The sequence below is a fragment of the Malaclemys terrapin genome, chromosome 4, assembly GCF_027887155.1.
Source record: "Malaclemys terrapin pileata isolate rMalTer1 chromosome 4, rMalTer1.hap1, whole genome shotgun sequence".
Classification (NCBI taxonomy): domain Eukaryota; kingdom Metazoa; phylum Chordata; order Testudines; family Emydidae; genus Malaclemys; species Malaclemys terrapin.
The window spans coordinates 37,921,269-38,029,141 of record NC_071508.1 but is presented as its reverse complement, the minus strand read 5'-3'; the positions used below and the strand labels follow the sequence as shown (position 1 = coordinate 38,029,141).

General features: G+C 46.6%; 1 protein-coding gene across 1 annotated transcript; it reads right to left on the bottom strand.

Moving 5' to 3' along the window:
* Window positions 1-32,072: 32,072 nt before the first annotated feature.
* On the bottom strand, window positions 32,073-102,967 carry LOC128835480 (SITS-binding protein-like). The gene is made up of 10 exons (XM_054024988.1): window positions 102,241-102,967; window positions 90,690-90,861; window positions 82,226-82,433; window positions 81,412-81,562; window positions 79,520-79,720; window positions 77,638-77,906; window positions 71,864-72,000; window positions 55,991-56,112; window positions 54,007-54,186; window positions 32,073-34,360 (listed from the first exon to the last, which is right to left on the bottom strand). The coding sequence occupies exons 1-10, from the start codon at window positions 102,703-102,705 to the stop codon at window positions 34,187-34,189; spliced, it is 2,079 nt and encodes a 692-aa protein (XP_053880963.1). The 5' UTR covers window positions 102,706-102,967; the 3' UTR covers window positions 32,073-34,186.
* Between the last annotated feature and the right edge of the window lie 4,906 nt (window positions 102,968-107,873).

The following is a 107,873-nucleotide window of genomic DNA, read 5'->3' as shown; positions in this document are numbered from 1 at the left end:
GTCTCCAATGGATCTACACTGGTGAATCTGAGAACAGAATTTCACCTATTTTATTTAGACATAAAGCATTTAAATTAGATAATCAGAGGGGAATAGTCTTATCAAATCATGCAAATATTTAAAATGTGCAAATATTTAGAGTTTTGAAATATCAGCAGTTATACTAGCAAAATGAAAACTACAGTAATTAACAAACTTAATTTCATAAGCTGATCATCAGCTGAGGACATGAAGGGATTCCCTCTATGGTATAGTATTGCACCATTATTATTATTGTTGTTGTTTATTTATTATTAAGCTTCAACAATGTGGGGATTTTACACTTTCTTCTGAAACTTATAGTGTTGGCAACTGCAGAGAAAAGGTACCAGACTAGTTGAACCTTTGGCCTGGTCTGACAATTTCTCTTACTATAATATCTTTCTTCCTGTCTGCAGTCTTTCCTTATTCAGAAAGTTAAGCAGACTTCTCAATGCATTTTGGTATTTAACATTGAATATCATGTGTTTAAATAAATCCTGAAACCTCATTTTCACGAAAACCATACAAATATCCAAACACAATGCATTCCTATGACAAACATTGTGTTGAGTCCACTCCTCACAAAAATAACAGAAGTGGGGGACCTTCCCTCCCTCTGCTCTGAACTTTAAATTACATTTGAAAAGGACATTATAATTTACTGTTTAAATGTTCATAGCATCATAATTTAAGTGTATTTCCTGAATCATTTATTCATGATCCTGCACATAATTTATTTTTAAAACTCTGAATGTCTTTTATTTAATTCCTCTCTCTGTCTCCCTCATATAGATGTTGATCTGATGGAGTTTCTTTTTATGCTATGCAATGTTCAGTTTAATTTCCTTAAATTACAGCAAGCCTAGTTGCTGCCATTTTTCAGTAAAATAAATTCTGTTCTTCTGAATGATTAGTGGGATTAAGAATGGCACTAATTAGAATGCAGGCTATATCTGCATTACACAGTATTTTACATTGGAGAGAGATGGTCTTATGTCTAAGGCACTGAACTGGAGGTACTGAACTCAGGAAACCTGGGTTCAATTCCCAGTTCTGCCACACCCTTCTTGTGTGGCCTTATTAATCTTTCTGGCTGGGGGGGGGGGTTAAGGAGGCACCTTACACGTTCCACTGCTCGGGCACTCGGTCCTCACCCCAACGGCCAATTGCCACATCTCTCTGCGGGGCTCTGCTCTGGCCCGCGCCACCAGCCTCCCTGCTGGCTGCTTGCCGCATCTCTCCGCCAGCCACCCTGCTGGCCACTTGCTGCGCCTCTCCACCCAGCTGGGCACTCACCAAGATGTCTTCAGGGCCCACCACTTAACACAGCTCTCAGTGATTTCAGCTGTTAGTGGGGGAGCCTCACTATTGGTGCACACTGGGCAGTCTGTTGCAATAGAGACACTGTCCCAAAGTAGCTCTGTAGCATGTAATAAGACTCTCAATTGAATCTAAATTAGCTCTTTTATTATACCATGGAGAAAGAAAGGGTCAAATGGTGTCTAGAACCCTTAAACAGGGCCCACACCACCAAGTACCTGTACCCCACCCTCTCTCAACTCACTGGGCTTTGGAACCCATGTTCCCTGCCTAGCAAGTGCCGTTCAGTTGAGGATGAGTCCCTCCATTGGGGTATGGCAGGTGCAGTTCTGTTGCCCTCGGTTCACACAACAAGGATAACAAAACTTTATTACTCCTGCCCCAATAACAATGAGACTGGGAATCCAACATTAGCCACAAGTGATCATTTGGGCAAGCAATGCCATCATGCTGAGCACCTAGGCAGGGTGGGTGTGTCCATGCAAATGAGATCAGCTCCTGAAGTCTTTTTCCACACAGCTCACCACTAGATGTCAGGAGAGAGTTCATTCAGACTCTGCTTACATCCTCCTCCCAGCCGAGAATTTGTCGTCCCGACAAATCACACTCCATATTATACCAAATTCATTAGTTTCACCCAAAGGGCCTCAGGAAACCCACTATGGCTTCCACAAGCCTGTGAACTAAGTGTATTGGTTCTTCACTAGCCACCCCAGGTGCATCATGAGTTAACCGGCTTACTGGCCTTATAACCTTGTCTCATCTATAGAGAGTGGGCATTGCAGGAGCGGGGGGGGGGACATCTTCTTGGGCAAGGGATGGTGAGAGTTCTTTTGAGGATCCCTTGGCTACTGGCACAGGTCTTTGCATCTCTGATTCTAGTAGTGGAAGGTCCAAGGCATCCAGGACTCCTTCCACCTGTATGTCTCCACTGTCCAATAACCTAGATGTGTCATCGCAGGGCGGTCTCTTTGGTGGCATGGGTGTGTCAGCAATGGGCCTAAATACTTCCGCCATGAGGTTTAGGGCTGAAGAAGTGGCGCTCTCCCTCGGTTCAGCTGATCGAGACCAAAATCTCGTCTCCATTCTAGGATACACTATGGTAGTGTTTTCCTCCTCAGACTCACTCTCAAGTGTTCTGAGTAGGGATAGGTTAGCCACAGGGGGCCTGCAGTCCATGTTGGATGATGGTCTAGCATGTTTGTTCTGCCCAGTTGCCATGTTGTGATCCACTTCGTAAGGGTCGCCTACCACAGCGAGTAAAAGGTTTCTATGTACTGTCTTTATTTGTCCTGGCCCCACTTCAGATTTAATCTTGTAGACCGGCAGATCTCCCAGTTTTTCCACCACCAGGTAAGGTATTGCCTTCCATCTGTCGGCTACCTTGTGTTTGCCAGCAACACCCAAATTTGGCAGCAGAACTCTATCCCCTGGCTGGAGCTCCTGCAAACACACCCTAGCAGCATACCAATGCTTGTTATGGTCTGAGTTTTTCCGAGCTGCAGACGTAGCTAAGCAATAAGCATCCCACAGCTTTTCTCTTAGTTGGGATACATATTGCTGATGAGTCTCATAGCTGTCTACATCCTGATATGCCAAAGCACAAGTCTATGGGTAATCTTGGTTCTCGCCCAAAATCAAGAGATATGGGGTGACTCCTGTAGCATCATTCTTTGTGGCGTTGTAGGCATGCATCAAAAACGCAACATGCTGGCTCTAGGTTGCCTTCTGCTGTGGCCGTAAAGTCCCCAACATATCTAACAGACTTCGATTAAACCTCTCTGGCTGAGGATGACCTTGCGGATGATAAGGCATTGTCTTAGACTTTTTAATTCCTGTTATCCTCAGCACCTCCTTCCGAAGGTGACTCTCAAAGTCCTGCCCTTGGTCGGAGTATGTCTCACATTTCCTATGAACATCTTCCGCCATCCGGGGCCAATAGAACCTACTACAAATAAGTTCCAGAGTTCTCTCCATTCCTAAATGTCCAAAGTCGTCATGCAGTGCCCTCATGGCCAGGGCTCTGTACTCTTTTGGTAGCACTAGTTGTGTTCATTGTTGTTCTAAAGGGCCAGTGGTAATTCGATGCAGCACTCCCTGAATCAGTTTGTTTGTTCCATTCTCTCAATAGTAGTTTACCCTTAGGGTTAAGTGGGATAATCGCAGTGGGACTTTGCCCCTCCCTTTTGGCAAGTAGTGTATCACAAATTTCAATATCTTGCAGCTGGGCTTCTTGCCAGTCAGCTGCATTGAGCATGGTCAACGGAGATTGGTCCAACACAATATAATTCACTGAGGCAGATGGCATGCTTTCAGGGGGCAGACCTAGAGCTTCTGCAACACACCCATGAAGACTCATGGGCCTCTGGCTCTCGATGACTCACATGGCTCTCCTTCAGCTGACTGCTCTACCATCACTAATGCCCCTTTCACATCCCACCGTGGTCCAAATGGTTCTAAGGGGCCATAATGTCTCTGCTCGGGAGCCTTTGGGGACCTCCCCTTATTCTTGTTTTTGCTGGATTTGTTCTTAGATTTGTTCTTGCTGGACTGGTACCCCCAGGTAAGATCATTCAGGGGTTTTACAATGGTAGCATAGTTCTTTACAAATCTGCGATAGCAGCCACTAAATCTAAGAAAGGTCTTGAGTTCTCTGTAATTACTTGGATGTGACCATGTAGTGAGGGCATCTATTTTGTCAGGATCAGTACTCACATACTCTTGAGACACAATGTGACCCATGTACTTCATTGAGGTTCAGCGGAACTGGCATCTGTCAATTGAAAGCTTCAACCCATAGCTTCCAACCGATCTAGAACTTTAAGAAGTCTTTCTTCATGCTCCTCCAAGGTTCTTCCAAATACAATCAGGTCATCCAAATAAACTAACACTTGCAGTAAATTCATGTCTCCCACAACTTTCTTCATAAGACGCTAAAACTTAGCAGGTACTCCAGAAATCCTGATTGGTAGCAGTCTGGAGTAGCCAGCTTCCACAGTGCAATTGCCACATGCTTCTCCAATGACAGGGCAGCTCTCATTCTTGTGTCGTGTCCTTGTGCCACAGTGCTGGGGCGAGCTCATCACACAGTCCCATGAATGTGGCTTTCCTCATGTGAAAGTTCTGCAGCCACTGCTCGTCATCCCAGACATGCATGACGATATGATCCCACCACTCAGTGCTTGTTTCCCAAGCCCAAAAGCAGCATTCCACTGTGGTCAGCACCTTCGTGAATGTCACAAGCAATCTTGTGTTGTAGCTACTACAAATTGTGAAATCAATGTTGAACTCCTCTTGCCTTTGTAGTTTAAGGAGTAACTCCACTGCTACTCGTGACATGTTAATAAGAGCAAGCAGCATATTGGTCAACAGTCATCCATTCCTTTAGACCGAAGAGGCAGAGCACACAGTACACAAACCATTGAAAGATGGCACCAAATGCGGATGGAAGCACAGGGATTGCTGGGATAAGAAGCAATGCATCACGGGGCATTGGGACAGGACCCAGGATGCCCCACGACCCCCTCCACCTTCCCACAACTCTTAGCAGCAGAAGAGGAAGAGATGTTCTGTGGGATAGCTGCCCAGAGTGCACCGCTCCGAATACCGATGCAAGTGCCACAAGTGTGAACAGGCTATTGCGCGGGCAGCTGACAGTGTGAACACACAACAGCAGTTTCCCCTCAATGCTCTCTGAGCAGCGCTGTAACTGCCGGTGCTGTAACTCTGCCAGTGTAGACATACCCTATATGTATGTGCCTAGCACAACAGGGCCCCAATCTTGGTTTGGGCCTCCAAGCACTACTGTAATACAAATAATAGTAATACTGTTAAGATATTAGGCCCAGGAAGAGACGTGTAGGGAACTTGCAAAACCAAAAAACAGTCCTCTGAGCATACCACAAAATAATGCTTTCATAAATCTTAATTATAATGTGGATATTTGGCATTCAGTATTATCCACTTCAGAGACAAATATGACTCAGTATTAAATTACTACAATCTGTGCTGATGTACGAATAACCCTGACACTATCTCTTTTGAGCCATTTTTGTTAGCGTAATTGCATTAGTAATAGCCGATTACACAGCAATCTTATGTTCCCACAAAATTAAGGTAATTACTGTAACTGGAAACACATCCCCCGTATTCCATCCTAACAAGGAAACTGGTTAGAGGCAATGTAATGTTTCAGTGTCTATAAAAGAGATTCAGTAAGGTGCAATTATATTATTGGAAGTGGGGAGGGGAAAGTCTTTACATTTGGAAAGAGCATGGAAACAAAATTACAGTTGAGGATACAAATGTCTGTTCTGAATGCATGCAGAACAGGAGGCATTTATATTTAGGTGCTTTTCTCCAACAATATAGAGGAAACATCTTGGGAACATGTGAATGGAGTTCTGTATTTTAAAAGAGGTAGATGTATGTGTTTGAAATAGATTTATTGTGACTTACATAAATGTACATTCTTCTCTGAACTGATTTACCCAGAGCACAGAGAATCTTGGGTTCATTTATTTTAATACAGTAGTAAATGTGTCTGAACATTTACTTTAAGCAAACATTCCGAGTGCTACATTCAGCTCATAATTAGTCCATATTAATGTAATGTTTGTATTTTAGCCTTTACCTTTCTTTAGATTCCCTGATACCTGTACAGAGCTCTGGGCACCTCTCAGAACTTTAAACACGAGGTTAGCTATTTAAAAATTACCACACAAAACCTTAGTTCATCATTTTTTCCAAGTACTATATTAACCGACTCTCACAAGAGCTAAAGTCCAGTGATATAAGACACCACCTAAATTGTCTTTCAGCTTTCAGCCCTCCAGAGAAATACCAGTGAGAAAATAGGAGCACTGCACATGCCTATAAGATTAACAAATCCAGGCTCTGTCAGACCAATGGGGAAGTGAATTCTATAGGGTCCCTCAGAGAGAACCTGTCACACTGCCTTCTGAGACTCCTGCTAGGTTAGTACAGTTCATGCATCACCTCTCATTCAGGGCCGAGCACTGAGCCTAAAGTCACAATCTAGCCTTTATGTATTTTGATTTGGAAAAGATGGCAAATAATTTAACAGGCATGCACCTTGTCAGCAATTAAAATTAGAATTTCATTAATGTCATAAAGCAACAATTAATAAACTGCTCACCCACCACAAATACCCAGCTCCCCCAAAGCTACAGAAAACAAGTAACCAATAATGCTTCAAATAAAATATAAAACCTCCCTTTCCCCTTCACACAGCCTTCTCCCCAAAGGCCTGGGAGCAAAGGTGAGCTTTGCAATATGTCCAGCACATTAAAAGGTCACTGTCAACTTGAAGCCTACTCAATTTTAAAACATGAGTTAACAGTAGTTTCAGATACTACCCTTGTCCCTGAAACTCCCTACCAATCTATGTGGTTTTACAGTCATGCTTTCCTATTTGTTTTTCTCTCTTGTTGCTAAGTGAAAAGTGAAAGTGCTGTTAAATGCAAAGTAAAGTGGGGAGAAAGAAAGATACACTACTGTTTTCCTCTGAACTCCTTCAGTTATAGTAATCTTAGGTGTTCCTTAACAATATAAACAACGCTCTCAGGAAGGGCACTCCACCATGTACTCTGAAACACAAAGTAGTCCTTCCCATCCTCAAGAAATCAACACTTGATGCTAGTGACTCTGGCTATTTTTCAGCAGGGACCATATAACATCAGTAGCCAGAGAATTGCCCTGGTTTCCTACAGTTTACAGAAGTTCAAGTCGCTGTATGTTTTAAGTCAGAAAGTTCTAAGTGGCACAGACCCTGGCTTCCTGAGGGGCCACTTGTTTTATGTTGCCGCAGTGGATATCAGTAGAGATGCTCAAGCTGGACGTTCCCTCATTATAAATGAGAGGAAATCATGGCAGGACATTCTCCCTGAGGAGAGGTTGGCTATGAAATTCACTTCTCTCCTTGGTCCTTCAGAGTCTGAACAATCCAAGGTATGCTGCAAAGCGCATCTTTTTGCACATGCTTTCAGGGCTGTCAGAGTTCATAGATGGAGGGGCTGGAGAACACAGGATGAGGCAGGTCAAGTCTTTGGATATTCCCATATTGACTAAGTTTCTTTTGGTTTCTGTGTGAGACTATTAACTAGATAGTTGGTTGATCCTAACAGCATATTGAACATTTTTAGGATTTCAAATGCTGGGTCAGACTCTCAAGTGATGTAAATCAGCAAGGCTCCATGGAAGTCAACAGATCTATTCTGATTTATACCAGAGTGTTTTAATATTTGGGAGATACCTGGAGTTCTGGATAAGCACCAGGGAAATTGAAAGAATAGAACTTTGAGATCTTTAGTGGAAGATGCTATAGAAATGCAGAGTCTGGTTATTATTTATTATTAATACCTACAGCAAGGGAAATGGCATCACAAATGGCGGGGGGAGATTTTCTACAGGGAAAAGTCCTGTTGGCTTTAATGGGAGTGCAAATATGCAAATCACACTTTATTCTATTTTGAAGCAGTGTTTGCTTCCTTAGGAAAGGATTTTTCAGTGCTTCCGTTTGTTTGCAAGTAGCTTGTCTTCTACTGTAAGTGTACTTGGTTTTATCACTTGCAGATCCCCTTTCCTTGCTTTGTGTGGTTCAGAGCACATATAAAAGTCAGGCTACCTGAGTGCAACAAGAGAAGTGTCAAACTAGTGACCATTTTTTCACAAAATTTCACTTGAAAATATTTGTTCCATTTGGAGAAATTTCATGATCTTGGAATTTCATGCCCGAGCAGGATAGTGGCCATTTCTTAAAATTTTGTGCACTGTAGATGAAGGGAGTGGCTGGGTCAGTGGAAGGAAGAAAGAAAAATTGTTAATTGGTTGGTGTTAGGGCTTGATTCATATGCTAGTGAAATCAGTGAGAGGCAGGTGTTTGTTCTGGCCCTCTTGCCCGTGTCCAAGTTTCTTTCCCCCAGATCTAACCCAGTGGGTCCTCACACGTAATCAATGGTCTGACTGCTAGTCGCTTGCCTGTTGTGAGGTGAATTGTTTTACCTACACAGTTCCCCAAGTTAGCCAAAAAGAACAGCAATAAATCATGAGTCAGCATTTTTTCCAGCTTTGCTGAGGCATATACAGTAGAACTTAGGCTAGGCAGGCAGGACACAAAATCAGCATCACTTAAACAACGAAGTTCAAGAACAGCAGAGCTGACAGCACAGGCAAAGTTCGGTTGTGAAAGTCAATGCATACTTTCATACACCAAACAATATTTTCAGCAGCAGCAGCAACAGCTTGTTTTTAGTCACAATTCACCTAATCATAACTGTTTCTTATGATCTATAAACTGCACACAGAGAGTCGCAGGTGTCATAGCGATAATAAAGGTCTATTAAAAATATACTAAAATATTAACCTCAGACAGGAGCAGCACCAGCCAAACTAGATAGACCTTGTGTTTGTACAGTGCCTATAGAATGTACACAGTGAGGTCCTGGTCGAAGTCTAGGGTTCCTAGGCACTCACATGATACAAATAATAATAATAGGCCTGTCAGCTGGGTCTTCAACTCTGATCCTGTCTCAGTGTTTTAGATGTGTATAGGTATGTCTACACGTATGGTGGCGTATAGAGTACAGCCTCTGCACGCCTCCCTACCACGTGGATAAATACAGGGGAACCCCACTTATCCGATCTAAGTGGGACCGGAGCCAGATCCAATCATTAAAAATTTGGATAATCCGGCAAATGGGCAAAGAGCTTCAGCCCCGGGTGGCAGGGCACCTGCTGTCAGCCCCAGTTCAGCTAATCCGGAGAGCTGGATAATGGAGGCTCAGCTATACGGGGTTCTATTGTACTGTGTAGATGGTGAGCATTGCTAAGGCAAGTAGGATAGAGACATGCCAGAACCTTAGAGTATATACCCCACATGGCTCTCTCCACACCCAAGCGGTGCCTTCCATGTCTACATTGCTATTTTTAGCAGAGTAGTGTCCCCTGTGGGAGCCTGCCCTGCTGCAGTGAAAGGCTCTGGCAGCAGTGAAAGACTCGGGCAGGGCAGAGGCAGTGGGGAAAGACTCCAGCAGTCTTAGTCTTTCCCTGCTGCCTTCCCCCACCGGAGCCTTTCACTTACATGTGTAGCAACACAGTGCAGCATAGACACAGCTTTCCACTGTGGTGTGTAGCTACACATACCCTACACGTTGCAAGTGTACACAAGGCCTATGTGTAACCAAAGCATTGCGCAGATCTGACCGTTGCTCTCACAAACTGAAATATTTTCCTTCTCCCCTTTAAAACAATTCTTGTCCTGCTTCTAGTACTGAGAAGGGAATAAAATGAAAAACATGCAAACCCATTACCGCAGGCAAACAGCAAGTAAACACATGCCATAAACTAGCATCAGTACAGTGACACCAGTGATGAGGAACCTCAAAACATTCAGAGTTCAGATAAGCACCCAGAAGTTTTAGAAGACTATAAAAACCTACATTCCCTAAGCTGCCCACAGACCCCAGATTATGCTGTTTTTTCTGATCTCACGAGTGATAAATTCTTCTGGAAGCAGTTTACTGTTAAAATAAGCTAATGCCACAGGATAACTCTTGTGTCGGTGTACAGTGTCACCAGGCATACAGCAAATATTATAAATGACTTAGTTGTTTAAATACAAAGGCTACAATACCATTTTCAGAACAGATGTCCTCTGTCAGTGTGATGAGTGAGCATCTGATGTAAAATTTCAATCAGTAATTTAGCAAACACGGCATTTGTACCAGAAAGATCAAAAGCAGCTCACGTGAAGGATGCTGTTGTGTTTCATAGCTCTTACACAAGTACCAAACATATCCTAGCACAATATTTGTGAAGATTGCATGTACAAAATCCCACTTCAGTCATGTTCAGATTCCTGAACAAACTTTAAGAAGCCAGTGGTGTGTGAAACCTGATAAAGAAAGAAAGCTAATAACTTGATTGCAGTAAAATCAGAAAAGCCAATTACCCACAACCAAAACAGATACATCGATGAGGTACAAATGCATTGCCGTCTTGTTTAATCTATGTCTTAAAGGTAGCGTGGTCTTTTACATGTGTGATGAGAGGCAGCAAGTGCTCTTTCTGTCGGACCAGAGAATTGCAAAGGAGGCAGCTCCAGCTGAACATTTCATTCTGCTTATACACCTGGCTGATGGGGATGACTTTGTTGAGTGGGTCAAACACAGGAGGACGCTTAATGTGACTGCAGTGGAAGTGAGAAGCACAGTCAATGTACCAGTTTTGGGGAAGTATGTCTTTGGTGAAAGCAGAGAGAGACACCTGTCTTGTGTTTTGAACACTGCTACTTTGCAGATACCTGGGAGTTCTAAACTTTGCTGTTGCTTTTTTACACTGGATATCATAGCTCCTAAGAACATCAAGCCTTTAATGTGTTGTTCACCCTTTAGCTTCCATGGCTCACCCAGTCCCCAGTTGAGGAAAGCACTTAAGCACATACTTAAATCCATTCTTAATCAGGAAAGCATTTAAGTTCATGCTGTTGCACTTCTTGGCACAAGTACTGACAATAATGGCCATGAACCCTTGCCCCAGAGACAGGACTGAGGTAGGGTTTCTGCTGCTGCTGCATAATCAGGGCCGGCTCCAGGCACCAGCAAACCAAGCAGGTGCCTGGGGCAGCACATTTTCAGGGGCGGCGTTCCAGCCAGCCTTTTTTTTTTACGCTTGTGGCGGCAAAAGCCTAGAGCGGACCCTGGCAGCAGCAGCGCGTCCTGCACAGGGGGCGCCCTGGGGCCGTTGCAGTTCTTGTCGGGGAGCAATGCCCGCACCTTATAGCAGGTGCCGCAGAGCGGCCGCCCCCCAGCGCCGCAGCCGGGGCTGGGCGAAGCGGTACAAGCCACCCAGGGACTGCGGCAGGGTGGCCACGAGCAGCAGCAGCGGGGCCATAGTGGGGACCGGTGCCCGGGGCACTGCCGTATGGGGCCCATTTCCCGCTCTCCGAGGCTCCACTCTCTCTGGGGCTGCCCTGCCCCAGCTCCTCAGCCCTCTGCCAGGCGGTTTCACGGCTCTGCCATCCCGGGTCCCGGCCGCTCCTGGAGGCGGGAGCCCCGGCTGGAGGGACCCTGGGCTGAGGCGCAGCCTGGGAGCCCCGCTGCTTACCCCAACCCTGCCAGCGCCGGACCGGCTGGAGGCAAGGGGGGAAGCAGGCGGAGTCAGCACTGGTGGGGGGGAAGCCCAGGGGTGGGGTTGGGGGGAGAGCCGAGAGTTTGGGTGGCAGGGGTGCGGGTGGGGGGGAGAGCCCAGGGTTCAGGCGGCAGGGGGAGATCCCAGCTCTGGGGCGGCAGGGGGTGAGGGTGCAGGGGGGGGGAGCCCAGGGCTGGGGTGGGGGCAGCCAAAACATTTTTTGCTTGGGGCGGCAAAAAACCTAGAGCCGGCCCTGCCCTGAATAGATATGTGGACAAAGTTGGCAATGGGTTTTGTTGCAAGGATAGGTTCCTGGGTTAGTGTTTTTGTTGTGTGGTGTGTGGTTGCTGGTGAATGTTTACTTCAGGTTAGGGGGCTGTCTGTAAGCGAGGACTGGCCTGTCTCCCAAGATCTGTGAGAGTGAGGGATCATCCTTCAGGATAGGTTGTAGATCCTTGATGATGCGCTGGAGAGATTTTAGTTGGGGGCTGAAGGTGACAGCTAGTGGCGTTCTGTTAATTTCTTTGTTGGGCCTGTCCTGTAGTAGGTGACTTCTGGGTACTCTTCTGGCTCTGTCAATCTGTTTCTTCACTTTAGCAGGTGGGTACTGTAGTTGTAAGAATGCTTGATAGAGCTCTTGTAGGTGTTTGTCTCTGTCTGAGGGGTTGGAGCAAATGTGATTGTATCTTAGAGCTTGGCTGTAGATAATGGATCGTGTGGTGTGGTCTGGATGAAAGCTGGAGGCATGTAGGTAAGTATAGCGCTCAGTAGGTTTCTGGTATAGGGTGGTGGTTATGTGACCATCGCTTATTAGCACAGTAGTGTCCTGGAAGTGAATCTCTCCTGTGAACTGGTCTAGGCTGAGGTTGATAGTGGGATGGAAATTGTTGAAATCCTGGTGGAATTCCTCAAGGGCTTCTTTTCCATGGGTCCAGATGATGAAGATGTCATCAGTGTAGCGCAAGTAGAGTAGGGGCGTTAGGGGACGAGAGCTGAGGAAGCGTTGTTCTAAGTCAGCCATAAAAATGTTGGCATAATGTAGGGCCATGCGGGTACCCATAGCAGTGCTGCTGACTTGAAGGTATACATTGTCCCAAAGTGTGAAATAGTTGTGGGTGAGGACAAAGTCACAAAGTTCAGCCACCAGGTTTGCTGTGACATTATTGGGGATACTGTTCCTGATGGCTTGTAGTCCATCTTTGTGTGGAATGTTGGTGTAGAGGGCTTCTACATCCATAGTGGCCAGGATGGTGTTTTCTGGAAGATCACCGATGGATTGTAGTTTCCTCAGAAAATCAGTGGTGTCTCGAAGATATCTGGGAGTGCTGGTAGTGTAGGGCCTGAGGAGAGAGTCCACATAGCCAGACAATCCTGCTGTCAGGGTGCCAGTGCCTGAGATGATGGGGCGTCCAGGATTCCCAGGTTTATGGATTTTGGGTAGCAGATAGAATATCCCTGGTTGGGGTTCTAGGGGTGTGTCTGTGCAGATTTGTTCTTGTTCTTTTTCAGGGAGTTTCTTGAGCAGATGGTGTAGTTTCTTTTGGTAACCCTCAGTGGGATCAGAGGGTAAAGGCCTGTAGAATGTGGTGTTAGAGAGCTGCCTAGTGTTGTACTTGAAGTACTGCACAGGATCTTTTCAGGGGGAATAAGGCAAAACGCCACATTTATTAGTAATACATGTATTCATTAACACTGTATTATATGCATATAATATATTACACTTACGCTCACACACACATACAAACCCATTCCGTCTTGTTGTTACCAATTAGTTGCTCCCCTTAACTTCACTGGCCAGGTGAGTTAGATGGGGGAGGGGGTGGAGCCGGGCTTCTGCCGATCCGGATCGATGCTCCCATGTTGACAAGACGAGACCCGGGGTCCTCTGCAAGACACCTCACTTTTATAGCAGCTTTCCTCTCATGCAAATCTATACCAGATTCAAGCTCTGTGTCTGTGTCCATTGGTCCTTTGTGCTGCTTTCTTTTGAGTGTTGTTCCAATGCTGCAAAGAGGGTGTTTTCAAAAGAAGGTGCTTGCTTCTAACCCCCGAGGCCGTCAGTATGTCTGCTTGTCTTTAATGAGCCCACTTGACACGTTTTATTGTCCTTGGGTCTGGCTCCCAGCCCCTCTCCAACAGTTGAGGCTGTCTGGAGGTGCTGCCTTCCATGCCTTGCTCATCCACACCTCATTCATTCAACAGGGCAATTTATTAAGAGTGGGGGGGGGGGGAAGAGCTCTTGTTCTACTGCTAGCAAAAAGAAAATTTTCTTCTATCTTATTCTATCCTTAGGGGCTATAATATTATACCAAGGGCAATGCAAAGTTTCTAAATGAGGCTTTGATACAAAGTTCCATGAAAACAGAGGTCACACGTGGGTAGACCCACCACAAGGTTATATGAAGAGGCACAATGTAAAGTCATATGAAAATTATCAGAGATTGATCTACACTAGCAGCCTCTTGTTCATATTCAGACCTATTCATGATGACGACAGCACCTCCTTTGTCAGCCTTTTTTATTATGATGTCAGAGTATGAGGCTGTGGATGGCGTTGTGTTCTGCACGGCTGAGGTTATGGGGCAAGTGATGTTGCTTTTCTACAATTTCAGCCAGTGCACGTCGGCGGAAGCACTCTATGTAGAAGTCCAGTCTGTTGTTTCAACTTTCAGGAGGAGTCCACTCAGAATCCTTCTTTTTGTAGTGTTGGTAAGAAGATTTCTGTGGGTTGGTATGCTGTACAGAGGTGTGTTGGAAATATTCCTTGAGTCGGAGATGTCGCAAGTAGGATTCTAGGTCACCACAGAACTGTATCATGTTCATGGGGGTGGAGGGGCAGAAGGAGAGACCCCGAGATAGGGCAGATTCTTTTGCTGGGCTAAGAGTATAACTGGATAGATTAACAATATTGTTGGGTGGGGTAAGGGAACCACTGTTGTGGCCCTTTGTGGCATGTAGTTTTTTCTCTTGCTGAAAATAGCTCACCTAATAGCTCACCTTAATTAATTATTCTCGTTACAACTGGTATGGCAACACCCATTTTTTCATGTTCTCTGTGTATATATATCGTCCTACTGTATTTTCCACTGCATGCATCCGATGAAGTGGGTTTTAGCCCATGAAAGCTTATTTATGCTCAAATAAATTTGTTAGTCTCTAAGGTGCCACAAGTACTCCTCATTCTTTTTGCTGATACAGACGAACACAGCTACCACTCTGAAACCTGCTCTTCTGGAAGAATCTAATAATGAGCAGCCCAACTGACCACTAGGTGGCAATGTTACTCTAAACTAAAAAGTTAAAAGCACCTTTAGCGAAGACAATATCAATTTAGATCCACACATAAAACCTCTTAATTTCCAAAAATGTGTAATTACAAGGGCCAGTAGCATGTATTTACCAACTAGCAATTGAAAGCAAAGAATAAAGTATTGTGTGTTGGATAACCTGCAAAGAAATATATTTTGGTTAAGTGAGCAATATCTAATGTAAACTATGCTATTAAAATACAAAATATCCATTAATGCAACATTAAAGTTAAAAATTTAATTGCTGAACAGTCAGGAAATAAAAAGCTTAAGATTATCATACAACATTTGTATATCCACATTGTGAGAACAAGAACAATCCACTGTTTACAATATTTAAGTACACAGTAGAGCTGAGTTTATTATTGATTTTTCAGTTGAGTGGCTATACTGGAAAATAAAATAAAAATTGGTTAACTTAGAACCAAAACTGATTATTTTCATTTTTGTTACTAAAACAAAAAACAAAAACAAAACAAACAAAAAACACGAAAAAAATGCTTTTTGGCTCAAAACAAAATGTTTAGAAAATGTTGTTTCAATTCAACTTTTTATTTTGCAACAACATTTCTGAACGGTTCAGTTAGATTTTTTCAAAATGTTTGTTTTCATGTTTTTTTCTAGCCAAAGCTACCTGTCAAATTTGACCAAAATTAATGGATTATCTCAGTGCCCCCCAAAATATATTTTGCGAATTTACTATTTACTGAAAAAAATTCGCCCAACTCTTGTATACAGTTCTCTGAATGGAAATCTCTTTATGCTGTTTAGAGCAGATGAATAGAATAATGCACTGCAAATAAAAATCACTATTAATTCGGGCATTTTTCATCAGTAATTATACATGAATATTTGCCCCCCAATTATTTGACCAGACTGAATGCAGATTTGCATTTTAAAGTGAGCTGCACTGGAATGAGCTTTCCAACATCCTAGCAAAACCTCCAGTTTAAATAAAGAAAAAGGGGGTGGGCAGATATTCTTGCATTAAAAAGTATTTGGTTAACAAGAATAAAATAAGATTACAAATGAGCTTGCCCCAAGATCCCAATCCTATGTCTACACTGCAAATAAAAACCTGAGACTGCCCCATGCCAGCTGACTCAAACTTGTGGGGCTTAGGTGGCGGGGCTGTTTCATTGCAGTGTAGACTTTCATGTTCAGGCTGCAGCCCAAGCTCTGGGACCCTCCCGCATCACAGGATGCGAGAGCCCAGGTTCCAGCCTGAGCCCAGAAGTCTACACTGCAGTTATGCAGCCCCTTACCCGAGTCAGCTGGCATGGGCCACTGGCGGATGTCTAATTGCAGTGTAGACATACACGTGCTAAAATCTCATTAGAGGCACCCACCTCTAAGCAGGCAAGTATCTCTAATAGGTTTATTAATAATATAAGATGTAGGGACTTTGAGGGGTTATACTTTTGGTGGTTTCATTGTACTCATAGTGCAAGGGGAGAGTTTTCAATGCCTTTGGCTGCATGACTCCCAGTAGAATGAACAAGACATTAGTCAACAAATCCCAACACTGAAAATATGGCTCTTATTTCATTCATAAAAGATTAGTGTATATCAGTGTGTGGGTCATGACCCCAAAATGAGGTGACCAGGCATTGTTTTAGAGGGAACAGAAGTTGTCAGCCTGCAGTCACTCCTTACCTCTGGTCTTCCCATAAACAGAATTGCTCAGCTGCATACAACCAGGTCCTACTCAGAAATCACTAGCTTCCAATAAAAAATGTGCCAGTTCCTAAAAAATTCCTTGGAATCATTGCAAGAGCCATTACCTCCTTCAAGCACTGAGTGTCCAGTCTGTGGAGTAGCCGAGCTGACAGAAAAAGGTCGAAAACCCTGGATCTAAGAAGAAAATATCTTTATACTTTCCATACCACTGACAGATGGTTCTCTAGAATTCTGTGACTTACTACTCTCTAGAGTCTAGAAGGAGGTTTGGGGTGGTGTCTTACTTCATGGTGAACCACTGTTGTGAGGTTCAAATTATTCTGGGATACAGCTAAGCAAACAAATTCTGACTGGCTGAGTAACATCATCTCACTGCTAACCTATGGCTGTATTTGGAGTGTTCGGAATGGGGACTTTTTGCTTTGCATCTCTCATGCAAGTTGACAAGACACAGCTAAAAAGAAACACAACCCTTTGACAATTTGAAGCAATCCAATAGAATTTGAAATGATTGAAACAGAAACCCTAAAACAGGAGCAAAGGGTATGGTGGCAAGCTCTTCATGTTCATATTGTGCCATCTGTCAGTGTCTCTACTACAGTCCATCAGACTGACTGAGCCTCATTTACATTAAGGCCCCTTTATACCACTCTGGCAATGTAAACAGGCCTTAAAGTGGCAGAAACTGCAATTTATGCCCACTTTAAGTTCCCTTTATACTGTCAGAATGGTGGCCTTATTGCAAATAAGAACTGCCCCTAATGTGGTTTTCCTGTGACTGTATTTAACTCGAGACTCGTTTTTAGTGATTTTTTATAAAATGTACTGCAATGTGGTACTGATCTGATGAAAGTGCAAACATTTAAAAATACATTTTATTAATGACAACTTTGGATTCTGGAAAGAAGCGAATCAGGAAAGCAAATCTGGGGTGAATTTCAGAAGTTGTCACATATCTGATCACGTTATTTTAAGGCTGATTTTACACTGTCTCCGCATAATGGATGTGGCAAGAGCTAAAAAGAACTGCATAAAACCTGAGGGTTGCATTGGAACTGTACTCCAAGAAAACTTCTTTTTACCTTAACTAAGCAAGCATATTGAATATGTAATAGTAATCGGACAGGGTAAATTGTGTTAGCAGATTCTTCTTGGGGCCATTTACATTAGAAAATTCAAAGAAGGTACTAAAGAACCAGTGGGACAATAGTCACATAACATATCATAAAAGTATGCACTTTCATGAACTTTATATCTGAATAGCTAATGTAGCTCGTAGAAGAATTGCAAAGAAACCTACCAAGGATTTTCACAATACACACTGTAGGCTAAAAAACATTATCAAACTCATTGTATAAGTGTAAAGAATGGGAACCTATATTAAGCACTAAGGCTCTGATCCTGCAAGTCATTGTGCGTGCACACATGTCTGAGCCCGTATGGAGATTCGATTGTGCTCTGTGTGGCTATAGCTATCCACACGTAGTTAATTTACTGGACTGGGGCCTATGGGCCTAATCCAAAGTCCACAAAGGAAATCTCTCTGTGTATCAGAAGAAACAGAAATAGTGCTAACAATTTGTCCTACACTGGTAAAGATACAGAAACACCTTCTGTTGAATGAAACTGTTCTCCCTTTAGCTTTTCGTATATTATTTACCATAAAATGGGAGTGCACATAAGAGACCAATCTGTATTTCCTGGCCCATCACATGACATGGGCAAAAGCCAGAAATTATACACTGTCATATAGGGTAGATCTGCACAGATGGAGAATTACAGGTCTCCATTTTCCTGGTACAGCTGCAGCCCCAGAGACAAGCAAGAAAGTGGTAACAATATGTAGTTATTTTACAGTGCTGGGATTCATCCCTCCATGCAGACATGAGATACAACATATTATGCATATGAATAGCAGCAAGCATTATCACTCTAAATTGTGTTCTATGGTCAGAAGTCATGACAATACATTATATAAGGTAACAAAGAATTTGCCAAAATGTGTTGATTCTGAGTCATGTATGTTTATTTATTAAAGCCTAATTTTATAACAGAGTCCTTTGGTTTTGGGTGCCTCCAACATTTAAGACAATTAGACTCTGGTTTTTAGATATTCTGCACTCTGAAAATTAGGCCTGAAGTATCTCAAGTTGGGCACCCAAAAACTGAAGCACTTAAAATTAGGAGATACTTTTGAAAACTCAATTTTCTGGTCTCCGAATCTTCCTCATTTAGTAACACAATCTGCGCAAAGGAACAGAGCTAGAAAATTCTAGCTGAGTAGCAGAATGACTGATGTCCGGCCATATTATCAGGAATAAGTGAGGCCAGGATATGGCAGGGGCTACTGGAAACAGAAATGTAAAAGGGGCCACTCAAGCTAAGATACAACAGTGATTTTCATATATAAGAAAAGTTAATTACTTGATTAGGCTCAAACCGGTTCCTGACAGGGAGATCTCAGTTTAGTTCCTCATGCAGCTCACCTAACGGAGAAAGAGAGAGAACGAAAAGTGTTGAAAGCTAAGACCATAAAGTGGTATTCAGGAGCAAAACTGTAAATTATGGTCAAGTAATTCCATGATGAAGTCATGTCAGCCATTTCAGTATGTAAGCTTGGAGCTGGTATTACTGAAAGAGTACTGGGAAATACTCATTGCTCTGATCAGTCGGAGAAATCAGCTATTCTGAATCTTACTATGAATACTGAGAAATTTGTCCTTAGAGCAGTGTGTCAATCCATCTCATCCAGGGACTTGTTGGAAGTAGAAACAGAGTTCCAGTGCATTTTTGTGGGGGAAATGAATGTCAGGAAAATGAAAGCGCACCTTGTTCCACACAGAGCACTGACTATCCAACACACAAAGTGATAGTTCATCTCAAGTGTGGAAAATAAAGCAGCCCAGAGATAGCTGCGTTGGGAGGTACTTTTTATACACTTCCTTCATACTGATTACCCACTGATATATGAAAAACAACCTTGATGAAATTTAAAACTTATTCAAGTTGTTCTTTCTGGGGCTACATGGGAAAAATCTGGATTTGTAATTCTCTACCGGTGCTAGCAATGCTGGACATTGTAGTGCAGATGCTATGCCATCTACCCTTGCTCTGAGCAGACCAGATAGAGAATTATGGGTCTGAATTTTCCCAGTGTTAATGCACCCTCTGGGCCCAGTCTTGTAAACCCTTATACACAAGACTAATCCTGCGCGAGTAGTCTCATTGAAGTCAGTGGGACTATTTGCGTGAGCAGAGAGGACTCAAGTGAGAAAGGGTTTTCAGGATCAGGCCTTTTATTCTTGACCAAAGGACGCAGAATGATTGCATCAATTATCTATGGTAATTATGTCACTGAATTATAACAAAAGTAATAGTTCAGTCATTTTCCAGTTATCTTTCTTGAGGCTAATGAGTGCATTTCATGTCCTCTTAATCATAAGGATCCTCGTCATAAATCACTCACTGTTCATGGGGGAGTTCACATCACTTTAAGCAGAACAAATAATGTAATGATCCTTTTGAAATTCACCTCTCAACAAGGTGGCAAGTCTGTGAAAAGCAGAGAGTGGTTATCACAACATCTGTCCCATGGCACATTGCTTTTGTAGTGCTACAAGGAGCTTTTTATTTAAGCAGATGGCAGGAGAACATCTATTATCCTTTCCTATAAGACTTTCAAAAAACAAAAACAAATAACCCCCACACACAAAATATTGCCTCTATCCTACCCCTCCAAAATTACTTATTTTTCTTCTGCAATAGTGACCACTCTATAACTTTTACTGTTTTTTCCCCAGTCAGTTTTATAAGAATTTTAATTTCCCTATGGTTTAAAATGGATTGTCACCTATTGCCAAAAAGGGGTAAGTGGCCTATTCTCAGGCAGAGGGATGGGGAGGGGACTATGAAGTGGGATATCTCAGACATCAGATTCTAATCTCAGTTATGCTGCAGTAAATCTGGAGGAACTCTACCTCTGTGGCTGATTTTCAGAGGGGCCAAGTGCCTGCAGCTCTCATTGAAGCCAATGGGAGCTATGTGTGCTCCTCACCCCTGAAAAGCATCTTTTAGCAGGGCCTGGTGGATTTAGTCAGGCATCAGTATTGGGTAATTAGGTCACAGGTCTGTAAGAATAAATGTTCACACTCGGGGTGGCAGAATTTATGGAGTAAGTTAGACAACAACGGGGGTGGGCTGGATGCTTGTGAGCAGAGTCAGTCAGAACTTTTCCAAGGACACTTGAAAATTGCCAGTATGAAGGGAAGGGGAGAGGGTAGAATTGTAGTAATGGAATCATAGAAATAAAGGCTGGAAGGGAACTCTAGAGGCAGGGCCGGCTCTAACTTTTTTGCCGCCCTAGACAAAAAAGAAGAGCGCCGCCCCGCCATAACGCTCCCCCACCAGCGCTGCGCCAGGCCGGGCCACCCAACCCCCCCCCTCCCGCCCCCCGAGCGCTGCGCTGGGCCGCCCAAACCCTCGGAGCACCAGGCCGCTCAAACCCCTGAGCGCCGTGCCAGGCTGGGCCAGGCCGCCCAAACCTCTGGCCCCCCGAAGCGCCGGGCCGGGCCGGGCCGCCCAAACCCCCGGAGCACTGGGCCGCCCAACCACCCCCCCAGCGCCGGGCCTGGCCGTCGAAGCCCCCCCAGCGCCACGCCGCCACTGAAACACTCTCCGCGCTGCCCGGCCGAAACAAAAAACAAAACAAAAAAACACTGCGAGCGCCCCCCGCCACCCCAACATTGGCTGCCCCTTCTAAGGTGCCGCCCCAAGCACGTGCTTGGTCGGCTGGTGCCCGGAGCTGGCCCTGTCTAGAGGTCACCTAGTCCAGCCCCTATGCTGAGCTGGACCAAGTATACCTAGAACATCCTTGGTTGTTGTTTCTTTTTCCTGTTCTTTAAAATCTTCAATGATGGAGATTCCACAATCATGCTTGGAAGCCTATTTCAGAGCTGAACTACCCTTTAATTAGGAAGTTTTTCCTAATATATAACCTAAATCTCCCTTGCTGCTGAATAAGCCCATTCCTTCTTGTCCTGCCTTCAGTGGACATCGAGAACAATTAATCACTGTCATCTTTATAAATAACCCTTCACATATTTGAAGACTGTATCAGGTCCCCCCTCAGTCTGCTTTTCTCAAGACTAAACATGCCCAGTTATTTAATCTTTCCTCACAGGTCAGGTTTTTTTACAACTGCATCATATTGTTGACACATATTCAACTTGTGAACCACTATAACCTCCAGATCCTTTTCAGCAGTTCTACCATCTAGCTGGTTACTCTCCATTTTGTAGTTGTGCATTTGATTTTTCCTTCCTGAGCGTAGTACTTTGCACTTGACCTTATTGAATTTCATCTTGTTAATTTCAGACCAATTCGTCAATGTCATTTTGAATTCTAATCCTGTCCTCCAAAGTGCTTGCAAAACCTCCCAGCTTGGTGTCATCTGCAAATTTTATGAGCATACTCTCCAAGTCATTAATGAAAATATTGGAAAATATTGTTGACTTAGCAGTGTCTACACTGGGATTAAGTTGGCTTAACTACATCACTCAGGGGTGTGGATTTTTCACAGCCCTGAGTTACATAGCTGGGTTAACCTAACTTTTTAGTATAGAGCAGGCCTTAATTAGCAAAACTTGTTAGCTGCTGACATGACCCCTCTGTAGGGTGGACATAGGTAGCCTATGTTCACTTGAGTATCATTAGTCTTCCAGAGCCTTTCCATATTTCCCCCTGTGTGTTCAGAAAGGAAAGATAACTTCTCCCACAATTCATTGGGAAAAAAATCATAGAGCAGCTCATCTTACTGCTGTGCTGAGACCCAGGGGCTGAGCCCCCACAGGTCTTAGTGCCTCACACAAATAAATGCAGTGGGAGTGTGGACACAGCAGCTCATGTTATTTTGCAGTGTAGCCAGTCTCACTTGAGCTATGCTAACTTGAAAAGAGTAACTCATATTAATTATAGTGAAGACATATTCTTAGACAAGCAGCCAGTAATCAATTTCTGACCAAAATTAGGGGGATGCAAGTGTTTTCACCACTCCCCTTGTTACTGCACATTTTGCACAAGCCTACTAGCTGCCACACTTTTTTGTGCCATGCATTGCTTTCTTTTGTGCAGTGAACAACCTTTATAACATGCAACATTATTAGTAGCATTACGCTGTTTATTGTCCCACAAGGTAGTCATAGTATAGATCAGGGGAAGGCAACCTATGGCACGCGTGCCGAAGGTGGCACACAAGCTGATTTTCAGTGGCACTCACACTGCCCAGGTCCTGGCCACTGTTCCGGGAGGCTCTGCATTTTAATTTAATTTTAAATGAAGCTTCTTAAACATTTTAAAAACCTTATTTACTTTACATACAACAATAGTTTAGTTATATATTATAGACTTATAGAATGAGACCATCTAAAAAAGTTAAAATGTATTATTGGCACGCGAAACCTTAAATTAGAGTGAATAAATGAAGACTCGGCACACCACTTCTGAAAGGTTGCCGACCCCTGGTATAGATACTCTACACAGCTAGTTCACAGGAAACCAGGGGAGAAAGTTACACATTTCTTTAACACAATTCATCTGCTGTTCCTTCTGTTTTCATAACAAACATAATCAAAATCCCTCCAATTCAGCATCAATAGCACGGCCGGCTCCAGGCACCAGCCTACCAAGCATGTGTTTGGGGCGGCACCTGGAGGGGGGCAGCGCGGTGTGGCACTCTGGCCGCAACTGGGCTTGCTGCCCTCCCCCGGCGCTCCGGCTGGCCGGGGAGAGCGGGGCCGTGGCCGGGTTCGCCGCCCTCCCCCGGTGCTCTGGCTGCCGGGGAGAGCTGAGCCGCGGCGGGCTTGCCGCCCTCCCCCTGGTGCTCCGGCCACTGGGGAGAGCGGAGCTGCGACGGGGGCGGAGGGCGGCAGGAGCCTTTTTTGCCTGGAGTGGCAAAAAAGCCAGAGCTGGCCCTGCACCCACCTCTTTTCTTCCAAGATATTTTAGGGAGTTGATCATTTGCTTTGTCTGGGATTTGAAGGTACTTAATCACAGATCAGTCTTCCGGGAGAGGACACACACTCACATCTTCTGTGACTAAATGTAGAAGTATTTGGGTCTCATTCAAATCTAGATCCAGCTTGTCAGAATAAATTTCAGTTCAAATGGGTGAATCAAACCTGATCCTCGTGCTGAGTCTCTGTGTCCTGGAAGATCATATTTTATCCAATAAAAAAAGTTTCAGTGCTGCAGGCAAGAAGCAAACACATGTAGCCCTGAGGATCAACTTTTCTGTTGAAGGGGAAATCGTGCTGAATCTGGGCTCTGCACTGACAAGCTTTGCTGAATGGCATTGTTACATAAAGACCATATCAAGCTCTTTTAATGAAATGAGAGCTGCTCAGACTGCAGCAGAAAGTGGCCACATGAATAATCCTGTATCATTACCATGACTGCTTTTAAGGAGAACAGCTCTGCAGAAAAATGTCTTCCCATTTCACGAAAGGGTGAATTACTAATGAGCTAGTTCCTTATTGCGGATGGTACACTGTCCTGTCTGTCTACCTTTCAGAATCTTGCCAGCCCTAAAATCACCTCCTTACTGCACATGGTATGATCACAGAATGAAGTACACTCAGAATGACACCTTTGCCTACGTTGGGTCATAACTTTATGTCCAGGGGCTGTTAATAGGCTGATGTAAAGCCACAAAAACAAAGGAAACAAAAGTATTGTAGCACATACATTGAACAGTATGTGAGATTATCCAGCATTCACAGACCTCTGCTCCACTTGGGACAAAGTGCCAAGGAAGCCAGTGTGCTACAGCTCACAGGTTCCTAAACTGTGGTCCATGGAGCACTTGCTAGTGGCCAGGGAAAGCTGGCAGGTCACCTGGGGCCAACTCTGCTCCTTGTTTCTAGCTGCTAATTTACATTAAAAGAATATAAATTACATAATCACTCTCCTAATGGATTAAACTTTCCATATAAGCAATAGCGGTGGTTGGTACTGGGCAGGGCAGGTGCAAGGATGTTTTGCGCCCTAGGTGAAACTTCCACCCTGCGCCCCCCCCGAGCCCTGTGACAGCTCTCTGCCCCCCCTTCTGCCCTAAGGCGCCCCCCCCACCGCGGCAGCTCCCCACCTTCCCCTGCAGCAGCTCCCCCCCTCAGTCCTGAGGGCCCTCCCCCCCCCGCGGCAGCTCCCCCTGGCTCGGGGAGCCGTGCGGCAGCTCCCCACCCTAGCTCACCTCTGCTCCGCCTCCTCCCCAAGCACGCTGTCACCGTTCCACTTCTCGCGCCTCCTGGGCTTGCGGTGCCAATCAGCTGTTTGGCGCCACAAGCTTGGGAGGGAGAGAAGCAGAGCGGGGCGGCATGCTCAGGGGAGGAGACGGAGCAGAGGTGAGCAGGGGCAGGGAGAGGGTCCCCTGCATGCTGCCCCCCTCTTACTTGCTGCAGGCGGCCCTCCCTGTGCCCCCCTGCCCCAGCTCCCTCCGTCTAAATGCTGACGACGACCGGGGCGGCCGAAGATCCGGCTGCCACAGTCACCACCGAAGGACCCAAAATGCCGCCCCCCAAATCCTAGTGCCCTAGGTGACCACCTAGGTCGCCTAATGGGTTGCACCGGCCCTGGTACTGGGGCGTTGTGCGATCATGAAGCGGCAGTGCTGTCTGCAAGAATGAGACAATCTCTGTATTAAAATTTGCTAAATTACGCTAATGAAAACACGAGACCCTCTGCTCTGGCCCAAATTGCCAGGGCTGGTCAAGTTCACACTAGACCCGTGGATAAAGTAGATTTGAACAGAAGGTGGGGAGCACTCACAGCACCAGCCAAGGAGAAGAGGGAGTTGTGGGGACTGCCACTTACGCAGCCAGGGAGATTAGGGGGAGCTCTCCCATTCCTTACACTCCTCTTAACTTTAACACTGTATGAGACGTGTCTGTGAATAGCCAACCTGTCTTAAGCATCGGTTCCATTGTGGGCCCCTTGACAAATGTCAGAGAGGGTGTCTACAGTCATATATCAGAGGGGTAGCCGTGTTAGTCTGTATCAGCAAAAAGAACGAGGAGTACTTGTGGCACCTTAGAGACTAACACATTTATTTGGGCATAAGCTTTCGTGGGCTAAAACCCACTTCATCGGATGCATGCAGTGAAAAATACAGTAGGAAGAGTTAGAGTTGGTATGGCAACACCCACTTTTTCATGTTCTTTGTATATATACACATCTTCCTACTGTATTTTCCACTGGATGCATCCGATGAAGTGAATTTTAGCCCACGAAAGCTTATGCCCAAATAAATTTGTTAGTCTCTAAGGTGCCACAAGTACTCCTGTTCTTTTTACAGTCATATAGTCTACTGCTGCCTAAAGCCAGTGATGCTAACTGGAATTCCTGGTTCCTGAAGGGTTTGATTGCAAACCCTATGGCAACAAGACTTTGGAGTTCTGCGGTGGATGAACTTAAGCGACAGAGTTTCCATTTTCATATTGTTCCTAACCTTAAAAAGAAAACAAACCAACAACCATCTCAGATATAGTAGAAGATCTTCTTCTAAGTAGGTGGTTTTTTCAATTTTTTCCATGCAGTGTCAGCTGCTCTTTTCCAGCATTTACTATAGTAGATCAGGGGTCAGGCAACCTTTCAGAAGTGCTGTGGCGAGTCTTCATTTATTCACTTTAATTTAAGGTTTCGCGTGCCAGTAATACATTTTAACGTTTTTTAGAAGGTCTCTCTCTATAAGTCTATATATGATATAACTAAACTACTGTTGTATGTAAAGTAAACAAGGTTTTCAAAATGTTTAAGAAGCTTCATTTAAAATTAAATTAAAATGCTGATCTTACGCCGCCGGCCTGCTCAGCTCGCTGCCAGCCTGGGGTTCCGTTCACCTAGGCCGGCAGCGGGCTGAGCTGGCAGGGGGCCGGCAGCCAGAACCCTGGGTTGGCAGCGGGCTGAGCAGGTCCGGCGGCTGGGACCCGAGCTGGCGAGGGCTGGAAGCCAGAACCCCGGGCCGGCAGCCAGAACCCCAGACGAGCAGCGGGCTGAGCGGGGCCGGGACCCCAGACTGGCGGCGGGCTGAGCGGGGCCAGCACCTCCGACCAGCAGTGGGCCGAGCGGCTCAGCCCGCTGCCGGTCTGGGGTTCTGGCTGCCGGCCCCCTTGCCAGCTGGGGTCCCAGCCGCTGGCCCCGCTCAGCCCGCTGCCAACCTGGTGCTCAGAGTGGGGGTGGTGATGTGGGGGGTGCAAGAGTCAGGGCATGGGGTGTGAGGGGGCTGGGTATGTGTGGGGAGTGCAGGAGTCAGGGCAGGGGGGTTTAAGGGGGCTGGGTATGTGTGGGGAGTGCAGGAGTCAGGGCAGAGGGCTGGGGGCATGTGAGGGGGTGCAGGAGTCAGGGCATGGAGTGTGGGGGGGCTGGGTATGTGTGGAGGGTGCAGGAGTCAGGGATGGGGTCATGGGGGGGATGCAGGGAGCTGGGGTGCAGGGGTCAGGGCAGAGGGCTGGGGGGGTGGGCTGGGATCAGGGGGGTGCCCCGCTCCTACCCCCCTTCCCCCTGCCTCTTCTCCACCTCCTTACTGGTCTGAACAGTGAGGCTGCTGGGGCTGCTCTTCTCCCCTCCCTCACAAGGGCCATCGGCGGCAGGGAGGGTTAGGAGGCGCTGGGGGAAGAGGCGGGGGAGGGGGAAGCTTGGCTGCCGGCGGAGCCTGACCTACAGCAGCAGCCGGCAGGACCAAGCTTGCTTCTGCCCCCTGCCCCTGCCCCTGCCAGAGAGAGCAGTAGGCGGGGTGGGGGTGGGGGTGGGGGGAGAAGAGCGGCTGGGTCGGGCAGGATTTTTAATGGCACACTGCTGCCTGCTGGGGTCCGGCTCAGCCCGCTGCCGGGGTTCAGCAGTAGGCTGAGCGGGACCCCGGCAGGCAGCAGTGTGCCATTAAAAATTGGCATGCGTGCCATAGGTTGCCGACCCCTGCTCCAGATCCATAATACAAGGTGAATGTATAATACAATTCCTTATAAGTACTTACTCTGCATGCAAAAAATCTGTTTTGCTCATTGGGTTGCGTTTCACTGGATTGTGGATGGGCAACCATGCAGAATTTCATTTGTACTAAAGGAAGCAACTGGGGGAAAATTAAATGGTGAAGAGTGCTGGATTAAGAGCCCGGGAGGCCTTCTCTAGTACAGGATGGGAAGCACTACAAGCTTCCCCATTGCTGAGCTGCCAACGTGCCTGAAAACCCCAATTCAGAGAGACCACTGCTAGGGCTGAGTGGTCAGTTCCATGCTCATAGGGTTACCATATCTCATAAATAAAAAAAGAGGACCCTCCACGGGCCATGGCCCCGCCCATTTCCCCACCTCTAGCCCCGCCCCAACTCCGCCCCTTCCCCCACCCTAACTCCGCCCCCTCCTCCCTCCCACTCCCAGCCAGGGGGAAAGGGCTGCCCCAGTGCTACCAGCATCACGGTTTCCCGGGCAGCCCCCAGACCCTGCGCCCCCAGCCGGCGCTTCCCCAGCGCAGCTGGTGCCCGGGAGGGGAAGCGCCCAGCCGGGGGCGCAGGGTCTGGAGGCTGCCCAGCAAACCGTGAAGCCGGTAGCGCTCGGGCTTTGGGCAGCCCCCATGCCTCCGGACCCTGTGCCCCCGGCCGGGCACTTCCCCTCCGGGGCTCCGGCGGCTCTGCGTAACTTACACTGTATAAGTTACACAGAGCCGAAGAGGAGCAGAGCCCCCGCAGCTGGAGGCTCTGCTCCTCTTAGGCTCTGTTTAAGAGCAGGGCTGCCCCAGCGCTACCGGCTTTGGGCAGCCCCCGTGCCTCCGGACCCTGCGCCGCCGGAGCCCGGGAGGGGAAGTGCCCGGCTGGGGGCGCAGGGTCCGGAGGCAAGGGGGCTGCCCGAAGCCGGTAGCTCTCGGGCAGCCCGGTTCTTAAACAGAGCCTCCAGGGGCTGGGGCTCTGTGTAACTGACCCTGTGTCAGTTACACACAGCCCTGGGGGCTGGAGGCTTTTCTCCTCTTTGGCTCTGTGTAACTGACACTGGGTCAGTTACACAGAGCCCCGGGGGCAGGAGGCTCCAGCCGCCCCCGCTCTGTTTAAGAGCTGGGCTGCCCAAGCGCTACCGGCTTCGGGCAGCCCCGTGCCTCCAGACCCTGCGCCCCCAGCCGGGCACTTCCCCTCCCGGGCTCCGGCGGCGCAGGGTCTGGAGGCACGGGGCTGCCCGAAGCCGGTAGCGCTCGGGCAGCCCGGCTCTTAAATAGAGACGCGGGGACTGGAGCCTCCAGCCGCCGGGGCTGTGTGTAACTGACACAGTGTCAGTTACACAGAGCCGGGCTGCCCGAGAGCTACCAGCTTCGGGCAGCCCCGTGCCTGGAGACCCTGCGCCGCCGGAGCCCGGGAGGGGAAGTGCCCGGCTGGGGGCGCAGGGTCTCCAGGCACGGGGCTGCCCGAAGCCGGTAGCGCTCGGGCAGCCCGGCTCTTAAACAGAGCCTCCAGCGGCTGGGGCTCTGTGTAACTGACACTGTGTCAGTTACACACAGCCCCGGCGGCTGGAGGCTCCAGTCCCCGCGGCTCTATTTAAGAGCCGGGCTGCCCGAGCGCTACCGGCTTCGGGCAGCCCCCTGCCTCCAGACCCTGCGCCCCCAGCCGGGCACTTCCCCTCCCGGGCTCCAGCGGCGCAGGGTCTCCAGGCACGGGGCTGCCCGAAGCCGGTAGCGTTCAGGCAGCCGGGCTCTTAAACAGAGCCGCCATTTTCCCGGACATGTTCCGCTTTTTGGCAATTCCCCCCGGACGGGGGTTTGACTGCCGAAAAGCCGGACATGTCCGGGAAAAAGAGGACGTATAGTAACCCTACATGCTCATCAAAAGCTTGGCCTGTTTGTGTAATACCATGCCCCTGGGTGGGTCATTGGCAGCAGGGTTTGAAGCCATGACCTCTGTATCTTAACAAGTGAGTCTCTACGCCTAAATTAAAAGACCCAGCTCTATTACTGAAGGCTGTAGCAGTTTTATCAACCTCTATACATGGCCCACCCACCCCTAGAGGGGCACAGAGGGCTAATATGAGTGTGGTACATTTGCTAAGGGTACCTATTGGAATCAATTATGTTGGGTGTGTATTTTAGTTTTTTAATTAACAATACAACGTTATTTCATACATTTTACCCTAAAATGCTTTACAAAGTTATTGTAAATCATATAATTGCAGTGTTAAAACAATATGCAATAGCTGCATGAGGGAGAAACCAAGCAGAGGCCAGAAAAGAAAAAAAAACAATTTACAGTTGGGGTTTGAAAAGAGACAGAGGGTTGATCAGGCAGTGAGACATCCCAAGGGTCTTCCAGATGGCAAGTGCTACAGACGAGAGGAAAAGGCTCTCCCACTGAGAGCATGGAGGAATTTAGAAGAGGTCAGTGCTCGATAAGCACAATGGAGGAGGGGAATATTGACAGCAGGGCCATCTCTACCAATTATGGTGTCCTACGCAGCCCGAGCACCTGCTCCTACTTGCTCCTGCAGAGGGTCTGGGCAGTGCTCAAGGCCTGCGGGGCCGGGGAGGCAGGAGTTGTGGGGAGACGCTTTGGGGGGCTTCACAGGCTCAGAGTGGCCTGGTGGATTGGGGGGGGGGGGGGTGTGGCCCTGGCAGCAGGAAGCAGAACAACCCGGCCTCAGCCCGCTCTACTCCCCCAGCCCCAGCCATGTCATTCGGGTGGGAGAAGGGTGGGGGGGTTGGGGTAAGGACTGCCCCCTGCACTCACCGGTAGCGGGAAGTGGAGTGACCCAGCCCCAGCCCCAGCCCCAGCCCCAGCCGTGTTGCTTGGGGGAGGGGGAAGGACCCCCACACACACTCACTGGCAGCAGGAAGTGGAGTGATGCAGCTGAGAGCTGGCGGAGTGGAGCAGGCTGGGGCCAGGTTGCTCTGGTTCCCGCTGCTGCCCGTGAGTGGGGGCTTGGGCCCAACCCCTGCTGCCGGTGCAGGCCCCCTGCTAATCCTCTGGGCTGCGTCCATCAATGGGGGAAGAGGTGGAATGGGGGCGGGCCAGGGGCAGAGTAGGGGCAAAGACTAAGAGGCAGGGCGGAGGGAGTTGTCTCAGGCCCCACACCCTCCTAGGGTGCTGCCCATGCGGGGGCGGGGGGGGCGGCTGGAGCTGGTGCTGCCGCGAATGCAGCATGCAGCTGCCTAGGGCACAATGAAATTTGGGGCAATTTGGTGCCCCACACAGCTGCATATTCTGCATATGCTAGGGCTACCATATGTCTGGATTTCCCCGGACATGTCCAGCTTTTCGGTCTATAAATAGCCGTGGGGGGGGGGGGGGGTTAAAAATCTAAAAATGTCCGGGATTTCCCCCCGTCGGCTATTTATAGACAGAAAAGCGGCGGCCAAGCGCCGCTGGGCACCCAAAGCCCCTTCCCGGCTCCCCCCATCCCCTGCAGCCTTACCACGCTGTCCGGCCCCGCAGCTGTCTTCCCCCTCCTCCCCTCCCCTGAACGCTCCGCCCACCTGCTCATCCTTCCCCCCCCCCCCGCTTCCCGTGAAACAGATCTTCGCGGGAAGTCTGAAAAGAAGCAAGGGCAGGCGGGCGGCAGCAGCAGGTAAGCTGGGGCATGAGGAGGATAGCTTCAGGGAGCGGCTCCCTCCGGCCCGGAGTGAGTGGCGCCCGGTGGCACCAGCAGCTCCGGCCCTGATTCCGGCCGAGCGTGCCAGCCCGGCACCGGCCGAGCACTCCCGGCCCGGCCTGGCTTGGGCCCCAGCAGTGCCAGCCCATCTCCCAGCAGCGCCGGCTCAGGACCGGCTCGGGCCCCAGCAGCGCCGGCCCCTGTTCTGGCCCGGCTTGGGCCCCAGCAGCGCCGGCCCAGCCCCGGCTGAGCACCTCCGGCCCGGCCCCAAGCCCCGCAACCCCGGCTGGAGCGCAGCCCGATTCCTGGGCTCTTTAAAGTCGGCCCTGGTCAGGGGACGGGGGCGGGGTTGGAGGGGTCGGGAGTTCGGGGGGGGACTGTCAGGGGGGCAGGGGTGTGGAGAGGGGTTGGGAGAGTCAGGGACAGGGAGCAGGGGGGTTAGATGGGTCTGGGGTTCTGGGGGGGCTGTCGGGGGCAGGGGTGTGGAGAGAGGTTGGGACAGTCAGGGACAGGGAGCGGGGGGAGTAGATGGGTCGGGGGTTCTGGGGGGGGCTGTCAGGGGGGCAGGGGTGTGGAGAGGGGTCAAGGCAGGCAGGGAGCAGAGGGGGTTGGATGGGTCGGGAGTTCTAGGGTTCCTGTCAGGGGGCGGGGAGCAGTTAGATAGGGCATGGGAGTCCCGGGGGTCTGTCTGGGGGCAGGGGGGGTGAATATGGGGTGGAGGTGTGGATAAGGGTCGGGGCAGTCAGGGGACAGGTAGGGTTGTAGGGGGGCAATGAGGGTGGGGGGTTCTCAGGAGGGGGCAGTCAGGGGACAAGAAGCAGGGAGGCTTAGATAGGGGGTGGAGTCCTAGGGAGCAGTTAGTGGCAGGGGTCCCAGGAGGGGGCAGTCAGGGGACAAGGAGTGGGGGGGGGTTGGGGATTCTGAGGGGGCAATCAGGGGGTGGGAAGTGGGAGGGAGTGGATGGGGGCGGGGCTAGAGTGGGGCTCCTCCCCCCCCAATGTCCTCTTTTTTGCTTGTGGAAATATGGTAACCCCCCCTAGCATATGCCTAGGGACGGCCCTGGTTGAGGGGGGGCAGGAGGAGGCTGAAGCAAATTCCTTTTTTTTACAAACAGCCACGGGCTGATATGGATCCTTGGATGGTGCCTGCAATATCAATTTGTTTCATGTAAATTGCTGATGAGATTGAATACCTGGAGGGGACCATGTCAAGTTACAAGCTCAGGGCAGCAGCTAAAATCTATTCTGTTCTGTTCGAACTCCATTTAAAAGGCCGTTCAATGCTATCAGAGCAGCACCAAGAGGCGCTTCTTTGTTCCCAGCCTCTTCTGTCTCCTACAGGGCACAAGTTGTTTTCATGCTAAGCTTGTACCCTGTGCCACAGCAACCTCCTGGGCGTGGTCAGAGTGAGCCCCTTCCCCGTGTGGCACACAGGGCTCCCCCTCCCATACTCAGCCTTTGACCCCTTGCGGCACCCTGCATTTTGACACTGCCCTGGGGCCCCCTCACACTCCAGAAAGTCCTAGATACTCTTAATAAGATTAGGAAAATCCTGAGCGGTTCCTGATCTAAAAGGAAGATGAGAGGGGTCATCAGCTGGTGTAAATTGGCCTAACTCCACTAATGTCAATAGAACTATGCTGGCTTATACCAGCTAAGCATCTGGCTCATCTATCCCAAGGGTATGGCAAAGCAGTAAGACATTTGCCATGGGTGAAGCTGGGTACTTGTCATGGGATACACACAGAAATTGTACCATATACATTAATTTTAGCATTGAAAATCTGAGCCCACTCCTCCTATATATATGCACCCTTTGGTAAGGTCATTTAAATTCACTTGGAAGCTGTTACTTCCCCCAGGTATGCTAAGACTATGTATGTCCAGCCTCTGTAGCATCTTATCAGCTGCTAAGATCCTCATGTGTTTGCTGAGCTCCTAATGTTACAGAAAATAATCTTCTCTTTGTAGCCTCCTAGAACCTTTTGAATGTTTTAAGTGCTGCCATTCCTCGGTTTACTGAGTCCCAGCTGCTGCATAATACACACATCCCTATGCTTCAAATAGGCTGCTTAGTTCCAAAAATAAACTAAGGCTGATTTCAGTTTTGGGGTGTTCTCGAGCCATGGGAGGGCAGCACTCTGAGGTGAGAAAGCAGGGGCAGAAGGCAGCAGACAGGATAGTGTGCTGGGAGGAGTGATAGCTCAGTGGTTTGAGCATTGGCCTCCTAAACCCAAGGTTGTGAGTTCAATCCTTGAGGGAGCCATTTAGGGAACTGGGGTAAAAATCTGTCTGGGGATTAGTCCTGCTTTGAGCAGGGGGTTGGACTAGATGACCTCCTAAGGTCCCTTCTAACCCTGATATTCTAAAACCACACAAGGCAAATCATCCATAAGGAAGGAGAAGACTCCTCACATTGGTGACCTGCAGCCACACATTACAGAACAGCTTTCTCTGCCCTCTCCTTTTTAGTAAGTTTTGTCTCCAACTTTTTCCTAGACAAAAATAAAGACATTGACACAAGACCCAGAACTGGATGCTGCAGTTTTCCCAACGCAAACGTTGCAGTCTGTAGAAGGTAAGTGATGATGCAATCCTGTTTCACTAAGACTCCAGCAGGTAGTTAGACCTGGTCAACCAAGACTGTTTCTTTTCAAGACAGCCAGTCCTGCTGTCTGTCCATACCTGGCTCTGTTAGAGCTTCCTCTTTACTTTAATGATTTTTTCCCCCAAACAGGGGAATATTTCCAGTAGACATTGAATCCATCTGCTTTGAGGGTGTCTCTCTTTCACTACTAGGTAATCAGAGACATTCCTGGTAGATAACACACAGGATAGGGTCAGATGACCCTGGATGATCTCAGCAGATGTGTTGCATGTGCACAGGGGGTATTTGTTGTACCAGAGCTCCTGCAGTATTTCACTATTTTAGAATGGTAGCAAATCACAATAACAGATTTAAACACTTGTATATATAAAAAAAAAAAAAAAAAGAGTTCCTGGAAAAGCACAAATGGCAGAACAGGAAGAGAGCATGTCTTGTCAGCATCACTCTTCTGAGAAGTAGGTGAATCTTGTGAGAACTGGGACAGCCTGGAATCTAGGAGGCTTTTACAAAAACTGGCACCTCCACAAGACTGACTGAGTAGTTCCTGATTAAGGTTCCTCCATCAAACACCTGGGCGGTGTTGGTGTCCATCCATATGTGGCCTTCCCCAGGCAAGTAGATGTCTCTCTGAACTCGCCCTTGTTCTGTAATTGGGGCGATCAGTACCTGCATTTAAAGGAAGCACAGCATTCAGCAGGGCTAGATAGAATTTACTGCAGCAAATCTAAGCAAACCAAGGGCCAGATTCAGACAAGTGCAACTGAATGGAAATCCATACAGTCTTACATAAGTTCTGAATGAGTTGCATCTACTATGACAAGGCCAAAATTTGTCCCACAGACATTTCTCATACAGACCTGGGAGACCAAGAGATTGATTAGCACCAGCCAGAACCTTAGGGTATGTGCCCCACTTGGCTCTCTACACACCCAAGCAGTGCTTCCCCTGTCTACACTGCTATTTTTAAAACAGTGTCGTTCCGTGCTGCCTCCCCTCCACCACAGCCTTTCCCTGCCACAGGTAGCTACACACCACAGTGTGGATGCAGCCTGATCTTCACTGCTGCATGTAGCTACGCATACCCTACACGCCGCAGCAACTCATGTGCAGTGTAGACAATCTCACTGTCTCACCTAGGGGCCCCACCCAACAGCAGAGCCCCATTGTGTCAAGTTTCAGAGTAGCAGCCGTGTTAGTCTGTATCCGCAAAAAGAACAGGAGTACTTGTGGCACCTTAGAGACTAACAAATTGTGTCAAGTGACAGTCTGTTGCATGAACGCTCTGCAAAAGAGATGTCTGTATACCTGTAGATAATAGAGCTCAGGGCCGGCTTTAGGCCGATTCAGCCGATTCGGCTGAATTGGGCCCCGCGCCAAGAGGGCCCCGCGCTGCAGCTCTCCACCCCGCCCCTAGCTCACTTCCCCCTCCTCCCCTCCCCTGAAAGCTCCGCCCCCTCCCCTGCTTCCCGCGAATCAGAGATTCGCGGGAAGTCTGAGACGAAGTAGGGGCGGGCCGGCAGCACAAGGTAAGCTGGGGTGGTGGGGGCGGGAGAAGGGCTCCGGGGAGGCGCGGCCCGTTCCCGCAGGCCCCAGCAGCTCTGGCGCGGCTTGACTCCAGCCCGGCCCCCGTGGCCCGGCTCCGGCCCGCAGCTCGGGTCCCCCCCCCGGTGCGGCTTCCGCAGCGCGGCTCGGATCCCCCCCCCCCCCGGCGCAGCCCCCGCGGCGTGGCTCGGGTCCCCCCGTCCCCTTCCCCCCCCCCACGGCTCGGGTCCCCCCCCGCGGCACGGCTCAGGTCCCCCCCGCGGCGCGGCTCGGGTCCCCCCGTCCCCCCACCCCGCGGCGCGGCTCGGGCCGTCCCCCCGTTCCCCCCTCCCGCGGCGCGGCTCGGGTCCCCCCGTCCCGTCCCCCCCGTGGCGCGGCTCGGGTCCTGGGGGCTTGCAGCTCTTGCTAAAGCCGGCCCTGATAGAGCTGGTTGAAAATTTTCCAGTGTACGTTTAACACCGAAAAATGCTGATTTGATGGAGTCCAGACGTTCCGCGGGAAGGTGTCAGTTCTGTCTAAACTTTCGACAGAAACCAGCCAGCCTGCTCGGTTTTCTGCCGGCCCACTAGATGGCTGGTGGGGGAAGCTCACGGGCTCCCTGGGATTCCAGAATCACTGGCTCCCCAGGTGATTGGCTCCACGAGGTGTCTGCGTGATGCGTGGGTGGGCTGCCAGGCTTCCAGGCTCCTGTGCTCCCACCTGATGGGTGGTTGGGCTGGCCAGCTCCCTAGACGGCCCAGCTCCCTGGAATTTTGTGAAAATTTCTGTTTCACGGGAAACTTTCTACTTTTTGTTCCAATTCATAATGATTTCCCCCCCCCAGAAATTGCCCACTAAATGAAAATTCCTGTTTCCAACCACCTCTAGTAGAGAGTTAATAGAAAAGGTGCCAGTAGACCACACTCAAAAATATGCAGCATTGTTCATAGGTTTTTCAGGAAAAATAAAACATGGCATGCACTGCAAATGGTTCCTGTTTTGCAGTTTTTTACATGGAGCTCTTATCAGCCCCTGACCTGAAGAGTTGCATCCTAATAGACAAGGCGGACAAAGGGAGAGAGAAAGGGAATGTTGTTATTCCATTTTACTGATGGGGAAAAACTGACAGAGATTAGATGATTTTCTAGTGGGTCCCTTCTGGCCTTAAACTCTATGACATTAAATGACTTGTTTAGGTCACACACTGAGTGCAGCTTGGCCAGACCCAGGGATCTGGCTCAAAGTTTGCTCAATAGCTTAGATTTTGTTATTTATCATCATCACCTCATATATTTCCGCATAATAAGAATAAATAGTAATAATTAATAATAAAGGCTGAATCTTTTATTTTAATTAGGGACAAGTTTATTGATTTGGATGGGAGAATTCCCATTGACTTCAATCGGCTTTGGATCAAACCCAGAAAGCCCTGTAATCCTGCAAGAAAGGCTGCTCTCGTGCTATATTAGGAGCATATTAGGAGCATTTACATCAAAATTAATGGCCAAGACCATATTAAATTGCACCCTGCACCAATGTGTGCCCCTTCCATTGCTAGGTGATTAGTGATGCCTAGTCTAGATTAGAATCAACAATGTACCACATAAGAACATAAGAATGGCCATACCGGGTCAGACCAAAGGTCCATCTAGCCCAGTATCCTGTCTGCCGACAGTGGCCAATGCCAGGTGCCCCAGAGGGAGTGATTACTATGGTATCTAGGCACTAATTAAAAAATTTGTATAATTTTTTCCATAATGGACTCTACTCTACAATTCTCCTTTAGCCACAGTTGTTTAGTGTATGACTTTCCCACAGCTCATTTTCTGTTCTCTTCTTTTCTCTATCCAGAAGAGCTGATCTTAAACTGCTACAGTTAGTCCACAGTGGTGCAGGCTGCATGATTTACCTGGAAAATCTGTTGGTTGGTAACTGTTATTATATAACAATCATATAGTATTAATACTCTGGTTGACTATTCCTTGGACTCAGTGAGAGTCTTTTCTGTAATGGCTCAGGAAACACTGAAACTGGGATTTGCAAAAGAGCCTCAGGGAGTTAAAGCTCCCTGCTCCCACTGAAATTCTGCCTCTGTCTTCACTACATAGTTAATCCAGGTGATTGGCACCCGGGTTCAGGGCCGCCCAGAGGATTCAGGGGGCCTAAGGCAAAGCAATTTCGGGGGCCCCTTCCATACAAAAAAGTTGCAATGCTATAGAATACTATATTCTTGTGGCGGCCCGGGGCAAATTGCCCCACTTGCCCGTCCCTCTGGGTGGCCCTGCCCGGGTTAGCCTAGCCCAGGTTACTGTGTGCACAGCAGAGCCCTACCTGTGTATCAGTGTGCTCACTGTTCTGCACTCACCTGTGTGTATCTGGTTCTTTGTGCTGAAATGCTCCTGGGTTCTTTCCCAGTCCATTGTGTCAATTGCATGAGAACTTGTGTCCTTTGAGGAGAATTGTGGGAAGGGCATTGGAGGACTATCAAGCACTTGAATTATTTTGTCTGCATCCTCACTGCAAAGTGGTGGGTTCAAGTTTAAGTGGAGCTTGGGCGCTAACCCGTAACCCCAGTTATGTAAGCTAGGCCGGGCTTAAAGCACCTCCAAATCTGGGTCAGGGGGTTTTCTGTGTGGATGGTAGGAGTGTTTGAGCTAAAACCTGGGTAAGAGCCCAGGTTAACTCTGCAGCAAAGACAGCTTTTCTGAATTTAGATACCTAACTTCCTATATTCCTTTAAAAATCCAAGCCTGATGCCTTCTTGTGTGGATAATTGCTTTAGATAAAAAAACAAAACAAAAGAGTTAACCCCCAATTAAATGATTCTCACTCTGAGAGCTGGAGTAACCTTTTGTCCTCTAAAAATAGCCCAGCAGCCAGCCTCTCCAGTATGGCTCCTTCATGATAATCCACAATTTCCAGGGAATTTTAAAGCTTTTTTTTTTTTATTAATGGGAAAAGAACAGTTTTTAAAAAGATTAAAAGCTTTAGTTGATGGATGCATCCTAATGTCTTTTTTCCCTTCTGAAAAATAAATGGCAAATTCCAAGCTCTCGAAAATATTTATCACTGAGAAATTATTTTACTTCAGAAACTGGAAAGGGATTTCAGAAACCTACATAAGTTTCCAAAAAAATGCTTTGCCTTTTGTAGGGAAGAGCCAGCTGCTTTTGTCTAATTTTGAACCCACTAACACTGTGGTTTTTATTCAAACTTAAATGTTACTAGAGCTATGTGCCTCTTAGGAGAGACTGAAAAAGCAAGGGGAAATGAGAGCTAAAGATGCTAATGAGAAAAAAAACACTATTAAAAACAATTAACATTCTATAAAAGGCCACTTACAGATGAAGTGACCACACATACTAAATAAAAAACGGGAGATTTTTGTGGTGACATTTTTAAGCTTGTGAAATACTCGTGCAAAAGTGCACTTAAAAAAAAAAAAACTGTGCTGGTGTTGTCCTGACAGCTGCTGGATCAACAGCCACATGGGCAGAGTGAAAGATTTTTTTTCTTCCAGTATCTCAGTAAGTTTATCATGAAAAATGGAACAAGTGCCATTAACATTCACGTTGAGCTAAGAAACTGCTTTGATAGTGCCTATGCTCCTTTGGCTTTTCTCTTTATGCCAAACACTGTTTATCACACTCAACACTTATTCTACTGGGACTGTGTGTTCCCAGTAAGCCCAATGCAAATTTTACTCAACGTAATAATACACTGTGAACCAATATTTTGTAAAAAGCGACAAAGAGTCCTGTCAAGTATCAGAGGGGTAGCCGTGTTAGTCTGGATCTGTAAAAAGCAACAGAGAGTCCTGTGGCACCTTTAAGACTAACAGATGTATTGGAGCATAAGCTTTCGTAGGTGAATACCCACTTCGTCAATATCCACTTTGCCTCTGGAAATTTCCATTACATGCGTCTGACGAAGTGGGTATTCACCCAAGAAAGCTTGTGCTCCAATACATCTGTTAGTCTTAAAGGTGCCAAAAGAGTCCTGTGGTACCTTATAGACTAACAGAAGTATTGGAACATAAGCTTTTGTGGGTGAATACCCACTTCATCAGACACATGTGATGAAATATTTTGTAGTTATTTAAATAAATAAATAAATAAATAAATAATAAGGGGGTTGACTGATAAAATGACCCAAAAGGGCATTTTAGAGCATCCAGAAAGAAGTTCTTAGGACATGAGAAAATTATGGTAAACTAGAAAGACAAGAACAACAAGGAGTCCAGTGGCATCTTAAAGACTAACAGATTTATTTGGGCATCTGAAGAAGTGAGGTTTTTTTACCCACGAAAGCTTATGCCCAAATAAATCTGTTAGTCTTTAAGGTGCCACCAGACTCCTCATTGTTTTTGTGGATACAGACTAACACGGCTACCCCTCTGATATTAAAAAGAGAGTGGGTGAGTTAGTATCTTTTATTGGACCAACTTATATTGGTGAAAGGGACAACAGAAGTTGGTGCAATAAAAGATATTACCTCACTCACCTTGTCTGTCTCATATCCTGGCACCAGCGCAGCTACAACAACACTGCAAACAAAATGGTAAACCTGGACTGTTTTGGTAAAACCAGGTCATATGGTCACTTTACTCATTGGTGCCTGCTGAGCTTTCAGCTATGGTTCTTCTAGCCATTATTATGTGGAAGATTAGATGGCTGGGACTGGGTTAAAATAATGTTTGCCTGTTCCAATCATAGGCTGGTGACATTTAATTTTCACCATAGATTATTATTATCCTTATTTATTATTGGTAATATGGTAGCACTGAGGAGCCCTAGTCATGGATCCCCTTGTACTAGATGCTGAACAAACACACAGAATTAAGACAGTCCCTGGCCCAAAGAGTTGATAATCTAAATATGAAACAAGAGACAACAGATGGAGACAGGAGTATAAGGTTTATCTATCCCTGTGGCGGGTTTTGTACCTCATCAACCCCTTTGATTCAAGGGGGGGAGGGGGCGAGATTAACCCCACCTCCCTGCGTCTATGTCAGTCTTACTACCTCCCCAGTAGTCAGGGCTGTATGGCCTAATGGCCGGAGCCCCTCAAATCCACCTCCCCAGGTGGGGTAGCATGGCCTAATGGCCGGAGTCCCTCTAGTGCGCTCCTAAAGCAGCGGGGCCCAATGGCCAGAGTCTCTCTACACCCTCTTCCCCTGGTGGGATAGCACAGCCTAGCAGCCAGAGTCTCCATAGTGCACTCCTAAGGCAGCGTGACCTAATGGCCAGAGTTTCTCTAAATTCTTCTCCCCTTGGGCAATAGCGTGGCCCAGCAGCCGGAGTTCATCTACCTCCTTTGGGGTGAGAGAGAGGGGTTGATGAACTATGTCAACCCCCAAAGGGGCGGGGGGAGATTAGAGACCTCTGGTAGGGGAGTCCAGGCCCACCTGCCTTCACCGGGCTCTGACCCAGGGCCCTGTCAGTGATGGCATGATCCGCCATGGGTCAGTGGGGAATCCTACTGCAACACGCTGCCCTCAGAGGGGTGGGAGATACCACTCCCTTCCCTTCCCTGGGTCACTGCCTACCAGTCCTCCAAACATAGCAGTCCTTGTGGCATCAGGGTCTCCAGGTTTCTCAGCACCCGATGCTCCGTGGGGTTCCCACAGCTGCTAGTTTCTGGGCCTGCTTCCTGGCTCCTCAGCTCCCTCCTGTAAGGGTTGCAACTACTCCTGGGCTGGAGCTTCTGCTGGGCGTCCTCCTTCCCCAGCCGCCAGCCCTGACTGAGCGGTTCTGCAGGCTTTTATGCTTGACTCCCGGTTGGAGCATGGCCAACAGAGCCTCAGGGGCGTGGCTTCCTCTGCCAGCAGGGAAGGGTTAACTCTCTCAGTCCCAGTGTGGGGCCAGTCCGCCCCGTCACAATCCCCCAAAAGATTACTATCATTGTTTCCCTCTCATTTTTGAAAAACTGTGGAAGGAGTTTCCAAATAGTGTGGCAATGTGGAGAAAGTGTAAATTTCTAGAGAAATAACAGATTATACCTAGGATCATATGATGGCTGCCTCTTCTACGTACGCCATGAGCATCACTGCGATATCTGAGCACCTTTCTGGTTTTCTATTCCATATAGTTATGAGCTGGTCAAATAATTCGCTGCAAATAATATTCATTGTGTATTTGGGCTATCAAATAGTTATTCACAAATAAATTATTTCATTAGCTGGCCAGCTCTGTGGAATGCTTTTGACACTGTTATGTTTACTTTTAATACTGAAGCATGTTTAATACACAGGGATGGCAACATCTTTTAGCTTTCCTTCCTCTTGCATTTCACTCCATTGACATGCTGACTTCACACTTTCTTATGCCCTTAAAGATGCAGTACCACAATTTGTTGCAGTGCTATCAAATGCCAGTGCACCAAATATTTTCCAGTGTATCAATGCAGCAGCCACAGTCTCTGTGTTCTCTTCCTGTGTCTTCACAGTGAATTTAAATATGCATGTAGGAAAGGATTTACAATGGGCCAGATCCTGCTCCCATTTAAAATCAATGGATGTTTGGTTATGAATTTTAATAGGATGAGGATTGGGCCCAAAAGCAGGGACATTCTCCCTAATCCAATGTCGCTGATGATGCAAAGCTCAAGGAAATCAGTCAAGCAACAATTTTTCAGCCTTACCAAAATGACAGTTTGTACTTTGCCTCGGAGAAGTTGCTTATAGTGATGAAAGACGGTCAAAGATTCAGTTCAGTTAAATGTCCTATGATTTGGATTCCTCTCTGCATTAGTGGTTGGACATTTCAGAACAGTTTTGCCATGTCCCAGTACTCCCTGGTACTGAAGGTACCAGAAATTGCACAAGAATGGTCTTTTTTTTTTTTTTTTGGCTGTACTTTAGTACTTACAGCCCTAACGAGCTAGATTGCATGAAAGTATAAAATAATAATATCCAGCCTCTTTCTGAGCTCATAAAAAGTTTGGCTCGGGTTTGCTTTGAATTGTGGAATAGGCTTATGCTTGCATCAGTTCTGATTTCATCAGACCCACTAGAGATTGATTGCAGTATTTGCCTAGAGCACACTCAATTGTACCTTATTTTAGGAGCCGAACTTTCAGCCAAACTTTGGCTCTCCACCTTTTAGGAGAAGGTCTGAGGTTGTTCTGATCTTTGTTCTTGAGCTTGTGGTATCTTAAAAAAGAATCTTTTCCTGCTAATGCAGATCACATTACTGTACTGGAACTGTCTGATTCAATTGTACAGGAGATTTTTCAATTCAAGGGATTTTCGGGAAGGAAATATGTTTTAGATTGCTTGTGATTGTAACTAATCTTCAACATTGCAGCCAAAATTCCAGACCTTTGTTATTGTAGAAATGTTTTCTGTGAAGTTTATCATTCATGGTCAACCCGGGTTTGCAATCGGGACATTCTTCTTCCCAAATTATTGGGAAAACAATGGATTTGAGACAATTTAAATGAATAACTAAACGTACAGGTCACAGGATGCTACGGTTAACTCACCACATTTTGTGAGAGATGCCATGGAATCTTTAATGACCACAAATGGTCAGGGTCCTGCTCTTTCCTCTAATCAAAAAGACTGTTACTCCAGCCACACGGGGGAACATCTTGCCGGGGCACTGGTCCAGTACAAAAATCACATGGCCCCCTACTGAAAATGGGAGTTTTATCATTGATTTGTGTGTCAACAGGATTGGGCTTGCAGTGTTGGAACTCACCTGTCAGAAATAGGCGGTGGAGTATGGGGTGCCTGTTTCATCCAGTTTGACCTCCCATCCCCAGAGTCCTTCTGTGAACTGTTGGAGCTGAGCCCTGGCATAATTCCCAGACTGCTGATATATGATAGTCAGCCCCGACGCAGCCAGAAAAGCCCACCTAGCCCAGAGATTTCAAGATCAAATAATAAACACAGATAATAAAATATGTTTTCAATTTAAATGTTTATACTTCTCTCCCTGACACACATGTGTTGTTCTCCTTTCACCCAGGCACCCAGACAGCAACTGGAGCTGGGGCAAGCTGCATTCTAACTCACTTTGCTCTGCTGGTTGTTTAACCCCTCAGCTACTGGTGACTGCTTTGCTGCTAGTGGTGTCAAGGGAATATCAGGAAATAGCCCAGTGCCTCTGGCAATGCAAGCTGGTGCTGTCACTCAGATTCATCCCCGCATGCCTAACAGTACAGCGCGTGCCATCATACAGATGCAGTTTGACAGTGCAGTGAGTGACATTGGCTATCCTCAGTCTAGCACATCTGGCAGCCACCGGGGTGCTGGTTCCCAGGTGCTCTCAGCAGCACAACGGGCACCAAGCCTAGACTTAGTCTGGCACATGTAGCAGCATAGTACGAATGTGGACCAGGTAAGTCTGGCGGCACAGCAGATGGAGTTATGCAGATGCACATCTGACAGCGTTGTGGAAGACATCACACATATGCAGGTCAGCACGTCCAGCAGGAACGATTACCCAAATAAGTTAGCTGTCTGGCAGTACAGTGAGGGACATTGCCTGGAAACAGCTTGGTCCAGTAGCGGTGTCCAGCAGCAAAGCAAGTGGCATCACCCAGAGGCAGACCATGTCCATGAGACAAATGAACCCAATAGATCTGGTAGAAAAGTGGGTGGCATTGCTCAAAAACAGCTTGGCCTGTCCAGTTGGCATAGCTGGCAACTTACCCAGATCTAGCCCTGCACATTTGGCAGCACTGTGGATATTGTCACCCCAAATGCATCTCAACACACTGACCATTGCAGGTGTCTCCCAGGTATACTGAGAAGGTGCTGGTGCACAGTGAGTGGCATTACCAGATGTCGCTCGACATGTCTGGCAAAGCAGCGAGTTCCATTGCTCAGGTGCAGCCCAGCACGCTTGGCAGGACAGATGAAGCCCTGACCTGGACACAATCTCTCTGTCCTGTGGCACAGTGAATCATAGAATCATAGACTTTAAGGTCAGAAGGGACCATAATGATCATCTAATCTGACCTCCTGCACAACACAGGCCACAGAATCTCACCCACCCATTCCTGTATCAAACCTATGTCTGAGCCATTGAAGTCCTCAAATCATGGTTTAAAGACTTCAAGGTGCAGAGAATCTTCCAGCAAGTGACCTGTGCCCCACATTGCAGAGGAAGGCGAAAACCCTCCAGGGCCTCTGCCAATCTGCCCTGGAGGAAAATTCCTTCCCGACCCCAATGAGTGCCATTATGTTCAGTAGCAATCCATTTGTTGAAACTAACTCTGAATCTGTAGCAGCTGAGGCTTTAAGGTTGTTGCTGGGCAACTCACTAGGGCACCAGTGAACCTGGGACCTAAGGGCTGGACAGGGTGCCTGCGGGTGGAAGGCCACATGTGGAAACATCTGGCTCTCCAAAGAATGCCATTTTTTAAAGCTGTCTTCTGGGCTTTGATCTTGCATACTGAAATTTCCTCACCCAGAATGGGAGAGAGGAGATTTGTGGGGGGAGAAGAGGTGGCGCTCTTCGAACCAAAATCCTGGATCCACTCCTTGTTAATTATATCTAATACAGTAGGGCCTGGAAGTCCCAATCAAAATCAGGGCCCCATTGTGCAAGATGCTGCACACACACGTAGTGAGAGAGTCCCTGCCCTGAAAAACAGACAGATAATCTAAATATTATTATTAGTTACTATTTGTATTGCCATAGTGCCTTGGAGACCTAGTCATGGACTAGGGCACCATTGTGCTAGGTGCTGTACAGGCACAGAACACAAAGACAGTCTCTGCCCCAAGAAGTTTACACTCTAAGCATAAGACATGAGACGACAGACGGATACAGACAGACGGGGGAGTACAATGAGACAATATTGAGGCAGTGGTCTCAGCACATCAGCGGCCCAACCATTGTCACGTTTTTTTGGAGGCATCATGAGAAAGGAGAGATTTAAGGAAGAATTTGAAAGTAGATAATGAAGTAGCTCTGGGAATGTCTATGGGGAATGCCTCCCAAGCATGACGGGCAGCACGAGAGAAAGCACGAAGGAGTTTGTTTGAAAATTTAACAAGTGGGCAATGGGGCCAATTGGAGGCAGGAGTCTATGTCTTAATACTGAATGGGAAATGATAGGTAGGATAGGGACAGGCTAGGAAGGCCTAAACAAATAGATAAGGCAGAAAAAGTTGGGGAAAAGGAACCATCGTCATTTTACCTATAGAGGCACGGAAAAAGACATGGGGACTTGCCCAAGGCCACACAAGAACTATGTTGCAGAGCTAGGAACTGAACCGGTCTCCTGAATACTGGGGCAGAAGCTTAACCACAAGATCATTCTTCCTCAAATGATCTAGTGTAGATCAGGGCCGGCTCTGGCTTTTTTGCCGCCCCAGGCAAAAAAGCCTCCGGCCGTCCCCCTCCCACCCCCAGTGCGGCAGGGGAGGGCGCCGAGCCCAGCCTCGGGCCCGCTCCCCCCGACCGGCCAGAGCACCGGAGGGAGGGCGGCGAGCCCGCTGCGGCTCTGCTGGCGGCCGGAGCCCCGGGAGGAGGGTGGAGAGCCCGGCCGGGGCTCTGCTCTCCCCAGCGGCCAGAGTGCCGGGGGGAGGGCGGCGAGCCCTGCCGGGGCTCCGCTCTCCCCGGCAGCCAGAGTGCCGGGGGAAGAGCGGCGAGCTCGCCGCGGCTCTGCTCTCCCCGGCGGCGAGCCTGCTGCAGCTCTGCTCTCCCCGGCGGCGAGCCGGCCGGGGCTCCGCGCTCCCCGGTGGTGAGCCCTGCCGGGGCTCCGCGCTCCCCACGGCCGGAGCGCCGGCGGGAGGGCGGCGAGCCCTGCCGGGGCTCCGCTCTCCCCAGTGGCCAGAGTGCCGGGGGGAGGGCGGCGAGCCCGCTGCGGCTCCACTCTCCCCGGCGGCGAGCCGGCCGGGGCTCCGCGCTCCCCGGCGGCCAGAGCGCCGAGGGGAGGGCGGCGAGCCCTGCCGGGGCTCCGCTCTCCCCAACGGCCAGAGTGCTGGGGGGAGGGCGGCGAGCCTGCTGCAGCTCTGCTCTCCCCGGCGGCCGGAGTCGGAGCGCCGCGCCGCGCCGCCCCCCTCCAGGTGCCGTCCCAAGCACAAGCTTGGTGGGCTGGTGCCTGGAGCCGGCCCTGGTGTAGATTCAAAATCCAGCTCCGACGTCAAAGGGAATTGGATTCAGTGTTCATTTTTGGCCCATTATAGAGGAAAAACTTGAGCTGAAAACTCTGACGCACATACAAATCTGACATTATGGTTTGTGTCCGACTCTGCCAAGGAGGCAAACTCTCGCGCCTCACAGCCAGTGGTAAACTGGGAGGGAACAGGAATATATGCATGGGGCAAAGATTGCAGCTGCAGGGTTGATTCTTTGTGTCATAAGTAGAAAAAATAAAGCTAAAAGATGGAATGTGGCCATGCTGAGCAACTTGCTGTTTGTCCTGCTCTGCCAAAGATAGAGAAATCTCCCCAAAATGGAGTGGAGATTAAGGAAAAATCAGCTTTGAGGCAGTTCTACTTGTGCAGCAACCTGTGACTGGTTCACGGTCACAATGACTTTGGCAGTATTGCTTGGATGATATTTCCAAAGGATGAAAAGGACAAGGCAATGAAAATGGTTAGATGAATGGAGAGCTCTCCATATGAGGACAGACTGAAAATATTGGGACTGCTGGCTTTGGAGAGCAGACAAAGCAAATGGTATAGGAAATATCTCATGGTACTGAGCAGTAAATCAGAAGCAGAAAACCACGTAGGGGCTACATTAGGGATAGGCAAAATGAGAGCTATCCCAAGGTGCAGCTGTGCGAGTGCAGGAGAAGAGGGATAAAGAATGCTTGCCACAAGCCTATCAAAAGACACAGAAATGTACTTGCTATACTTAAAGAGTTTGCTCCATCACACATGCTAAAATTGCTCATCTCAGACATACATTATCCTGTATCATCACTTGAACATGACCCATGTGCACGTGTGTGTGCGCACACAGAGCCTGATTTTAAAAATAGTCTCAATTTTGGCAAACACACTTATCTAACCCAAATTACTTGTGCTTACAGTTAACTGCAGGTCCAAATGCTAGTATCTGATGCCAAGATTTTTAAAAGAGACTAGTGATATTTGGGTGCTCAGTTTGAGACCTCTTGAAAGGATGTGATTTTCAGAGGGCAAACATAGGGCTGGATTAAGGCATAGGCACGATAGGGCCACACATAGGGTCCCAGCTCCTGGAGTCATGTGATTTCAGATTCTAAACTTTTATTAAAAAAAAAAAAATCTCTAGCCCTTATGGTTGTAACAAAAACCTTGAAAATTGGCCCTAGTGATGTCTACCCGAGTCTGCTGAGAGCCTGAAATAATGACTCAGAGATGTGAACTGCCCTATGTATCTCAAAGGGGTGTGAACTCTGAGGTCCAGTGTCCTGATGGTCCCTGCCAACACCACCCCAGCAGAAGACTCTGTTTGTGTGAGGTGGCAGGAGAAAAGTGTAGTAGGCCTGGCCCACCCACCCAAGCAGATACACTTCAACTGCTAGGTTAAGTGCTGAGGGGCACCTTGCTGCCACTTCAGAGGGAAGAAGTAATCCCTGCTGCTGCTTGGGAGGGGGGATGGGGGTCCCATTCTGCTGCACTAACTCTCTGGGATGGGAGGGATCCCTGCCACCAGCCTCCACTATGGTGCAGGGGCTGTAGGGTGACCAGGTGTCTGGTTTTGGACCGGAACACCGATTGAAAAGGGATCCTGGGGGCACCACTCAGCTCTGCCGACCGGGCCATTGACTCTCTGGTTGGCGGTGCTGCACTCCGCGTGGCTCTAGGCAAACACAGCATGTTCCCCACTCCGGCTCCTACGCGTAGCAGGGGTGGGGAACCTAGGGCCTGCGGCCCGGATCCGGCCCCATGGTTAATTTAATCTGGCCTGTGGCACCCCAACACGGGGCAGGCGCTGCGAGCGCTGGCTTGCCCCATTGCGGGGGGAAGTCCTGAGTCTTCCCCCCCTCCCATGGGTCTGGAGCTGCTGTGCCGGCTCGTCTCGCTATGGGGGGAAGCCCTGAGTCTCAGCGCCCTGTTCTGGCCCCGTGGGTGACTGAGTGGCCCATGATTGATTTTTTTCTGTGGGTCAATGGCCCGTGACAGAAAAAAGGTTCCCCACCCAGGAGCCCTCACTCCCCGCGCCTCAACCCAGCTCTGATTCGCCTCCCACCCTCCGAACCCCTCAGTCCCAGTCCAGAGCACCCTCCTTCAACCCAAACCCCTCATCCCAAATCCCACCCCAGAGCCTGCACCCCCAATCCAGAGCCCTCACAACACCCCACACCCCAACCCCTTGCCCCAGCCCAGAGTCCCCTCCCGCACTCCGAACCCCTTGGTCCCAGCTCAGAGCACCCTCCTGCACCCCAAAACCCTCATCCCCAGCCCCACATCAGAGCCAGCACCCTCACCCCCCCCCGCATCCTGAATCTCTCATTTCTGGCCCCACCCTGGAACCTGCACCCCCAGCCCAGAGCCTGCACCCCCAGACAGAGCCCTCCCCTCCTCCCGCATCCCAACTCCCTGAGCCAGCCCGGTGAAAATGAACGAGTGAGTGAGGGTGGAGAGAGCGAGTGATGGCGGGGGGGATGGAGTGAGTGGGGGCAGGGCCTCAGAAAAAGGGCAGGGCATGGCTTCTGAAGAAGGGTGGGGCGGGGCAAAGGTGTTCGGTTTAGTGTGAGTAAAAAGTTGGCAACCCTAAGGGGCAGGGGCACAATGGGTTGCATGTCCTGGTGTGCCTAGAGCCCCAAATTGCCTTAATTCATCTCTGGGTGGATGCCCAACACTTTCTGAGCCTTGGGCCACTTTAAGGTGTCTCAGATTTAGCAGTAATGCAAGGAACCTACAGGCCTGTATCCTGTGAGACACTGACTCCAGCAGTTAGCATAAGGCTTGAGTAGGGTTACCATATTTCAACAATCAAAAAAGAGGACGGGAGGAGCCCTGCCCTAGCCCCACCCCCATCCTGCCCTAGCCCCGCCCCTGCCCCTTCCACTACCTCCCACTTCCCGCCCCCCTCAGAACTCCCAACCCTCCCCCCGCTCCTTGTCCCCGGACTGTCCCCTCCTGGGACCCCTGCCCCTAACTGCCCCCCAGGACTCCATCCCCTACCTAAGCCTCCCTGCTCCTTGTCCCCTGATTGCCCCCTCCTGAGACCCTCCCCCCATCCTAACTGGCCCCCTAGGACCCTACCCCCTACCTGTCCCCTGACTGCCCCAACCCTTATCCACACCCCCACCCCCAGACAGACCCCCGGGACTCCCATGCCCCATCCAACCACTTCCCACCACCTGACAGCCCCCCTCAAACTCCCGACCCATCTAAATCTCTCTGCTCCATGTCCCCTGCCTGCTCCGATCCCTCTCCCCACTCCTGCCCCCTGACAGCACCCCCAAGAACTCCCAACCCCCCCCGCTCCTTGTCCCCTGACTGCCCCCTCCTGAAACCTCCCCCAACTGCCCCCTCCTGAGACCCTACCCCCATCTGTACCCTGACTGCCCAAAACCTTATCCACACCCCCACCCCAGACAGCCCCCCCCAGAATTCCTGACTCATCCAACCCTCCGCCTGCTCCCTGTCTCTTGACTGCTCCCTCCAGAACCCCCCTGCCCCTTCTCCGACCCTCTGACCCCCTTACTGTGCCGCTCAGAACAGCGTGTCAAGCTCCACACGGAGCCCGACACGCTGTCGCGCTCCCCAGCGGAGCACACAGACCGGTCCCCGCCCCCGCAGAGCGGCGCGCTGGGCAGCAGGGGAGGGAGGAGGGGGAGGAGCTCCAGACTGCCGGAGACCCGTTGCGAACGTCTGGCGATCAGTGAATGCAGGGAGGGAGAGGGGGAGGGAAATGGGGGGAGTGATCTCAAGCAGCAGGGGAGAGGAGGGGGAAGTGGAGGAGGGGCTCTGGCTGCCGGAGCCCCCTGCGAGTGGCATGATCCAGCCGGCTGCCCTGTCAGCCGCGCACGCTCTGCATGGGGGGGAAATCCGGACATTTACAAATTCCCCCCGGACGCTATTTTTAACTCAGAAAAGCCGAACATGTCTGGGAGAATCCGGACGAATGGTAACCCTAGGCTTGAGGCCTATGAATTTTGTCATAGATAAATGGCCCAATGGTCACTCCTAAGTTTTGGGGAACTGGGAATAGAGTGCTTAAGGGGGAAGTTTGTATATATTGACACCGGCAACCACAGGAAGATGAGCTAACACCCAGGGCCGGCTCCAGGCACCAGCCTAGCAAGCAGGTGCCTGGGGCGGCCAATGAATGGGGGGGGCGGCACGTCCGACCATTCGGGGACGGGGACGGCACTCCCTCTTGGAGCAAAGGACCTGCCACCGAATTGCCGCTGTAGAATGAAGCGGCGGTAGAGCTGCTGCCGATCGCGGCTTTTTTTTTTTTCTTTTTTTTCCTGCTTGGGGCGGCAAAACACTAGAGCCGGCCCTGCTGACACCAGCTTTTGATATTTTAGGATAGGAACATCTGCAGATGTCTGACCACAAGAGGGCCATCATGGCAATGAACTGACATATATGATAATAATTTGAGATCATTAATATACTAACCTATAGGAGAAGGGCACCCCAACATTAGTAGGGCAAAGAAATACAAATAAGGAAGAGGGGAGAAACCCCTACTGAATATGCATTAGGCATAGTGGTGTCAGCACAGTATATTTGGGGGGAGGGATAGCTCAGTGGTTTGGGCATTAGCCTGCTAAACCCAGGGTTGTGAGTTCAATCCTTGAGGGGACCATTTGGGGATTGATCCTGCTTTGAGCAGGGGGTTGGACTAGATGACCTCCTGGGGTCCCTTCTAACCCTGATATTCTATGATATTATAAAGGTCGTACCCCAGCCTGTGTGCAGAGGGAGAGAGAGAAGTAGCCCTTGCGAGGTGCCAGGATGATGGCCACTGGTGAGGATGAGGAAGGTGATGGTGGTGAGGAAGATAATGGTTGACATTTCAGGTTGTTCTGCAAGGGATGGTGTGAGTATATGGATGTACATTCTCTCAGGGCTGGCTTTAGCAAGAGCGGGGCCCGATTCCTGGGGGCGGGGCTTGCTGAAAGCCCCGCCCCCATGAATCGAACTGCACTCCAGCCGTATTCGCCGGGCTTGGGTCCGGCCCAGAGCCCCTTGGTGGCCGGAGCCGAGCCGCGCCGCGGGGGCCAGGCCGGAGCTGCGCTGCGGGGGCCGGGCCGGGCACCTGGACCCGAAGCCGCGCCGTGGGGGCCGGGTCGGGTCGGGTCGGGCCGGGGGCCGGACCCAAAGCCGCGCCGCGGGGGCCGGGCCGGGGGCCGGACCTGAAGCCGCGCCGCGGGGGCTGGGTCGGGTCGGGCCGGGGGGCTGGACCCGAAGCCACCGCGGGGGCCAGGCCGAGGGGGCAGAGCCACACCGCAGGCCGGCGCACTTGGCCGGAACTGGGGCCGGACTAGGCCGTGCCTCCCCGGAGCCCTCCTCGCGCCCCCCACCACCCTGGGTTATCTAGTGCTGCCTGCCCACCCCTGCTTCTTTTCAGACTTCCCGCGAACATCTGATTCGCGGGAAGCAGGGGCGGGGGAGGAGCAGGGGGCGGAGCGAGTAGGGGAGGCGAGGAGGGGGAAGTGAGCTGGGGGCGGGATGGAGAGCTGCGGCGCGGGGCCCTCTTGGCGCGGGGCCCAATTCAGCCGAATCGGCTGAATCGGCCTAAAGCTGGCCCTGAATTCTCTATATCTCCATCTTCCTTTCTGGATTGGCCGAACCTGCAGACGTGGCAGGTAAACAAACCCTCCCGGCCCACCAGGGGCTTTCCCTGCACAAGCAACGGAACAAGTTTGGGAACCACTGATCTAGAGGGTCAAAAATAGCCTCACGCATGTTCACCAGTCTGTTTATCTACAGGCTTTAGTGCCTTCATCAGGGCACTGACCTCAGCCTGTGTTTATACACCAGGCAATCTCAGTTTTCCTTCACATCACGACCATAGTTGGGCAAAATTCTTCAGCTAATGCCTTTTTTCCTGTGAAAAATGCATATTTGGCTACAATGTTTCATGAATTCATGTCAGTTTGCCTGAATTGTTTTGGCTGCAAACATTTTTTTTTTTAAATCAAAATGTTTCCATATTTTCATGTCTAAACAATTTTTGCTTCAAACTTTTCTCTAATTTTTACTAAAAAAATCAAAAACGTTTTGATTTTGTCACAACAAAATATTTCATTCAACCCAAACTGAAATTTTTCGACATTTTGATTAGCTGAAAATTGACTCAGTGCTTTTCATTTTCAAAAACATTAACTAATGCCAGTGAAATGTCTGAATGTTATTATTATTAACCCCACTTTACAAATTGGGAAACTGAAACAAAGGTTATGTGACATGCCCAAGACTACAGAAAGTCAGTGACAGGTTTGGGATCAGATTTTAGGAATTCCTGGCTCTCAGCTTTTTGCCTCTCATCTGCCTTTTGCATGGAAATAAAACAGAAAAATTGGCAGAAAAAAAGTAATCGGTTAAACAAACAACTGAATCTTCTATGAGTAATCAAGAAATGCATTATAAACTGGAACCCTGTGCGCTCTCTTTTCAGTAATAGAAACACACATAGATATCAGGGCATCATCCAGTGGCCAACATTGCACCTAATATTTATTTTGATTTCCAAGTTTCTATGTTTTTTTGTAAATTCTCAGCTCTTCATCAAAATTAGAAGAGTCAATAAACACCTGATCAACCTTACAATAATAAACCAGATGCACACAGCTCAGTGCTCCAGAGAAAGCCTATAGCAATAAGCAAGTACACAGCCCTGCTCCCACAAGCAACCAGAACAGCCTCTTTTAGTGCTCACAACCAACACTATGAGAAACAAACCAGTGCACATGTATAGAGGATCCTACAGTAACAAACCAATGATTTTCCACAATTGGACTGGTAGGGGTCATTAAGGAAAATGAATGGGCAGAGGAAATGAATTAAGTTTATAAATTGCTCTTCATATAGTTGGAAATGTCTGTCTTTTGTATCAGCGCAATAAGTGGCAGCTACTTTGCCAAAGCATTGTAAACACAAAAGTGAAATACTGATGCTGCAGGAGTTAGAGGAGACTTCAGGGAACATCCCATAAATCAAAATTATTCTTGTGTAGTCTTTGCCAAGCTCTCCAAAGGTAGGGCAATTGGAGGGAATTCAGAGAAGTGCAACAAAAATGACTCAGGGGCTGAAGCCTCTGACTTATGAGGAAAGATTTTAAAAGCTAACTATGCTTAGCTTGGCGAAGAGATAACAATCTGGGATCTGATCATGAGTACAAGTATTTGGACAATATAAATGTCAAGGAGGAAAAAGTGTTGTTTAGAGTGGGCAAAGGGGCCATAACTAGGAGTAATGGGATGAAACTCAGAAGAAAAAAATTAGGTTGACTATCGGGAAACAACTGGCAGTAAAATCCGATAGGCTGTGGAAGAGCCTCCCCAGGGATGTGTTGGAAGCTCACTCACTAGAGCCATTTAAAATTAGACTGAGAAAAGCACTAGAGAATATAGGGAAAAATCTTCCATTGACCTACAGGTTTGGATAAGTGCTAATTACTTAATTGGTCTTTTCCCTCTTTAATGTCTATGGGCCTAATCCAAAGCCCATTAAAGTCAATGGGAGTCTTTCCATTGACTTCATTGGGCTTTGGATCAGTTTTTATGTTTCTAATACAGGAATGCCATTTAATTTGGAGCATTCAATGAAGATGGGTCAGGAGTGAAGTGTGGGCATCAGGGGGTACCTGGTCTTAATCATAATCTTAAACGTTGCTGCATGTAATTAGTACCCAAATCTCTCTGTGTCTTACCTCGTCTCCAATGAGGAATTCGTCATCTATAGTGAAGGTGACTGGGTCATTGGGGCTGAGCCACCACAGCGGCCGGAAGATGGGATACCCCCAGGAGAGCCATTCCTTGCTGAATTTTAGAATGAGCGGGACAACAAAATCTTGATGCCTCTGTATGTATTGCCTAGTGAGATTCAGTACCTGAGGAGAAGAATTTAGCATGTTCTCTCACTTAATAGATGGCAATATAAGAGCAGAAAAATGAGACTTTTAAGCCTACTTATGTATTCCTGGAGGAAAAGAGTACTTGCTCAGAAAAGCAGACACAGTAAATCCTAGCAGAATGATCAATAGACACAGCAGACAATCATGTGCAAACAGCTGTGATAGATTGATAATAGTTGTAGCTATGAACTCCACTAGGAGCTTAGTATATTGGTAATATCCACTCTGGATTCATCTCTTCTAACCCATAAATGATTAACCCTTCTGCTACTAGTGTAGAGGATGTGATTTAAGCACTCATTCTCCCAGCCTGAATTTTCACAAATCATTTCCTCCCCTATAATCTCCCTCAGCTCCATGTCTGAGATCAGCCTGCTTGATTCTATTCTAGATACTTGCTGTTTCAGAAGCAACAGGGAGATGTGTATACAGAAGGACACCCTGTTTCTCTGACTGCCATTTCTGCTTCTGAATGTTCGGAAAAGTGTTCCCTTGAAGTGCAATCATCCTGGTGGGAAGTCAGCAGCGCTTCAGGGGTGATGCATCTCTCTCCTAAACTGGGGAGCACTGGAAGTGCATTATCTCCCAGGCACTTATTTGCTTCAAGAAAAGTCTGGAGCACAGTTCTGTAGTGTTCTGTTCTACCACCACTCTTCTTCTATGTATGTGGAACTGCTGGGAGAGATAGCGTGACTTCATGGGCAATGGTGCCATCAGTATGTTGATAGTACATAGCACTAGGTATCACTTTCATCAGATCTGGATGGCGGGGAGTGTCACTTCTCACTGCTTTGTTGTTATTGAGGGTTGGATGAGAGTGATCTGGCTAAACTTAACCCAGGCAAGAAAGCAGTGCCTGTAGAGTGGGGAAAGGACCTTGCGAGTCCAGTAGGTGTGGTTTGCTTCCTACTGTTCAGGGGTATTCTCTAGTGTTTGTCTAAGTGGTGAACAAATTGATGGTGATTTAGGTTGCCCGATTGCTCCTGGAATCTCAGGTGGCACTGGTAGCCCAAAAGGCATTATCTCCTTCGGGTAAGGCATTCTCTCAAACACGGACCTTGCTTTGTTGTTCATATCTTTATGACTTCTAGACTGGTTAACCGCAATGTGTCTTATACTGAATTGCTCTTGAGAACCTCTCAGAAGCAACAGCTGCCTGGGGCAGAAAGCAGCTTACACCCCTGTTGAGTAAGTTTAGCCACAGGTACTATATTACAGGAAGTGCCCTGGCTTTCTAGAACAGCTGAAACACTTGAGCCAACAGACCCTTGTCCTGGAATTCACTTCCTTCACTGATCTGACCAAGCCCAGGTTTGTTGATTTCAGTGGGAGCTGAAGGGGCTCAGCATTATTGAAAATCCACCCACACTTGTTAGGAATCTATGGATTTAGGAGCCTGACTTTTTAAGATTGTTATTTGTTCCTGTTACTTTGGGATTACTTAATGTTTCCAGTTTAGAAACCCTGAACAGAAATGAAAATCAGTTCTTCAAATTGTGTCGGGGAGGAGCTTGCATTAATGATTTTTATTATTTTTTTTAAACTCTGTCATTTAGAACACATGGGTTTAGATTTTAGAGACCCAAATTCTGAACCTTTTGGCCTTAAACACCTCTGTGCCTCAGCTTGTTCACCTGTGAAAAGGAGATGGTAATACCGGCTTCACGGGGGCGTTATAAAGCTCTGTTGTGATCTTTGAATGAAAGATGCTACAGGGCAGTTTAGCTGTCCTGTGTGCGTCAGGGAGCATGCGCTGATGTAGTATGTGGAGAGTACGTACCCAGTCGTCACAGCAGACCCATGGCGGAGTGCTGAAGGACATCACAGGAAGGAAAGTCACAATCTGCAGCCAACGAATATACAGCTCTTCCTCTGTCAGGAACTCATTTGCCAGGGTCCCTCCTGTGCAGGACATATTCAGTTTGTGAAAAGGCAAATCAAAAGCTTATTTGTAACCCACACACCTCCTGGGTGTGGTGTTCGGTCCCCTCTATTGGCACTGAGACCACTTAGAGATTAATGAGTCTGCTACAGCCTTAGCTAAGAGCCGTGTGGCTTTTAGCTCACGCAGTAGAGCAGTGGTCCCCAATGCAGTGCCCGCGGGCGCCATGGTGCCTGCCAGGACATCTGTGTGTGCCCGCCTACTGCCAAGGGAGCGCCCCGCCGCCGAGGAGCGCGGCCGTCGGACAAGCAGCTTCTTCTCGGCGGCATTTTGGCGGCGATGCCTCTTGATGACGCTGCTTCTCGGTGGCAGCGACGCTTCTTGGCGTTGCTGCTTCTCGGTGGCATTTTGGCGGCTGCTTGTCCGGCGGCCACGCTCCTCGGCGGCTAGTCGTCTGGCGCCCACCACACTGAAAGGTTGGGGACCACTGCAGTAGAGGCTCATGTATTTAGCTCCAGAAATCCCAGGTTCGATCCTGCCTGCCAAAGACTGGGGTCTGTCGGTGTTACATATGCAGTCATTTATAATGAGATGCTCTAACCCCAGAATCTGTGTTGCTGCAAGGTGCCAGACAGAAAGCCCTAGAAGTCCATAGTTTATTCACAGTACAGGCAGTAGCAGCTTCCCCTCCCACCCCAGCCCTGCAATGTATTTCAACCTGTTCTGGAGGGGTAAGAAGGTACTTCAGTCCTCAGGCCTATTTGATTCTTAGCCTCTCTGTCAGACTGCAAACGAGCATTCGAGTCAAGGGCCACAGTTTTGGACACTTTCCCGCTGAGAAGAGGGCTGAAATCACTGACTCGTTATTGAAAGGCCACAGAACAGCTGGCACCTGTAACACTTTGTCACTAGTGAACAGGGCAAGCAATAAATGAGTGATGGAGAGGTGAAAGATTGCATTTCACAGTGGGGAAAATGTTCAAAAGCAGCTCAGTGATTTTGGATCCTAAATCCCATTGACTTTCAAAGAGATTTAGGTTCCTAACTCTCTTTAAAAAATGTTGCTCACTATCAGCCCCACAGTATAATCCTTACCTGTTTACAGGAAGTACTATGTAATGCTTTGTTATTTGTATTGCAGTAACACCCAATGTCCTCAAATGAGAATGGTGACCCATTGTGCGAGGTGCTGTACATAAACATAGTCAGATCGTTTCCCCATCGAGAACATTCATTCTCAATAGATAAAGGATGTGTTATTGCCTTTTGACAGATGGGGAATTGAAGCACAGAAAGATTAAGTGACTTGCTCAAGGTCACACCAGGAGTCTCTGATACCTAGGCCACTGCCTTAACCACAAGCTCCTCCCCTTCCTAGATGGCTAAAACTCACCTATGTCAGATACTAAATGCAATAGCTTTTAAATATGGTGCAAAGGCTTGACCCACATCTCTCTCAACAGAACAGGTAGCAATGGCATGTATATTCTTTCTAATCCTCTGAGCCTCCCAGTCACCAGGAAGCTTACAGAGTATTTGAGTTTTCTACTTTTCCAGATTGTTCTTTTTCTCCTGTTAACCTGGGATTAATATTTCCCACTTAGAAAACCCAACAGGAATGAAAATCAGGACTTCAAACTGAATAAGCGGCAAGATCGTAGTATTGATTTTTAATATTTGAAAACTCTTCCATTTTAACAAGTCATGTGATTATACAATGAGCTGGAACCCTGGGTGGATCTTAAGTAGAATACCACCCTTTTTTCCATGTTAATCTGACCAGCAGGCTAATAGGAAGCTCCTAACGCATACTCACAATCAAGGGGGGGGAAATGGACATAGGAAGAGGCATATGAGAAGAGTATGTAGCAGGCAGCCTAAGTGAGTTAAGCACCCAACTCCTATGGAAATTCAATGGGACTTGTGTGCCTAGCTCCCTTAGCGCCCTTTGAAAATCCCAGCCTATGTCAGATTTTAAATGTAAAGTTATGTCCTCAATTGATGTAAATGAGCATAACTCAATCGAAACAAAGGGAGGGTCCAGCCCATTGACTGTAGTTTTCTATAGTTTGTTGCTAGCTGATCAGGGGTACAATGAAAGAAAACAACCCTGAATGTGTGATTGAAACATTAGTGAAGGCGGGAAGAAGTTATTTATTTGGAGGTGGGATCTCTAGAACGCATACAGCATATTGAAAGACGACGGGTCGGGCGACATCTGAACGGAATGAGGACCAATAGTATGGCTCAACCGAAGTTCAACAAATCCAAGGGAAAAACTTTAAACTAGAGGATGAATGGGACAGGCCTATCCGTAAGTTTAGACAGCAAAGAGGAACAAGATACGGAAGAAAGAAGCAGCTATAACCAGGGCTGGCTCTAGGCTTTTTGCCACCCCAAGCAAAAAAAATTTTGGCTGCCCCCCGCCCCCAGCCCTGGGCTCCCCCCCCCCCGCAGTTCCCTCCCCCATACCCTGCCGCCCCAGCCCCGGGCTCTCTCTCCCCCCCCAACCGTACTCCCTGCTGCCCCAGCCCTGGGCTCCCCCCACCCCAAACGTGACCTCCTCATTCACCACAGCAATCCCCGTTTACACTTGCAGTGGGGATCAAACCATTTCTCCTATTTTTATTTCACTGGAGTATAAATCTCACCCCCCCGTCCCCCGCAACCCCATCTTTAGTGCTCCAAATGCACATGGAAGGCATAGGGACTAACCCTCAAACCTTGTACCCGGAAAGGGGTGGGTCTCTAGTAAAGAGGGTTCAGGCACAGGAGCAGGTGTGGGAGTGCTTGGGGGCTCTACACTGGCAGAGAAGCGGGGTGTGATGTACTCGCGGATGAGGGTGAAGGAGGAGAGAAGGTATCAGGAGGGTTGCTGGAGAAGAGGTGCAGGGGAAGGGCGAGGGTACAAGGGGAGAGATGCGGGTTGAAGGGAGAGTACAAGGGGAAGGGGTACGGTGAAGGAACGATGGGGGGAGGTACAAATGGACGGGCTGCGAGCGGGATGGGGGGTGCAAGGGCTGAGAGGGGCAGGCGCTGACAGCTGCTTCCCCAGCCCCATGCAGGCAGAGCCGAGAGGACAGACACTGACCCCCAAGTGCCCAAGCTGCGGGGGTCCCCTGGCGGGGCAGTATCCGCTGCCCCACTCGGAACTGGGCTCTGCCTCTCCCCGCCCAGGGCAGGCAGCGTGGGGCTGAGGCGAACCTACTTTTCCCTCCCACTTTCTGATAGTTTTCTGACTTTTGTCAGTTCGAAAACTAATAGTGTGTTGAAGTGTTAACACTTAAAAATGAAAATATTGTTTTAAACAAGAAAAAAAGTGTTTCCCCCTCATTGGAAAAAGTTGAGAAACAGTAAGAAAGTGTGGGAAAGTGAAAAACAAAAACACCCCACTCTCACATATTTTTGGAGTTTCCCATTGGGAACATTTCTAAAGGGGACTTTTTTTTCCTGCAAAAAATGTTGTAAGAAAAATCCTGGTTTTCCAGGCTTCTCTACTTGTAAGGGTAATGTGTCTGAAAATATGTTAGTCTTTAAGGATTTTCCACTGTATAGTATTTAAGAAGAAGAAGGTCATAACAGCTATAGAAGCAAGCATGGTTCAGGACACCACAGACCAGATCCTCAGCTGATGTAAATTGACATAGCTTTGTTGAAGTCAATGCAGCAATGCTGACTTACCACCAGCTATTGATCTAACCCCACATGTTCCACCACAGGTGGTTAAATGGAGACAAAAGTTTTCCAGAGAGTTTCAAAATGAGAACAATTGGTTGGTCTATGAACTGATCTATTGGTTCTGACTGAATGGGACAGACAGAGAGTGCAGGTAAGGAAGAAAAGGTTAATGTTACTGGCCATCTGACTGCTGAAATAAAATATATATAAATAAATAAAATATAATATAATTTAGTTCAGTCCATGTTATGGAGGATTAAAATTAATTAAGTGATGCAGTGGTAACTCCAGCTGGAGCATCACAGTGCACAGGCTATAGCAGTTAAATTACAGACCAATGTTCTAGATAAATCACCTGCTAAAAGAAGGAAAATCTTTAACTTTCTCTCTCGCCTTCTTTCTTTTCAGATTTGAATGTTTTAACAGCAATACCAGGTTTCTGTAAGTCTTGTCAAAGAGAAATGCAGCTACAGCACACCACTCCAGCAAGCTAAATGTATACAATTTTATAAAATCCCAGTGAAAACTGTCCTTTTCTGTAACTATTTTCTGCTGGTTACCAGTATACTTATGTAAACAGAAGCTATTTCCTTTCTAATCAGCCTCCTCGTTCTCTCAGATTCATTCAATCACAATCCAGTGACTATGACATTACAATACACGACTGTGAAAGTCATTTTGACATCACAAGACCCTAGATTGAGGAGTAACTGAATGAATCAGGCAGGAGTAGGAAAGCGATTATTATAAAACAAGGAAACTTTGTTTTGTTTTGCCAGAATCTTGGTAATCACCACTGAGAAAGGCATTATGGAGAGATGAATATCAGCAGAAAGCCAGAAGGCATTTGGACATGCAATATATTCCATTTTCCAATGTTCTCAGGAGATGAAATTCATCCTTTAGTAAGGGTCTATGCTGTAGTTTTAAATGGGATTTAAATGATATACAGACCTTGTGCTGATCCTCTGCCTTGAGGATGAATTTTACCCAGAGTGAGTAATATGGAATATGGGTGTAATGAGATTTCAAAAGTCATAAACTGGGGAAATAGATGGCTCTGGGATAGGAAGATTTTAACGTCTAAGTTGCCAGTTTGAATCCAGCCCAAGTTATTACTGGAGACGGGCATAGGAGCAGAGTAATTTGTACTGGGGCTTAGCCCTGGCACCTCTTTTCATGCCAGGGCAGAGCCCTAGTGCCTCTTCCGTCAGTTTTCAGAGTGGTAGCCATGTTAGTCTGTGTCAGCAAAAAGAATGAGGACTACTTGTGGCCCTTTCTGTTAGTGGCATTTAATAAGGCATGCAATTCTACACCTGCATGCAAGTCATGACCTCGTATATACGGTGAGTACGAGGTCACACTGTGCGGACGACACCATTTTGTTCTACAAAATGCCATCCTTCATGCAGCAAGACCTTGCATGTATGGTGGATGCCATTTTGTTATGCTTGAGCCCCGGCACTTTTTCCTTTTCAAAGTAAGCTCTGCTTCAGAGACACTGGGCCAGATCCTCAGATAATTTAAATCGGCATAGCTCCACTGGCATCAGTTGAATGCTTCTTGGTCTCAAGCAATAGGGGATTTATGGTTTTGGAGCAGATTGGGTAGCTGATCCTGCTATCACAGGATGGTGGCAACCTGGAGGTCCATGGGTTGTGCACAGATTCATGACAATATGCCACAGAATTCAAATCCTTAGTTTTTTCCAAAGTTATTCCAAAAAAAATCAGTAGACTAGACATTGACCAAACACAGAGTGCACTGACCCCCAGACACAGCACTAGAAAGTTTCATGCAAAGAGTAGCACCACTGAGATTACTAGCACTCATTCTAGGGAAGAGATTGAGTTCTGATAGGGTCTGAGATGTATTCCTATTCTCCCCGGCTTTGTCGCTCCTTCCTTAAATAGTTTGGTGGTAATAATCTGGGTCTGCTCCATCAAGTGGAAAGAGGTGCAGGGGGCAGGGTATCAATGACTCATTTATAAGAAACACATGGGATAAATGGAAGCAGATTCCAATTCCCCTCTGAAATACTAGACAGTTGCTTGAGGGTTAAAAAAAAGAAAGAAAAGATAATGGAGCTGGGTTTGATTTAAAAATCTACTGCAGGCATTAAAACCCCAGATCCCTGTCTAATAGTAAGAGGCTTTCAGAAACAGAGTATTTGTTTTGGTATAGCTTCACAAGTAACAGCTCACTGTACGAATAGGGAACCCATGCACTTCTACCTCCTAAGCCTGGCAGGAAAGCTTCAATATTGAACTTACTTCTTGTACACACCCCTTGCCACCAGCTCCCTCATTCTTCTTCTCATTATTTTTAGTGTGGGAGCACCCAGTGGCTTAAACCAGGACCAGAAGAGCCCCACTGGGCTACCTGCTGCACAAGCATACAAGTCCCTGCCCTGAAAGAATACAAGATGGGAAGACACTTGTCAGCATGTCTTTAACAATACTGTTTATGACCACATGTGCCACAGTACAGGACAACCGTTCGCACCCTCACTGACTTCCTGTGGTGTTTTTCTCTCTATTATATTCTCCGTGGGGATAGGCTAGGTTGCTAGTAGGGCTTGATGAAGACAGAAAAACTCCATGCTGTATCACTGGCCAACATGTTCAAAAACAGAAGTTAGCTCCTAATGGAAAAGAGGAGACTAAAGGCCAGGGCCATCCCTACCCATACGTAAAGTACGCAGCTGCATAGGGCACCAGCAAATTTGGGGCAAATTTCCTGGTGCCCTGCGCAGCTGCATGCTGCTCCATCCCCTGCTCTACCTCTTCCCCATGGCCCCAACCCGGCCCCTTCTCCACACCAGCCCCGCTTCTTCCCACCTCTGCTCTGTCCCAGCCCCGTCCCCACTCCCCTGAGGACTCTGCAGCAGGGCCAGGCCTTCACTCACCGGCTGTGGGAAGTGCAGCAACCCAGCCCCAGCTGCGCCGCTGGTGAGTGCTGGGGGGTGGTTCCCTCCAAGCCAGCCCCCCCCCGACATGGAGGCCTGGGGCCAGCCCCCCCCACAGAGCCCTGGGGCACCCCCCCACACTCCCCACAGCGTAGGGCCCCAGAATAGCTAGGGATGGTCCTGCTAAAGGCAGACATGATAGCCGTCTTCAGATACATGAAAGCCTGCCATAAAAAATGGAGCAAAGTTGTTCTCTCTTGCCGCGGAGGGCAGAACAAGAAGCAGTGGGTTCATACTATAGCATAGCAGATTTAGATTAAATCTCAGGAAAAACTTCCTAACTGTAAGAACAGCAGGACACTGAAACAGACTGCCTAAGGAGGTTGTGGAAGCTCCTTCACTGGAGGTTTTCAAAAGGAGGCTCCATAGCCATCTGTCTTGGATGGTTTAGACCAGGGTGGGCAAACTTTTTGGCCCGAGTGCCACATCTGGGTATGAAAATTGTATGGCGGGCCATGAATGCTCACGGTTCCCAGCCAATGGGAGAAGCGGGGGCGGCGCTCGGGACAGGAGCAACATGTGGAGCCCCCTGGCTGCCATTACACGTAGGAGCTGGAGGGGGGGACATGCCGCTGCTTCCAGGAGCCGCGCAGAGCAGGGCAAGCCCTGGACCCCGCTCCCCATCCGGAGCTTGAGGGCCAGATTAAAACATCTGAAGGGCCGGATGCGGTCCCCGGGCCATAGTTTGCCCACCCCTGGTTTAGATACAACAAATCCTACATCTTGACAGGGGGTTAGACTAGATGACCTTTGTGGTTCCTTCTAACCTGATGATCCTATGTACCTAAATCAGTGGCTTGGTTATCAGATGCACTGGCTGCCCATCACCTCCTTTGACCTCAGAGGGAACTGTGGGGTGCTCAGTACTTTTGAAAATTGGGGCACTTATTTAGGTTTCTCAGTATGGCTTTAGGAGCCTAGCTTTAGGTACCCTCTTTTGAGCATCTTGTCCAGCTATGTCTGCAATACCAGACATTTCAGAATCCCTGAGAGTAAAAAATCTCTCTCTAAAGCCTTGGCTACACTTGCAAGTTACAGCGCTGTAAAGGCTCCCCCATCACTGTAACTCACTCCCCGTCCACACTGGCAAGGCATTTGCAGCGCTGTATCTCCGTGGTTGCAGCGCTGCATGTACTCCACCTCTCTGAGAGGAATAGTGAGTATTGCGCTGCCGCTGCAGCGCCAGTGTGGCCACCCAATGCGCTGTGAATGGCCTCCAGAATTATTTGGCAGTATCCCACAATGCCTGTTCTAGCCACTCTGGTCATCAGTTCAAACTCTACTGCCCTGGCCTCAGGTAACCAACCATGTGACCGACCCTTTACATTCCCCGGGAATTTAAAAAATCCCCTTCCTGTTTGCTCAGCCCGGCGTGGCATGGAAGGCTATCAGCGAATCTTTCCAGGTGACCATGCCTCCACGTGCCAAGCGAGCCCCAGCATGGAGCAATGGCGAGTTGCTGGATCTCATCAGTGTTTGGGGGGAGGAAGCTGTACAATCCCAGCTGCACTCCAGCTGTAGGAATTACGATACCTTCGGGAAGCTATCAAAGGACATGATGGAAAGGGGCCATGACCGGGACGCCCTGCAGTGCAGGATTAAAGTGAAGGAGCTGCGGAGTGCCTACCGCAAAGCCCGCGACGCAAACGGCCGCTCGGGTGCTCCCCCTGCGACCTGCAGATTCTACAAAGAGCTGGATGTGATACTTGGGGTTAACCCCACCTCCACTCTGAGCACCACCATGGACACTTCAGAGACAGTGTGGCGGGGGGGAGGAGGAAGAGGAGGAGGAGGAGGAAAACGGGAGTGATGGTGGTGGGCCGGATGGAGACACCCTGGAATCCCTTGAGCCATGCAGCCAGGCGCTCTTCTCAAGCCAGGAGGAAGGTAGCCAGTCGCAGCGGCTGGTACTTGGTGGAGGACAAACAGAAGAGCAGGTTCCCGGTAAGCAGTTTTTTTTTTTCGGGAAGGAATTTTTTCGGTGCGGGCTCTTTGGGAGAGGAGGGTTAGGCACGCATGCCTAGATGCAGAATAGTGCATTGATGTGGTTTATCACATCGCAGTAATCAGCCTCGGTAATCTCCTCGAATGTCTCATCCAGAACGTGTGCAATGCGCTTGCGCAGGTTTATCGGGAGAGCCACCGTGGTCCTTGTCCCAGCCAGGCTAACGTGACCGCACCACTGTGCTGCGAGGGGCGGGGGGACCATTGCTGCACACAGGCAAGCTGCATATGGGCAGGGCGGAAGCCGCATTGCAGTAGAAGACCCTCCCTTGCTTCCCAGGTCACCCTCAGCAGCGAGATATTGTCCAGGATGAACTCCTGTGGAAAATGTTGGGACAGTGTTCAGTGTAGGTGCCCCCTGAAGCTGTTGACTCTCCCCAGGGCACAGAAACCCAAAGGACAGTGCAGCCCTGAAACAATCAGTCCCCCTTACTCACCATTTTGAGGCTCACGTGGGATATGTGTGCTCTGTTTCGGATGGAAAAATTATGCTATTGTGTAGACCCTGTGTGTTTTCTACTCCTTAAGTGCGGGGGGAATCATTACTCTGTCTGGTATAAACAATGCAGCCTCTGTTAAATGTTGCATTTTGCCTATACAGCTGCATCAAACTTGAGACCTCAGCCGTCCCTCTTATCGCCTGCTCAGAGACTGCAAAGTCTCAGGAAGAGACTGCGAAAAAGCAAAGAAGACATGCTGCAAGAAGTGATGCGGCAATCTATTAAAGAGAATAAGAAAGCACAGGACTGGAGGGAGAGAGAAAGCAGGATCCGCCAGGAAAATGCAGCGCACCAGCGACAAAGCACCGCGCACCGGCAGCAAAGCACTGATAGGCTCATAAGTATCCTGGAGCGCCAAGCAGATGCTATCCAGGAGCTGGTAGCCATGCAGAAAGAGGAGCAGTACCGCAAACGCAAACGGCACCCCTCCCCCCGCCCTTGTCCCAAAACTCTTTCTGTTGTGCCCCACTGTCACCTCCAACCCACTTTCCCCAACTTCCGTGTTCTTCACGCCACCCACTGCCTCCAACACCAGTATCTTTGCCACCCAGCCCTGAAAACCACGACCCTTACCCTCTGCATTCAACCCCCATCACCATGCAGTATAGCTGTCCTGAAGTGTAGCACTCACTGCACAGAACACCAGACAGGACATACGCGAATCTGTGATTGTAGTGTTCCCCACTCCACCCCCTTGTTTCTTTTCAATAAATAATTTTTTTTTCTTTTCAATAAATGGATTCTTTGGCTTTGAAAACATTCTTTATTATTGCATAAAGTAAAAGACTCCTTAGCCCAGGAAATAAACAGGCACTGCAAATCTGCTTGTCTGCTCAGCAGACACTGATTCCTAAAGGTTGGAACTACTGCACTTCACTCCCGTGCAGGGCACCAGATATCACTGTTGGTTTTCAGCCTCAAATTGCTCCCTCAAGGCATCCCTAATCCTTGCAGCCCCGCGCTGGGCCCCTGTAATAGCTCTGCTCTCTGGCTGTGCAAATTCAGCCTCCAGGTGTCGAACCTCGGAGGTCCATGCCTGAGTGAAGCTTTCACCCTTCCCTTCACAAATATTATGGAGGGCACAGCACGCGGATATAACTGCGGGGATGCTGTTTTCGGCCAAGTCCAGCTTCCCATACAGAGATCGCCAGCGGCCCTTTAAATGGCCAATGGCACACTCCACAGTCATTCGGCACTGGCTCAGCTGTAGTTGAACTGTTCCTTGCTGCTGTCAAGGCTCCCTGTGGAGGGTTTCATGAGCCACGGCATTAACGAGTAAGCGGGATCTCCAAGGATCACAGTGGGCATTTCAACTTCCCCTACCGTGATCTTCCGCTCTGGGAAAAAAGTCCCGGCCTGCATCTTCCTGAACAGCCAAGTGTTCCAAAAGATGCGTGCACCATGCACCTTTCCGGGCCAGCCTGTGTTAATGTCAATGAAACGCCCACGGTGATCCACAAGCGCCTGGAGAACCATAGAGAAATACCCCTTCCGATTAACGTACTCAGATCCTAGGTGGGGTGGTGCCAGAATAGGAATGTGCGTCCCATCTATCGCCACTCCACAGTTAGGGAACCCCATTTGTGCAAAGCCATCCACTATTTCCTGCACGTTACCCAGAGTCACGGTTCTTCTGAGTAGGATGCGATTAATGGCCTTGCAAACTTGCATCAACATGATTCCAACGGTCGACTTTCCCACTCCAAACTGGTTTGTGACCGACTGGTAGCTGTCTGGAGTTGCCAGCTTCCAGATTGCAATAGCCACCCCCTTCTCCACTGGCAGGGCAGCTCTCAATCTTGTGTCCTTGCACTGCAGGGTGGGGGCAAGCTCCTCACACAGTCCCATGAAAGTGGCTTTTCTCATCCGAAAGTTCTGCAGCCACTGCTCGTCATTCCAGACTTCCATGACAATGTGATCCCACCACTCGGTGCTTGTTTCCCGAGCCCAGAAGTGGCGTTCCACGGTGCTGAGCATGTCCGTGAATGCCACAAGCAATTTCGTGTCATACGCGTTACGCGGCTCGATAGCATCGTCAGACTCCTCACCCTCACTCTCACTGTCACTTTGGATAGTTCGACAGCCAAACGTTTCGTGCTGGCGAGATTCATCAGCATACGTCTCAGCAGTTCGGACTCCATTTCCCGGAGACAGATCGCGCTGCACAGAAACCGTTGAAAGATGGCGCCAAAGGTGGACGGAAACAAAGGGATTTCTGGAATGCGAAGCGATGCATCACGGGGCATTGGGACAGGACCCAGAATCCCCCGCACCCACGCCCCCTTCCCACAACCCACGGCGCCAGAATGGGAAAAGGTGCTCTGTGGGATAGCTGCCGATAATGCACCGTTCCCAATAGTGCTGCAATTGCCACAAATGTGGCCACGACAGTGCGCTGGGCAGCTGTCAGTGTGGACAGACTGCAGCGCTTTCCCTACTCAGCTGTACAAAGACAGGTTTAACTCACAGCGCTGTACATCTGCAAGTGTAGCCAAGACCTAAAAGTATCCAACTTATCCGTTTGTAAATCAAAAGCCTGGGGATGCTATTTGCCATGAATGTTATCACCGCAGTAAGTTGCTCCAGGTAGAGACACTTAAGAACAGTACATCTAGATGTGAGTGAGCAGAAAACAGTGCTGCTCTGTACTTCAAGGTGGAGGGAGGAATGCTCAAATTGGCAGGCACCTGAAGATCCTAACACTGGCTAAGGCTGTCTCCTACTAAAAGCTATTTTTAAAGCAGGGGAAAGGACTCAAACCGAAAAATCCCCTATTTTAAAAATGTGCTTGAAAAAGGTGACTGAAAAAATAACCATTTTAGGTGGTGCAGGTAACACTGCCTATAGTTAAGGTTGCCCACAACTTCTCATTTGAAGGACCCTATTTTCTGTTGTTTATAACCTTGCCAAACTGAAACCATTTGGCTGAAGTTTTCCACACTGGGTGTCTGCCTGTGGCTGAACTTTTGGGGGGAAAGTTTCAGAAAAAAAATTCAGCCGTTTCCGAGAACAGGATAAGGAAACAAATATGTTGTCTTGCCCATGCTAATGAATTGGTTGTAGGAATGTTATTTTTAGAAGCGCTAATGTCTCCCGGCTTTGGAGCAGAAACTTGAAATTTGGCAGGGGGGTGGCCTTTGTGACAGAGAAGTGTTTTTTGCTGTTTCCATGAAAAACTACCCAAATTTGTCCAAGAAAAAATTGCCGTTCATACACACTCAATAGAGATGTGTTAGAGTTTGGCTTCTAAATTCTCCAACAAGTCTGTCTGTTCTGAGCATGCACCAACTCCACACAGCTCTTACACACCACTGGACTGTGCATGCAACATCCCAGCGGTGTTGGGACTGAGTCCAGGACTTTCCCTGCAATTGCTCTTTCAGGCTGCTCTGGGGCAGGGCACTAGAACTGAGAGCAGGGACATTGTCCTGTGCTCTCAATGCTCCCCCTGCTGGCATCTAGGTCATGAGGAAAGAGAAGAAGCCGCATGACACAGAATGCAGTAGGGTAAGGAACTTATGGTAGGGAGGACCTGGGTAGAGAGGGGTTGCAGATAATGCTAAGTATTCTGAAAATTCACACCCTAAGGGCCATATTTTTAAAGATATATAGGAGCCTAAAGATACAAATAGGTATCTAGTGGGATTTTCATAGGCACTCGAAAATCCCAGTAGGCACCTATCTGCAGCTTTAGGCACCTAAATACCTTTAAGAATCAGGCCCCTCGCATCACATATCAGTGGACACTGTTGACTTTAATTTCTCTGTGTGTCAGTCTCCCCCTCTATAAAGTGGAGATAATACCAATCCTGCATCTCACAGGGATGTTATGAAAATAAATTAATTAATGTTTAATGAGAGCCATAGAAAAAAACCACAAGGAAATTAATGATTCTGTCCTTAGGGCAAGGTTTGAACAGTGTACATTAAATAAGGCTGAGGGCTATACACTGAATGATGGGAATAAAACAAAATTCACTGACCAACCTGCACTGAATGAGGGAAGAGTCCTGTGGAAAAGAATAGTATGTGATCATGACATTAAAGATTGTATTATAATGGATATGCACAAGGGGCCAAATGAAAGTTGTGCAGGATACCTAAATTCTGATCTTTTCTAAGTTTGTAATGCATAATGTTGTTTTGACATAGGCTTTGGGGGGGGGGTGATGCAATGTAATGTTATATATACAGTTAAAGAAAAAAAAAGGGGTAATCTCATCATTATTAAGATAAACTCCTTTTAAGGGTGTGTTTAGACAGGCCAGTAATATGCTTCTGGGTCTGGATCTGCTAAAGCAAGTTTTAAATGCGAAAAATGAGCTGTAAAAAACAATATTAAATTAGACCTGAGAGAAACTAAGTGCTGCTCTGGCCCTGCACTGCCTGAGGGAGCTTTAGCCAAGCACGTTGTAAGCAGGAAGCCAGAAACGTCAAAGAAAGTGTAAACAACCTGTGCAGATGCGGCTCTAATAACAACTCCCTCTCCCCCTGCTCTGGGGGTGTTTTTTTCCAACATCCCCCCTCTGCCAAGTGTGAATGATTCAAACGAACCCCATTGCAAGAGTGAAATGGTCAAAAAGGAGGAGGTTCTGAGGTACACAGACACAAGAGGCAGCAACTTCATATTAAATTACTAGCTGTTAATTACACAAAAGGAAAACAAAAAACTGCAGTTAAATGAGGCTTCACAACCTGGCATCCAGCCATCCACCTTCAACCTCTCTGTCCCCTTCACTGATGAGAGAAGGAAAACACAGTCTTTACTGGCCCAGGTCTGTCCCCTTCTATCAGGATCTTCATCAGTTTGAACCTCTAGAATAATTATGGCCCTATAGGGAGTGAGTCAACAGTCCCCCTCAGTTCTCCATCTAGGGTGAACAGGTTTCCCACTAGAGGACACGAGGCACCAGTCACTCCAATTTTGTCCAATGGGATAAGACAGGTTCCAAGATGAAGAACACGGCTCTCTATAAATGATCTGAGACACCTACACTGACCCGTGATTGTGCCTCTGGAATGAGCACAATTCCTCCACAAGGCCATGGAGTTGCCCATCAGCCCTGGCTTATTGCTTAACTTAGCAATGGTTTCTCTAGGCAAGGCTCCACTATGAATGATCCAGAGCTACATCAGTTGGATCATTTTGTAGGTTGCAATGGAGGAAGAGGAAGTTCCTTTCCCTCAGGAGACCTAGTGCTGTGGCTTTGTACTTGGACTACTGAGGCCACACCCCAATCAGCACGGGAACTGTTGAGCAACTCCATAACTGGGCTGGAATAAGGGATAAATTGCACCAGTGCAAATGATGCTGACTTTGTGTAAGCAGAGTTTGCAGCGATGGTTGAACTCCCGGTGCTGATAAGTGTCACCATGAAAATATTGGCTGGTCAAGGGGCGGCGGGGAGCGGCAGGTCAAAAATTATCTGAGGGGGTTGGGAGCAGCCATTTGTAAGGACATGGTCAGTGGGAGCTCTGCACCAAGTTACTAATGAGGAGCAGAGCCCTAAGCATAGAAAATGGCACCCATGGATTGTACAGCTACTCTCCATTAGGCCTTTCATAAGGGATCCTCCTTCTCAGACCTGACTCGTATGTGCCGGACTTGAATGCAGACTTCAGTGCAACCATTTTAAAGTGTCAGCAGAAATTCATAGAGACAACCATTGTTCTTACCCTCTGAGTTGGGAGATGGCCTGGGGCAGGTGATGGCAAAAGCATAACTACCAGGTAGCTATGCAGCCCATAGAGCAATAAGATGCAGCCTCTGTAGGCCCTCTTGGTGCAGCCCTTGGCAGGTCCCAATATACACAAGAAACCTGCAAGAAACCTCTGTGCGGGTATAATCTTGGCCCTTGCATCCCTGGTCCAGGAGACTCTAGCACCAACAGCATTGCAGAGAAACTCCTGTGAGAGGCAGACTGGGGTGAGCATATGCCCCACCCTGAGAAAAGGACGTGGATGGTGCTGCTGTACCTGCTTCCCCATTGCTCCCAGAGGTATCACGCCTGCCTCAGACACAAGGGACCAGATCCTGAGCTGCTATAAGTCAGCATAGCTTCACTGAATGCAGTGGAGCTATGTTAACTAACACCAGGTGAGGCTCGGGCTCAACACCTCAAGGAGCTGGTGCGCAGTTCCTTGTGCTCCCACTACGCCACATGGCCAGTGCACAGTCTAGCCCAGAGACGAACGTGGACGCAATCTATGCCAGTTTATACAAATTTACATGCAGCCCTCAGGCTCCTGGCATATTTTCAATGAGCTGGACCCAGTTAAGGTGGCCTTGATACAAGGTTAAGGAATTCTTTGAAATCTAATCCCAGGGAAGCTAGAAGCATATGGGTTTCCAATTTAATTTTATAAAAGCTTTTCTTTAAATTCCCTGGTTAATTCCTGTTAATAGTAAATCAAATAAACTTGATGTGGCATAGAATAGGATACCAAATAAACCCCCCTGAGGCTGTGTCTTAATATAGCTTACTATGGTTTTTAGCAGCTTGCTGATGGAGCTAACAGACCACATGCATTCTTCCTGCCGTAGCAATAGGCAATGGTTTAGACCTTACAAAATTCATGCAGAATGATCTGGGATATGAACAGATCATAAAAATATATTACCTACTGCATCCGGAATGAAGAAGTTGTAGCCAAGAAGACTGTAGTGAAGCACAGAAGGTATAATTCCCTTCAAACCAGCATAACTCCAGTCCGACTGGAGCGGGGTCATTTGAATGAAGAGTGGCAGATGGTTAGATCTAGGAGCAACAACGGCAGATGAACAGCAAACCAGAAAAACACATGTAATGTTTAGTAAGCCAGGCTACCTCAACTCTTTCAGAAAGCATTATCTGCCTCACCCTGTGCTGTGATGTGTGTCATCTGAGTGTGTGCATATGCTGGAGCTAGAACAGATAGTCTGAACGCCTAGGTAGAACTTGGGGTAGTTAGCCCGTCCTGTCATCTGTGCAACCACAGATACACTGCTGGCTGTGTGTCTACCCAAGTTGGAAATTACACCTCCAGTGCTAGTGTAGACATACTCTGAATGCTCATCCCTGCTAGAACAAGACACCTTTTGCCATTTGCTTACATTTTTCAATACCTAGATGACTTCAGTGTATTTTAGCAAGAGTTTATTTGTATGGTGATGTTGGAACAATTAATCTGTCTGGCTTTAGCAAAACATCCTCCTCCCCGCTTTTGTCCTGAAATGACTAGGTTTATTTCTAACTCTGCTCTTTCATTGTGCTGTCCTTGCAAAACTCTTAGTTTAATTTTATGTAAAGCAGGATAACTTCATGTTCCAGTTAGGAATTCTGTTATTTTTTAGGTTAAAATAGACATAGGTCTCACTGCAGGAATTTCATATTCATCTACATTATTGTCAGGTGGTATTAATGTGTTTACTGCCCTGCTATTGGTATCAGCTGGAGCAATTCCTTATTCAATTTTTATTTCAAGTATGGAATAATTCTCTCCAACTTCAGCATCACAAATTGGGATCTAGATTGTGCTGAAGATTAAATCTAAACACATTTTCAAGCAGTCTTCAACCAGTTTATTAATGGCTCTTTTTGTGTGTGGGTGTGGGTGTGGGTACGTTCATAATGTAAGACAAACACAAACACCTTCTTTTCAATCTAGATGTAGTTTCTTTCCGCCATGTTTAGGTATCATGAGTCAAATGCAACAGGCTACTCTTCGAGTGCACAAATGTCCCATACAGATAAAAATCAACAAATGGTCTAATAGAAGTTAAATTCATGGTTAGGTGCCTCTCCCTTGCTGTCTGCCAAAATCACCTAAGTCTTTCATTGTGTTCTTTAAGGTCTCTAGCCCAAATCTGAATTTCATCTATTATAACTTTCATCCCTTGGAACTCCTCACAAGTCTTTACACTTTTTGATATGCTCTGGAACACAAGTAACAACTAAAGGCACACCCGTAAAACACCCAGTGTCTGAAAAGTCACTAATTTAGAACTTGACACAATGCAGGTTCTTCATCTAACACTGAGAATATTTTTTGGTACAAAGTGTTTGGCCCCCATTCTTCAAGTTTTAGTCATATACAGTTCAGGTTTTATGACTTTATTTAAAGCACATGGATTGATATGTATTCTTAATTCATTTGGCTTTCAGTTTACATGTCTAGAGTTAAATCAGTCTGTAAGTTGATCTAAATTTTCAGTAATTACTGTTTTTTCCATACAGTTAAAATTGCACTTGTCAGTATCTATTAGCACAATTTTTTTCCCTTCGTAATTAGACCACTAGAGTAAATTGACTTGTTTCTCTAACTGGAATTTTTCTTTCAGACACCCTGAGTCTTTGAGGCCATTTGAGAAGTCTCTCCAGATACAGCCTATGCTCTGTGTATGTGATTTTATGGTGTTTACAGCAAACATATTTTTAACTAACTTCATGGCTAGATAGGTTTTTAGTCTTCAAACAGATGATACCATCTGTGTTTAACTGTTTGAAAAGATATTATATTATACTGGTTTCTAAAGCAAATTGTAATAGTTATTTGCCTTTATACCAGTATTTTCTGACCTGAATATGAAACAAGCTTTACTTCAATTTTCTGTATCCTTTCCTTACCGACAGTACTAGATATTTAATGGAATAACACTACATTGTACTCTAGTGTCTAGGTTAAAAGGCTACAGTTCTGTCATTAATGCTTAGCTGTATTTGTTAATCTGAAGCAGTAAATTCTGCAGATATTACCAACAAAGAGATCTGAATTAGAGAATTGTTTGCCAAAGAAGGAGACACTAAAGTTTAACTATTTGACATATCTTTGAAAAATTATTTTTTCATTGCTTTCATACCATATTTGACCAAATGCTGGGGAATTCCTTGGCTAATGTTCTTGACCACATCTAATGGAGAGAGATTTTTATTTTTATTTCCTTCATTTCTGGTATTGTCTCTTTACCATGACGACACTGGACTACTTGCTTATCTGTGCCCAGATCACCAAAAGCCATTTCACTCATTTCATTGTCCCAACAAGATGTCTAAAAGGTGGGTTAAATCATCTTTTCCACAGCAGTTTGCCTCACTTGGTCATTTTGCATTCCATATACAAGCCTCTTGGTTATTAAAAGTCACATTATTCCCCAAATTCAAGTTTGAGCTTTAATCATTGAGTTAGTCACTTATAAATTAACTGGTTCATATTGCCCTTGAATATGAATTTTTAAAAACTGAATGTCTCTCAGATGTAATATTTGTCTAGGTTTAAGTAATTCTAAAATCATAGGAATGTAAGGCTGGAAGGGACTTCACAAGGTCATCTAGTCCTTCCCTCTGTGCTGAGGCAACATTAAGTAGACCTAGTCCATCCCTGACAATGTTTGTCTAGCCCATTCTTTAAAACATCCAATGACAATGATTCCACAAATGACTTGGGTAACCTGTTCCAGTGCTTAGCTATCCTTAAAGTTAGAAAGGTTTTCCTAATATCTATATACATCATCTATGCCAAATCCTCTTTATGTCTTCTAGTCCCTCCTTCCATGTAAAAGCATCAGACGTTTGCAATACTGCTGATCCTGACATGCAGAGAAACAGCATGGCTGGCATTTTAGTTGCTTTCTCTGAGATCCCCATCAGTATGAGAAAAATATCAAACTGTTTAAACACTGATGCCATTTCCTTGTGAGGATTCCTTGCAATTCCAATGGGGTTGGAGGAAGTCAGTCCTCCAATTTTGCTTTTATGTATCTCCTGACACCACATAGTATTTAGCAAGCACACAGGAGTCAGATTGGCTAGAGAGAAGGTACAGCACTTTTATAAACTGCATGAGCACTTGCATCAGATGCAGACTGCTCCCAGCTCCTAGAAACATTTGGGCATTTCCAGAACAGCCATTAGCACAGTCACTACTGCAATAGCGCCATAACACCTATCCTTACAATACTCAGCAAAGCCTTCCTCATGGCTTCCTTATTGCTCTGTGTGCCATTACTCAAGGTCTGATCTATTGCCCATTGAAGCCATTGGGAGTCCTTCCATTGACTTAATTGGGAATTAGATTGGGCCCTCAATGCACACTCAGGGGTCACAAGGCTTCTGATAGCATGGTCCCTCTGGTATAGGTCCATAAGATAGTTTGGGTGTTGCTTTTCTGGATGTGCAGTCATGGCCAGATCCTGCAGACTTTACTCAAGCAAAACTCTCTGTGAAGTCAACAGGAATTGTGTGCAAGCTAGGATTAGGGAAAAACTTCAGGATCTGTGCCTATATGCTCTTAGCGCTCTGAAGTGGTGACCTTTGCTTTTAGTAGAACACCATTAACTAGGGGTTCTTAACCTTTATCACACTGTGATCCAGGCCCAACTGGGTAATTTAGATTCCAAGATCTTCAAGGCAGTGATACTGTCTTTTAGGTATCTAAAGAAATGCCGTGAATATAAATGGCACCATAAACAATAAGCAATAGTAATACTACTAACTGACTGATTGGTTCACAGGTGCTCCCAAAAATACTTTCTGGTGATGCTTTCTAAGAGGTGACATGGGATTTGATGCAATGGTTTATGGAGCAGTTCTGGTATCTGAGAACTACTAAATACAAGTGGCTGAGCAAATCTGCATCAGCAGAGGACCTGCTTGTAGGAACAGCTTGTCACCTTACTGCTTTCACTAGCTAGGGGCTACCTTACACTCTTCTGAATAGTCACAGACAGAACCTTCTTTCTGAATCACTGTCAATCCCACAGCTGATTTAGAAATATCTCTTTAACTAAAACATTCAAAAGGAGAGTTACAGCCTTTCTTTTTTAAAAAATGAACCATTTAAAATGATCTTTGTCTCCAATTTCCTGTAAAATCCTCATAAGAAGCTTGAAAATATTTCCCGAACAATTTGTATCCCTTCACCATCTGGTAAATACAAGAGATCCCAATAATAAAAAACAACAAAGCTTTCCACTGTGATAGTGCCTTTAATCAGAGTATCTCAAAGTGTGTTACAAACATTAATTGACTAATTAGGCCTGCTGTGAGATATGTAAAGGCTATTTAGAGATCAGTGCAGGGCTTAATTCATAATGAAAGAGGTGCCAGGGATCAATCAATGATTTACTTTAATAACTTATGTGGCAAGCCCAGAGGTGCCGGGCTATGAAGTGCCAAGCCTAGAGGCAGGGCTGCCCAGAGGATTCAGGGGGCCTGGGGCAAAGCAATTTTGGGGACCCCTTACATAAAAAAAAATTTCAATACTATAGAATACTATATTCTCAGGGGGCCCCTGCGGGGCCCAGGGCAAATTGCCCCACTTGCCCCCCTCTCTGGGTGGCCCTGCCTAAAGCTGCCGGGTCTCAGCCCTGGCAAGCCCTGGCACAAATTAAGCACTGATCTCTGTCCCTGCCACTGAAATACACCCACTTCTGGTAGTGTACAGCAACATTATAGGAGAGAAAGTGAAGAAGACTGTATCCATTTGAAACTACAGGTGATCATTAGGTGCAAAATAATTGCTCAGACTGGACTTTGGCTAAAACACTGGAGTTAATGTCCCTGCTTTGCAAAAGGTGCTGTGGGAGCTTGAATTACCATAAGTGGCAAAGACCTTGGATTTGTGTGTCATCCTGTAAACATGACGCAAAAAAAATAAAAATAAAACAAACATTGATAGGAAGGGAAAGAAAAAAGCCTCCTCACATACTCACCCTGCAGGATTGAAATCAATCGTAATTCAGCACCTAGATGCCTTTGAAGATCTGGGCATGGCTACATATGAGCTGGGAGGTGTGATTCCCAGCTTGGATAGACGTACCTGCGCTAGCTCTGCTTGAGCTAGCGTCTAAAAATACCAGTGTCCCTGGTGGCACAGGCAGATTCTTGGGCTAGCTGCCCTGAGTATAATCCCACCTGACCTCCAGGCACCTGATGGGGCACCTAGCCCGAGCTGCCACACACGCTGCTGCAGACACACTGCTATTTTTAGGTGCTGATTCGAGTAGCACTAGCGCGGGTATGTCTACATGAGCTGGAATCATACCTCCTACAGCACAAACGTAGACGCACTCTCTGCTTGCTTGCATGGCAGAACTGGCAGCTGCCATTAGCTGGCCTGTTTGTTCAGGGGGAGATAAACCAACCACTGCTCTCCTCCATTGAAGCCAATTGCAGATAAGGGGCATGAAGATGAGTTAGTCTGTGTGCTTTAAATTGTGCCACAGGCAGAATCTCTCGTTCCACAATGCCCACCCAAGTTCCCAGGCAGGGTTAAAACAGGGCTCGCGTACAGTTCCCCCTCCTCCTTGGCTGTTTGGACCCTGGCCCAGCTATCCTGCTTGCACTGAAATAGGACCAACAGGGGGCTTTAGATCTCTGTTTTCATTTCACCTTTTGAGCACTTTTCCTGAGACTCACCTTGTGACGGCACTAATTATTGTCGAATTTCCCAGCGTAGCTGCCATTAGTGCAAAAATGCCAATGTATTTATCCCCTTCCAGTTCTCTGGGTGGCTGGATTGCCTGCTCTGCGAACATGTTTCCTTCAGCACCTTCAAAAGTCACGTACTGCGCTCCCAGTCTCTGCCACAAGAGGCTCACCCTGTCCATGTACCAGCTTCTTGCAGCATCATTGGTCACGTTCAGCCGGACAGAAAACTGCCCTTTCCACTTGGTAAGCAGAGGAGTCTGTGATACAGCAAGGGTATTATGAGGCTGGGTTTGAACCATTAGACATTTACTAATTCCAGAGCATCTGCAGTTACACTAGCTAGGATGGAATTGTAAAAGCTCTCAGTCCTCGTGCACCAGGACATAAGCTGATCACTAGGTGAGGTCAGGAAGATGTTCTCTCCCATGATATAATACACCATGTTATTATTTTGCATTATGATTAATTTAGATAGCACTGAGCTTTTATTCTGGATGTATACCGGTTGGGCACCCTTGAAGTGACTTGTGGAAAGCATGACTTGCTGACGTGAGAGAATTGGCAGCACCGTATTGCTGGTGAAAGGCCTGATCCAGTGTGCACCTGAAGTCATGAAGAGTTTTTTTTAACAGGCTTTGGATCAAACCCTAATTGCCTACACTTCTCTCCAGGCTATTGGCAGCAAACCTGAAAATTCCTTTAACTGAAAATCAAGCTTACAATTAAAAAAATCCTTTGTAAATTATGAAATATGTGTCAGTGAATAAATATTGCAAAGAGCATTTTTCATACTTAACTATTTGTTTTATTTTGATTTAAGATATCCCTGTGGAAACTTGAAATCTACTTGCTTACCAGAAAATGATCTGCATTGCTCTGCCATGTAATGGTTCATTATTGTACGGTTTGCCAGGAATATGGAGTTGCATTTGTACTCCACAGTAGGAGAGTGATTGCAATAGCTGCCAGCTCCAGACCTTAGTCCATGAGCTAAAGTGGAAGAGGCTCAAGTTTTTACCACTGATGGCCCAAGAGAGGCTGGCTATAAATATCCTGGTTTTATAATGGCAGGCCTGCAGCTGGGTACCGAGTTATGGGTACTGCCCATTTGTTGTACGGTTGCTTATGAAGACTGGGCTAATGGACTCTCTTCTAATTTAGAACTGAAAGGGGAAAAGGGGGGAAGAGTTATATAGGCTTTTCACAGGAAATGTAGGGAAAGATATAGATAAGACTAATTGGCCCCACATTGACCTAACTGTGCCTGCTTTTAAATCCAGTTACAATGCACATCTTAAAACATTTCATAACTTACTCTCTGTAGTAACATATCCCAGTGTCACAAGTGTCACTGGTCTGAAACTGAGCCTCTATCAAAAGAGATTTAGCTTTTTAATATAGCACACAAAAAATCTGTGTCAGGAGTTATTTTGGTTAACAGACAACTAAAGTGGATAATATTTTTTCAGTGACACATTCTATTAAATAATCCAAGATATGGCTTTATTTAGATTAAATTTTACAGGTCTGAGACTGGATCACTAATATTTAAACACCGTCTAGTGTGGTGTGCTGCATTGATTATCTATTACTGCGGAAAGAGTGTTTAACCAGCCAAGTGTTTCTTACACTTGTTGGCTTCTTCTGAGTTCAGACTCTCTAGATTTAAGTATCAGGGGGTAGCCGTTTGGTCTGTATCTACAAAAACAACAAGGAGTCTGGTGGCACCTTAAAGACTAACAGATTTATTTGGGCATAAGCTTTCGTGGGTATGCCCAAATAAATCTGTTAGTCTTTAAGGTGCCACCAGACTCCTTGTTGTTTTTCTAGATTTAAGTGATTGGATCAGAAAAGCAATATAGGCTTGTACCGGGTGGCTGTCGAATTTCGATTGGAGGCTCAGCCAGTAATTTTCTTTGCCCTCTTGCAGAGACATCAGAAACAGCTGGGAGTTGATGCTTGTATACGGGGACAGAGTTATGGAAAACTTCACAGGTTTAATTAACGAGAAGTCCCTGGTGTGTCTCAGAGCATGCATCTTCCTACTAGCCATGGGCAAGTGCATATGGTCCTGGCGGGAAGGAAGAACAGAGTGCACTATTAGTCAATAATTTGAACACAAGTCATCAGGGTAACTTGAAACTAATGGCCAGAGAATGCAAAGCTTGGCAAGTCAGACTAGTTAACAACCCAGTCTTTATTAGTAGCAGTATCACAGTAGCATGTAGATGCTCCAAATGAGATTGGGAATCCCATTGTGCTGAGGGCTGCACATACACTGAATGAGAGATAAGCTTTGCTCTGAAGAGCTTACAATCAATATAGACAAGATAGAAAGAATAAGGGACTGAATTTACAGTTGGGGAACTGAAGTAAAGACAGATTAAAGGGCAGATGTTCAAAAGAGCTCAGCTCTCACTTAAACCACCTAAATGATTGAGAACTGAGCTGGGAACTGAGCGTTTTTGACAATCCAGCCACTTCATTCAGGTATCTAAACTCTTGAAAATCTGGCCATAAACAACTTGCCCAAGGTCACACAGGGAGTCTACGGCAGAGCTGAGAAGTGAACCCAGCTCTCTGAGTCCCAGTCCAGTACCTGACCCACAAGAAGGTCCTTCCTCTCAAATTAAATAGCCTTCATCATCCCTTAAAAAAAATAACCACAACCCACAAACAATTCAGGAGCACACTAACGGTAAGCCTACACTGCAATGGGAGGTGTGATTATAGCTTGGCTAGACATCCCCACTTTATACTAGCTTAGCACAGCTAAGTGAAGACATGGCAGTGCAGGGTGCCTGATCCCACCCAGAAACCTGGGTAAGTACTTGTGTTCCTAGCCTGCACTGCTGCATCTTCACTGCTATTTTTAGGCGCGTTAGCTAAATAAAAGCTAGCTCAGGTGTACTCTCGCGAATGCAGATCACACCTCCGACTGCAGTGTAGACGTACCCTAAGTGCAAAACAACTTTTATTATTCTTAAGATTAGATTTATACAGAAAAGTACATACAACACTTTGCCCCCTCTTTAATGGTGTGTGGATCATTACGTTACATGCAAATTACTAGAACTAGTCCAAAAATGGTAATGTTTGAAAACTTCAAAATATTTTTCATTTTTCAGGTTTCAAAAAGGATAATGTTTTTGTTTGTTCAATTTTTATTTATTTTTTTTCAAAAATTTTGTCCCGTTCACCCCCCTCTTCTCTCTTTTTTTTTTCCATTTTGCCACTGAAAAAAGGGGGTTGCAGGGAGAGGAGGAAAAAAGGAGAAGCCAAAACTGAAAGTTTTTAGTTTTCATTTTTTTTTCGCCAGAGAAAATTTAGAAAAACCATGAGGTTTTTTGTTTTTGAACAAAGTCGATTTTCCAATGAAAAAAAAAAATTTGAAAACTTTTATCCAGCCCTACTGTTTGCCATAGAGATGGGAGACCCAGCCTCAGATAACATCCGAACCATCTCCGATACTCTCCCATTCCCCTGCACACAACCTTTTCAAAGGTTCAAACGTTCCATTACGTTCTCCCACCAACCAAACCATGCACTGGTCACCACTTCTTGCCTTTGGGGGTGGGGAAACTCTTGGAAGAGGTCGCCCTCTCTGTTCTATCTCCTAAAGTAGCTCTCTGGGGGCATTAGGTTTCTACATCAAAAAATGGCCCATTCCCTGCTCCAGAGTAGCAGAGCTCCATCACCCCTTTTTGCTGGGCTTTCCTAAGCAGTCCCTCAGTTTGCCCTCACCAGCATGACTGCACATACCGCATTGGAAAGTAACATTGTGGAATGTTCGTTGAGAGCAATTAGCCCCTCCCCGAGATGATGTCTTTTCAATCTGTTGAAGAAAGACCTTAATCCTCGCTCCATTTTGGCAGCAGAATCCGCTGCTTTGTAATGCCTCCAGATTGGCAACCTGCATCGGGATAATTAATAAAAAAAAAAAAAAAAAAAGTCTTTCTTGATCTTACCAGATATTTAGTATGTCTAGCATCCCACAGCTGGGCAGAAGGTACATGACACAAGGTCTCTGAAGACAGTGTGTGTACGGGGGTGTGGGAGAGAGTAAAAGGAGGAAATAGTTGGAGAATACAACCCCCTTCCCACCAAAGAGTATATGGTCTAGATCCACTTGGAGCATTACTTTGGGTATTGAGTGCAGAAGAAATGGGAATGTTCCTCCCCAGTCAGGACTGGCTCTAGGTTTTTTGCCGCCCCAAACAAACAAAAAAAGAAAACCCTCCTGGAATGCCGCCCCTGGAACTGTGCAGCCCCAAGCATGTGCTTGGTTTGCTGGTGCCTAGAGCCAGTCCTGTCCCCAGTGAACTGGACTTTTGGATCCTAGCTTTTGAACCAATCAATTAATGGTGATACTACTGCACAGTAGTAGGAATGGAAATGTTTTCATTAAATTTCTTGTTTTACATTCACTGGGAGACTGGATGGCTCAGGGCACTGGGTACAGAGCTTTTCACTCTGGATTGCTGGTGGAAGTCCATCCCAGTTCGATAGAAACCAAGGGTTGCTGCCATTGGATAGTTGTTTGGTGCCTTCTGGAATGGGAAGATTTTTCTCTTACCTTAATATGTCAGTGTTTGGCAGCCTCCTCTCCTGCTCTGAGAGCTGGCTCCCTACTTCCTGGTGGGCAGACGTGATGTTTTGACTGATGCACACCATGTACTGTAGGGGGACCATGGCTATGCTGGAAGGGCTCTCAAGACAGAAGTGCCTATTGCTCTCCACTGAGAGGGAGATGGGGACGTCTGGTGCAACTGTTACTGTCACCCCTTTGGAGACAACAAGAGGAAATATTAAAGTCAGGGAACGTCTGCATTTCTGATACCCTCCCTCTCCTCCTCCCTCCTGCCACCCAAACGCCTCTCTTCTCCCCTCATGAACCCCCAGTTTGCTTCTAAAAATATTCAGGAATCCCCAGAACTTGCCTCATGTTTCCTCCTCTTTTTGTCTGCGGTTGTACAAATGAACATCTGAAAGAAATCACGGGGCTAAAGGGGAACTCTCCGAACTATCCACAGGCTGGAATTTGGTCACTGTGGTGGGACTGGACCATGTCATCTGTACCCAGGGTATACTGCGCCCCAGATTTGCTCACAGCTCCGAAGGAGTTGGGTGATGGAATAAAGTAGTGTAGTCAGCTGTGAGACCAAGGTCATGCAGAGGGCTATGTGCCCGTTTGGGTCACCAGCCATCTCAAGAAGACTGACCCTCCCAGCCAGACCCTGAAATTAATCGCTTCCAGGAGAAGGGGAGTCACAACATCAACATCATCTTCCTAGCCTTGATTAGTTTTCCCTGTATCTGAAAACGCCCGGTGAAGAGTGAAGAGTGCCGAATGCCAGCAATCACTGTCTGGTCTACATAGGGCGACCAGATAGCAAGTGTGAAAAATCAGGACGGGGGTGGGGGTAATAGGAACCCATATTAAAAAAAGCCCCAAATATTGGGACTGTCCCTATAAAATCAGGACATCTGGTCACCCTAGGTTCACAACTGCAGTTACAGGTCCCTACACCACACAAGTCAGAGAGCTGACTAGTTCAAACCTGTTTTTCACTTCAAACATTTAATTTTTCCTTTTCGGGAGACATCTCTGCTTTTTACTATTTTAGACTGTGAGTGCACAGTTGGATGCTTATAGGTGTAGTAGATCCTGTTAAGGGCACACGGAGAGGAACCAGAGAATATTCCCTAAACTTTGCCTTAAAATCAATACAATGTGTAGGGTGAACAGAGGTCCCAATAAAATCGGGACCATCCTGATATTTAGGCGTTTGTCCCGCGTCTTTGGTCGGGACGCAATTTGTTCTGATATTTCGTGGTACACCCTTTTTTTTTTTTTGCTCCGCCAGTGACCCCTGCCCCCGTGTGTCCCGATATTTTCTTCCTCTCATCTGGTCACCTTAACAATGTGTCTGTTACTAATTCTCTCATTGTTTACAGAAAAAGTTGGTAAAACTTTCTTTTATTAAAGTATCTTAGTAAAGTTTATATTTGAGGGGAGAAGAGGAAACAGATTAGCCCAAAGGTGGTGTTAGCCCAGTGGGGACCCTAAAGAGGAATATTTTGGGGGGCCCTCTGCACAACACATAATATAAAGCAAATAGGGGCCCCCTTGAGCTGCTCGGGGCCCTAAGCAATTGTTTAGTCTGTTTATGCCTAGTGCCGGCTCTGGGTTATCCTCTGTACCTAACTGTAGGCAAGGAGGAAAGCATTAATTGGCTTTTGAGAGCATGGCACAGATGTAAACAAATGCTATGGATATGCTAAAATATCCACCCAGATAAATATTGGTGCCATTGCTGAGAGTAAAAGTTCTCTGACTGTGGTTTCTAATTAAGCAAACAGCTATTTCCTTGAACTTCTGCTTTAGGATTAAGAACTGATTATTTGCTGTGTTAATCTGATGATTTGACTAAACTGATTTCATGCCAGTATTGCTGCTAATTAGTTCAGTTGACCTTAATTTGATAACTGAGTTGATTAATGCTGAGTTTGATAAAAATTGTAGTAGTTTAGCCTTATTGATATGACCTTTTTGATTATTATAAATGTTATTAAAATAATAAACAAATAAGTAGACAGAGCCTTTTCCCCCCTCAGTAATTTGAGCCCAAAACATAGAGAGCCTTTGGAGGGCATGAACTGATCTACCTTGGAGCCCAGGTATCCCTCCCTAAATTGATGCTTTGGTTCTCACAACTGGGAATAGAAACCAGGTCTCCTGAGACCCAGTTCGATACCTCCCCATTGGCCCACGTTGCCTCTCCTCAAGTGAAGCTAAACCTCCACCTTCAGCGTTCTGTTACCTCCCTGATTCTCATGTGTGACCACAATGCAGGGCTATTTTGGGCCACAACTCGGGGGGAGGGCTCTACATTAAAAAAGCTTTCATGAACCATTTTTTAAATTTCACATATAGGCTTTAGCAAGATCCTTCTTGTTACAAAAAAAAAATCTACATTTATTTGCATTCTTGTTGACAGGGCTGGAGGGTGAACACAAAACTGGATGACACAGCAGGGCCATTGGTAAGAGGTGAAAGAAATGCAAGGAATTTGAAGAACAGCAGAATTCAAAGGCCTCCAACTGGGATCAGAGCCTCATTGTGCTAGGTGTATATGTCCAGAATAATACATTATCTGTTGTGTAACCTTTCCAGGGAAGAGAGCAAGCGTGGGAAAAAGGAAGCACTACTGTCTCCCATTTTACAGCTGGGGAGGTGAAGCACAGAGAGATCAAGTGACATGCCCAAGATCAGACAAGGAGCCTGTGGCAAGGCCAGGATCTGAACCCAGATCTCCTGAGTCTTGGTGCCTTAACCATCAGACCACACTTCTTTCCAACCGAGCCAGAAGAACTACAGTAAAACTTAGGATCTGACTGAACCACCATCCCCAAAAAGATTCTGCATCAGAGCAGAGCTTTCCTTGTTGGGGGAGGAGGAGATATACAGCTTTATATAATATCAATGTATCAGGCTTTTGAACTCTTGTCTAAGCAGTGAATTATCTATAAAATTCCTAGGCAAGCAATTTCTTTTGTCCTCATTCTATTCAGCCTAAGCCAAAAAGACACAAACCAAAAAAGTCATTATGTTACACATTGGATTTCACTAAAACATTCCACTGTTCAGCTGCTGGGACCCGTAAATCCATTTCCCATGACAGATTTATATTTCATGCATGAAAGTTTAGTTTACAAATCCAACATGACCCTTTCAGTCTTTGAAGCCTGGCCACTATTTGATCCACTTGTAACTCAAAGCTCTCAATACACAAGCCCTAATCAGGTTTTCTACATCTGGGTCTTGATCCTGCTTCTGTTGAAGCCAATGGCAAAAGTACCATTGACTTCAGTGGTCCAGGATCAGGCCTCTAGTTTCTACATGAGGTTTTGACTTCTAATCAGCTCCATAAATGTTCGTGCAAAAACACATGTTGTCTCACTGGGATGGACATCCTGCCATAATGCTGCCAAGAGGAAAGCCCTTCTTTGCCTCATTTAGCACTCTGAGGATATTTTTGTTAAACATGCAGAAGGCTGTGTATGTGTAAAAACCAACACACAACTCTCACATGTCCCAGATCATGATATATATTTCATACCCTTATATTTGCAATATTGCTAACCCAGAAGGTTCAAAAAAATCAGGAGTCTAAGCTCCATAAAATCAAGAGATTGGCTTAGAAATCATGACATTATAAAGAAATTGGTGGGGGGGGCTTCTGCCTTTTTGTTTCTGACTATTTAGGTTGCACTCTGGTTATGTTTCAAGTTTTCTCTGCAATCATGAGGGCTAGACACTTTTTTTTTTTTTTAATGAAAGCTGAGATTCTCAGGTAATCAAAAGTACCAGATACCATGAGATACAGAAAAAAACAGAATTGGCAGCAGAGTAGTACATTATATTAGATTCTGACTTTGACTACGTGTCTGCACAGATGAGTAGGAGCCAGGAAGTAACAGGAACTATCCCATACACTGCTAGGCTGGCTACCTAGGCCTTGGGATTGGGTGCTTTGACGCATGGCCAGAAAGGGTTAAACATCCTGCAAAATAATTAACCCATGGAAGACATGTGGGGAGATAATGTTTGTGGTTTTGTGTATTTACATACGTATGAGTAGGGTGGACAATGTAATCAACAGTCTATGCTGTATTCTGATAATTCAGAGGTCAAAAGAACATCCAATCATGTAAATAAATTGTAAACACCAGATATCTCAGTATTCATCTCTCTTTGAAATGGACTGTGAATGGTGGAGGAACAAGCAAATGGCCTTATGTTAATTCATATAGCTAAGGGCTTGTCTACACTATGCAGCTTTTAGCGACAAGGACAGCCTTGTCGCTAAAAGTCAGCATGTGTGAATGCTCTCTGCCAGTATTTTGTCAACACTTTTGCCAACAAAATACTTCCAGCCCCGTGAGCAGTGTTAGCTTCGTCGGCAGGAGAGTGCTCCTGCCGACAAAGCCACATTCATACTGCCACTTGCGTCGGCAAAACTTTTGTCTTTCGCGGGGGGGCTTTTTTAAGTACCCGTGAAAGACATAAGTTTTGTCGACAATGTTGCAGTGTAGACAAGCCCTACATACCAGTGATGGATGTCCTTCAAAGTCATCCTAATTACCTTTTGTTCCTTGAGGAATTCCAACTTGTCAAAAAACATGAGATTGTATAAAAGATCCTTGGATCCTGATTCTGTCATCTCAGATCTGCTTAGATTTTGTCAGGGGAAGTTTGAGTCACAAGACTGAGGTCCCAGTTATGCTGGTTTGCCCTGAATATGAAATTTGGACATTGGACTATGACCTATGAACTGAATTCTAAAGGTTTCAGAGTAACAGCCGTGTTAGTCTGTATCCGCAAAAAGAAGAACAGGAGTACTTGTGGCACCTTGTTAGTCTCTAAGGTGCCACAAGTACTCCTGTTCTTCTTTTTGTGAATTCTAAAGGAACTCTTTGCAACTACAAAGCTCACCATCTCTGCTGTGAATCTGAACCTCAACGAACTGAACTCATGTCTGTATGTATATTGATCTTTAAACTAAAATTTATTACAAAAACAAAAGAGAGAGAGTATGGTTAAGTTAATAAGAATTGGCTGTAGCGTGTATTTGGGTAAGATCGGAAACATTCATTAATCTGGGAGGTAATGTGTCCAATCCTTTGGGATTGGTAGAACCTGTTCTTTTATACAATGAAATAAGATTTACAGAAATTTTCATCATATTTGACGACATGAGTACCTGGATGGAGGCCTGAGGCTGGATCACTTTAAGGGAACTGTGTTGTTTGGACTTTTGAGTAACCAGTAAGGTAATAAAGAAGCTGTTGGTGCTGGTTTAGTGAATCTAAGTACTGGAATATCCACCAGCTTTTTGGGGATTGTCTGCCCCATTCGTTGCAGTTCACCCTAATTGAGTGACCACAGCTGGCTCCCCACTAGGACCCCGGTCACAGGTGCACAGGAGTAGACAGCTATTTGTCTGCTTCCTTCCTTCCTGAAGCAGTTGGGTGGGGAGTGGATGGAGCCTTGGCTCTACTCTCTCTCTCCAGCTTGGCCAGCACTATATGGCTACCTACCTTCTAGGAGCAGGAAGGGAATTGTGACTCAAGTCGCAAGGTGGATGTAGCATACACATGAGGCTCTTGCTCATGATTGTGCCTAAAGACACAATCCAGCCCTGTGACTTTATAAGGCTCTTCATTCCTGAATTTTAAAAAATGCAATAGATTGAAGACTTAGGGACTGTTGGAGGAGTTAGTGCAAGCCGGGGAGGTTAGTAAAGGAGTGCTAGATGACTAGTATCACAGCCTCAGGGGGAGAAAGGAAGCATCATGGGCTATGTTTGGAAGCTGGAATAATGAGGGAAGGAACAGACAGGCTGAGGAGTAAGAGCAGAAGGATTGGCATAAGGTGACCAGACAGCAAGTGTGAAAAATCAGGACGGTGGTGAGGGGTATTAGGAGCCTATATAAGAAAAAGACCCAAAAATTGGGACTGTCCCTATAAAATTGGGACATCTGGTCACCCTAGATTGGCAGGGGGACCAAGAGTGGTTGCAAGCCAGCCAGAAGGGCTGCATGTAACTGCAGCTGCACCAGGCATTCCAGGTCTATTCCTCAAATGACACTTCTAATTGCATGTAGCTTGTTAGCTGGCAGAGACAGACATGGAGGAGTAGGTACCTGTGCAAAGGTACCGACTCGGGCAGCTCGCCTATTGCACCACCTTTCCCATCCCAGTTACAGTGCTATTTTTAGTGTGCTAGCTTAGTGTATGTGTATCTACCTGAGCTGGAAATTATACCTTCAGCTGCAGTGTAGATGTACCCTGTCATCAGAATGGCAGCACCTCTACATCTGCTCTACACAGAGGTAACTGTCTTGTCTACCCAAGGTGTGAGGCAGTGGAAACTCAGCCCTTCAGGGAGCATGTTTAAGGAATTGTGCTTATGACTGAGGAAAAAAACCTCTCCTGAGTTTCCATGCACATCCTCCTGAGGCACCATTTAATCTGTTCTGCTAGCGCTCTGCAGGAATGGAAGGAGAAGAATTTCCACAATGGACTCTACAGACAAAGTAGCAGCTGAAATAGTTATCTGTGACTTTCAGTAACGTATGCCACTAAAGACCTAAGCACACATGCCATGTGCCCGGCAATGATACATAGTGCTAGCTGCCAGCTGCCAAGGGCTTTTCTAGTACTGTATCTCGGAGTTGCCCTCAGTGAATGATATTGTCAGGTCATCATGCATTGAAAAGAATAAATAGAAGATTTCTCTGCCAGGGCAGATCACTGGCGCATGTAGTCCGATATCTTGCTTTTGGCAGTGCCAGTACCTGACCCTTCAAAGGAAGGGATAAACTCCTAACCAGTTGTGCAGTGTGGTATTTTGGAATTGGGATCTTGCAGATGATCATTTTACACCCTGAGACATGAGATCTGATTATCCTTTATTCTCTGAATGTGCATAACTACTAGAGTCTAGAGATAACAGTGCCATAAAATTATCCAGTCCTTTTCAAAATCCAGTCACAGGGACCTCTTGCAGCAGTGAATGTTTCAAATTAACAAAGTGTGAAGAGAAAAGATAGGGCATGCAATTTGGCTAATTTGCTACATGCTCATAGACACCAGTAAATCAATGGAGGGGCACATGCTGATGGCACTTTCACCTCTGGGTCACAAGTTCTTTGGTTCAAGTTCCACATTAGGAGAATGCCAATGCTCCAAGACAACACTCCTTCTATCAGTAAAACTATATCCTAAGTTAGGATTCCTAACATCCAAAGCTGTGGGTTAGCTAGTTAGTGTGATGTTGCAGTCTATATGATTTTATAAAAATATGCTAATGAGTGAATATAATGTAACTGGAATATGCTTCATGCAAAAGGTCTCTTATAAGGTATCATTACAAAGCTTATATCTACTGAGTGTGTTCATCCTATTTCTATAAATGTATCACTTGTATCTAAAACTAGAAATATGAAATATAACTCTGAGGACCTATTGTAATTATGCAAAGTGTGGGCAATTAACGGTGGTTTGGAATCTTGATGGATCCCATCAACCAGGACAATTGACTGCGAATGGCTCTATTTGCAGGGAAGCCTTCCTGTGAGTCAGGCTTGGGGTCTTACAGTGACGTGATCATGTCACCTGAACTGGAATCCATCTTTAACCTGGTGCTTTTCCATTGAGAAGGGGGTTGGGGGATGGAAACCCAGAGGGACAAAGGATTCCTGCCTTACGCAAAAGATATATAAATGGGTGGAACAAAACAAAGTAGAGGAGCCATCATGAGAAAGCCCCTAGCTACCACCTGAGCTGGAACAAGGACTGTACCGGGGGAAAGGACTATGCCCAGACTAGGAAGGCATCCAGTCTGTGAAAGAAACATATTGAAACATCTCTGAGGGTGAGTTCTTATCTGTATTCAGTTTCTTACTGTATTAGACATAGACTTGCGTGTTTTATTTTATTTTGCTGGGTAATTCACTTTGTTCTGTCTGTTTCTACTTGGAACCACTTAAATCCTACTTTCTGTATTTAATAAAATCACTTTTTACTTATTAATTAACTCAGAGTATGTGTTAATACCTGGGGGGGGGGGAACAGCTGTGCATCTCTCTCTCTCTCAGTGTTATAGAGGGCGAACAATTTATGAGTTTACCCTGTATAAGCTTTATACAGGGTAAAATGGATTTATTTGGGTTTAGAACCCAATGGGAGTTGGGCATCTGAGTGTTAAAGGCAGGAACACTTCTGTAAGTTGCTTTCAGTTAAGCCTGCAGCTGTTTTGGGCAAGTAATTCAGATTCTGGGTCTGTGTTGGAGCAGACGGGCGTGTCTGGCTCAGCAAGACAGAGTGCTGGAGTCCCAGGCTGACAGGGAAAGCAGGGGCAAAAGTAGTCTTGGCACATCGGTTGGCAGTTCCCAAGGGGGTTTCTGTGATCTAACCCGTCACAGTTCGTGTCAGCAACAATGAGAAATCACAGCAAAGTAACTCTTCTTACCCGTTGATCCCAAAAAGTATTTTTCTAAGACAGATCCATAGCCGGTGGGATTTTTGGTGAGGTTGCTGATAACAAATGGCTGGGACTTTGTATTCACATTGTTCAAAGGCCAGCGCTGGGCTCTGATGCTTGCTCCTCCGTACCAGGAGACATTAGTCATTGAAAAACAATCCTGCAACCAAACACAGAGAGTTCTGTTAGAAATGAAGACAGAAAACTCTTTGTGCCAGGGACTGGTACACAGGATAATACATACATGGGGTAATGAAGAAGTGAGAGAGGGCTCTTTACATTATGTGCTTAGAAAGGGAACAGGTTTAAGTGGATTAAGCAAGGAACTCTGTGCCAGTGACTCACTGTGGGGGCCTTTGGAAAGTCAGAACCTCCGTGTCTCAAGCTTCCCCACCGGTAGCCTTCAAGTTAATGACATTTCCCTCACTGGATGCTGTGAGGATTAACAAGTGAATGTTTTCCCAATGCTTTGAGGCAGACTGCTCTGCAAATGCACAATACTACCGGTGTTGACAGCCCCAAATATTCAATAATCATGAGACCGTCCTTAAAAATCCATGAGATTTTAAAAAGATATATATCAATTTTAGGTACTTTGTCTTCCTGTATCTGAGCTTTTAACTTAAACTTCAAAATGTGACAAATGTTTCTCCACAACCATGAGGGCTAGAATTTTTTTCATAAATGAAAGCTAAATTCTGCATAATCACTTGACTCCAGGAGCTGGAGATTTATTAACATCAAGCAATAGCAAGACTCAGTAAAATCACAAAAGTTGGCAACACTGTTATTCTATTATCTCAGGTACTCTATACATTACATGTCTTAAAAAGTATCTACTTCTTATTAATCAAAAACTAAAGGCGATACTTTCCTTTTAAATCCTTTCAATGGATCTTGTCTCCAGAACTCTTCTGGGGAGTTCCACACATGCAGTGAAAGTGGAATATCAAAGCAGATATCTACTACCACGTGGACTTGAGAGGGAAATTTTGGTCCAGCTTCCTTACCCTATTGAATTTTGATGGTTTGCACTTCTATAGATACAGCAAAAGCACTACAACTATTGTTCATTGTGTATTTTATTATCTATATTAAAGCTGACCAGGAAATATCCCCCCCAAAAAAACACTGACAAAATATTGTTTTAATACAAAAAAACCCAAATCTGGCTGTTATTCAGATTTTTGGCAACTGAAAAGTGAGTTTTTATATTTATTTTTACAAAAACTCAAATTTTTGATGAAATTAGGGGGGTTTGTGTTGGAATTTCCATTTAATCAAAAAGTAGCTTTCCATCTAAAAGCTGACAGAACTTTTTGACCAGCTGTGGTCTATATACTGGAGAGAGAGAGAGAGAGAGACCGAGCGCAGAACTGCAACTTTAACTTTAGCCGCTAATGTTCTGACCCAAACTAGTAACCTTTATTTTAAAAAAATTAAAATGCAGTCCTTTCAGGAAAACAATAACCTACCAGTCTAGATTTTAAAAATAAATAACTAAATAAGAAGCTCTCAATAGCAGTGCATCAAAGCATAAACCTGATTTAGAGATGCTGGAAATAAGAGTAATAGATTTTTAAGGCTAGAAGGTGCTGTAGTGTACAAACCCCACACTGGGGAACAGAGGGTTAAAGAGCAGATCTGAGCCTAGGAGGCTCGGTCCAGACATATTTGCTGGAGGTGCTCGCAATAGAGGTGGAGTTTAAAAAGACACAGCATAGCTCAGTCAGGGAGGTCAGTGCCAGTGAGTGTTCTGGTAGCTCCTGCGGGGATACAGAAAGAGTCCAATGCCATCTGGAGCAGACCTCAATTGGGAGATGCAGGCTGCCAGTGGAGAGACAGCAGAGCGCCTGCCTGTGAGTGAGGAGGAAGAACCTCCGGACTCCTTTCAGTTGAGTGTGCATTGCAAGTCAATAGCCAGGCAACTACTAGGCCTCTAGAGAGACGGGGATGTAGTAGGAAATGACCCAAGGAGCAGTCTTGGTGATACCTTTGCTGCACACCTGAACTGCCAGCCCCAGGGCCCTGGGTTGGAGCCTGGTGGAGAGGGAGGGCCTGGGTTCCCCTACCAGCAATCTACAGCCTTGAGCCACTAGGTGCTACGGCCAACCCACGGACTTGGAACCATAATGGGGAAGAGTTTGCTAGTGCTCCAAGCACTGCGAGACCACCCTGCATCACAGGACCATTATGATAATCACATGCATCGAATTTCACCCGATGGTTCCTTCACTGAGCCCAATAACTTGTGGTTGAACTAGAATGTATCTTTTAGAACAGGGGTGAGCAAACTTTTTGGCCTGAGGGCCACATTGGGGTTCTGAAACTGGATGGAGGGCCGGATAGGGAAGGCTGTGCCTCCCCAAACAGCCTGGCCCCCCGCCCCCTATCTGCCCCTTCCCACTTCCCATCCCCTGACTGCCCCCCTCAGAACCCCCGACCCATCCCAACCCCCCCCCCCCGCTCCTTGTCCCCTGACCGCCCCCTGCTGGGACCCCCCCGCCCCTAACTGCCCCCTGGAACCCCATCCCCTCCCAACCCCCTCCCCCGCTCCCTGTCCCCTGACGGCCCCAACCCCTATCCACATCCCCGCCCCCTGACAGGCCCCCCCAGGACTCCACGCCTATCCAGCCACCCCCTGCTCCCTAACCCCCAGGACCCCCTGCCCCTTATCCAACCCCCCACTCCCTTACCATGCTGCTCAGAGCACCAGGACTGGCAGTCGCGCCACCCGGCCGGAGCCAGCCATGCTGCCCAGAGCGCTGGCAGCACGGCGAGCTGAGGCTGTGGGGGAGGGGGGACAGCAGGGAAGGGGCCGGGGGCTAGCCTCCGTGGCCGGGAGCTCAAAGGCCGGGCAGGACGGTCCTGTGGGCCATAGTTTGCCCACCTCTGTTTTAGAATAACATTCGGTCTTGATTTAAAGACGCCAAATGATGGAGAATTTACCACATTCCTTGGTAATCTGTTCCAATGGTTAATTGCCTTCACTGTTAAAAATGTGCATCTTATTTCCAGTCTGAACTTTGCTGACTTCAATTTCCAGCTGTTATGCATTTGTCTGCTAGATTAAAGAGCCCTGTAGTACCAGATATCTTTTCCCTGTGCAGATCAAGTCACCTGTTAACCTTCTCTTTGATACACTCAATCTATTTATCTTAAGTCTCTCTCATCATAAGGAATGTTTTATAGACCACAAACCATTCTTGTAGCTTTTCTCTAAACTCTCTCCAGCTTTTCAATATGCTATTTAAAATGTAGACATTGGAACTGAACACCATATGCCAAGGGTGGTCTCACCAATGCTGTACACAATGGTAACACCACCTCCCTACTCCTATTCAGTACCTACCCCTTTATACATATTGTGTATTCCAGCATCCGCCTGGGAGTTCAGTCTGCATCGTCCACAAACTTTATCAGCGATAATTTTATATTTTCTTCCAGATAACTGACAAAAACATATTGAGTAGCATTGGGCTGAGAACCAATCCATAGGGGACCCCCATTAGAAACATTTCCCTAATAGTTGTTAATGGAGAATTAAGAATGCTTTCATATCTATCAGGTAACTTGTTTTCAATTATTTTAACATGGGACATGTTGATAGCCATAAAGAACATGGACAAGGAAGGGACCAAATGGGGAAAAGAAAAGCTGTGAATATACCATCCTCTGGGCCTGGCCAAAGGAGGAAGGGGAACATGAAGAACAGTAAAACCACTCAGGGAGGCTCTAGAGATGAGCTGTTCATTAAAGACGAAAAACCACCATTCAACCTTGGTTAGGTTTTATTCCCTCTCTCTAGCTTTTTCTATCCCTCCAGTAATGTTCTTTATAAAACAATAATTAAATGAAACACACGCTGAGGTATAAAATGGCACAGATGTACTTTATCCAGTGGGCTGTCTTGACATTTATGATCTGCCTATGAATAATTTCTCAAATATCTACCACCGTTTCTTGAGTTTTGCAATAGGCACTAGTCCACTGCAAGAAAGTCACAAAAAAATGAATTCCCTTAGGTGGTAGCATTTGGAAATTAGTGCCTCCATTTAAAACAAAACGCCTAGAAAATATTTCTAAAACAGTTTCTGCCAAATATGTCTAGTATATCTAAACAACGTAGTCATCCCAAACTCCTGCGAATAGAACCCTTCAAATGGACAGGCAATGGAAGTGAAAAGTGACAAATTCCAAACAGTTAAAAGGAAATATTACTTATCCAAACACTCAACATGTGGCACTCACTGCAACAAAATTATCACTAAGGCCCAGAGCTTAGCAGGATTATACATTTATACTCACAACAAGACTATCCAAGGTTACAATAGTGAACAACACAAAAACAAAACAGCAGTTTCAGATAGGATACAAACCCCCTTGCTTCAGGGCATAAACCAACTTCTGGGAATGGGGTGCAGTGGGACAGGGTGTTAGAATGTCCATTCCTGGGGGGCAGGTTATCCCTTAACTACCACCTGCAGTTTCTTGCACCTTCCTCTGAAGCAGCTGGTGCTGACCACTCTCAGAAAGAGATTACCAGAGTAGACAGATCACTGGTCTGATCTAGTATTCTTACATTACTTTATAGCACAACACATTATCATATATTATCACTGTGACAGTGTACCCCATAAGGCTTTATGGGGGGGTGCTTATAAATGTATGTATGACATAACTGGAATATGTTTTGTGCTGCCTGTGCCATGTAACATATCTCCGTAAAGGTTATGGTCTACTATATCTATTCATCCTATCTGTACACATATATCATTTTCTACTCTAGGTTAAGAATATGGGCTGTATACTTGCTTGGTTTCTAAGTAAGCTTTGTGAGGCATTTGATCAGTTTCTTGAGGAAGGAATTTGCCAGGTTAAGTACCTGATCAGGAAACACTTGGGGAACAGGTTTCAGAGTAGCAGCCGTGTTAGTCTGTATCCGCAAAAAGAACAGGAGTACTTGTGGCACCTTAGAGACTAACAAATTTATTAGAGCATAAGCTTTCGTGGACTACAGCCCACTTCTTCGGATGCATATAGAATGGAACATATATTGAGGAGATTGTATGTGTGTATATATATCTCCTCAATATATGTTCCATTCTATATGCATCCGAAGAAGTGGGCTGTAGTCCACGAAAGCTTATGCTCTAATAAATTTGTTAGTCTCTAAGGTGCCACAAGTACTTGGGGAACAATGCATCTTGGAATGCTCCATTCCACATAAGTCTTCCTGGAGACATGCAAGATACCATGTGGACAATGGCTTCGGCCTGTAAAGACTGAGTCATGCAGGGACATGTGACTTGCCCAGGTGACTCCAGAACTCCATCTTGGAGCTGGATTTTGCATAGGAGGGAGGAGGGGGGGGGTCTCCACCCACAAGAGAGAGTCTATTTAAACCCGTGGGAGACCCCTCCATTTTGTCTTCAGCTAGCTAAGGAAGGAGCCTCTCCACCCCCTTCCCCCTCCTCCCCCCCGCCCCCCATACTTGAAGGGAACTGAAATAAACAACAGTAACTACAGGGGGTGTGAGTGATTGCTGGACCCAGGCTAAAAGGAGATTAGCCTGTAAAAGGGAGCATTCTGGAACTGGTGAGGAACTTATCTATATTTAGTTTGATTAGACTTAGATTTGCACATTTTATTTTATTTTACTTGGTGACTTACTTTGTTCTGTCTGTTACTACTTGGAACTACTTAAATCCTACTGTCTGTATTTAATAAAATCACTTTTTATTTAGTAATTTACCCAGAGTATGTATTAATACCTGGGGGAGCAAACAACTGTGCATCTCTCTCTATCAGTGTTATAGAGGGCGAACAATTTATGAGTTTACTTTGCATAAGCTTTATTCAGGGTAAAACGGATTTATCTGGGTTTAGACCCCATTGGGAGTTGAGCATCTGAGTGCTAGAGACAAGCACACTTCCGTTCAAGGCACTGTAAATTAGCTGTTTTCAGGTAAACTTGCAGCTTTGGGGCAAGTGATTCAGACCCTGGTCTGTGTTGGAGCTCATTGTTGGCCTTGAGACCAGATAGTCTCACATTTCAGAAGCTTCCACTCACAGATCGGGACAGACATTTATTCCTAGATTCTAGTGATATTTGTGGACACAGGACCTGTGCCTAAATATTTAAGTCCTTTCAAAATGATCGGATCTGATTTCAGTTCTGCTTCTAGTAAATTAGTAGTAATCAAGGATGCTTTGCTGTACATTTAATATATGGTACCTTTCATTCTGGAGACCCAAATTCCAAGGGGCTGTGAAGACAGCAGGACAAATTCTGCCCTCAGTTACATCAGCTTAAGTCTAGAGGAACTCCAGTGACATCTGAGCTACTCTAGATTTACAGTGGTGAAAGTGTAGGCAGAATTTGGCCCACAGCTGTTTATAATAGCAAGCACTGTTTTCCATCTCCATATTTTAAGATATCCCAAAGGGTTAATGCTGTAACAATCTATGTGACCACAGAGCTGAACCTTCCAATGTAGCCATCCTCAACTGGAACATGTTCCTCAAGTCTCCACTCAGCTAACTGTGGATTTACTCCTGCTTCTGTAGAAGTCAATGGGAGCAGGAGCTGACCCCATATTTGCCAAACACTGGGTTACTGATAGAATGTTCTTTCCCATAAGGGCTGGACCAGATTCAATGGAGCTATATCAATTTATGACAGCAGGGAATTTGGCTCTCCCTCAATCCAGTAACTATGTAAGCTGTGCTTAGCACGATACCATAGGCTTACTGATCTTGCCATAAGGTTTCCAGGCAGACCTCATGCAATAAATAACTCTGAGGATAATCCTAACGTTGGCTATTTACTGCTCTTATTGTAATCCCTGACTTGAAAAGGACTTTCTTCCTCAGAACTTGAAAGTCTCTCCTGTTTTCTCTAGCATCCAAAATGCTACAACATGGCAGGCCGTGCTTGCTTTATGACTTTAGCACAAGGTAAGCACAACTCTGTATGTTTCATATTAAATACACAGCTGACTGTTTTATTTCATAACCAAAAGAACTGATCAAAGCAACATCTTCCCCGTGCTGCTTGGCCTCTCCACTGGACGACAAAGGAGCTAGTTCTAGTCCTGGATTACGTTGGCTTCTGCTAACTAAATACCAGGGGAACCGGTGTCAGAACATCCTCCATAAGCAGGCTGCAGCCGTGTCCTCCCAGCCACTGGGGTTTCTGCAGCTGGGCAGTGTCACCAAAGAAGTGTCACAGCTCGCTGGAGAGGACTCCTGGCCAGGAGATGTGCTGCTTCAGCAGAATTATCATGCAAAGGAGCTTCTGCACCTCCTGTGTCACATGGAGGGAGGGGGAAATTGATGTGGCAGTCCTGCATGGGGTGGGGATAGGTTAGAGAAAAGGCCACAGGATCCTTAGTTCCATAAATTCAATTGTCCTAAATGCCCTGTGCAAGTGGCACCGAGAGGTTGCAGTAGTGTAGGCTGGGGAAGCAGCCGCACGGAGTGGGCTGAAGGGATTATTACTCTGCGGCTCAATGCTCTGGCCCCAGCTAGGGTGTGTGTTTGCATCCTGCACCCTTTCATGCTTCACACTCACAAAGCCCAACTGCGCTAACTTTCTGCAGGGCGCAAGGAATGCTTTGAGCCTGCTCATGTGATACACAGGTCCCGTCCAAAAAATTCCTGTAGCAACTGCGTAGGAGCCTCTACAGCCCACTGCAGTTCTTATTCAAGGCACTGTAAATTAGGGTCTATACACTATGTACACTCACTAATGTTGGTCCTGTAGCTCACGTAGCAGCAGTCCGTTCAACAATGCTGAAGGCTCGGGATTCAGATCCTGTTGACGATCCATGATTGGGCGAGTTGTTATAGTTGCATGTAACAGAATCTGTTTTTACCCTAAGCCCTCCCCCCCACACACACTATTGCTCAATTACACACAAAAAGCTGCCTTAAAAGAACGTATGCAGTATTGTTGTAGCCATGGTGGTCCCAGGATAAGAAAGAGACAAAGTGGGTGAGGTAATGTCTTTTATTGGACCAACTTCTGTTGGTGGGAGACTTTCACCAACAGAAGTTGGTCCAATAAAAGACATAACATTATTTTGAAAGGTACAAGGTGGGTGAGGTAATGTTGAAGAGTCAAGCACCTGAAAGTTAGGAAGTGCCAGATTTAGGATTACAACCATAATTCAGGTATGCATTATGGTATGGTCTTTACACAATCTTACTATTATATCTGTAGGAGCCTGCATTATTCTGCGCACAGAATGGATGCCCACTGAGTCAGTAATTACGGTTGCATGAGCAATCATACATGGTTTTCCTAATGGTGCTTAACATTGCAATCTAAATAACGTTCTTTTAACATAGTTTGTGTGTGAGAGAGAGAAGTTTTGAGTTTCTGGTGACTGGTTCTTTAGCTTCAGGAAGGTAATATAAGAGACTGGACAGGCTGCCAGGAGGAAATCCAAGAAGAGATAGTTTTAAAATGTTTCCTTTGCAAAAGCTGCTAAATATTTTAAACAAATATTACGAAAATTCAGTTTTCTGAAGTTACTGTATTGAACTTGAAAACCATTTCAGTCACTAATGTGTAAAACATGAGTCTTTACACCCTACTCCAAGTGCAAATCTCAATGCATCCTTAACTATCGAGTCCCTATTGATGCCTCCATAATATATGTATATGTATTTCCTCCACTAAATTTCCCTCCCAAAAATTGTACCAAGGTCCCCCACTACTAACAACGGTGCCTCTCCTCAGCAAGGCAAGCAAAACAAATTTGGAGATTCCAGGTCAAGGTGTTTTGGTGACATGATGAACCAAAAAAAACGCTAAGAATATTTTTCAACAAGCTCCTGCCACTCCATAATACAAAACAAAGACAAACCTGGAAAGTATCAAGAGTTACGTGGCTTTTCCCCCCTTGCCTCCTGGTTTCCTAAACCACCTAAATACAATCAATTATATTATTTCGGTTCAAATGCTCTTGTTGCCTCTGCTCTTTCTAAACCTTTCCTTTTTGCCAAGCAGCAGGATCAGCGAGACTTAACCTCCCACATGACTTCAAATCTCTGGCAATTAGAACAAGGCCTCTTGGGTGCCTCCGCGAAAGCCCAGACGTATTTCAAGGGGGAATGGGGATTTCTGGTTGTTTAAGCATTAGCAGCTAGTCCGACTTACACCCTCAACTACTAAAAAGAATGACCAGCTCCTAACTCTGTGCAGTGATTCATGCAGAATTGGGGTCCTGGGGAGGGAAATTCAGCTATTTCAAGTGGGCTATTTCAGTTTGTATTTAGCGTTACAAAGGAACAGCTGAGTCCATGAAAAACAGGCGCTACCTGCCAAACAACTGTGACTCAAAGCCAGCCATAGATTACTTTAACATATCTGGGCCTGATCCTTAGCTGGTGCAAACTGAATAAGTCAATGGAGTCACATTAACTGACACTAGCTGAGGATCTGGCCCTATATGTGTAACTATGGAATGCAGTCAAAACAAGACATAGAACCACGTGTCACAGGATTGTTTCTATCGCTCAGCAGAGAGAGAGGATTTATTGGTGTCACACAGTGCATCAATAAATGGCTTTAACTGTTAGGGGGACTTATTTTTGTTTTCTGGTGTAAACTTCTAAGCACATGGAGACAATCTGGGGCAGATCTTCAGTACAACTGTAAAAGCGAGCCAGCCAGCCAGCAACAACATTTATGATTTAGCCTATGTTCTGATAAAAGGACATCTACAGCCAGCTAATTTGCTGGATTGTTTCCGAAAAGCCTTTTATTTCCTTTTCATTTTCTCCTCTCTGACTTGCTCTGTTGCTGCAAGTTAGAGACCCTGCTCATCTCACCCAGCTTAATCCCTTTCACCTTTTATAAACACATTCACCCCCTCCTCCCCACTGGCCTGGATTTGAACCTGTAAACGTCTGAGGAGTTTCACCTTCCCCTGAAGTCAGCAGGAGTTGGGGGCTCTCAGCATCGTGAAGGATCAGACTCCTGTTTCCTAACTTTTTTGAAACACCTATGTGTGTCGGAGTCCTGTCTTATTCTGATTGATTCAAATCTACAAGAGAATTCTTTGTCTTCTGATAATATGAAATGCGTATTCATGGCTCAGGTTCCTATGGGGTCCCTTTGAGACTGATCCTAAATGTCAAGCAAAATTTCTGAACTCGGTAATGGTTTAACTACATTGTAAAATATTTTTTATTTGGGTGCTAGTGAGGGACAAATTCTATTGAAAAGCAAGGCCAATCCACTCCAGTCCTCAAGTTGAATGTTTCACTAAGGTGGAGGAATTTGGCCCAGAGTTTTAAAATAAAGATCCTCCACTGATGTAAATCAGTATAGCTCAATTGACTTCAGTAGCTGATTTCTACCAGCTGAGACTCTGGCCCACTCCCTGTTTCTGACTTTCCCCACATATTTTCCAACCGTTTTTGATTTTTACTTGGAAAATGATCAACTCTATCCTACTCATCACCTTGGCAGTATAGATCTAAAACAAATCATACATGTAGGCAACACTCACCGATTACATTCAAAAATTTCTCCAAAGCAAAGTGTGTTTTAAATGTGAATTTACTGTACAGATAGCAGAGATGTCGATATCTAGACAATGTATAGATCAGGAAAAAAAAATCAGATTTTATTAATGTTCTCAGTGCTGACACCTGATGTATCAGGAGAAAGGAAAGTGCCGTGCTCAGATACAGACAAGTTGATTCATTCTTCCCTTTCCTAAATATTGTATAACAAAATACTCTTAAGTGCTCTGTAAGTCGCAAGAGCATCACACAAACTGAGGGAACACAAGAGGAAGTTCCCCAACTTTTAGCATAGACAGAGAAGCAAGTTCTGAAACCTGGTACAGCCAGGAGATTTCAGTGCCAGTGAAAATATGCGGTGGGTATTTATTTTACATAAGTTCTTTTTAGTTACAAACAGAGGAAGGAGGGTGCTGCCGTTCTCCCACCGGCGCCATTGGAATAAATCTATCGTGACTGTTTAGGAATAACCTTTTCTAGCTTTTTGGTTTTAAACACCATTGTTATTTTGTGTGTGTTGGTGTATATATGTATGTATTCAGTCTCTATCTAAATGTGGCTTTCCTGCCCTCTAGTTAACACTATAGCACTATGAGGAGGTAGCTGCAGTGACTGGTTGAGTATTATTAGTGTATTTTTAATGGTGACAATAGCACACCCAGAGTGCTTTGGAGCACCCATCTGTCTAGGATTTTGTATGATCACCCCATCATTGTGTGGTCCAGGTGCCTTCCACAAAAAGTAAGCACACTCCCTCTCTCTTCCAGCCCTCTCAGCAGGACAAGCTTAATGGTTTTTATTTTATTTTATTTTATTTATTTTTAATTATAATAAATATGTAAGGCCAGATCCTCCACTGATGTAAATTGGTGTGGCTCCATTGACTTCACTGGAGCTATGCTGATTTATACCAGCTGAGGATTTGGCCCAGAAAGCACCAGAGTGCATTAATAAAACACCACCTTTTTTTTTTATAACTAAACCAAATCCCCATTACCTTTAGTGTAATCTTGCAGTGCAGAGGAGTCCAGTTTATCGTGTAGCACTCTGTGCCGGCGGAAGAACCAGGTTCAAGGGAGATCTCCAGATCTGCCGTCGCATCCCAGGTATAGCAGAACTCCGTCTTGTTGAGCCAGCACAAGTTCTTCACAAAGGGCTGCTCTATGTCTGGGAAGTTGCCCACAGCGATTTCCACCAGGGTCTTCTCCTCGCTCAGGGTCTGCAGGACGAGGGAGTGAGACCTTCGCTCCCAGATGAGACCACTGGTGCTCCCTCTCAAGATCCAGTTCTTGTTTGGCTGGTCCACCACTTGCCAGTAAATAATCCCGATGGTCATCACAAAGAAGACAGCCACCCCGAGGCAGGCAACAGCTCCCTTCCAGGTCTCATTCATCTCCTTGAGACCAGAGTCCCACCTCACCTCTGGGATTGGACTCTGGTTCCTGGGACGAGCATGGGGCATTTTACACAAAATTATTAAAGCAATCTCGCAAGGAAATGCTTCTGCTTCAGGACACGGAGCTCTCTCTTTCGGAACCTGCTGGGAAGCTCTCTTTAACTTTGGTTATTTCCCCTCCTCTCCAAAAATAACTTCACAACTTCCCCCTCCCAGAAATAAAAACAAGTAAAACCACTTCTCAAAGCTTTCTCCACCACTCAGCACATGTTGCTAAAGGGGAAGTTATTCTAGTCAGCAGTGCACTAGCTGTAGAAAGGGAGAGTGCCTGCAAAATATAGCTGTAAACGTGTGGTGTCAGATCCATCCCCCCTGCCAGATTTGTCCCAGGTGCTTGAGCTGTGACGTTTCTCTGGCATGCCAGACTGTGCCTAATCAGGAACACTGTCTGTGGTCCTATAGAGACAAACATGCATTGAAAAGCTTGGATCCTGTATAACCATTAGATTGGGAGTAAAGGAGGGGGGAGTGGGCAGCAGCTGTATAGGGAAAATGCAGCATTCAAGTCTCCACGCAGCTTTGGGGTCAGACTTGCAATGCAGCGTTAAGGGGACATGTTGTGCAGAGAAGATCACAGTGGATATTTGCTGATTATAAAGAGAAGAGTGTGAATGGGATTCCCCAAAAGTGCAAGTCACTCAGGTAAAAGTATAACAAGTTCTTTTAGCCCTTCCTCCGCCAAATATAAGAGTTAGATTCATCTACCTGTTGCGTAGTAAAAACTGGAAGCTGTCTGTAAAGCATCATTTCATTCAAAACCTCATCTGGTGTAGATCAGTGTAATTTCCTTGATGCCCATGGAGATATGCTGATTTACACCAGCAGAGGATCAACTCTCGTTGCTCGGCCCTTGGTTGGGTTTCCTGCATGTAAAATAAGCATTTGTTTCCAAGTAAAAACATTGCTTGGCTTTTTTCCTTCTCTCAAAGAGAAACACTGATACTAGCACATCTGCTCAGTTTAGGTGAAGTCTCTGTACTAGTCAGACTTCCCTGTAACAGTAACCACTGGCATTAACGTACGCTGACCCATGTCATTCAGGGCTATTAATCTTCGGAAGTCTGACCCAGCTCAGATGACTGGATCCAGGAAATAAAGCTGAATCTTTTTGCGCACTCACTGTGTCATACTTCCTATTCAACAGAGGCATGCCCAGGCCTACAATGTTATTTATATTTATTTTGCACAGTGTGAGAGGAGAATCGGGCCTGCTTTGAACTAAGAGGCTATATATGAGGGTGATGTTACGGGTATTTGTTCTTCACAGGGCATTTCAGTCTCCCCCTAGATCTCCACTTGCAGGACTCAAAGGCCCGATTCTCCTCTCACACTAGTTTCCACAGAGAGCATGATTCATTTCATCTCACTAAAGGCAGGTAAAAATTAACTGGTGTATTTCCCAAATGTTACCTTGTCATGTAAGCAGCTGTCACCAATGCACGGATGTCATGTGACTGCTAATGAGATGGTTTTGATTCTCAGTACATTTCCAGGAAGAGTTCCAAGTGCTGGCTTTATCCTATCAATTCCCACAATTTGGGACCCAGTTACCTAAGGGACCACCTGTCTCCCGCACCATGCTGCCACTATGGAGACTGGCATGTTTGAGAGCAATCGATTCAAACAAATGCAAGTGGATATGAGGGCATTTTCTTTGAATTCAAGAGATCCTGTCACTTCCCTGCTTGGTCCCATCCCAACCCATCTCCTAGAACTGGAAGGGACCTTGAAAGGTCATCGAGTCCAGCCCCCTGCCTTCACTAGCAGGACCAAATACTGATTTTGCCCCAGAACCCTAAGTGGCCCCCTCAAGGATTGAACTCACAACCCTGGGTTTAGCAGGCCAATGCTCAAACCACTGAGCTATCCCTCCCCCCACCAGAGACTGGATTCATTCACTTCCAGGCAGGCTGCTAAGCCTCTCTTCTCCTAGGCATTTAGGCCCAGATCCAGCAAAGCATTTAAGTGGGAACTTAATTTTAAGCATGTGACTAGTCCCACTGACTTCAGTTGGATTACTGATGTGCTTAACTTTAAGTGCTTTCCTGGATCAGGGCCATAGTGGGGCTGGTGGATTCCAAAGGGGAGAGGCTGGAGATGGGTGAATTATGTGAAGTTTTTCGCTATAGGAGGCAGTTGGAGAGAATGCCTTTAATCTTTTTTGTGGGAGTCTATTTGAAAAAATGGCCTCTGGAAATTTGATGAATCAGCATATAGTGAAATTTTTTTTTAGCTTTTCTAATGGAGTGCTTTACACTTTGAGAGGTGGATAGAGTGCTGGAGATGTGCCAGAGATAACAAAATAAAATCAAATAAGTGTTCGATGACTTTGCTACTTTATGAGTAATACATCTTTCCAAACTTGGACTACGTTTTCACTGCAAAGGCTGCGTTTACATTGCGATATCTAACAGAGTCTAAAATCCTGGCGGAGACAAGGAATTGTATTTTTCACCTCGTTGTAGCTAGTCAAGGTCAACCTTATAGCTTCCACCTATGGATGACTTTGGTTAGCTACATCAAACTCCCCGTGACTTGTTTCCTCTAGGATTTGACATCAAATTAGTGATCTCAGTGCAAACACACACCTTTTCTACGCAGTGCAGCCAAAGCCTCATACTCAAAGCTTTCATACATCCCTCACACCCTGTATCTGTGTTCTGTACTTTGTAGGCCAGATCCTTGGAAGGTGCAAATTAGCATAGCTCCGCTGGCTGCAATGTAACTAATCTAATGTACACCTGCTGAGGATCTGGCCCAATAAATCACTCTTTCATTTTAACCTAGATTCTGAGCTCTTTGGGACAAGGGCTGTGGTTGTTACATGGTTTATGATGTGCCTGGAATATATTTGGTTGGTTCAAATATTATTATTTTGGTCAAGCCATTTCCTATCAGTTTGATTTAAACAATAAATTCCCAGCTCTGATATAGTGCTTTTCATCAGTCGATCTCAACACGTTTTACAAATAAGTGGCTGATTTTGTTAGCCACGTGGCCACCAGCGAGCATATCACAGCTTTCATAGTGTGCTAGTGTCTGTATTCAATAGCCCTTTATAGAGGTTCAGAAGAATCCTTTGAAAGGAGCAAAACTCCTTTGAAATACCCAACATGCAGCCATGGAAGTTAGCTGGGAATTTTAAAAAGTGCATGGAGACTGAACAGTGTATATTCACACTGTGCACTCTTTGGATTGGATACATGCATAGGTGCCGACTCAGTGAGTGCTCTGGGGCTGGAGTACCCACGGGGAAAAATTAGCGGGTGCTCCGCACCCACCAGCAGCCAAGCTCCCCCTCCTTGCCTCCTTCTCCCCCTTCAGCGTGCTGCATCCCCACTCCTCCCCCATCCTCCCAGCGCTTCCTGCCCTCCCGCTGCCTAACAGCTGTTTGGAGGCGCTTAGGACTTTCCACTCAGGGGAGGAGGCGGAGAAGAGGCAGGGCAGGGGTAGGGACTTGGGGGAAGGGGATGGAATGGGGGCAGGAAGGGGGCAGGGCTGGGGTGGGGGTCGAGCACCCACCAGGCAGAGGGGAAGTCGGTGCCTATGGATACATGTTATGTGGTATGTTTCGGTGCCTTGATTAGCTAAGTGCAACTCTCGGAATCAGGTGTTTAGTGCAAATACTAGAGAAACAAGCTGGGTGAGCGGACCTAAAGAAGAGCTCTGTGTAGGTCGAAAGCTTGTGTCTCTCTCACCAACAGAAGTTGGTCCAATAAAAGATCTTACCTCCCCCACCTTATAGCTAATATCCTGGGACTGACACGGCTACCCCAACACTGCATAGCGAAAACACTCACAGTTATGGATTTGATATGTGCTGGCTGCAAACGTCCTGTAGCATTTGTTTAAAAATTCACTGTCTGGAAGAACAAACCTGTAGGTATGCACACAAGGGGCACAAACACTGTCAAAGCAAGTTCATTTTGAAATCCAAACGCATATTTACAGAAATGTTTCTTGCCGCAATCGCGCAGCTCTAATCAAGAGAAAAGGGAAAACTAATGAAAATGTGCGGAGATACAGAGAAACAGTTATAATTGCATATTGACATCTAAGCGCAGACTCTGATCCTGCAATCTGCAATGCTGAGGCAGAATGCCGTGCTGGCATCAAGCCCCACTGACTTCAATGGATGATTGTGCAACGGTCTGCCCACGTGCCCTAAGGGATGAGGATCGCATTCAGTGCGCTAATGAAGACTTCACTCCTGAGTACACAGCCCCAGAGAGATGATAAAACAAAGGCTCTCCATTCACGGAGGAGGCAATAGCAATGGAAGATCACCTGGCCAGGATATGGAGCATAAACTATTTTTAATTTTTAATTTTATTTTTATTGCTTTTATTTTGTGATTTTTTTTTCTTTGTTGTCAATCCAACACCAAATAAACCTTATTTTGTTTACAGTATCTGGAACAATAACGTGGGGACAGGGATTGCTGGACACAGCTACGGGAAGGAAACTGGCTTCAGACCATAACGGAGACTGAGTCAATGAAAAAGTAACCTCAGATCCAAGAGGGGAGAGATAGAGATAAGCATCCAATCAAAAGCAAAGAAACCATGAGGGCCTGCCCACAAGAGGAACAAGAGCTAGTATAAGTCAGCGTGGGCACAGGGAGAACTTGGTGGTTGCAGGGCCGAGTACCAACTGGCCACCTTAACCAAAAAATAACCGAAACCAACATTTTTTAACGCAGTACCATATCCTAAATAAACCACACCTCAGAGAAGAGAGAAACAAACTCCCTCCCTCTCCAGAAATGATACTCACCCCTACCTCACAAGCAATGAATTAAAAAGGAAACTCACAGCTTTGAGCTTGGCTCTGAAGGATATTGCAGAATTGCATGTATCAAGGTAGAGACGATTCCATAGTCATGGACTTTTGATGGAAGAGGCTTTACCAAGTTATGCCATCATGTGGCCAGCAGTTCCAGCCTGCAGATTTTAGTACCCACAGCAGAAGACACGGCAGCACACAATCCTTCAGGCAGAGCAGTCCGGTGTTATCCAAGGCTTCAAAACACTAACAGTGATATCTTGAAATGCACTTGCTGAGCAACAGGCAGCTACTGCAGCTGTCAGAGCCAATGTGTCAGCGATGCTTGTGGGTGGATGCCCTTGAACAATCGTGCTGCTGTGCTCTACAAGAGCCGGGAGTGGTTTTCA

Coding starts and splice junctions, on each gene's coding strand:
- LOC128835480 (XM_054024988.1), bottom strand. CDS start 102,705: ATGCCCCATGCTCGTCCCAGGAACCAGAGTCCAATCCCAGAGGTGAGG. Junction 82,434..90,689: donor ATACTTTTTGGGATCAACGG/GTAAGAAGAGTT, acceptor TTGTCTCCAAAG/GGGTGACAGTAACAGTTGCA. Junction 56,113..71,863: donor CTTCATTCCGGATGCAGTAG/GTAATATATTTT, acceptor TGTCCTGCACAG/GAGGGACCCTGGCAAATGAG.